This window comes from Coloeus monedula, assembly GCF_965178545.1.
Source record: "Coloeus monedula genome assembly, chromosome: 4".
NCBI classification, from domain to species: Eukaryota; Metazoa; Chordata; class Aves; order Passeriformes; family Corvidae; genus Coloeus; species Coloeus monedula.
The window spans coordinates 28,116,796-28,242,061 of NC_138784.1; the positions used below are offsets into that span (position 1 = coordinate 28,116,796).

A 125,266-nucleotide genomic window follows, 5' to 3' on the forward strand; every position below is an offset into this window, starting at 1 on the left:
ACCACCCTTCTTTTTGGGCATTTAATTTTTCAATCTCTCTAAAAATAGCCACGCTCTTGTCTATGCCACCACAGCAGTGGAAAATACTGTAAAAATATTCGTCAAAAAAATACTTTTACCTTAAAAAATGAAAGTGAAATGTGTAAAATCTCGATTAGCATACCCGTACTGCTAAACTCACCTTGAGATAACATTCAGAGAGGGCGGGAAATGAAGATGTGAAAAAAAATTAGGAAGGGTAGAATTTCTCACAAGCACGATTGGACAGAATTTGCTGCAAGATTATCCATATAAAAAAAAAAGTGCAGTAGATGTATAAACAGAGAAGCCACACGGGACAATCCATACAAGCAGGTGGAACTGAAATACATAAGACATACATCGTTGAAAATAACAAATCAAAGCATAATTTAAGTGAATCAATAAATAGGGTGATTTTCTATGAATCAGCTTTTTCTTCTAAAGGATCACAACATATCGAAGCTTTAAAAGCTACATGAATCATTATAAAAAACAGACACGATGTCCTTGCCATCTGAAACACAGGGAAGGCACGGAGAAGCGAGAGGAGCACGGAACCCGTTGTGCCTCGGGGAAGGGAAATTCACACAAATCCCGCAGTTTTCTGCTCGCGGGCTGCGCGATAGAGAAAGCGGGGAGACGGCGGGAGCCAGCCCCCAGCCCCGCCCCCTTTCCTCTGCAGTTCTCAACCAGGTCGGACCACACCGCATAAAGGCCGCGGCGCGGGCGGCGCCGATTCATAGCGGCAGCAGCGGCAGCGGCAGCAGCGGTAGCGGCAGCAGTAGCAGTAGCAGCGGCAGTAACAGAAGCATGTCTGGTCGGGGTAAGGGCGGCAAGGGGCTCGGCAAGGGCGGCGCCAAGCGCCACCGCAAGGTGCTGCGCGACAACATCCAGGGCATCACCAAGCCGGCCATCCGCCGCCTGGCTCGGCGCGGCGGCGTCAAGCGCATCTCGGGGCTCATCTACGAGGAGACGCGCGGCGTGCTCAAGGTGTTCCTGGAGAACGTGATCCGCGACGCCGTCACCTACACGGAGCACGCCAAGAGGAAGACGGTCACGGCCATGGACGTGGTCTACGCCCTCAAGCGCCAGGGTCGCACCCTCTACGGCTTCGGTGGTTAAAGCATTCTGCTCTTTCCGGACCAGCACGACAAAAACCCAAAGGCTCTTTTAAGGGCCACCTACATTTTCCTTTAGAAGAGCTGTTACATTTTTTAGTGTCTTAAGTAGGGACGCGACGGTCCGATTTTAAATCTTGAACGTAATACTATGCTTCATAATGGCATAAGAATTGTCTAATGTATCGTTTTGCTGACAGCAGAGAGATGGTTTCTGCTAAGTAAGAGATGGGGTTTTTTTCTTTCCTAAATTTGTTACAGAAAACTTTAAATGCTCTGTAATCAAGCAAAAAGCTTAATTTTTAAACGTTCGCCGATTTAAACAATCAGAAATGTTGTTCTGTATGTTGTACCTTAAATTTTGCGTTTACCTGAGTGGATAAATTTGGAACGAATTTATCGACTAGTGAAAAGGGGGGAAGTTGCTCTGAGATTGATTCCTTTGATATTTCAATCCCCCCCTTCATTTCCTTTGCCATGATTTATTTACTTTTAAATAAAAGACTAAATCTAATATGGTTTTCTAGAGATCATTTTGGGGAGGTGGTTGGGAGGAGGAAAGGGAAGGTCTGGGAGGGAACTGGACAATAAAAGCAAATTATGAACATAGAAGCACACTTTTGAAAAAATGTATCAAAAGAAGCCTCGTGTGACCACTTCTCTCATTCTCACATGCAAAGGGCACTCCAGTCTGGGGCTCGTTTCTAGAAAAGTAGTACTTCATGGTTAAAAAGAAAAAAAATCAGCTTTTAAAAAAACCTTTGAAAATCGTTTGGCACTCAAACAATGATACCTATAAATATTTGTGGTCACGTCTGGTTTTCTCACAGCTTAGTGAGTATGGGGGAAATTAAGTAGTAGACCAATACCATATTCATTTTCAATTACTTTCACCAAGAAAAGTGCTAATTGCCTAAGTATTCTCATCATCACGATTTTGCGTGATGATATGCAAAGGTTATCATTAAGAATTTCCTAGTGAAATAAGAACACGAAAAACGTGAAAAAAAACCCAAAAAAGCTTAATAATTATCTTAATCACTACAGCTTGTTACATACGTATAGCTACGACCTTCTGTTACTGGATTTTTGGAGCACCTCTGTTTCAAGGTACCAGCCCACCTTTTCCTTTGTGGCTTTGGGAATAACGTGCCTATTCATGTAAGGAGCTCTGTAGGCACTGACAGAACATTTTCCTTCTTTTGTAACCAGCCCATCGTTTAAAAAAAAAGCAAACCGAAACAAAACAAAGACACAAATAAAGAAAATACAAAGTGCAAGTATCTTAGGCCCTCCACTCGCTCCGAGAGCGCTGCGATCAGAGCGGGGTCGCAGCTGCGGGGTCGAGAAGCTCCGAGCGGAGATTCAGCTACTTCGGGCCCAGGATGGGCCCCAGGATTCTACGACAGCCAATGAGATCGCGCTCCCTGCGGTCCAATCAGAGGCGCGGCAGCTCTATAAATACCGGCGTGGCCGGCTGAGTTCCATTCGCTTCTCGCTCTCGCTCGAGGTGGTGTCCTTGGTTTGCCATGGCCCGTACGAAGCAGACGGCGCGTAAGTCGACGGGCGGGAAGGCGCCCCGCAAGCAGCTGGCCACCAAGGCGGCCCGCAAGAGCGCGCCGGCCACGGGCGGCGTCAAGAAGCCGCACCGCTACCGGCCCGGCACGGTGGCGCTGCGCGAGATCCGCCGCTACCAGAAGTCCACGGAGCTGCTGATCCGCAAGCTGCCCTTCCAGCGCCTGGTGCGCGAGATCGCGCAGGACTTCAAGACCGACCTGCGCTTCCAGAGCTCGGCCGTGATGGCGCTGCAGGAGGCCAGCGAGGCCTACCTGGTGGGGCTCTTCGAGGACACCAACCTGTGCGCCATCCACGCCAAGCGCGTCACCATCATGCCCAAGGACATCCAGCTGGCCCGCCGCATCCGCGGCGAGCGCGCCTAAGTTTCCTGCCGCAGCCCACGTAGACCCAAAGGCTCTTTTAAGAGCCACTACATCCACATGAAAAAGAGCTGTAGCGCTGTTACAGATTTCCCTCGAAAAACACGTGTGATGCTTCGCGAAATAGTGAAAGAACAGGTGCTTTATGAACACTACATGGGAAGGCGGCAAATTGAATGGGGGGAATATGGGATCAATATATTAAAGGAGAGAGATCAGAGAGCCTTGGGCAGGATGAAGGGGTTCACACCCCCGTGATTGTGATGGATGTGACACAGCTTTGAGGAGGAAAGGAGGGCATTGAAGGGGCTGACAGGGACGCTTCTGTGTCTGGGCTGGATCTGTGCTCAGGAAATTACATCTTACACTGTCTGGGTGGGTCTAAGCAAGGGCAGAAACTATCTGCGGTTCAATGTATTACTGTCAAACCTAGCTAAAACAGATTGCCTTAAGGGGGGCTGCCCTCTTGCTCCATCGATTCTTAACACCAGGAACCAGAATATCTATCTCAATAAATCAGTTTTGAGTTTATCAGTTTTGATATATACTGTTATAGCTGGTCTCAAAACAATGGATAATTATGCTGATGACATAAGGCACATGAGGCTTCTTGCAGCAGGGAAAAGTACCTGAAAAGGCCAAGAAACTGATTGCAAAATGCTGTAGAAAGAAATAACTTATCAAACCTTTCCAGATTTGTTACCATAACAATACAAAACTGAGGCATTTTTTTCGGTGGAGGGGGTATTTTCAGTAAGTTTTATAAAAATCGTGGAGTGAAAATTTATGTATTCTTGCAATAATGAGAGTAAAAGTATTTGTCTTTGAACCTGTACTTCTCCAGGTAGTGATCACAATATCTGATGTATGCTGAGTTGTCAGATTTCTGTAGCCAATTCTTTAGGATTCTTCATGAGTTTCTGGAAGGACAGATGTAAATGCATCCAGCTTTCTACCTTCTAAGGACCCACCTTGGCTTGAATTCTTAATATGAGACAAGGTCAGTCTAACAGAAGTCTGAGAATTAAAATAGGAAGTTGAATGTTACACCTCGGATTCATAACTCAGATTCATAAGTAGGTGATGTTTCTCCAGTTATTTTTTGAACTATGTCCCTTTCTTATCTCCTGTGAAAATTCACATCTGGAACCTGGGATGCAAAAATCCTGAGGGCTGGAGAGCGCTTGTAGGCTGCTGTTAGAACCCAGAGTGGCCACCTGTTGTCATTAGAGGTTTCTGGGCACTATTTGCCTGCTAAGAGATGCTGCGCTACTGACCCAGTCTGCCAGAGACAGCACTTGGGTGGATGGGAAAAGATGGGAAAAGAAAGTGGAAAGACTTGCCAAGTGTAGCAATCAGACAAAATAAAGGTTTGTTGGGTGGTTGGGGTCAGTTTTTAATCTTTTTTTTTCCCACTTCTTTATTCTTCCTTCCCCATAAAGCCCTCTGAATGAATTTATTGAACGTCCTGATTTTGGAACCAGCTTGAAATGGAAAGAGAATTGATACTGTAGCATGACAAGGATTTCTCCTTGTCTTGATTAACCAGCATGATGCTAGAAGAAACTTCTAACTAACAGCCTGAGGAGAGAAAGAAATATTTCAGTAGGCCATAAATGTTCCATGTTCCCTTAAAAGTCAGATAAAAGCAAAACCAAAAACATAACCCCAGTCTTTCTTTCTTCCTTCTGCTTCAGTTGTCCTACACCATATTTAAAACTAACCAGGAAAAAAAAAAAAGAAATAAACTCAGTATTATTCCTACCAAGTAGCCCTCTACCAATGCTGTAAGATCCTACCCAGTCCCTTTTAGCAATTTTACTGGATATCACGGATACACAACCTGAGAACACAGACAAGATATTAGCTCCTTACCAGTCATAATGAATCATTTCCCCATTCCCCATATTCCACAGCCTGCTGTCAGGGAAGGCTCTTTGCAGAGCCTGGGTGTGCATTTAAGCAAGTACCAGTGACCTCTGATGATTTATTTAATATTGTAACACTTCTAAGGTTTTAGCAATTTTAACCTTTGCTAACCTTGAATTTGGGCCTTGTTACAAAGTTTAAGTCAGAAATAAATTGCAAGTACGTAGCAACAAGTAGTATCAGGATGACATCTACTGAAGTCTTAGAGAGTAGGCAGATGTATGGTTAATTTTAACATTATAATAATATAATTCCTTTTAAATTACACTTATATAGGCACAGTCTCTGTATTCTTCCAACAGGAGAATAAATTCTCACCCCTTACTCTGCAAGTGGTGATGTACAAACAAAAGAACAGAAGAGAACAGAACCATTTCAGCTAAAAGAGATTTACAGTGATCATCTAGTACCAACTGTGAAGCAGTTTATATTCTTTAATACACCATATAATATTATTGGAACTGCAGAAAAACAATGCCATGTGGTACTGAGGCAGAGGGGAGTGAGAAGGAGTCAGAGATGGATGGAGCTGAGATGAATTAAAATTTGAGAGCGGAAAAAGAGCATATGAAGATGTTTATACAGGTATATAACATGTATATATGTCTATATATACTTTTGTACCTACATCACTATGCTATGAAAATTTCTTGTATATACTGTGTTTACCTCATGTGTATTGTTTCAGAAACATACCATACCACACAAAACCTCTTACAGGGTCCCCCACATGCTATGCTCAAATACTTGAATTTTAATTTCAGAACAATTTGGCTGGTAACATTTACAGAAGTGTTTTGGATAGGCCGAAGTCCATCGTCAAGGACAGAGGAAAAGATGTTGTGACAACAAAGAAGCAAAATCAATAGTAATACAAGTGCTTTATTTGTGAATTTATAGAAAACTTGACCTCTCTAAAATGCTAAAACAGTGACAGTCTGCAAGGCTTGGCACAATGAAAAATTGAACTGAAGGCCTACTGTAATTTCCTGACTTCAAGGTTTTATTGAACCGAGTAAATTCTGCTAAGTGTTGACCTTTGATCCCCCCATGCATGTTCCTCTAATGACTCAGTTTTCTTATATCAATAACAAAACACTTCTCTTTAATTCTTCAAACAGTACAAGCCTATTTGCTACAGGTCTTCCATTGGCTAAATCTGCCAAGCCTTGACAGCCACTTTCTTTTCCTCAGCTGATGTGGTCCCAAACAAAAGCCACACAACTTTCCCTGTGACAGTGCTCTCCATGTATTGCAAATAAGACTTTTTTACAGTAAACGGGGACGGGGGTGCGGGGGCGGGAAGGGAGAGGGAGGGAAAAGAGAAAGAGGGGAGGGAAAAATACATGAGGTTTCTGTCCTAGTCTGATATTTTTCATTTGATGTATCTGAACACTTACTTGCTTTGTGCAGTTTAGCTGTTCGTTCAGTTAAATGTGCATTTGCAAGCACCTCACTAAAAACAGTACACAACACTGTCTAAAATAGTCACGCAGCTTAAAGTGAATATTTAAAATTCTAGGCACACTTACACTGGAATTGCAATAACATTGAAGAACTTCAGAAACGCTCTCGCGCAAGAAAGTATAAGAAAGGCTGTGTCCCAACTCTCTTGTGCAATGTAGTGGCTCTTAAAAGAGCCTTTAGGGTGTGGGAGGATTTTAGGTTCACATACAGAGGACATATAGGAGGAGACTTAGGCGCGCTCGCCGCGGATGCGGCGGGCCAGCTGGATGTCCTTGGGCATGATGGTGACGCGCTTGGCGTGGATGGCGCACAGGTTGGTGTCCTCGAAGAGCCCCACCAGGTAGGCCTCGCTGGCCTCCTGCAGCGCCATCACGGCCGAGCTCTGGAAGCGCAGGTCGGTCTTGAAGTCCTGCGCGATCTCGCGCACCAGGCGCTGGAAGGGCAGCTTGCGGATCAGCAGCTCCGTGGACTTCTGGTAGCGGCGGATCTCGCGCAGCGCCACCGTGCCGGGCCGGTAGCGGTGCGGCTTCTTGACGCCGCCCGTGGCCGGCGCGCTCTTGCGGGCCGCCTTGGTGGCCAGCTGCTTGCGGGGCGCCTTCCCGCCCGTCGACTTACGCGCCGTCTGCTTCGTGCGCGCCATCGTTCAGGGGGACGCCACAGGAACAAGCGGGAACAGAGACAAGGAGAAATGGAAACCGCGCGCTGCCGCGGCCGCTTCTTATAGACTGTTCCCGCTTCCTGATTGGCTGCCAGGAATGCGCCGTTTCTATTGGCTACTTTCAAATTCGAAAAGCCCGCCTCGATAGCGCGCGCCTTCCCCAACGGCTGCCCGCCCTCAGCTCCCCCCTGTATCGCCCCCGCCGCTTTTGTTTTCGGGGTGGTCTGGCCCTTATCACAATTTTTACAGTCTACCTCAAAAATGAGTCATTTAGGGAGAAATGTTCGAACAGGAATTGAGAAATTGCAGATTATGCTGTGCTGAATGCATAGAAAATCAGGTTCTTAAAATGCTTTTTTTTTTTTTTTTTTTTTTTTTTTTTCTAAATAGGGATCATAACGGAATTTCGGGGCTTGGATTTTGCTATTGTAGGGTGCGTGGGGTTGTGTATTGCGAGGGAGTTCTGGTGGCGGGGTGGCTCGGGTTCCATTTATTTTAACTTTCATCGGGCCGGGCAAATGCTTTGGGGATCAAAATTAATTGCAAATGAAAGCTTTCTAATCCAAGAAAGTGCTTTCAAATGATGGAATCTTTCAGCCTGCAAAGTATTCTTAGGTTGTTGATGCAGTACCGCAAGGCATAAGGTGAATTTTCCATTTTCCTCGCTGTGTACATCTGCAATATTTTCCTCTTCGGGCGAGTTGTCGTGGGAGCACAAACAGAGAAGGGCTTTCAGGTGAAAGGCTGACACCAGGTACGGAGAACAGCTCTGGCCGCCCCAAATTAAAAGAAAGCGTATTCCTAACCTTAAACACAGCATATGCACAAATAATGGACAAGTCCTACACACCACAATCAGGGTACAAAGGGGGTAACTCATTAACATGGAAAAGGGACTTAGTGAGCTGCGATACCCCTCACACAGCATTACAATAGACGTTAACATCATATGATCTACTTCTGCTGCTGTTTACACAGTAAAGGGGAGAATCCCCCCACAGACGAGATGCCCGCAAGGTGAACACATGCCCGCCCTTAAGCCGTCAGCACGAAAAAGGAGACACCGTTGAGGTTGCTTTTTTATTTAGCTCTCCTATGCAGCAACTAAATGGGCTCAAACTTTGAACGTTTAAAAACCAGCATTCTATATTCCCGGACTTTAACTAGGACGGCCTATAAGCATACCAGCAGCGTGTTACTCACCAGTTATTAATAAGTTTCTACCGCTGTAACAACATATTGAAAAGCGAAGTATAAGCTTAAAATTATATACAAGTTAGAAACATTTTGCTTCCCTTTTACCAACTTTAAAGCAACACAGCTCTTTTTCGGTTTAAGTGTGCGGCTCTTAAAAGAGCCTTTGGGTTTTTGTCGTGCTGGTCCGGAAAGAGCAGAATGCTTTAACCACCGAAGCCGTAGAGGGTGCGACCCTGGCGCTTGAGGGCGTAGACCACATCCATGGCCGTGACCGTCTTCCTCTTGGCGTGCTCCGTGTAAGTGACGGCGTCGCGGATCACGTTCTCCAGGAACACCTTGAGCACGCCGCGCGTCTCCTCGTAGATGAGCCCCGAGATGCGCTTGACGCCGCCGCGCCGAGCCAGGCGGCGGATGGCCGGCTTGGTAATGCCCTGGATGTTGTCGCGCAGCACCTTGCGGTGGCGCTTGGCGCCGCCCTTGCCGAGCCCCTTGCCGCCCTTACCCCGACCAGACATGCTGCCACTGTTACGGTTACTACCGGGCCAATGAGTCGGTGCTACCCGCGCCGTGGCCTTTATGCGGTGTGGTCCGACCTGGTTGAGAACTGCAGCAGAAAGGGGGCGGGGCTTGGGGCTGGCTCCCGCCTGTTTTCCCCGTCGCGTCACCGATGAGCAAACATCGTTCGCTGTTACCTACGCGGGGGCTGGAAAGTCTGGCAAGCGAACCAAAGTATAGACCTCCTCCACGAAAAAAAATCCAACGGCGTACGTGTTCGTACAGTTGGGAAAGTTTCCCTCCCCCCTCCTCCTCAGATTTGTATAAACCGTTTGCACATGTGTGCGTATTTTATTTTGTTGCACTGCCGGGGTTGTTGTGAATTACTTCAAGTTCTGGTTATTTTCACGCTGTTGTTCACTAATGCTTTTGGTTTATTAATATTCAAAGTGCTATAAACGTTTCTTCAAAATTTTTAATGATTTGAGATCTCTTAACAGCTTTAAGAAATTTTCCACAATATTTAATTATATTGGTTTCTTCATTTTGATTTCCACCTCCCATTTCTTAAATATTCCAATTTTACTTAAGCAACTTTTTGTCTGTAAACAGATATTAACCGGAAGGTGGAATAAAATCTTTTTTGTATTATTAAACTTACATTATTTCTTGACTGCTGCTGATTTTTCTCATTTTGAGTTACTGCAGGGGGGTAATTTTTTGGGTTTTAAATTTTTACAAAATGACTTTTACTGTAGCTATTGACTTAAACTTCTGTTCCCTGATTAGTAAAAAAATCACTTTGCTTTTTACTAGAGATCTAGTATATTTTTCAATTTTCTAGCTTTTCAAAACTTTTCCAAAAATATTTTTTTAAATGTATCCATATCAATACTGGAAAGAAAAGATATTCTGAAATACCTTTTATGAAAGTCAGGAGTGGTCTTTTTCTTAGGATGTTCCAAATGTCACAGTGTAAAAACATCCTGAGCTGGTGTAACTGATACACTAACACCTAAATAAATGTCATTTTTCTCTTGTCCTTTTATGTATGAAATGCAAACATAATTTCTATGTACTCTTTTAAAGTGTTCAATGTTAGAACATATAATGAGCAGCTTCTCTCTATCATGTGACCAAGCTGGCAATAAGCAGCTTCCCTTGGCCTATTTAATAGCAATGGAATTACAATTACATTCTATCACATAAATAAAGAAGTGCTTTGCTCTCAGTGGACATATTAAAAGCATAAAAGAGGAGCTCATTATTCTGGCATCACAAATATTGTCTCTACTGCTATCCCTAGATATTTTCTCAGTAAATATCAAATCCATGGCTTTTGGGGTGTGTTTTGGGTGGTTGGGTGAGTGGGTGAGCTTTTTGAGAGGAAGATAACAAAAATTATTTATGTATAAATTGTCTCATCCCTATCTATTCTGCACCACTTCAGAAGAGGTGTATATCATGGGAATGATCTCTGCTTTTCCCGTCTTCCAAAATGAAGAAACCCCCATTGCACTCTTCTGAGCAGTTACTATCATTGATCCAGCAAAGACATTCACAGCTTTTACCTAGGTTATAGAAAATGCAACTTCCTTTTGCAGAGGTGCAGAAGAATTCATAGATAAAATGTGGAGTCTCCTTAGATTTTGGACAGCCCTACGCATACCTTCTTTCTCTTCCTGGGGGGAGTGGACATGTGAGCTGAATATGATTCTGAGTTTTTAAAAGTGCGTTATGCTGGCTGCAGTTCTTGTTTATATTGAACTGACAGGTCACAAAACAATAAACAAACTCAAGCCTTTTCCTCTGTAACTACCCTAAAGAAGGATTCCATAGGAGGGTTTTGTTTATTTGTTTGTTTCCTCACTTGGGTTTTGGTTGGTTGGTTGGGTTTTTTTTTTAATTTTGACTTGCTTCATTTAGTAGTGCCACGCTAGCAGCAGAACACCAAATTTCTATATCCCTAATTTTCTGCTCTCCGATCCATACTTACCAGTGGCAGTGCTCAATCAATAGCACTTAAATTTTTGTTCATTTAGCACACATCTCAGCTAAGCAGATTGACAATAAGATGTAATCAAGACATTAAATTTTGCAAAAGAAAGGAAATCCAGGTCTCTAGTGTGCTGAGAACAATTGCTCTCCATTCCCATGGTTGTTTTGCACTCATCTTTTGTTTTTCATTTCTAAGTTTCCAGATGCCTTGCTTGTGTTCTGGTTTTGCATCTGCTAGGTAATGAAGGGGATGTTTTTTCACACCTGTCCAAAGTGTAGCACAATATGATAGAGCTCCTGTAGGGTATTGTGTCTGTATCCATAACCTCAGGGTGAGTAATTAGAATAACAACTTATTAATTTAATCCTGACTTTAAAAAATCATTCATTACATGCTACTAGTACTTCAGGGTTTGAATTTAGGTCAACATTAGGCCAAAAAAAAAAAAATTGCCAGACATTATATTTCAAGGATATCTATTAATAAAATTCTGGAAATATATTTGCACTTTCAAACTAATAGTTCTGAATTTAGTGTAAGTATTGGACAGGTTTTCATATTCCTTGTTTTCCACCCACTGCCAGCTGGTGCTTCCTTCCCTCAAAATATTCTCTGTATCCCTCAAAGGAAGAATGGAATTGCAGTATGTCCTCTGTGAATGAGACAGGTTGTACAGATCCCTGCTTTGCACTGTATTCGTGCTCTTGTGATCTGCCATGCTGAAAATATAGATCTCATCTGGACCATCTGGAGGAAAGAAATAAATTCTTCCCTTGTACTGAAAACCTGGGCACTTTTTATGGACCAGCAAATACCCACAAGAGAGGAGAGCTCAGAGGAAAAGGACAAAACACAATGAGCTGGAGGAATAATGTACTGTAAAGAAAACTGCACTTATTTCAACATCAGGGAGACTGAAGTGTTACCATGGTTTTAGACAAGAGAGCTGCACCAGTGAATCATCAGATTTCCTCAGACGATTAACAAAGACTGACATCTTCCTGAGCAAGGCAGATGAAAATGAGGGGTGGGAAGGATGGGCTGTGTACATGTGAATCAGCCCAGTATAACTTGTAAAAACTGGAGAACAAATAGAAAAGTTTGAAGATAGCAATGGACTTGAGATTATTTCAACCAACACATTCCTTCACAGGAACTTGGGGTGGGGGGAGGGGGGCAGCAGCATTGACACTGAGCATATAGAGACCAGTAATGAGAATTTCGTTTCCACAGTGATTCAGCTGTATATTGCAAATGCTTTATTATGCTTGGCTGCAATTTCAGTACAGTATCCTTCTGCTAATTAGAAATACAATGTAACATCAAATATGCTCATTAAGGAAATTTGGAATTAAGCATTAAACTCTCCTCATTTAATATCTGAAAGGACCTGGGTGGAGAGTATTCAATATCTACAGCATGGAGATGTGATCAGCTGGGACCTGCCTCTACATAGGACTGAAAACTGCACAAGACCTGACTTCTTTGGCAGTCCTTAAGCTACTAAATCTATCCCAGTGGTCTTTGTTCTCTGTATCCACGTGCCCACATACCCCACCTTCAGTTGAGCACGTAAGCCATGCTAGAAAGCTGTGCTTACTAAAATAGAGCAGCCCACACCATTTTGATAAGAAATTTTTTGAGCACAGAAAGCTTTGATTTTGAGACTGAGGCACCAAAATCAATATTTGCATGTGTGGATTTACCATTTGGAAGGACTCTTCTGGCAGTAGCATAAGTGCATAAATGCTTTATGCTGTCTAAGCAAAACTAGCAAACATCACAGATTTAGCTTAATGACTGGTACATTGATAACTAATTTAGTGTTTTCCCCACCTTTCCCTGCTAATTCACACAGTCAGAGGTGGAGAGACCCATTCTCATTGTTTTAATTAACCACTCCAGCTGGTCAGAGATAAAAGAGTTTGGGCTGTAGCCCCGGTTTGGACTGTTTCCAACTTCCTTCTTGCTGCCAAATTCAGAAACTACACAGGGACTGATAAACAAGAAAAGACCTCTGTCATGGTCCAGCATCTTAGGCTGACCTTTGAGGATGCAGTTTGCCATTCACACAGAGTGGCTTACAGATCAGATGATCCGTAGAGAGGCAAAATGTTCCAAAATTTGTTTTGTGGGCATGTTGTCTGAGTCACTGCTGTGAAGAAGGCTTGCACAGGCCTCACCCCCATCACTCCATGCACAAGCTGAAGCCTTGCAGGCTCACTGAACAGCTGGAACAGCTGATAGAGCTGAATAGGTCCATGAAAAAAGGCTGTAGGAACTCCTAGATCAGGTTAGGGATATTGGGAATTTAATGAAATACCCAGCTCTTCGTATGAAGCTTTTTTAGGATAGAGGGCAGAAGGGACAGGGTCAATAACGTGTAAGTGGGAACAAGGGCAACAATGTTGAGTGAATTCTGGCCATGGCCATGGCATTCCTGGGCTTCTCCCAGGAAGACACCAAAGGGTCTCTCTAACAAGTGCTCCAGGGTGGCCTGTGGAGCTCCAAGCCCAGTAGCACACCATGCAAATCTGCTCCTGTGTTCCAGTAGAGAGGCAGTAAACAGCAAACCAACTACTCAGCAACCCCAGCTGACATGGATGCTCAGGAGCTTTGCTTCTCTCAAATCCTTACTCTTCTTTCTAAACCAGCATTTGAAGCAGCACAGGTCTCACGATGCACTGTCCCTTGATTAAGCTAGAAAGATGAATCCAGAAGGCATTGTAAGCACGGCATTTCTTGAGCAGCTGAGACCGAGTAGCTCCTCTTGCTGCCCAGGCTCACGCAGAGCTGGTCTGGGCAGTAAGTTTTTCAGCTGAACTCTGCCAACCCTTACAGAGCTGTAAGTACTTAAAAGCAGCTGAAGTATGCCTTGTCCAAATGGTGTCTCTGGGGCACAGTTTTCCAAGCACAAACCTAATATAGGCAGCCCTGTAGGAATTTATTGAATACTGTATTGGGCTATGTGCTTCCGGAGGAAGCCAACTCTGAAAAATGGTGATGTGCCTTGTGTTAGTGACTCCAGACACTACTGCTGTGCTCTGTTTGTGTTACAGTAATACCTGGTTGGAAAACCAAAATCTCCAGCTGGAAACCCTAGCCACTTACAGGGATTTATTTATGGTTATGCTGTGGACAAAGCAGCTTGTCTTCAGGGATGCAGCAGTTAAGAAAGTCACCAGAATGTCCACATCCTGTCCGGGTCACACCAGTCATTACCTGGACCATGCTGATGCAAGCAGCATGCAAGTGTCTTCATGCGCAGAACTTGGCACTTCTTTTCAACAAACTGCACAAGACTTCTGTTGGCCCATACCTCAAGTTTATTAAAGTCCCTTTTATCTGCAAGTATTACTTTTTGCTCTGTCTACCCTTCTTCACTTGGTGTTATCCACACTACGTGTACATTCTCTCTCATCACCCAGGGTGTTCCAGAAAATACCAAATAATACCAGCCCTGGAGCATTGTTTTGATTACCAGTTGTCTGCAGACACGAAGTTGTTAACTATAGCCGTTTGGCCCTGGGCTACAGACAATTTTCAAATACCTAACAGCCTGCTAATCCTGCCTGTAGTCCCTCTGATCCCAAACAAGAACACCTGGGAGATGGTTCCAAAAGTATCATGAAACGTCAAGTATCTTGTATACAGCATTCCTCCTTTGTCCACACAGATACTCTTTAATCAACAGTTCTGTGTTAATTACCTATACCTAGGCATGAGCAATTTTTGTTGCACTCCATCCACTCTATCAAGTCAACAGAACCCATTTTATTTCTGGGAGTTACTCAGTCCCTCTGTTTCTTGGAGACCCTGCTGTCATTCCATATAGCATTTTCTACTCCATATGAGAAGCTATTTCCTTACCACTACCTTGTGACAAAGAACACCAGTTCCTGTATCTTCTACAATGTACGATAAGGAAAATGTGTAATAAGCAAAAATTCCTTCCTTCCTCATCATGTTTTAAGTGTTTAAAAAGAAACTTTAGTTTTTCAGCATTCTCTTTCAGTCAGGGTACTTCAGTAATACATGCTTTTCCACCAGGGAAGAATTTCTAGACCTCTGACAATCACTGGTTCTCTCTTCTGTGTATTGACTTATTGTTCCTTTCTCATTACCTGAAATTTGGAACTAAAAACTAGGCCTAAAAACTCCAAATAGGCATGTACCTTTCCTGACTACAGAGGAAGATCATCTTCACCTGTCTTATAGAAGGAGTCACGGTGTTCCTTTTCTACTAACATACTGGTTTTGGTTCCTTATCAACATAGAACTATAATCTGAAGATCCAGGTCTACTCAGGTGCTTGCCAGCTCTTGCTGACAGTAGCAATTTTGTGATATTTCTTAGTATTTGTAAAACTGATATCATTTATGCCAGATGAAGAATCTGACAGATTTCTGAAGACAGAGCCTCTTATCCGGCATTTTTCACTACACAAAATGTACTCCACCATTGTAATTATTTTTCCTAGTTGGTACTCACAGTATTCATATACAAGCTCTGTAGACTTTAACCCAGAGCATAAATAAAATTTTACCAGGCCTAGGATTCAACCCTGCAGTCCTAGGCTGTTTGAGACTGCAGTTTAATTTCATAGTTGATAAATATCTAAATATAAATTTCTACCCTGGAAGGGTTGATGTTTCTGCTAGACCAAATTTTCCTGATTATTACTTTCATTTCTAATACTTTTCTGAAATGAACCAAAATGAAACTGAGAGAAAATCTGTAGTATATCAGCAAGTTCTAGAGAAACATTGCATCCAGTACTGAAACTCTTCCTAAAGTCAATTTTGGGAAAAGCCTATTAAACATGGTTTTCATTTCTTCCCTTATATCTGTTTTGAGTACTGTAAATTCTAATTTTTTATTCATATCTTCCTTGAATTTGTTTGACCTTGTAACTAGTACATCTCAGCATCAATTAGTTTTCCCTTCCCCAGTGTGGGCTGAGTCTGTAAACCTGAGAAATGCATTAATCTGTAACCCAAAATGCCTGATTTTGTACTTAGGTCTCGGCCGTATTCTTCAGATACCTCAAGAGTAAGAGAGGCTGTGTAGGTTGGGTGCATAGCTGGGTCTGCAACATATTGCCCCAGGAAAACTTTCAAAATCCTGTTTCCCTCTCCTCAGCATGAAGGGCTCGAATTACCTTTGACAGCTTAGGAAATGGCATCTAATAACTTGTACATCTGGGTCTCACTGGAGGGATAGGACAGAGATTTTCTGTATTGATGACATCGTTTCAATTTGCATTTCTGACTGAGTCAGAATTTATAACCTCCATCACAAAAAAAAAAAAAAAAATTTGACCGTGCTGTGCTCCTGGGAGGATAGACAGCACGTCACATAGTTTCAAATACCACATTCCAGTTTTTTTCAGGCACTCTGTAAAAGTTACAGGTAGGGCTACATTTCCATATTTTTGCATGTAGATTCCTGTATTTCTTCATCTTTCGACACTTACCTTCTTCCCCTTTTTCTTCAACTGAAATCAATGCAAAGTTAGTTGGTCTGCAGAACAAAGTAACACAGAATCCTGCTCATAACTGAGATTCCTAAGTATAGTAACCCTACTAATAAAAATAGTAATTCTCAGTCCCATGGATGGATGGATGGAGAGAAGTAAAATTTGGTTATAAGAAGATCTCTGATCCAAAGGCTTTCAGAAGCTGGGAGGAATATTTTGATGTTTTATTTTGAGGCTGTCATTATATGGGGAAAAAATGAGATTTGTGGAGTCATTCATTACAATGCACAGCCCTTTTTTGCTGGTTGGCAAACATTTAGCAGTTACGGCAGAGGAGTTACCTCTTTGATCAGTCACCTTTCGATCACTCCAGACTGTAGGAATTTAAGTTTTGCTGAGACTCTAACTAGCCTGAACATATCCTTCGTTGATGTACAGCCTGAGCACCAAGTCAAATCAGGGTTGTTCACACTCATCTTGACAAACCTTGAAACTATGGAGTGTGTGAGAGTTTACAGTGGTTTTTGAAGCTGTCTCTATTGAACTACCAAAATTTAAAAAGTCGTGGGAGTGTCATTCAGGGTTAATCTAGATACAAGCGTCACAAACTAGCCCAGAGGACTATGTGCTAAATGGTACCAAAGGAAAAAATTGTTTCCCTCCACTCGGCACTAGTGAGAGAAACTGGAGTTCTATGTCCAGTTCTGGCCTTCCCAGTGCAACAGAAACATGAACATAGCTGGAGTGGGACCAGTGAAGTGCCACAAAGACGGTGAAGGGACTGGAGCATCTCTCACATGAGGAGTGTCTCATTAATGTGTCCAGATATCCTACAGGGGGAATAGAAGACACAGACCCAGTCTTCTTAGTACTGCCCAGGAAAAGAGGCAATGGGCACAAACTGGAACACAGGAAATTCTACTTAAATGTAAGAAAAAAATTTTTGGAACATGCTCCCGAGAGAAGTTTTAGTGTTCCCCTGCTCCAGCTGACCCTTCTTTGAGCACAGCCAGGACCTACTGCATTAGGTGTTTAAGACTAAAGGATGAGGTACTTTTTTAGGAGATGTGATTGCCCTAATGCTGAAATAACTGTCGATGTGTTTTTGCTAGCATAGTTGAAGCACAACTAAAAGATATAGTTTTCTTTACTACACTTTGACACCTTGAATCTTCCCTACATGTAAACCTTGCAGTTGCTGAATCAGTATCATCAATACAGTTCCAGCACGACAGAGACCTGACTAATATCTTATTATGGTGGTTTTGTTATTAACATTGAGAGTGATTACTTGAATGTCTGCAAAATTATTATTTATGAAGAAGACAGCATGCTTCAGTTAAAAGTTGTCAGTTTCTCTGTATCTTCACCGTCCTAACTATAGTAATTGTATTTAACTGGGTGTAGGCTTTCAGCTAAATTTGTCTAATCAGCTTATCTGGATTGCTCTCCTCCTGCAGTCTGAATGTCTTATTTACCTTTATTTCTCTAATGTCTTATCTTATCTGTTTCTCCTCCTTGGGAAGCTTCTATCTTGACAAGAGAAAAAAGTTAAATATTTTCTCTACTATACAGTTTCAGGAATTCTTACATTCTATGTAAACTATTTTTGTTTTGAAGATCCTCACACTAGAAAATACTCTGTCATTTTGTAGGTTCCTCTGTAATCTGCACTGGCACCTACACAGCTGAGCAAGGAAGGCAAGGCATGTGTGTGATGGTGCCTGGGAATGAGGACATGTTTTGGGTGCACATTTAAAGTGGGCATAACAAACTGTTTGAGCTCCTCAGTAAGAAATAAACAGAGACTGCAATTGTACAGGGTGCTTGGAAAGGAAATCAGGGAGAGTACCGGAAAATGTTTGCTGTTTAATTAAGTATTAAATGAGTCACATTTAAATATCATTTCTTCATGTGGAAACTGCAAGCAATTTTTATTACCAGCTCACTCTCGAAACTTTTTTATTTTCAAGTAATTTTGGAAGGACAGGAAGAAAATTTCTCTGTCGTTGAAAAGCTGTTCCATGATCTACCACTGATTTGATAAATCATGTGCTCAGATGTTTGATTTGCTTTGTCTTTTTCTCTTATCAGTAAAACACCCATGGCAATGTCAACGCTATTTGTAACGATCAGTCTCTAAAATAGGATAATTTTTATTGTGGTTCAGTGTTGCATTTAGCAGCTATTTCCAGCAGTGCAAACCTGAAAATTGCTCAAAACTCCTGACAAGTTTGTTTTACCCAATTAAGTAGAAAACGTCATTGTTTGGCCCGGAGTTCGGGAATAACCCTAAAAAAGCCTCCCCTTTTCACACCACCTCATATTTCTAAATCCCCTCTCTTTAATAACGCCAAAAAAAAAAAAAAAAAAAAAAAAAAAAAGTTCTCCTTCTCCAGAAATGGGTAGTGAGACCAGGAACATTTTGTCTTCTCAGAAGTAGGCCGGGAATAATTCTCTGTACAGACAAGAGCCACTGTGATGGTTAAGGAAAAGATACAATAAAGGATGCTGACACACAATGCCGGAGGCCAGCTGCCAAGACTTCCAATGTCTCAGGCTACCAGGAAAAAGCAAAGGACTTCAGAAGTGCAACTCAAAATAGGGAGCAGGGAGCACGAAGATTTACAGGGATGCACCCAGAACGAAAAAAGTGAGAGAAGTCCTAAATTCTACCCTTGATATCTTAAAATGGCGACCTTCACAATCTTCTTCATATGCTTTCCTTACAAAAACAAAACAAAAGCAAACAAACAAGCCAACCCCAAAAACACCCGGAAACGTTCCTGTGCCTTTAAAACTTATCACAGAGCAGGGACAGCAATCCTTAAGTGCTGCAGGTGGAGTTCCAGTGGCTGGCCGCTTAGGGAGCAAGATCTAAGATCTCCCATCACTTTCTACCTTGTGTCCTTATCTCTAATCCGCGGCCTGTTAATGGGGGAAGGGAAGGAAACCTCTCCTCTCCTGATGGGCCGAGAATAGGTTTGCTAAAAGCAAGCTTGAGGGGAAACTTGCCCAAATGTGTGAATGTGAGGGAGGTGCGGAAAGGACGCACCCCTGGGGCTACAGCTGCATTGTTGTAGGAGCGGTACTGTCCGCTCCCAGTTGCTCCCAGCTTCTTGACCACTTTCAAGTGTAATAAACCAGTCACAGAGCTCTAACACTAAACTGTCAAAGCTGCAGGGATTAAAGCACATTAACCGACGTACATTCTTTGTTCTCTGAAGAATGTACATCACAGTAAACAGGCCCGGATAGACGACAACACTTCCCGGCTCTGTCTTTTGTATCATTTACAGTCAGATTCTGCTATATCGTTGTTTATCTAAACGGGAAAACACGCATAATGCTTTCATCCTACCACAACCAACCACTGTTTTACCTCTCAAATATATTCATACTGTTCATACGACTTGCCACGCTGAACTTTCAAAATTTATGGCTACTGTGGACTTGGTCTAGTTGTTTTTGTGAACAACGTCCTGTTCACAAGAAGCATGGCAGATTTCACAGCCCACTTCAATACGCCTTTCAGTCTGTTTTTTACTGTGGAGTACTGACAAGCCCAATTTTTCCCAATCTCCACTTTCTGTTCCTCTCCTTCAAAGAATTTATTAGCTCACCTACATGCAAGCACAACAAAATAAAAATAAAAATAAAAGAGAACATGGAAGAGTCACAGTTCACTGTTTTAATTTGTAAATCTAATGCATCTAATGTATCATTGCCACCTTAATCTATCTCGTTTCAATTAAAACTGCTTGCTATCAAGTATGACTTTACCGTGTCTTCAATATTCAGTGCATCAAAATACATTTCAGGGCCCTTTGTAGCATACGTCATGTCGTTTTGAATCTCAAGTTTATCCATGCTAGAAAAGATGTTCCTTTGTTGAAACAGCCCACTGACGTTTTGTGTGACAAATTTTCACAAAGTACAGCGAAGTAAAATATTAAGTTTGATCTTAACTTGTTCTTTCAAACCAAGGGGGAAAAATCTGGCTGCTTTTTAATTAGAAACCAATTGAGGCTTTTGTCTTCTGACTTAATAAAAAATTAGCCCAAACTACTCATTGCAGTCCTTAAAAATTTTAATTAATTCCTATTGTCACTCTATAAGACTCAATAATTAAGTTGGATTATGATAATTAAAAGTGATTCTGGTTTATGAGGATTCTCTGAAAATTATTTCAATATTTTTAGGCTTGCAACGGAAACCTCAATAGCGAGCTTTTTCCTTTTCCTTTAAAGAAAAGAATTGAAGGAATATGAAACCTATTAAAAAAAAAAAAACAACACAAAAAACAAACAACCAACCAAAACACAACAGTCAGTGTCCAAATATTTATAAGTAATATTGAAACTGCAGCATTCTATTCGTGAAGGCCAGATTTCCACAGTATTTAATTTATTGGGTGATAACTGATGCTTCAGCTGGCTCCATAATTGTTTAAGTAGCATATAATACATACTAGTGTATCTATACCTGATAGAAATTTTTCCTCTCCATGTCTGCTTCTGATGTTTGTAAATCATAAATAATAGCATCCAATATTGTAACCAAGAAAGCGTTACACTAGCAGTTTATCTGGGATTTCTGGGCATTAACTAGGCTTTAACAGCTTCATTTTACAAACAGACTATTTGTAAAAATATCAAAATCTTTCTATCCACTTAGAGAACACCACACGAAAAACAAAACAAAACAAAACAAAAAAAACCAACAAAAAAAGCAGAGCCCTGGCAAGTTCCGAACACTTTTCAACAGTATATATATTCCTCTGAAGGTCTCTTTCTTTCCCAAAACAAGAAAATCTGTTGAAATACTGTATCCTTAATAGTTAAAGATATGGTTAAGAGAGCCGAATCTTTATCCATATTCAAAGCTCAGCCATGAAATTGTGTTACTTCCTTGTCTTTGAAATCAATTTACGACAAAAATACTCAAGCTGCCCACTCGGTTTCTGTCCTAATCTGGAGAAAACCCCCCAAAGAGTAAGCCTGCATTACGGGGAAGACTTTTTATCTACGTGTTTTATTTTAATTTAGAAGGAAAAACAAAAGTTTGCCGTTCCCGGGGTCTCTCTGGCTTCACAACGCGGGGTTAAAAACAGCTTTTCTCTCCCATCTTTGGTCCAAACAGCAAGAAACTTGCCCGAATGAAAGTCCACCGTCTTCTCTTCACTCTCCCAAGAAACTGGGGTGATTTTGCGTCACTAGTTTTACGAAAAATATGAATTTATAACTCCGAAGAAACACAGACTCGGAGGAGGAAAAGCTCTTCCTGGCTAACAGTTAGGCGGGCTCTGCAAAGCACCAATCACAGATCACCGCTTCGCTATAAATTCAGGCATCGGGGTTACTGTAGCCCAATTACTTTCTTTTGATTAGGAAGAAGTCTCTGCAGCGATGTCGGAGACCGCTCCCGCCGCCGCTCCCGCTGTCGCGGCCCCCGCCGCCAAGGCCGCCGCCAAGAAGCCGAAGAAGGCGGCGAGCGGCTCCAAAGCCCGCAAGCCCGCGGGGCCCAGCGTCACCGAGCTGATCACCAAGGCCGTGTCCGCCTCCAAGGAGCGCAAGGGGCTCTCCCTCGCCGCGCTCAAGAAGGCGCTGGCCGCCGGCGGCTACGATGTGGAGAAGAACAACAGCCGCATCAAGCTGGGGCTCAAGAGCCTCGTCAGCAAGGGCACCCTGGTGCAGACCAAGGGCACCGGCGCCTCCGGCTCCTTCCGCCTCAGCAAGAAACCCGGAGAAGTGAAGGAAAAAGCTCCCAAGAAGAGAACAGCTGCAGCCAAGCCCAAGAAGCCGGCGGCTAAGAAGCCCGCCAGCGCCGCCAAGAAGCCCAAGAAAGCGGCAGCGGTGAAGAAGAGCCCTAAAAAAGCCAAGAAGCCGGCGGCCGCCGCAGCCAAGAAAGCAGCCAAGAGCCCCAAGAAGGCGACAAAGGCTGCCAAGCCCAAAAAAGCGGCGGCAGCGGCGAAGAGCCCGGCTAAGGCCAAAGCGGTGAAGCCCAAAGCAGCCAAGCCCAAGGCGGCCAAGCCGAAAGCAGCGAAGGCGAAGAAGGCAGCGCCCAAGAAATGAGGTGTTGAAGTGGAAATACTTTTAAACCCAACGGCTCTTTTAAGAGCCACCCACTATTGTCCCCAAAAGGGCTGATACACTCCGTCACTGAGCTCACTGCCTGCAGCAGAGCTAACTATTCGCCACTATCCATGTGGGACGTTCGTCTGTGGAGTGGATGGGACGCTAAACTTCAGGCCGTGGTTTTACACTAAGACTTGGAAAAATAAAAGTTTACGTTCTCTGCGAAAACGCTTTCTAAAGGCTGCTTTTTCTTTTTCTTTTTTTTTTTTGTTTTGTTTTGAGCACCGCAAGTGAGTGTATATGTTAAAGGGACTGCTTAAGGGCGGGTACCTTTTTGGGGCGTGGAGGTTTCTTTGGTTGCTCTAAAATCAGCGCGATTCCTAACAGCACGGATGCGACTGCCACACCTCTCCGTGACCGTCGCAGGGAACTGTCAGCACGGCTCCTCCGCTTCCTTGGCAATGACCTTTCCGCTTGCCAGCGCTGTCGCGGGGCAGGTCTTCATTTCTGCGTGATTTGACCGACCTACTTTTTCGAGGAGGCGATTGCCGGGGCGGGAGGCGGGTAGAAGTCACCAGCGTTCCTCTCCCGCTCCCTGCCGGGCTGGCGGCGGTGCTGGCGGCGCGGCAGGAGCTCCGCCGGGCAGCCGTCCCGAACCCCGCGGGCGGGAGCGCCGAGGGAGAGCGGCGCAGAGCTCCGCGCGGCAGCGGGGGCGGCCCCGCGCCGCTTGTGATTGGCCGGTGGGAGAAGCCGCAGCCGCTCATTGGGCCGTGGGGAAATTTGGAAAAGCCCGCGCTGCAGGCGAAGGGGGGAAGCGGGGGGAGAAAGTGGGGAGTGGAGGGGGTGGAAAAAGGGAGAACGAAGGGGGCACGGACCGCTGCGAGCCTGGCTCCGAGCCTACCCGTGCTCCCGAGTTCCCGCATTCCGTGATATCTCATCCCCCTGAGGCGCCTACCCCATCTCAGATATTCTCACTTCCTCCAGTCATTTCGCCCATCTTATACGCAAGGCAAAATGTTTCAGCTTAAGACTGTTCCGAAACAACTACACAAAAAGTGATGAGGGGCGATTATTAAAAATTTACTTCATTTTGTTTTCATTTTCTTGAAGCATGTTTGCCAATTTAACTGTGAAACTCCTAATTTAGATGGAATAAATTATAAAGTATTGCCTCTCACCTTTACTGTAAAAGACTATAATACTGTTTCCATTTATTGAAAAACATATGTCAGAATAGTAAATACATTTAAATTAGCTCGCAAATACTCAAGGATTTCATAATCATTATTATAAGATTAAGCAACTCAATAAACGCTTGGTAAAAATTTTATCTATGGTTTCCTTATTAAATTTCCATACCCAAGAAGACCGAGGCAGTGTATAAAAGCTCTTTTATAGAAGATGTGGGTGGCTCTTAAAAGAGCCTTTGGGTTGCAAGTGACGGTCCGAGACGCCCTACTTGGAGCTGGTGTACTTGGTGACAGCCTTGGTGCCCTCGGACACGGCGTGCTTGGCCAGCTCGCCGGGCAGCAGCAGCCGCACGGCCGTCTGGATCTCCCGCGACGTGATGGTGGAGCGCTTGTTGTAGTGCGCCAGGCGCGACGCCTCGCCGGCGATGCGCTCGAAGATGTCGTTGACGAAGGAGTTCATGATGCCCATGGCCTTGGACGAGATGCCCGTGTCGGGGTGCACCTGCTTCAGCACCTTGTACACGTAGATCGAGTAGCTCTCCTTGCGGCTCTTCTTGCGCTTCTTGTCCCCTTTCTTTTGGGTCTTGGTGACCGCCTTCTTGGAGCCCTTCTTGGGCGCGGGGGCGGACTTGGCCGGCTCGGGCATTTTAGCAGCGCTTTTCCTCCCAGAGAAAGCTCAGCATATAAAATGGCCGCGGCGCCCGCTATTTATAGAGAGGCTGTATGCAAATTCCAGGCCTCAGCGCCGTGCGATGCGATTGGCCCTTCCTGCGCCGGGCGTGTCCTTGCCGCCGATTGGTCAGAATACGATCCGCCTGCTCATTGGCTCTCTCAGCAGCGACGGGTTCCAGCCAATCGCCGAGGGCTCATCCCGCCCAGGGAAGGGATAAAAGGGGCGGAGCGGTTGCGTCAGCGTGATTGTGTCTTTCGTGCGCTGTGCGGTTCGGCTGTGCTTTATCCGGTGCTTCCATCTCCAACATGTCCGGCCGCGGGAAACAGGGAGGCAAGGTCCGAGCTAAGGCCAAGTCGCGCTCGTCGCGGGCCGGGCTGCAGTTCCCCGTTGGTCGTGTGCATCGGCTCCTCCGGAAAGGTAATTACGCGGAGCGGGTGGGTGCCGGAGCTCCTGTCTACATGGCGGCCGTGCTGGAGTACCTGACGGCCGAGATCCTGGAGCTGGCGGGCAACGCGGCCCGCGACAACAAGAAGACGCGCATCATCCCCCGCCACCTGCAGCTCGCCATCCGCAACGACGAGGAGCTCAACAAGCTGCTGGGCAAGGTGACGATCGCGCAGGGCGGCGTGCTGCCCAACATCCAGGCCGTGCTGCTGCCCAAGAAGACTGAGAGCCACAAGGCTAAAAGCAAATAAATTCGGCGAGCAAAGCCACTCAGACTTTGCATGACGTAACATTTTAAACCAAAGGCTCTTTTCAGAGCCACCCACACAGTCAAAAAAGAGTTGTGTTGCTTTGTTTACAAAGGGGCTGTGGTGCTGAGGCCATTGATACTTGTATTAACTGAATCTAACTTTTGTTAGTGTTTTAAAACCTGGTTTCTGCTGAAGACGGTGATGCATTTGCTTTCTAGCTCGTATTTTTAAATTAATGTTAATATTTCTGTAGTGATTTATTGTTTGTTTCTTATCATTTCAACTTCTGGTAAAAAACTTGCTCTTACGGATTTTGTACAACTTTCATGGGTTCCACAGGTTACTTAGGGTATAAAATATGGGAGGGTGGCTAAAGCACGGGTGGGAGTGGCAGAAGCTATGCGGCATGGAGATAGACCATCCCAAGTCCCATATGTAATTACATCTAAAAATGAAGAAACGATTTCTTAATCCCCTTTGAAGGCCTCCATCCTTGAAAAGATGTTAAAGTTCCCTATGAATTGAATTTACATAGAAATAAAATGAGGAATGCCTTAGGAAAAGAGGCTTTTTGATCTAGATCCTTAGACCTGCACTGTAAAAGAACAGTGTAGCACTGTTTCGTTCAGGACCACCTTTTAGTGCTAGTATATTGCCATTTTAAGTGGTATTTTCAAATATCTTACCCTTAAATTCTCTTGCTGTTCGTTGTTACTCCTCTTCTTACATCAATTAACAGTGGGCAATATTACTGAGTTCTTTATATTGTTGACATAAATGCCACCCAAGAGCACAACCTTAAATCTCTATAAATTATGAGAAGTGCTAGCTGATTCCTCTTGGTAGGATATTCCCAGAAGCTTCACCTGATGGTTTGTAGCACGCTGCATTGAGATGATTGGTCTCATCTCTGCTGCACCTCTACTCTCCATCCTCTGGAGAGGAGTGCTCTGGGCTTGGGGGGGAAAGCAATACTCCCACCCTGCCTCTCCTTGCCACCCCCAAGCTGTAGCTGATCCCCATGGCCACAGTGGGACATCAGGGATCATTTGTGGAGAGAAACATAAAGAGCGCTGCTGGAGCACCAGACTGATCTTTTATAGTGATGGTATCTGTGTCTAAAGGTTTTGTTTGCAACACATTTAACATTGTTACATTGTAACGTTTTGTTTGTGGGCGCATTTAGGGTTGTAGTGGTTTTCTTACGCTGTTTTACTGATCGTCATTTGCTACAGCTAAATACCTCCTGGCCCCTATATTTCTCTTCCTTAAAAACTGCAATAGTAATTAAATTTTTATTTTAATGTATATGAGCCTTCTATACTTAGTTTCCAGAAGACATTTCTACATATATGTTTGTCAGAAAATTTCAGTCTCAGAATGATTTAGGTTGGAAGGGACCATTAAAGATTATCTCATCCAAAGCACCTGCGGTGGGCAGGGACACCTTCCACTAGCTCAGGTTGCTCAAAGCCCCATCCCACCTGACTTTGAACATCTTCTAGGGATAAGGCACCCACATTTTCTCTGGACAGCCTTGTCCAGTGTCACACAAGCCTCACTGCAAAAAACGTCTTACTTATGTCCAATCTAAATGTAGCCTCTTTCAGTTTAAAATCATTGTCCTTCCTCCTGTCCCTACATGCCTGAAAAGAAGTTTTTCTGTATTGAACGTCTGCTATAGGGTTTCCCCAGAACCTGCTTTTCCCCCGGCCAAATAACCACAACTCTCTCAGCCTTTCTTCATGGGAGAGGTGACCCAGCCCTCTGATCATTTTTGTGGCCCTTCTCTGGACCTGCTCTGACAGATTCTGGTCTTTCTTATGTCAGAAGATCACAGAGCTGGATGTAGCTCTCTGGGTGGGGTCTCAGGACCAGGAGAGCTGAGCAGAACAGGAGGAGTCACCTCCCTCAACCTGCTGTTCAGGCTGCTTTTGGTGCAGCCCAGGTTACGATGGGCTTTCTGGGCCACAAGTGTGCATCTCTAGATCAGAGCACTGGAATTCCAGAGAAAGGCCATGGGGTAGAGGTATCTTAAACAGGAGTTGGCTTTCTCTGTGGACAAACTCCTGTATGTGGAGGTCAGAGTTGGTACCACAAGAGAGGGCACCATCCTCTGAGTGTGGAGCTAAGTCCAGTATATCCCTCCAAATTCTTCATGTCATCTGACCAGGAATTCATTATTTGCTTCAGAATTTCATACCAAATACCTCTTACTACACTCATTAGTCTTCTCACCTCAGCAACCAGAGTTTCATCCTCTGGGATACTCAGATCCAGCCTTTAACCCTCCCTAGATTTGTTCTTAGCCAGTAGTGGTTTCACCAGTTGCTAACCCTGTGTTGCCATCAGCACTGATGAGGTCTCAAATGTAGAAGTCCTGTAAGTGATGTGGATAATATGGTAGGAGTGCTGGAAACTCTCCTGGTATTAAAGACAGCTTTCAAGCAAATTCCAGTGGATGAAGGAATGCAGCAAAGCAAGTTTAAATAAATGAATTTATCTCATTTGCATATACAAGCAGTAGGAAGAGGAAATCCATATGACATGGTGCCCAACTGTGTCATTGGGTTCCTATGCACCTTCACATTCTAAAGAAATTGAGATGAATAAAAAAACCTCCAACCAAGGTCCCTCAACTGTTATAAATCACAGATAGTTATGCTTGGGGATAACTCAGTAATGACAGTCCATATATCAAAAGACTTAAAACTGTGTAGTTAAAAAATCAAAGAGCTTTTCTACCCCTTTTCATCTATATTGCTTGCAATGATAGGAAAAAATGTACCTATTAAGCAGCTCTTACATTACTTTAGTTTGCATATTATTATACTTATTATGACAGTTGTAGCAGATACAGATAGGAATTTAAATTTCCACTTAAGCTCTCAAGAAAATTATTAGCAGCCTTGAATATGGTTATAATACAGTGATGCAATGATTTTTTTTTTACTAATTACGTACCCTGTCGTGCAGTCATGGTGAGATGTTGCCTTGTTGTAATAAACAAATGCAATTTCCTTGTTATATTTTAATGAGGAACTAGGGCAACTGTCCTAATTAATGCACAGTTGAAGAGCTACAGATTTTTATTGTAACTAATTTAACGGAGCTGAGTTTTTCAAAGATTTCCTTTCTCATTTAACCCCTAGTGCTGTGTGCCCAAATTCGTGAGGAAAATGTAATATCTATAACATGAGGACTGGATACAAAACTTTGATCAAAAAAAAAAATTATCTCCCATCAACAGTGGAAACATCTTCATTAGGGATTATATTCAGAGGCAAAATTTTCTTTCCAATTTAATTGTTTTTGCCGAAGAAAATGCTCTGATCCATGTGAGAACTGAATACGTCCCTAATGGACACACCCATGAAACGTGTCTGTGCACACTTGTAGCACCCTATAGGCAAGGCAGCCTTCTAGAAGGCACGATGTTAAATTATATCTAATGTACCACACTTATTGAGGAAAGGGGTGTGCAGTTGTTTTACTTACTTTAAGCTACCGGTCTCAGACTCTGTACCACCCACCTCTGGCAGAAATGGAAGGGGATTTTCCAAGTCTTGCAGTGGTTATACTGCTGGAAGGAAAAGTTTTACTAGGACCCTCGCTCTGCGTTTAGGAAGCCTTATGAATAAACGATTATTTTGACATACCAAAAGATTTTGTGTAATTCCTCTCGGCTTTCTTAAGTAAACAGAATGTTGTTTGTAACTGCCTCAGGAAACATAGCTAGACACAGATTTTCAGATATAAAGAAAGCAGACTTTGTGGAGCCAAACATCAGCTAAGCACCAGCCTGGCAGGTCCACTAGTGACAAATCTTCCAGTTAGTCTATAAACAGTCTTAGTTCATTCTGTTCAGTCAAAAAAGCAAACCTGGTCTAAATTAAAGATACATTTGCCTCCTTATATTGTATATATGAGTAGCAATTCTTAAAATTTGAAAGAAAAAGGAATCCACAGTGATACTTAGAACAAGATCTGTACTTTTTTGACAGCTGTAACTGAATGCATGAGTATCTCAATTGCATTTCCCCTTGAATTTAGGGAATATTTTTTTCTAAGAAATATTCTGGAGTTATCGTCAAGGTTCTCTAAATTACATTAAGGAATAAATTTAAATAAAAAACTGCAAAAATTGTAAGGGATATGAAAAATTTTGAAGTAGTAGACATGTTTAAAGGGCATAAAATACTGATAAGAATTGGCAAGCACCTTAGCCAATTCAGTTCTATTCTGTGTAATATTTAAAAATCTTAACAGATTTAATTTAGAAATACAGTCTCATAACTCTCTCAGTATTTATTCATTCACTTCACAAATACAGTCCAACATGCTGTAAGCAGCATGTTTGATATGTTTTTTGAAAAAGTGTGAAACATGCAGCAAAATTTCTGGATTCCTCATTGGAACAAAAATTGTTTCGTTAGTGTTTCAGATGTCACCCAGACAGTTGTTTGTGATATCCGTAATGTTTTCTTTCGCTTGTTGGATCTCAGTGTACGTCAGCAGACACATCTTTCAGCGGCCGGCAGCTGCCAGGAGCGAGCCCGGAGCCCTGCGGCCAGTGCTGCAGCTGAGACCGCTCTGCGAGGTTGGGCCTGGCTGAAAAGATGGTCCCTTTCGCGGTCTCAAAGCCCCTCCGAATTGCCTTCAAGGAGTCTCTGGTCTAACCGTTTCCCACTGGAGCCCCTCACTGGTTATTTCCCCTGACGCTCAGGGCCTTGCTCTCTGCTTCCCCTCGCACCGACCTGCAGTCGCTCCGTGCGAACATGAAAGCGCGGAACGCTCGGTACCCAGACCCCAGGACCGCACGGAGGAGAGAACAGCCGTGCGAGTGTCCGGGTAGACAAAGAAAACGTGAAGCCACCATGGCCGAAGCAAACAAAGACAGAGCTGCCCGGGAAAAACATCCTCCATCCCGCTCCCCGCGAGCGGGAGGTGGAACAGCGGCGGGGAGGGGCGGGAGCGCCGAGCGAGGCCCAGCATTGGTCGGATTTTGCCGCAGACCCGCGGGGAGGGACGAGGAAGGGGCAGCGCAGCCCGAAACGCGGGCTGGGGGTCGCAGGTCCCGCTGGTCCCGCTCTTGCTACCGCCGGAGACCCAGAGCCGCCGTGGAACAGTCACCAGTGCAGAGGGCAACGGGACGGGACAGGAAAGCAGGAAAGCGACGCGTGGGCTGACAGCGGGCAGGGACAGCGTAGTGAGACCCGACATTAACTCAGTTGGTTAGAACCCGGGGCTAAAAAGGCCAAGATTGTACGTTCAATCCCTGTATGAGCCAACCACTCAAAAGTAAGGCTTAATGATCCTTGTGGGTCCCTTCCTTTCTCTCACAATATTCTATGATTCCATGACTGCGAGAAGCGCGGGACGAGGCCAGACCCGGCTCGGGAGAGGCGGAGCCGCCGCGAGCGCCCGGGGGGCAGAGCCGGGAAAGCCCCGCGGCCGCGTCTCGCGGGAAGAGCGCGCGGAGCCGCGCGGAGGGGACCGGAGCGCGGTGGGCGGGGACTGGGGCCGAGACCACGCCTCCCGCCGCAGTCCTCAACCAGGTCGGACCGCCGGCAATATACAGAGGCGCGGAACGGTTTTTAGTGCGTTGAGTTTAGCGCTGCCAGAGAAAGACTATGTCTGGTCGGGGTAAGGGCGGCAAGGGGCTCGGCAAGGGCGGCGCCAAGCGCCACCGCAAGGTGCTGCGCGACAACATCCAGGGCATCACCAAGCCGGCCATCCGCCGCCTGGCTCGGCGCGGCGGCGTCAAGCGCATCTCGGGGCTCATCTACGAGGAGACGCGCGGCGTGCTCAAGGTGTTCCTGGAGAACGTGATCCGCGACGCCGTCACCTACACGGAGCACGCCAAGAGGAAGACGGTCACGGCCATGGACGTGGTCTACGCCCTCAAGCGCCAGGGTCGCACCCTCTACGGCTTTGGCGGCTAAACTCGATTCTTGGTACAGCTTAGCGCTTTTAGAACACAAAGGCTCTTTTCAGAGCCACCCACAAGTTTCAGAAAAAGAGCCTTAAATCGCTTGTTGTACAGTGGTCTCGTTCTGGGGATTAAGTCTGGGGGAGGGGAAAAGGGGAAGGGGTTTTGATTTCTGTAGCTTCTGATGCGCACAGCTGCCTCCCCCAGCCCCCTCCCCACGCTAAACGAGGGGAATTCTCGCGCTTGGGAGGGGGAAATGCCCTGATCTTACTGCGGGAACTCTACGAGGGCAATGGGTGTAGCGCTTTGTTGGAGGGAGGCTTCTGGTGTTAGAGGGAAACGTGTTCGGAAAGTTACGTCCTTTATTCCCCCATTCTCCTCCACACGGAGCCCCACCCGCCCAACCTCCAGACCCTCTTTCGAAAGGGCGCTTGAAGGGACAGACAGGGGAGAAAAAAGAAAGGGTTGGAGGTCCGGGGCAACCGCGATTGCCGCAGCCGCTCTCGCGGCACCAATTTCACCGCCACAGCCTGGAAGGGGAAGGAAGCTCCTGAAATGGCGGCGGCTCTCCCCTCTCCTTTCGGTGGGCGGGACAGAGCGGGAAGAAGAAACAGCGGAAAGCACCCGTTAGCGCCCTAGGCACTGCACGGCAAAGAGGCTGCGAGCCCTGTGCCCAAAGCCTTCCCCTCCTCCCCCGTCCTGCGTGTGAGGCTGCCTGTTCTCTAAGCACCGCTCTCGCCTCACCACAGCCCCTGACACCCTCCCAGCGCCGGCGGCTCTGTACAGTGAGCCTTCGAAGCACCAACGCATAGGGAGCGCAAGGGGCTGGACACTACGGAAGGCCTGCAATCCCCCCTGCTACCCCAGAACTAGTACTGCTTTAAGCACAGACAAGTGCTCGGTACGGACTGCCTGTGCCTGCTCCGTAACAAGAGACAACAGCTCTCTCCAGTGGCCTTGTAGTGGCTCTTAAAAGAGCCTTTCGGTTTTGAAGCAGAAGGCTGGAAGACTTAGGCGCGCTCGCCGCGGATGCGGCGGGCCAGCTGGATGTCCTTGGGCATGATGGTGACGCGCTTGGCGTGGATGGCGCACAGGTTGGTGTCCTCGAAGAGCCCCACCAGGTAGGCCTCGCTGGCCTCCTGCAGCGCCATCACGGCCGAGCTCTGGAAGCGCAGGTCGGTCTTGAAGTCCTGCGCGATCTCGCGCACCAGGCGCTGGAAGGGCAGCTTGCGGATCAGCAGCTCCGTGGACTTCTGGTAGCGGCGGATCTCGCGCAGCGCCACCGTGCCGGGCCGGTAGCGGTGCGGCTTCTTGACGCCGCCCGTGGCCGGCGCGCTCTTGCGGGCCGCCTTGGTGGCCAGCTGCTTGCGGGGCGCCTTCCCGCCCGTCGACTTACGCGCCGTCTGCTTCGTGCGCGCCATCTCAATCCCCTCTGCACCCTGCAGTAACAAACCTTACGCGATCTTAGGAGAGCGCTCCCACCTCGTTTTTATATCCGAGCGCTGCCCGTTGATTGGCTGATGGAATCGGCCGAGCTCAGAGGGATGGTTTGAAAATCCGCGTTAACCCCCTCTGTGCTGAGCCCTGCTCCTATTTTGCTAACCCACAACTGCCTTTTCTCTTGGCCTTCCCTTCCTTCCGCGCCGGCATTTCTGCTTTTTAACCACTTGCCTTAAATAAGTAAATGCCTTTGCTACTTCAGGTGGGGTAAAATAGAACTCTATTTTCTTGGAATTACGGATTCGATACCATGTTTTTAAACAGATTTGCTTACTGAGATCTTATTGTCTATATAAGCGGTTGCTTTCATGTTGTAATCCCGTATTTTTATGGACCTATTTATCGAGGAATCGGGTGCTTTATATGCAATCTGAAACCAAAACTCACGTGGTGGGTTTGGTTTTTTTTTTTTTTCAGCTTGGGCTTTTCGTATCTTTGTTTGTTTGATTGTGATTTTTTTGTTTTGTTTAGTGTGGGGGTTGGGGGGGTTGTGGTTCTTTTTAGTTAAGGTAATATACGTAATTGCATTGTTTGAGATGCAGAGCCGCAAATACGATTCGGATTCCGAAACAACTTCGGGAAAAAAGAAATATTAGAAATAAACACGAGAAAAAAAGGACATCGACAGATATTGACATTTTCCTAATTGAAATGAAACAACGGCCGTGTCCGTTTGGAAAGCCGGAGGTTCGGAGCGCCTTCAGCTGTTACCCAATGAAATTCTCCGCTCTTTTGACCAATCAGCGGCGAGGAGGCGGGGCCGCCGGGCAGGATAAAAGGGGCTCGGGGGCGAGCAGTGTTGCTACTTTGGACTGGTTGCTGTAAGGAGCTGCTATGGCCCGTACGAAGCAGACGGCGCGTAAGTCGACGGGCGGGAAGGCGCCCCGCAAGCAGCTGGCCACCAAGGCGGCCCGCAAGAGCGCGCCGGCCACGGGCGGCGTCAAGAAGCCGCACCGCTACCGGCCCGGCACGGTGGCGCTGCGCGAGATCCGCCGCTACCAGAAGTCCACGGAGCTGCTGATCCGCAAGCTGCCCTTCCAGCGCCTGGTGCGCGAGATCGCGCAGGACTTCAAGACCGACCTGCGCTTCCAGAGCTCGGCCGTGATGGCGCTGCAGGAGGCCAGCGAGGCCTACCTGGTGGGGCTCTTCGAGGACACCAACCTGTGCGCCATCCACGCCAAGCGCGTCACCATCATGCCCAAGGACATCCAGCTGGCCCGCCGCATCCGCGGCGAGCGCGCCTAAGTCTTCCAGCCTTCTGCTTCAAAACCGAAAGGCTCTTTTAAGAGCCACTACAAGGCCACTGGAGAGAGCTGTTGTCTCTTGTTACGGAGCAGGCACAGGCAGTCCGTACCGAGCACTTGTCCGTGCTTAAAGCAGTACTAGTTCTGGGGTAGCAGGGGGGATTGCAGGCCTTCCGTAGTGTCCAGCCCCTTGCGCTCCCTATGCGTTGGTGCTTCGAAGGCTCACTGTACAGAGCCGCCGGCGCTGGGAGGGTGTCAGGGGCTGTGGTGAGGCGAGAGCGGTGCTTAGAGAACAGGCAGCCTCACACGCAGGACGGGGGAGGAGGGGAAGGCTTTGGGCACAGGGCTCGCAGCCTCTTTGCCGTGCAGTGCCTAGGGCGCTAACGGGTGCTTTCCGCTGTTTCTTCTTCCCGCTCTGTCCCGCCCACCGAAAGGAGAGGGGAGAGCCGCCGCCATTTCAGGAGCTTCCTTCCCCTTCCAGGCTGTGGCGGTGAAATTGGTGCCGCGAGAGCGGCTGCGGCAATCGCGGTTGCCCCGGACCTCCAACCCTTTCTTTTTTCTCCCCTGTCTGTCCCTTCAAGCGCCCTTTCGAAAGAGGGTCTGGGGGTTGGGCGGGTGGGGCTCCGTGTGGAGGAGAATGGGGGAATAAAGGACGTAACTTTCCGAACACGTTTCCCTCTTAACACCAGAAGCCTCCCTCCAGCAAAGCGCTACACCCATTGCCCTCGTAGAGTTCCCGCAGTAAGATCAGGGCATTTCCCCCTCCCAAGCGCGAGAATTCCCCTCGTTTAGCGTGGGGAGGGGGCTGGGGGAGGCAGCTGTGCGCATCAGAAGCTACAGAAATCAAAACCCCTTCCCCTTTTTCCCCTCCCCCAAACTTAATCCCCAGAACGAGACCACTGTACAACAAGCGATTTAAGGCTCTTTTTCTGAAACTTGTGGGTGGCTCTGAAAAGAGCCTTTGTGTTCTAAAAGCGCTAAGCTGTACCAAGAATCGAGTTTAGCCGCCAAAGCCGTAGAGGGTGCGACCCTGGCGCTTGAGGGCGTAGACCACGTCCATGGCCGTGACCGTCTTCCTCTTGGCGTGCTCCGTGTAGGTGACGGCGTCGCGGATCACGTTCTCCAGGAACACCTTGAGCACGCCGCGCGTCTCCTCGTAGATGAGCCCCGAGATGCGCTTGACGCCGCCGCGCCGAGCCAGGCGGCGGATGGCCGGCTTGGTGATGCCCTGGATGTTGTCGCGCAGCACCTTGCGGTGGCGCTTGGCGCCGCCCTTGCCGAGCCCCTTGCCGCCCTTGCCCCGACCCGACATACTCACCCCAGCGCACCGCTGCACTCAGTGCGCCCACAGCAGCCCCGCGCCTCTGTATATTGCCGGCGGTCCGACCTGGTTGAGGACTGCGCCGGGGCCGGGCCGGGGCGGGCTCTTCCGGGCGCCCTTCCCCCCGCGGGCCGGGGCGTTCGCGCCGTCGCTCCCACAGGGGCCGCGCGCTGCCGGCTCGGGCCCGGCCCCGCGCCCGGGAGGCCAAACCCGGCTCGGGCCGCGGGAGCGGATCCCGGCCCGGGTCGCCCCCTGCCCGCCGCGCTCGGCCCGGCTGCCCGGCCCCGCCGGCCGGCTCTCGGTGCCGATGGGCAGCGGGGCCCCGCCGGCCGCGGGGCTGCAGCAAAACCCGGCCAATGGCGGCGGCGGGGTGGGGAGAGCCGCGTCCCGCCCGCGCCGCGCCGCCGCCATCGCGCTGCGCGCCAACAAAGGGCCCGGGCGGGCAGGGGCGAGTGGGCGCCGTGGTCCCGCTACTGCAGTAAATGCACCCTTTTCTACCCAAGGCTGAGAAACGGGAGTAATGTGCTGCGGTTTGTTTGTTTGTTTTCTGTGAGTACGACACTTTAGGTTTTTGGTTTTTTTCCAATGAAGGGAAGCCTTGCTTGTCCCACATCTCTGAATTAATAATCACGTGGCTTTGTTGTGTTTATGGGACTGACGTGCTAATGAAGGAAGTGATTTGTTTCTCTGGATGATGTACCCTTAAAAAAAATCTGCATTATGTCATGTGGTTTTAAATATGTGGCAAGCTTGACCATTTTCATGGTCATATTCTTTATTGAACCATAATAAAGCATTGCTTTTGCCCTTTCTTTCTTCACATTATATTACTTTGTGAGCACAAAAAGTGGCCTGGAGATGTTATTTTGTGCTAGGGTGCCTCTTGGCTCCACCAGTCCATTCTGCTACAGTGACTCCTGAAAGCCTTCTAGTTTTTCATGTGCACACCTACTATTACTTTTTCTTACTATTTAAATTTATCATGAATATATACTTGAGATGTTTTTACTTTGTTCTGGAAGGATCATAAAATAAATGGTATTCCATACAGTTGCTATATACTATCTCTTTCTTGGCACGAGTTTTCCCCTGGTTAATTATACCTGTGCAGTACACAGGTTTGGGGTTTTTGCTGGTCAGGTATTTGTCATATTGTTTAATCCTTCCCACCTTTTCCCTATTTCCAATGGATGCTTGTTACTATATAATGCTTCTTGAATATGAAAATGTTTTGCTTGCTGATTTCACACACTTTTGCATTTGGCCATCGCTGTTTTGTTGTTGTTTTTGTTTGTTCCTTTTTCACCACCTATTCTCAAAAGTTCTCTGTCTCAGGGGAGATGATGATGGAGACCATGAGATTTATTTTTGTCTCTTTGTAAACTTCTATGTATGTTCTTTAATTCAGGTTATGCTTGGCCACCGTAGTGATAAGTATTTTCATGTGTAGATATCCAGCCAGTGTTCATATCAGTTTATACCTATTAATATCAAATTCTCTGTTCTATAGCTATAGGAAAGACATATTTATCTTTGCGTATCAACATTAACGATGCTTGTAGGACAGATGAAACTCTCCCAGTTGTTGTGGTCTAACCCCAGCCAGCAACCAAGAACCATGCAGGCACTTGCTCATTCCCCCACCAGTGGGACTGGGGAGAGAATCAGAAGGGTAAAAGCAAGAAAACTCGTGGGTTGAGATGAAGACAGTTTAATAAAGAAAGCAAAAGCTGCACTCACACACAAGAGAACCAAAACAAAGAATCAATTCACCACTTCCCATGGGCAGGCAGGTGTTCAGCCATCCCTGGGAGACCAAGGCCCAAGCACTGTAACGTTACTCAGGAAGACAAATGCCATCACTTTAAACATCCCCTCCCTTTCTTCTTCTTTCTGCTACTTTATATACTGAGCATTAAATGATAACGTATGAAACATTCCTTTAATCATTTGGGGACACCTGTCCTGGCTGTGTGTTCTCACAACCTCCCAGGTACCCCCGACTTCCTCACCAGCGTGGCAGCATGAAAAGCAGAAAAGGCCTTGGCTCTGCGTGAGCTGCTCAGCAGTAACAAAAACATCACTGTGTTACCAACCCTGTGTTCAGCATAAATTCTAAATATAGCCCCACACAAACCACTGCGAAGAAAATTAACTCCAACCCAACGAAAACCAGCACACTTAGAATCCCTGTCTTTGCACGGTATTTATCATTGCACTTACTTGGGGGAAAAACCCCAAAGGTTTATATGCTGTCTCTCCCCTGCAGCCACCCCAACATCACTGCATTTATGGGTTACAGCATAGATAGAAAACAATAGAGAACTCAGTAAAACTTCTGCATAACTATGAAACATATTCTTCCTTGCCTATACTGCTCTCAGCATTTGATATCACATAACTTTTCCTTGGCAGTAGTGAGTGTGGCTTTCCCTCTATTTATCTACATTCAGATGACCTATTTGGGTCTCTTCAGGACTGCTATAAGAATTATTTTTCCCTTTTCATGTGGCATATTTGGTTTTAATCAGGGTATTTTTGGCACATCTTCTCTATAGCTTTGCTTTCATTTCACCAATTACTTAAAATGCATAGGTGCTAATATTCTTGTAGATTATCTAATTAAATAATTTAATTTTATTTATGTGGTTTAATGAGAATAGTTATTCTGCCTTGCAAACTGCTCTGTTAACCTCCCTTGCCCAGTGCTAATTGGCATTTTGTCAAAAAGTTGCAATCTCTTTTACTGTCTATTTCTTGATGTTTTTTAGTTCACTAGATCTCTTTGTGTGGTGCTTATTATGCAATTAATATTTTTTCCATGAAATTTAACCCTTGCTTACTTTTAAGTCATATTTTCTTGGTCCTCTCTGTATTAGACCTCTTTAAATAATCAAGTTTTTATCAGTATCCAGGGTCCATTACTTCTTACATATTCTTAAGACAACTTGTATGAAGAACTACAACAGGTATCAGTGTAATTTGTTCCTAAGCAGTACTTTAGCTCCAAAGGAATAAACCCCACAGATTATTCAGAATGAATTTTTATTACGGCCAATATTACACAGAATCTTTGTAGATATGACAGCAATATACAAGTACATGGAATAGACTCATGTATTACACTGTGCTTGGGTTATTTGAGGAAATACTCTGTATTTCATGATTGTCCAAGTAATTCTTACCAAATTTATTTTTTCCACACCAGGTAGCTTAATTTTCTTGTTTTCATTTTAGCATACTTTATTTGTGTGTTACTTTTCTAAAGTTCTCACCAGCATCTGTAGGTATAAAGTAACAGTGTGGATATTATTGAAGTGTTAGGACACTTCTGAAGATAGACAAAATTAAACCAAAAGGAGGAGCAAACAATCTGTTTACAGGAACTCAAACCTTTCAATACTATGGAAAAGAAAAAAGGAGTTCTAAGCAATCTGAACTCACTGATTTCTGGAATAACACTTCATTTCCTGTATGACATCTTTTATTTTATGGCCAGTCTCATGTTTTATGGCCAGTGTTCATCCTTCACTCCTGGTGGTTCACCTACATGGATTATTTTTTTACTCAGAACCAGTAAGTGAGTATATGGACTACAAATTTTTATCTATCTGTCTGTCTTATCTTTTCCTGCTAATCAAGACAATATGAGAAGGGCAAGGGCAAAAACTTTTCCTGGTCAGGTAACATTAGTTGGAAGAGCCCTGAACTTTCTCCCATGAAGTAGGAAGGATGTCAGGGCACACTGGAGGGAAGGATCACTCCAACCAACACAGGTTGGGTGATGGCAGGAATGAGTGAGAGAATGACTACACTTCTTTGCCCACTCTAGGAGTGTCAGCAGATTTTAGCACTTCTCTTGCCCTCTGCATCTGCTCTCAATCTCTCATCCTGACATTCTTCCTAATATTCCTATCCCTTCCAAAAGACAACCATCCCCTTGAGGAGGCTGTTGAAATACTGTGATTTTCAAATTTGTTTTCTCTTTAATGATCTGCATTTCTTTTCAGGAAATCTGTTCAGCTGTTAGCTGAGCTGAAAGAGTTACTGATTTCTCAGTGAATCTGCCAGCACATGTAGTTTCATATCCTTAGGAGAACGAATATCAGCTTACAAAGTCTCTGTGGTATATTTTTTGAATCAGCTAAAAGTACCCTGATGGAAATACTGAAAATTGGAGATACAGATTTGGTTTATCTCCTAAAGAAAAAACTTACGATAGTGCTATTTTCTTTAGATGAGACATTTGTGAGGGAAAGGAATAATCTCTTTTTGCATCATCTTCCTAGGGAGATGAGCATCCCAGAGCATTATCACATGAAATGTACAAGCCCAGCTAAAAATAGAGATGGATTTCTGCCTCGCATGATGATCAACATGACTAAATATTACAGAAGTTGTCTAATTCCATGGAGGGGAAAATAAACTATTTTTGAAAGTTGAAGAACAAGCAAAATTAAAGCTTTGTGCACCCTACTGACACAGATAGTCCACGCTGTCAATCTCTGCACAGCCCACACTCCAGGATACTGAAGACAGGCCTGTCAGCATGGCCACTGGTTATCCCCACATAATAAAGGAGAATCACATATTTCACCCCTCAATATGCCCCTAAATTACTGCCAGACTCTCTGAAGCTTGGTCAGCTCAGTCTTAGTTTTCATTGTCATTCACCTGGACTAATCTGATGAACCCAGGTCAGGGTCTGTCTGGCCCAGGGCACAGCAGGATTTCTTCTTGGCTGTGCATCTGCCCCCAGGCTGTACCTGTAACTGTGTGCTCAAGGCCAGAGCCGATACACTCAGAGCTGCAGTCCTCTAGGTGGAAGCTGGAAATCAGCACAGATCATGGTAGCTCCTATCCAGCCACAGTGGAGCCCATCTCTGACAGAGTATTAAAAATCCCATTAAAATCATACATGTACTTTTTACCTACTGATGCTTAAAAATGTTCCCTTTTTATGCATTGATGTGTTTACACAGAAACTCTCAGTAGCTCTTGCTGGTTATCCCCAAATTCACAGAGACAGACAAGGGGTAACTTAGGCTGAAAATAAACAAACAAAAAAACCAAAACAGCACCACACAAAGAAAATTACTGAGTCATTTACAAGGTAATAACTTTTTTTCACTCTCTTCATTTTTCTATGTAAGTATAGCAATTAAATATTGATCTTATTAACACTATCCCCTGCTGCTTCTAGTCTGTGTGAAATTCTTGTGGCTACAACGTCCTTCAGCAATTAGCAGTCTATACACACACACAGGATTAGCAACTAATGGGAACTTCACTGCTTATAAACATGTGGACTTGGACTTCTGGATCATAATGGGTGATCAAATGGCAAATCCAACCATCCTTTTGGTGAGGAACAAAATAAATCTTCATTTTCCTGATATGCAACAGGGAACTTGCCATGATCTGTACAGCATAAACATCTTGGGCTCTCTATCCTTAGGTGCTTCGGGTGTCATTAAGTAACAGTAGACTTGAGAATTTTCATTAATTTACTTTTTTACACCCATAGTTTTCAATTTCACTGCCTGTCCTCCCCTTGTGCCTGATTCCTGACTCACTCTTTAGAACTGTCTCACCACCATTTTCCACCTTTGCTGCACCCTCCGGTTTGATCCTAATAATAAAAAAAAAAAAAATTCCCACATTTGAAAACCACAAATAAATAAAGCAAACATGTTCAATGCTCAGAAGCACTACAATGAAAGTTACTTGAATGTCTGGAATCACCAGAACAGGAACAGAGAGTAAAACAGGATTTTGTATCCTTGTACCATTGTAGCATTGTGTGAAATAGTTCCATCCAGCGTAGTGTGCACATTTCTGGCCTCTAAATAAATAAACCATTGCAAGAGAGAGAGAAAATCTGAGAAAAATTATGAAGGTGATTTAAGGCTTAAAATGGCTTCTCTACTAAGCATACTAGGACACCTTCAGAACAATGACCACTACTGACTGAAGATGTTCTTGCTTATCTTTACTACCTAGGAGGTCAGTGGTTAAATCTATCAAACTTAGTGAAGTCTAATCTCATCATAAAATTAGTTACAACCAAAAGGTTACTGAAACCAGAAACGCTGTCTAAATTTCATAGGCAGTTTCCTTAAGAAAATGGATCCCTTATTTACCGGCTTTTTTCAAATCAGAGAGAGAAGGATGATGTGCGGAAAGAAGAAATTGGTGCCATCTCTCTCCTCACAGAGATCAATTCTGGACTACACAGCTGCTTGCACAAGCATAAGCAGTTCCTAACACTGGTGGTAAATAGTTCATAAACTGATCCATTTCATTACCTGCATGTCCTGAGGATCAAGTTTGTTTTTTCCATAAGGTAAAAAAAACCAAACAACCAAAGAAATCCCCTCCCCCAAAACACCCAAAAAACTGACTCTACCCTCCCCCCACCCCCGCCAAAACAAACAAAAAAACCCAACAAACAAAAAACTTACCCTCCAAAAAGCTCCTATTCGAGGCCTTAACTACTGGGTTTTTTCCTGGGCTTCCAAGTTGCTAGCATCCTGGTATTGTGCTGGTATTTTCATGGTTCTCTCAGAAACTACCTGTGAAGGCCATGGAGGAATTCTGTGACCGGAAAAACCTGTAGCATCTATAGGAAGAGGACTTGTTTTCTATTTGAAAGCCCTCCCTACACGAGAGCAGCGGCATCATTTGTATGCAGAGTGCAGAGGCCTGAAGCAATCAACCTCTCAAAGATGTGATACACAGAGATGCCTCCTGGAGAGGAAGGAAGGTTTGTTTGAATCAGCCGCGTTACTGTGGCAGGTTTGTTTCTGTACCAGGCAGCCATGCATCGAGCTTTCTTGGACAGAATAGACGGGAGGGGAGGGGAAGGATGTAATGATCATGGGCTCCTGACAGAAGTATTTTATCATGTAGGATAGTCCATTGCTCTCAGCTGTGAAGCCTGCAGAATTAACATTTTCTAACAGAGCAAGCTGGAACATCCCAACTGCTCCTTGGGGTGCTTTGGTTTTGTGGTGGGTTGGTTAGGGTTTCATTTGTTTGTTTTTGTTTGGTTTTTGCTCCCTTAGCCTGGGTAGCACCCACGGTATGAATAAACGGCTGTCAAAAAATACAAACCAGCATACAAGGGTAAAAGGAATACTCCTTGATAAAAGGAACACCGGAAGCATTCAAAACGCAGTTTGGCTTTAACAGCAGTCAGAGCGAGATGCTCATCACCCATCGTGGTGTCGTCCAGCAGATTCATGTTCTTTGACTGCGGATTAAGGAAAGGAAAACGGCTCGGGGGGGGGGGGGGGGGGGGGGGGGCGGATGGTGGAAAGACGGGAAGCGGCGGCAGGGAAGGTAACCACAGGGAGCTAGAGGGGAAGGGAGGGGGAGAAGGTGGAGGAGGGAGGCAGGGAAGCTGCTTCCCGGGCAGGATTGGTTGGAAATTGCTGCAGCCCAGGCGGGTGGCGCCTGCGGCCTCCGCTCCCCGCCGGGCTCCCGAGCCGAACCTGCTTGCGGTGCTGGGGGATGCTCCAAACCGATGGAGCCTCCCCTTCACTCAGCTGTGCCACGGTAATGATAGGGATGGCAGAAGATGCAGAGGGAAAGACACACAGGGGTTTAGCTACGGTGCACGGTTAGCAATCTGCTTTTCTGTTGATGTTAGATACACTCAGAGCATTTATTGTGACCTGCAAACAAATGCAGTTTTCTGCTGCATTTTTACGGCTGCAGAAGCTGCAACTGGCTTCCACTTTCATACAAACTTCCTGAGCATCAGCATCAATGCCTTCAAAACTGTGTGAACGGAGACGAGTGAATTTCTTACGTGTTTACCGAAGTCTAAACTGATCTTGTACTATATATTTGAGAGAAGTAAACAGGAACTTATTCTGTAAAAAGTTCTTTTGGTGTCTAAGTAGGTCTGGGTTTGAGCATTTAAGAAAAGTAAATTACTAATGCTATTACTCAAATTATTTCTAAAGAACAACCCCAGACTTGTAAGTTTTTCCTACTTTATTTTATTTTGGTATGCTATGTAAGGTGGCAGAGAGATACTAAAGAAACTAAAAATGTGAGTGAAGGAATTTGAGAGTAATTCAATACAAGAACTATAAAAGCTTAACCTTTGCATAGACATTGTGATGTAAATGTTAAGTTTTACAAGGATGAGCCTGGGGCCTGCGGGGATAGCATTGGAATGAATTCCTTCCATTTTTGTTAGTCTAGGTAAATACTCTAGCTTGCCTGCATTATTGATAAATTTTCTAGCCTAAAGCAAATTCTCACCAAAAAAAAAAGAAAAAAAAATTTAAATCACATCTTCCTCTAATACTTTGGAAGACTGTTTCCTACCAAGGGAGTTAGAACAGCATTTCTATCCTGTCCTCAACCAGGTCACCAGAGAAAAATCAAGCGCAGTCTTTTTATAAAACAAAAAAAACCAACCCAAACAAAAAACATCAAAACCAAACCAGTAAAAAATAAACCAAAACAATGTGAATAAGATTTTTTGAAGGAAATTAATATCCAGGGACTTGTTTTGGCACTCGATTGTCACTAAGACAAAGCTTAATAGTAAATGTTCTATTACTACATCACTTTTTAAAAATTTGTTTCTCACCATAGTTCGGAATGCTTCTGCAACTGAGCAGAGTTTGATTTCGGCTTTTTTTTTAAATATAGTCTTGCATATTATCTCTCCATGCTTTATGGAAAAATGAAAAGCTAGTAAGCAACTAGAGGTTAAGTAACATTTACTTGGGAGCAAGCAATCTGGGAGATTGCACTGCCTATGTTATGGTTAGTGCTTTAAAGTGTAAGGATATATTTTATGTGGACTTAAAGTTCAAGAGGAAATTGGCATCATGTGATACTAAATGTTTATTTCATTACCAAAGCCATTTGTGATGCACTGTTCTTAAATCTAAGTCCTTCCTTGTTTTTGAGAATTTAGGTTGGCTGAATAGCTGAAACTAAATTTGGGAAGGGAAATTCCGCATCTGCAAAGAAATAAAATATTTTGCTTTTCAAAAAAAAAACCCACTTTTCATTCTAATTTTTCACATACTCAGATCATATAATACATTTCTCCCTTTTATTTCAATATATAAAAACCTTTTATTTAACTGTGGCATGCAGACAGAGAATGGGTTCATTTACAACAAGCACAGTTACCCGGCGTAGAAGAACATATTGCCTTTCTACATAAACTGTGAATGACTGGTCAGGAGAAACACAGATATGCACTAATTGTAGGAAAACACTTCAGGCATAATTTAGCTGAAGAAAAAGGATTTATACCATACAGAACTCCTCTGTTCTCCTGTACTAACAAAAACATACTTAAACCCATCATGAAAATCCTGTTGGTGGCATAGAGAATGCAACAATATTTAAAAATTGCTATATAAGGAAACTGAGCTCATTACATGAGCTGTCTCAAGGAGGAAAGGTGGCTAGAAAGGCAGAGAATGAAATGGCGAACTTAATGAATTATAACACTGAGCTTAATGACTTTCTAGTGAAGAACATAATAGAAAAACAAAACAAACACAACACTAGATTGCAATCTACCCATACCTTATTTGAAAACTGTTAAAATACTTGTGTTTTCAAAAGGTTTTCCAAACATCAGCGGGGGGAGGAGGAAATAAAAAGAAAGAAAACCAACAAAACCAAAACAACCAATTTCCAAGAGAAGCAGAACATATATACTGAAGTGCCTGAGCAGGAAGTATGAACGTTACTCTTGAAAACAAATGCTCCCTCCTCACATCGTGTTTTCAAGGGCAAAAATGAAACCCGGGAGGCCTCTGTTTCGGGATTTTCAAACGGCCCAATCAGAACCTTGTACAAATCAATTCCCTTCTTCAGACCCACGTAATCTCTCCCTTCTCTACTAAATATACACCAGTAGAAAGCTATTTTGCCAAATATGCTAAATACAGCAACATTAAGATTATTAAACATACAAAAAATTCCTGAAGTGTTTTAAACTTAATTCTAGCCTCAAATTTCAGAATGGTTACTAATAAAGTCCTGCAGTTACTGCTGTTTCAAAGTCCAGCTCTGAATGGTAGATGATTAATATCTAATGCAATTTCTTTCAGCAGAATAGGGATGACCCAAAAAAAAAAAAAAAAAAAAAAAAAAGAGAGAGGGTAAAAAAGGTTCTCTGCCTATTTCAGGAAAGAAAAGGAAAGCCAAAAAAACAAACAAGGAAAAACAAACAAACAACCACAAAAAAGCCCCACAAGAAACCAGACAAAAACAACTCAACCTGAAAGTTGTTTAAGAATCATATACCACTTAGAAACAGACCCGCGATTCTCATCTTGTTTCCAAACAAGACTTCAGCTGGGCACTCCCACGTTATCTCCCTCTGCTTGAAAAACATTTTCTATTAACACAACGCCCCAATGACTCACTCCTCTGCGTCCCGAGGCAGAACACTAAAAACAACAACAAAAAAACCGAACAAAAAAACCCAGCAGAGCTTTCCTCGCCTTAGTTCTCAAGGGACGATTTTAAAGAACAAAGAAAACACCCTCCCCCAGCCCTTAGGCAGCCTCGCTCGGAGGCTCCCGGCGTTGCATTCCTGCCTTCCCTTCGGGCAGTTTTTACTTCCACGTAAAATATCACTGAACGAAAAACAAACTGGAGTCTCTTTTATCTACATCTGTTCTAACAAAAGAGGGAACGCGGTGATCTTTGCAGTGGGGGAACAAAAAAGCAAAAAATTCGAAAATTAACCTGTTCAGAGGAAAGAGAGGAGAGAGGAGCTGTCGCCGTCTCCCAGCAGTGCGGCCACCTCGAGGCACCAATGATGGAGAAGCTCCTCCCTGTAAATACCGGTCCCTCGCGTATTATCTTGATTTATAAGCCTCTTACACCCCAAGAAGAGGGATGCAGTGGCTGGCGGCTTCAAAGTCCACAGCCTTCACATCACCAAGGCCGTATCCCCCTTCTCAGGGTGCAAGGGGCTCCCTCAGTCAAGCAGGCCCAGGCAGTTGTAGCGACCAAGGCCCGAAAAAAGGCAACAAAGGCTACCAAATTTAAAAAAGCAGTACCGAAGAACTCAGCAAAGCCAAAGGCAGCAGTACCCAGGAGACCATACTGTATAAGTAAAGGAAACTTTTGCAGGAAAATCGCCAAGAGCACTTTTAAACACCACTCATGATGAAGGAGAAAGAATGAAAACATGAGTTCAAGTCCAAACTAGTACATCATTACTCCCTTCCCCGTGTATATGTGACTTTCCGTAGAGCTTGTACATGAACTCACACTCGAGCCAATTTAGCAACTGTCATCACCATCACTTAATTCAGAATAGAACCTTTGGAAACCCTTCTGGACTGCATCCCAGGGAAGTGCTCATGGGGTTTCTTCTACTATTGGTTGAAAGCTCTAAGTTGCAGACAAGAAGAAAACCACGGAAAGCGGAAAATCACAGCAACCGCTACGCGCAAGGCACTCGAACCCGGCTTCCACGCCCAACACAGAGACACCCGCGGCACGCAGGGAGCAGAGGGGCCACAATCCCTGCGCGGTTTGAAGGGCCCGCGCTCCAGCCGGATTGGCCGGCGGCAGCCCCGATCCCGCCCCGTCCTTCCTCCCCGGGGTGAACGGCGCTTCAGCCCCACGGAACCCACGGGGAGGGAGGCAGCGAGCACAGCCTTCAGAGTCCACGTCTCTTTTAAAGCCACACGGCGGTGACCGATTCCATCAGCCGTAACCGCTACCTTTTATTGATTCGTTCACAAAAAGGGAAACTGACACACGCTTACATAAGCACATTGATTTTTTAACATGAAGGCAGAAAACCAGATTAGCGGAATAGAACTTAAAGATACATAACATTATATACAGCACAAAACCGCCTTCAAAATTTTAAGTCTCCAAATATCAAATAGGATATGTTTCTAGGCTCAAGCGTTCCTGCTCTTTCTATGAAGATGTGGGTGGCTCTGAAAAGAGCCTTTGGATTGTTAGTCAGGTAAGTTTTACTTGGCTTTAGCCTTGTGGCTGTCGGTCTTCTTGGGCAGCAGCACGGCCTGGATGTTGGGCAGCACGCCGCCCTGCGCGATCGTCACCTTGCCCAGCAGCTTGTTGAGCTCCTCGTCGTTGCGGATGGCGAGCTGCAGGTGGCGGGGGATGATGCGCGTCTTCTTGTTGTCGCGGGCCGCGTTGCCCGCCAGCTCCAGGATCTCGGCCGTCAGGTACTCCAGCACGGCCGCCAGGTACACCGGGGCGCCGGCGCCCACGCGCTCCGCGTAGTTGCCCTTGCGCAGCAGCCGGTGCACGCGGCCCACGGGGAACTGCAGCCCGGCCCGCGACGAGCGCGACTTGGCCTTGGCGCGCGCCTTCCCGCCCTGCTTGCCCCGGCCGGACATGTCTCAGCACAAAAAGACACAAAAACGAGCGAAAAAAGTTAAAGAGCTACGCAATAACGCCACGAAAACAAAATAACTGCGCCGAGAGCTTCACCTCCGCCTTTTTATAGCTCCTCCGGAGATTCGCTTGGACTTCTGATTGGTGAAGACAGGGATTGTGAATTTACCCAATTGGAAAGCAGATGTGAAAATTCAACCAATAGAAAATGATGTGTCCTTTGACGTCACGAACCAGAATTGTCCAATAGACAAAGACAACATTGAGTCATCTCATTTGCATACCGTCCCTATAAATACGGGGGGGGACGCCGTTCTCGTGTTTACGTCGTTCCTGCAGTAGCCAGGTATTGACTGACCCGGAAAATGCCGGAACCAGCTAAGTCCGCTCCCGCGCCCAAGAAGGGCTCCAAGAAGGCGGTCACCAAAACCCAAAAGAAAGGGGACAAGAAACGTAGAAAGACTAGGAAAGAGAGCTACTCGATCTACGTGTACAAGGTGCTGAAGCAGGTGCACCCCGACACGGGCATCTCGTCCAAGGCCATGGGCATCATGAACTCCTTCGTCAACGACATCTTCGAGCGCATCGCCGGCGAGGCGTCGCGCCTGGCGCACTACAACAAGCGCTCCACCATCACGTCGCGGGAGATCCAGACGGCCGTGCGGCTGCTGCTGCCCGGCGAGCTGGCCAAGCACGCCGTGTCCGAGGGCACCAAGGCTGTCACCAAGTACACCAGCTCCAAGTAGGGCGTCTTGGACCGTCACTTGCAACCCAAAGGCTCTTTTAAGAGCCACCCATATATTCCATAAAAGAGTTGATCACACTGATTATTTTCGGTGAGTGGTATTTGTATTTAGCAGCGTTTAAATTCCCGGATTAGAATATCCTGTTAGGCGATTGGGAAATGTTTATCCTGTTTAAGTACTGGGAAAGATTTGGGTCGTCTTGTCTGTGTCCTCTTCTGATACTTGGTCCCAGAGGTCTATAAAAAGCATGATAAGCGCCTAATGAGTTTTAAAGCTGTTATAATTTTTTTTCCGCATTTTAGAGTACTTATTTGCTCTAGTTTTTTACAATGACAACTTGTTCTCTTTAAATATTAAATGTTATTCTGAGGTGACTTGGCCATAAAACAAAGGGCCTTGTTTACCCGGGAAATTAGGGATTAAGTCTCTGATAACTGAAACACGATGTTAAATGAAACATCTAGCAGCAAGCACAGCAGATACATAATGGTATGGAGAACAGTATAACTTCATAAGTCTTGGAGGTTTCATAAGGAAGTGGTGTACTTTATTTCTTTCTCCAACGGAGAACTGCAGCAGAATCAAAAAATCCCGAGGTGACAACATAATAGGAAATTACCAGTAAACATTAGAGACACTAGGAGAAAAAAAAAAAAAAGCAAAGGCGAACGCTTTAACGAACCTCAGGTTGCTCAGAACGCGCAGGGGAGGCTGTATGTAAGAAAACGGTTTTTATAATCGGGTTAAATCCTAGCTGTCCCGGGCAGAGGCAGCGAGAAAACTGCTGCGGGGCCAGAGTAAAAACTCCGCGTCTGCGGCCGGGCTGCAGCAGTGGAAGAGCTCCGGGCCGTCTCCAGTCCCGCTCAGTAGGGCGGAGCTGAGGGATGAGAGAAGGGGGGAGGGAGGGAGCGCGGCTGCTCCTGTGGAGGGAGGGAGGTGCGGAGCGGGAAGCAGCAGCTCGCCCTTCCCCCCGTCCGTCCGTCCGTCCGTTTCCCTTACTCCCGCCCCCCCCCGTTCCCCCCCCCCCCTCCTGCGCGGGATTTTCAAACCCCGCCCGTTGCCCAATGGCAGCCGTCTCTTCGCGCTGGCCAATCACGGCGCGCTGATGGCCATAAATAGCGGCCCCGCACATACCCCTGGGTCAGTCCCTTCGTTCCGTCGTTGCTGTTGTTTGCGGGAGATGGCGCGCACGAAGCAGACGGCGCGTAAGTCGACGGGCGGGAAGGCGCCCCGCAAGCAGCTGGCCACCAAGGCGGCCCGCAAGAGCGCGCCGGCCACGGGCGGCGTCAAGAAGCCGCACCGCTACCGGCCCGGCACGGTGGCGCTGCGCGAGATCCGCCGCTACCAGAAGTCCACGGAGCTGCTGATCCGCAAGCTGCCCTTCCAGCGCCTGGTGCGCGAGATCGCGCAGGACTTCAAGACCGACCTGCGCTTCCAGAGCTCGGCCGTGATGGCGCTGCAGGAGGCCAGCGAGGCCTACCTGGTGGGGCTCTTCGAGGACACCAACCTGTGCGCCATCCACGCCAAGCGCGTCACCATCATGCCCAAGGACATCCAGCTGGCCCGCCGCATCCGCGGCGAGCGCGCCTAAGCTCGTTGGCAAACGGAAAATACAGACCATCGAAAACCCAAAGGCTCTTTTAAGAGCCACCACAATGTCACTAAAGAGCTGTTAATTTCTAGTCATGTTGAAGACGTTTTTTGGGGGGGCTTTATGTTAGCAAGATCTTACGTCGCAGGTAAGTAGCAAGCTGAATGCGTTTATTATCTTTTAAAGTTACAGGATCTTGGTTTTAGCGAAACAGTATACTGTTTAATTCCTTTGAAGTAATTTTGCTAAGACAAGGTTTTATTTAGGGTGAAATACTGCTTTCTACATGTTTTCCCCGTTGGTGTTTCCGTATTTAAAACTACTGTAATAATTTTTCCTGATCTGAAAGGAAAGATATCCAGTTAGAAAATAGGTGGGTTTTGTTTGTTTGGCCGTGTCTTAAAATCATTCGCTTCAAAGTGCTTGAATTTGTAAAGGAAGGAACTTCCACAGAATTCCGCTCTCACGATTAGAGACGTTTAATGTATTGTAAATGTTGTGCTGTGCTTATGTTCCTCATTTAAGGTAACAGTTTAATAATTTATTGGTCTATTTTCCTGAAAACAATATTGTTTCGCTTTCCAAACCCGGTTTGGGTTTTTTTTGTTGTTTTTTTTGTTGTTGTTTTGTTTTGGGTTTTTTTGGCTTTTATTTTTTTGAGGGCGCGCGGGACTCCCTTTGTTTCTGAAGCCGTAAAAACTCCTTTCCCGCCTTCCCTGGAAGGGCTCTCAGTCGGTAAGTTTCCTCAGTGCTTTATCACTCGTGGTCGTGAGCGCCGTCCCGCGGGCATTTTCAGCCCATCTCAAGCACTACTATTTATTCCCGAGATAAATGTTATTTTCGAAAGGGGAAGGGGAGCGGGGGTGGAATGTAAGGTGGAGGCAGGGATGTTTTCCGAGTCCCTTTTCCAAGTGGTGTGCTCCTTGCTGGTGTAGGACCGCACGCGTGACATCCTTAATGGTTCTGGGTATCCTGTAAGAATTCTTAGATTTTGGGTTGCACCAATTTTCTCTGTCATTATTGAGGCTCTCGAAAATATTTGTTGAAGTTACCACAGATGTGTTTTCCAAGGAGTATCTGTGCTTAGTGACCTAGCAAGTCTAGAATTTTAAAATTCTGACACTTCCCTATTCGTTGTATTCAGTGATTTTTGTGAACCTACCTGGAAAACGGATTTCTCCCTCACTGTAAATTCAATGACACACCCTCTTGCTCTCCTAGTAAATAGATCTGTAGTCAGCTGAAAAATTTACGTTTCCTAAATTATTCCTGACTCTAGGCCGCCTTTATATATTTTAGTACTACGGGTCATTTTATATCATTTGAGGAGCCTGCTGTTCCATTAAATTAATGGAAATAATGTCCCTTTGGTTTTTCGATTCTACAAATGAGTACCCGTGCCTTTAAGAAGCGGTAGGATGGAGTTGGACACAGCCTTCATTTAAACTAGGAAATAAGGAGCCACGGAGAAATGTTTCGAGGAAATACTTCTCTTGGAAAGCTCAAAATTGCAAGAGTCTTAGTTTTCTCTTAACTGCTGATAAGCTTCATTTTAGGAATATTCCCTTCTCTGTGTCAGCAACTTGGACTATGCAGCAAAATCTGACCAATCAAGTGCCTCGACACCATTTTCTTTCCTCTGTTTTTCTCACTTTCAGCCATTTTCTGTTACTGACCCTCGGAGGGTTAAAAGGGAGGGGGGAAGTTATCGGGAGTAGTGCTTTGGGAATTAAGTCTCTGATCTGATTTTTTCATCCCCCCACATTTGTTCATTGACATAGGACTTCTGCTTTTCAGAACAGATTTTTTACCAGAGTTTTTGTGTAAGCTAACTCATTTCATTTTACTGTCTGAGATAGCCAAAGATATATTTATCTGAGCCTGTTTGTATATGCTTATAATAAAAATTTAATAGATCCAGTAGAGTAGCTTTTCCTAATAGTTTATATAGAAAGTATTTGATATCTTAATATAAGCCAATGGTTAGAGTAGTTACATTTCAGCAGATTTTTGGGTGAAAAATGATGCTACTTTTTTTTTTATGTTTAAGAAATACATTATTTTTGAGGAGTGGGACAGGAAAACAGGTTTTATTTGCCTTAATCTGTTGCATTTTCCTCTAGTCTTCTGAAAACTTCATACTGTTTTATTAAATTAAGTATTATTTGCATTCATTCTGAGAGAACTGCATGCTTGAATTGTAAAAAAAACCACTAACAACTAATCAGCTGAGACAGAAGCAAATGTGCAATGCTTTTTTTTTTTTGCTTGTTTTTCAGGGCTCATATAAACTCTGAGTTGTAATGCCTGAGTCTGAAGTAGTTTTGGGGTGTAAATACATAGCAAAAGGGTGGTGTGTAGTCACACGTGACTCAATGCAAGATTCCCTAAGTCCAAGTGAGAATACAAGTGGAGATTCCTCTGGTGCCAGCAAGGTTCAGCTGCATTTCTTTGCTTTTTGCAGGAGAGCCTGAGATAAAAGAATGCTGCCAAGTCAAAACTGGATGTGAGCAAGACCACTGTGCTGGGCAGCTGAGGATCGACTTGAGCGTTGCTGTTGGTAATCAAGGTGCTTTTGCAGGTGATTTTTAGATGCTCAGCAAGATATTTGTCTAGGACTGGTCCTGGCTCTTTAACTATCCTCCTTGGATGAACTGGCTCAAATTAAAATCATTGCTTGGAAGAATGCTCTTATCAGTCCAACCAGTAAAATAGAGCATAACTACTGACATCCTGGTGAAATACTTAGTTTCAGGCAAATACATAGAAGGTCTGATGACAGCATCTTTCTAGAACAAAAATATTTTAATCAGTCCTGCTTGACAGCTTGAAGTTTCTGAAAAAATCTGAACAGCTATACCCATATGAAGAAGAACAGAGGTGCTCATTTGCATTAACTATTGTAATGTAAATATTTTATAAAGGTGGTTTCCATGCAAGCTAGTATGCAAAGATAGGTCCTAAACATGTTTTCATTTGAAAATCCGTCTTCTGGGCTTCTTCACAATCTGAATCAGCTGTTGGTTACAGTCTTCTGTAAACACCAGCAGAGAAGTTTGAGCTTAGCCAGCTGCAGCTCTCCTGCAGGCCTGGCCGGTACTGCTCTGCTGCATCATTGCCTCTCTCTTCTCTCCCACTTTCAAGTCATGTTGTATCTTCAAGCTGGGTATCAGCATGTTTCAGATTGTAGATGTGTAAACAATGGTGTCACAACAGTATGGAACACTTGTTGAGAGTTTATATTGTATATTAGAAAGTACTTTGTCAGCTACTCCTATTACGGAATTAATTACACTGGCCAGAATAACAGGTCCTGACCCTTGGATCCTGTTGACTAATGCACTTTTCCAAGTGAAGGTTTCCCATTTTCTTTTATTAGTTTTCAGGTTACAGCTTGAGCTGGGTGGATCTATAGAGTGACCACTACAACAAAAGTTAACCTTCAATCCCACACAGGCCACCCAGCACACAACTCCCAAGTCCATCACTTGCTTCTGGTTAGTTGTCTCTTCTGTTGTTTTTTGTTTGTTTGTTTTAATTCTTCTAACTATTGTGTAAATGATCTTCATCTGACATTACCTTAATTCTTGGAATTGTTTCCTTGATCCTGCCTTGCCTTTTTCATTCTGCTTTGGGCTAGTTGTAAAGATAGCAGCATTAGTTTTTAACAAAACCTTTTCTTTTGGTCAGCTCTTGTGGCCTAATTCTACAACCACTCCAGCTACTATGCTAAACTACTTAATACATCACAAGGATATGGGGAAAGAGGAATACAGTTAATGAAATTTCCTGTAAAAGACTATGAAGCAATACAAGATGAAAAACTGTTTTCAGTGAAGCTGTTACAGCAATAACAGGGTTTGGTAATAAAAAGAAAATGAACTAAAGGAACATAATATATAAAAACAATGAAAACCGAGTTTGAATTAAAACCATTTGTACATAAAAAATGTAAGCCCAGTTGGCTGGGGCCCTCAGCCCCAGTCTGTGATGACTGATAGGGATCACAGAAACAAATCCTGCAGCTCCAGAGGCACTGGGGTGGCAAAAGACATGCCCTAAACTTGCTTACTCCACACTGTTTTTGTCTGTGCCACCCATGGTGCCCTGCACCTTAGTCTAAAGGTGCTTTTAGGTTTGGCTTCAGGTTCAAAGAGCCACAAAGTCTAGAGTCCCAGGGACCCAGGTGCCACCAAAGACATGCCAAAGTGAGTATGGCACTTCCCCAACACTGCTTCCTCCACAACTTTCTCTTCTAGGCCATCCATGGTGCTGGGCACCTCAGCCTCAGCCTAAGCCTGCTCTTAGGGTAAGGTGTCAGAGTCACAAAACCCACACCTGCAGGGACACTGGGGAAGGAAAGAGCATGCCAGGGGCAGTGTGGCACTGCCCCAACATTACTCCCTCCTCACCTTTCTCATCTGGGTCACCTGTGCTGCTTTCTCAAGTTTACACATATTGGCAGTGTTCAGTTCTGTATCTGTTTCCCCATCCTTCATGTTCTTTTACCCTTAAGCACCGTAAGATTTTTCTAGTACATTAATGTGAAGATTTTTTTTTTATGGGCTTGATCACTTCATCTTTACACATCAGCAAAGTCTGTACTCTGCTGTGCTGTCATCTGTTCTCATGTGGAGGTTAAATGTAGTAAAGATATTAAGGAACCTGATTATATATCCTCTGTGTCCTTATTGCTTCTCTCTCTACATTTTATTCTTGCTCATCACAATCTGTTTCTGAATATCTTCCATTTCATTGCATGCCTTCCCCATACCATGAATATTTGATGTATTTATGAGTATCCCATTTCTCTCTGCATATAGATTTTTATTTTGTATGTTATTCCAAGCACAGCACTGATCCATCAGGACTGACCTGTAAAGCTATACAAAATTCTGGCCCATAAAAGCTTCAACTTGCAATGCCATCAACAGGAAAGTAATTGATCCAGAGGGCCCATGATACAATCTTCCATAAGTGTTCCATATGACCCCATGGATTTATGGCAGTATGCCAATGTTGTAATGAACATAAGGATATAGAGCTTAATGCACGATGTAAGAAGCATGGCAAAAAACAAACAAAAAACAGTGTTTCTGAAACACAGCTTTTCAGGAACAGCCAAAAGTCAAGTGTAAATCTTTGTGTGTTTTGGATGCCAATTCAGTGTGCTGAGGTCTGAACATTTCCTGAATGAATTCCGACTACTGATAGTACATGAAAGGTAGGTAAAATCCCCACGGCACCAATGCAATGATAAGTAGCACTTAAGAATTTTTGAATGCTTTGCTGCAGTCAACCAGCTCATTGTCAGAATCATTGTCATACTGAGATTGAAGGACTTCTAAGCAACAAACAGTGCCAGCTACAATTCAAGTTACTTATATTGTGAAATAGAATATTAAGGAAGGATTTCCCCCCCCTCTTTTTTCCTAAATGAAGCATGCTGTTGGTTGCTGAAATTGAATTGTATTTTCCTTATTTGGGCCGATTTTGATCTTCCCATCAGTTGTCCCAGGCAGACTCATCTGAGAGGCTGTTGTTGTTTTTAAACACAAAGGAAAAACAAACATGTTTGGAAAAAATTAAGATCATTACATGGATATGGACTAATCCACTTCTAGGAGAGATGCATTTAAAAGTCTAAGAGTGGTAACTATGCAGAGACTAAAGAAAATGGAGGGGGTGCCAACATTTGTCACTCTCAGACTCCTTTGGTATTCTCAGTCTAGGCCAATATAACACAGAAATTATTCCAGAACAAAAGTGTCACCCCACCTCTGCATCCAATGCTTGAAAACAGTAACAGACTCAGCAGCATTTCCAGGCCAGTCCTTGCTGTTTTTCTGGTTGTTGACACAGGCGTGTGCAGAGTTTGGGTTCACCTTACAACAGCAGCACAAGTGCAGTCTACACAGAAATAAAATGAAAAGCAAGTCTAATGTGAAGTATTCAATGCTGGTTACGTGCTGTGAGGACTGAATTATAATTATTATATGTGTGTGCATGCATGTGTACATGCAGTCATTATACATTTTCAAAGACCTGTAACTAGGATCTTTAAATGAGAAGAATAGGAAGTTCTTAACATCCTTATAAAATTTATCTAGTTTAGTGGCCCTGAAATGCATGGCTGTAAGACTACATTAGAGGTATTGCATAATACACAGTACTTTGCAAGCACCTGCATGTGTTGTAGTTTAAGAACACTTTCAAATGCTAAAACTTTTTATCCTCAAGAGTTTAGGGGTCGGGGCTCGTTTGGTTTTTTTAACACATTATAAATAATGTTTAAGAGTTACTTTTTATGCTTTATTTAACTAAAAGTACAGTATGAAGTTTGCACTAATTCACCCAACTGTCCCAGGATAGATGCAGAACCCAAATATATAGGAGAGACACCCTCACCCAAGTCCTCAGAAATGTGAAGCAGAGCTCCCTGAGAGCCTCCATGAGGCTCCAGCAGGTATTTACTGTTGCAAAAGGAATGGTATTCTACTCCTCCTTCTCTTGGATATCTTTCTGTAAGTGTTTCATTCACCCATCAGTGCTAACGACGTCTTTATTTAACATTCTGGGTTTGGAGTTGCTAACTGCTTTTGCTGTGTAACAGGCTTATGTGACTGGAGGGTGTCACAGGAAGCCGATGGATCAATCACTTTCCCATAGAAGGCTCCAGTTTAAATGTAGGAATCAAATAGAAGGTTCACTAGTGGTGCTTATAAGAAGGTGACCAGCCACAAAAGCCAAGAGGGCCCCATGTTGGGGAAGAATAAAAACCAAATGCACTATGAGACATCCCTAAATGCTGGAGTCACAATTCCAAAACAAGCAGTTGCCTAAGTTATAAAGTAGATTCTAGCAGTAAATTTACAGGTTCATGAAAGAAGGATGAAGAGTTTTGAACAAAGTTGTCTGCTGCAGAGGGAAATAGAAAAAGAGCTAAAAGATATTAAAACAAGCAAGCAAACAAACAGACCCCAGTAAAACCAACCAAACCCAAAATTGTTTCATTATGCTCCTGTGTTTGGAAAAAGTAATTAGGATAAATCCTTCTATCTTACAAAAGGAAAGCAAATTCCTTTTTGAACATGTATCTATCACACTTTTGAGGGGTTATGTGAGGGGAGGTAAAGAACAAGATAAATTTTTTACCCTAGCATTTGTGAGTCATTAGTAAGAAAGAAGGATGATGGGGGATGAGGGTATTGTTACTGCAGCATTTTTTTTCTTCTCTTTTTCAAAGAAGTTACATAAAATTATGCCAGTGAAAATGTTTTATAATGGTATGAGTTCTCAGAATATGAACAATAAATGCCAATTAAAACAGAAACCACACCAAAACAAAATCTCTAAAAGGATCTTTGGATAATTCTAATTTTCACACTTCTTGAAGACTTATTTATTTCTATGTCAATATTCCTTTATTAAATGTAAAGATTATTTATTATTACCAAAATCAATAGAAATTTGTGAAAATTTCAGCTGTTAAAAAGTAGAAAGGAAAAATGCCAAGTGAACCTAAATCTTTTTTAATTGTGAAACTGTGTTTAATCTCAGTAAAAATTAGTTTAATAATACCTGTGTAAGGAAGTAACATTTATTAGTTTATGCAATTCTGCTTTAATCCAGGAAACTTTGTAGAACTAGAACATGGATCTGTATTTTACTGTTACGGTTAAAAATACGAGTAGCATTCCTCTTGTAAATGGCATGTGTTTAGCAAGGAGATAATCCAAACATTAGTGTGAGAAACTTGAAATAGTCTTTCATTTCCATTACAGTGCAGACCAAGAACAGGTCCCCTACTTCCCCAGTAGGAAGCATTCCCGGAAAATGTTGTTGCAACCAGTGGCTGCTTCCTGACGTTCTGTTCTTTCAGAATTCTTTAGGCTTTTTCCTAAAAACGGTGAAAAATACGCTAGATAGTTAAAGATATGACAGATAGACATGTACATGTTTGCGTGTGTGTGCACTTGTGTTTCAAGGTGCCAAATAAAACAAACATAGGCCACAGAACTGTTCACGCTATAATCCTCTCGAATGAAATTCGGCACTATATTAAAAAAAAAAATTAAAAAAAGGTAAAAAACCTCTACCCCTTACGAGGCTTAACCATTTCCTTCCCCTCCTATTTTAAACAACAAGAACCTAGTAACAAAAAGAAGCTGGGGGTCGCAGAGGACAAGGTTGGCAGAGTTATATAAATTTTCCCGAGGAAGGTGTCTATGCCGGCAAATGCTAATAACCAAAAAATTAAAAAGGAACACTTGAAGCGTCCAAAGCAGAAGCCGGGATGGGCGGGCGGAGAGCAGCGGAGGGGCGGGGCAGGGGCACCGGGGGAGGCCCCGCATTGGTCGGATTTTGCCGCAGACCTGCTGGCAGCGGGGAAGGTGGTGCGGGAAGAGGGTGCCGCAGCCCCCGCTCCTGCTACCGGCGGAGACTCAGAGCTACTGGGGAACTGTCACCGCGCAGAGGGGCACGGCCAGGGCGGGACGGGAGAGCAGCAAAAGGAGGCGCGGGTTGAGAGCGGGGGCGGGCGCGGCCTCGCTCGGGAGAGGCGGAGCCGCCGCGAGCGCCCGGGGGGCAGAGCCGGGAAAGCCCCGCGGCCGCGTCTCGCGGGAAGAGCGCGCGGAGCCGCGCGGAGGGGACCGGAGCGCGGTGGGCGGGGACTGGGGCCGAGACCACGCCTCCCGCCGCAGTCCTCAACCAGGTCGGCTCCCGGGAAATAAAGAGCCGCTGGGGGCGGCTGATGGCGTGTAGTGAGTTGCTGCAGAAAGCGGGACTATGTCTGGTCGGGGTAAGGGCGGCAAGGGGCTCGGCAAGGGCGGTGCCAAGCGCCACCGCAAGGTGCTGCGCGACAACATCCAGGGCATCACCAAGCCGGCCATCCGCCGCCTGGCTCGGCGCGGCGGCGTCAAGCGCATCTCGGGGCTCATCTACGAGGAGACGCGCGGCGTGCTCAAGGTGTTCCTGGAGAACGTGATCCGCGACGCCGTCACCTACACAGAGCACGCCAAGAGGAAGACGGTCACGGCCATGGACGTGGTCTACGCCCTCAAGCGCCAGGGTCGCACCCTCTACGGCTTCGGCGGCTGAATTTGAATCGCTAATTTATAGTTCTAAAACGCAAAGGCTCTTTTTAGAGCCACCGACAGATTTCACTGTGAGAGCTGGTAATTGCTTCAAAATTAGTAATGCAAAGAAAAAGTGACCTTAAAAATAGTGCAGGATTCTGTGCCTAAACCAATGTATTTTATTTGCTCTTTTAACGAAGATGATCCACACGAGAAAAAATCTCATTATTTGCAATTACAGCTCTTATTAAGACCGTGTGGTGGCTCTTAAAAGAGCCGTTTGGTTTCTAATTTAAAATCCTTTTACTTGGAGCTGGTGTACTTGGTGACAGCCTTGGTGCCCTCGGACACGGCGTGCTTGGCCAGCTCGCCGGGCAGCAGCAGCCGCACGGCCGTCTGGATCTCCCGCGACGTGATGGTGGAGCGCTTGTTGTAGTGCGCCAGGCGCGACGCCTCGCCGGCGATGCGCTCGAAGATGTCGTTGACGAAGGAGTTCATGATGCTCATGGCCTTGGACGAGATGCCCGTGTCGGGGTGCACCTGCTTCAGCACCTTGTACACGTAGATCGAGTAGCTCTCTTTCCTTGCTCTCTTGCGCTTCTTGTCCCCTTTCTTTTGAGTCTTAGTGACCGCCTTCTTAGAACCTTTCTTCGGTGCCGGAGCTGATTTCGCCGGCTCAGGCATCTTTAATGTTGTCTTTCCAAGACCTTCGCTGTAGCACGACAACATCGAAAATGGCGCCTGGCCCGCTATTTATAACGGTGTTATGCAAATTAGAGGATTGTAATCGTTCCATTCCTATTGGAGTAAAAAGTATCAACGTAACGTCAGGCACTTCCATCCTGCAACCGCCACAGCTCAGACGCTGCAACTTACACAATCGTAGAGCTTTGCCATTAGAGTGAAGACAGTCCTGGATCTGAAAACAAAATTTAGTGCGCGATGCTAACTGCAATGCGTTGCCATTCAGCAGCGCAATTAGCACCGCTGACATTGGCACTATAGATACTGCAATTATCTGATAACTACAGACTAACTTAAGCTACTAGATATATTATTCGAAATTACTAAAAACTTCAGAAACCCACTTCTCAGTAATAAACAGCTCTTATAGTGAAATTTGTGGGTGGCTCTGAAAAGAGCCTTGATGTTTCTGACAATGTAAGTTCTCTAAGTTTAGCCGCCGAAGCCGTAGAGAGTGCGACCCTGGCGCTTGAGGGCGTAGACCACGTCCATGGCCGTGACCGTCTTCCTCTTGGCGTGCTCCGTGTAGGTGACGGCGTCGCGGATCACGTTCTCCAGGAACACCTTGAGCACGCCGCGCGTCTCCTCGTAGATGAGCCCCGAGATGCGCTTGACGCCGCCGCGCCGAGCCAGGCGGCGGATGGCCGGCTTGGTGATGCCCTGGATGTTGTCGCGCAGCACCTTGCGGTGGCGCTTGGCGCCGCCCTTGCCGAGCCCCTTGCCGCCCTTACCCCGACCAGACATACTCGCCCCAGCGCACCGCTGCACTCAGTGCGTCCACAGCAGCCCCGCGCCTCTGTATATTGCCGGCGGTCCGACCTGGTTGAGGACTGCGCCGGGGCCGGGCCGGGGCGGGCTCTTCCGCGCGCCCTTCCCCCCGCGGGCCGGGGCGTTCGCGCCGTCGCTCCCACAGGGGCCGCGCGCTGCCGGCTCGGGCCCGGCCCCGCGCCCGGGAGGCCAAACCCGGCTCGGGCCGCGGGAGCGGATCCCGGCCCGGGTCGCCCCCTGCCCGCCGCGCTCGGCCCGGCTGCCCGGCCCCGCCGGCCGGCTCTCGGTGCCGATGGGCAGCGGGGCCCCGCCGGCCGCGGGGCTGCAGCAAAACCCGGCCAATGGCGGCGGCGGGGTGGGGAGAGCCGCGTCCCGCCCGCGCCGCGCCGCCGCCATCGCGCTGCGCGCCAACAAAGGGCCCGGGCGGGCAGGGGCGAGTGGGCGCCGTGGCCCCGCTACTGCAGTAAATGCACCCTTTTCTACCCAAGGCTGAGAAACGGGAGTTTCTCATATTTTTTTCTGTGGGGGCGACATTTCAATTTTTCGCTGTGAGGGAATTCTTTTGCGTGTCCCAGGTCTCTGATTTAATTATCACACAACTTTGTTTTGTTTATGGGACCGAAGATTGATGAAGGAGCTGATTTGTGTCTCTTGCTGCGAAAAAAATCCATACCTCTTCATGGCTTTTAAAAAGTGGCATGTGTTTGGTCATTTTCATTGTCTCACTCTTCATTGATACCTATTGAATTATTCCTTTCACTCTATTTTTTTTTCACTTAATATTGCTTTTTGAACACAAATCAATATTTTTTATTTGCTGTAGTTCTACAGCTGCATTCATTTTAATGAGTTGCATCATCTTCATCATCTTTAGTAGCTTCAAGTGTACTTATGTTTGGGGGTTTTTTTTGAAAATGCATTGTTGACTTTCTCCCCTTCTTTATTCTTTTCTTTCATCTTGTCTTTTTTTTAAATACACTTAATTTTTGTTGTCAAAAGGCGACACATATATTTAGATTTTCTCCAAGGAGTTATAGGGTCTTCACATGATAACAACACCCAACAATTTACAAAAGTAGAAAACCTGCAGCTGCAGGCAACAAGGTATGAAGCAAATCAGAAAATTATGCTTAAAATTTCAGTCTCAAAACCTAAAGATCTGTAAGTAGCTACCCACAAGCAACCCAGCTTCTCAAATGTGATTCTAAGGTTCATCATAAACTTTAAAAATTTTCCCAAATAATCCCAATCACAAGGCAGATATGTCTCATCATCAGTACATTTGTAATTTTCCCTAATGCTATGTGCTGTCTTCTCTTGATGGCCAAGTTGTTCTTTAATTTTTCCTGGGAGCTCTTGGTTCTTTTCTCTGTGTTCCCCATAGAAAATTATACCACACTAAAAGGAAGTTATGTTCAGAAATTAATCTAAATCTTCAACATTTATCCCTGTTCTGGGTGAGAGGCAGATATTAAAACAGAGCAGCAGGATAACCGAGGTACCATTAAGCTGCTCTTTTTAACACTGTTTTGCCTCCAGAGTTTAGGTGAAAAGTACAGCAGATGCACTTTCAAGCAAGCATCCCTCACCGGAAAGAAAAAATGTCCCATCCTTTCTTTGTCTGATTCCCTTCAAACACCACTGTATTGGATATAGGCTGGAAATCTTTGTGGATCTGTTCTTCTGCTCAGCATGGTAAAAAGGGAAAAAGAGCAGAAGCAAGACCAGTCCTTGAGTAGTCCTTAAGGTTTCCAAAAAGAAATAGCATCATGTTTTCTTTTTGCAAGATGAAGCAATATTAACAAGAAAACAGCTTGATTTTCTGGTTCATGGTCAATTCAAACTGCAGAATAAAATCCACATTTAATTTCTAGGATTATCATGGTTTTGACTTAAACACATCCTTCCAGTACTTGCTGCATCTTAAAAGAAATCAAATCATTTCATGTTACAAATTAAATTAGAACTTCCATCTCATTTAAACTGACAAAAAAAGAAACATGCTCTGTGGGCCAAAAGGATTAATTCTAAACACGATTAACCATTTTTGTATTCTGGAGTCTCTGTATCTTTCCTGTTTGCATCTTTCTCCCTGTTACATTTATTTTGTGGCTGTTAAAAATGCAGACTATTACATGAAGCACACAGGTATGCTCCTTCGTGTAGAAGAAAAAAAAGAGTAACAAAACCCCTCACAAGCTGATTTTTTTTCTTTTTTCTTGTAGAAATGCCGGTAACTATATTTTGTGAGTCCATAACCCGCCGGAAGCTGCGGAGGACACACGACCCGGCTGCTTCGGGTGACCCCGGGCCGGGAGAGGCCGGGCAGCAGCGTCCGCGTTCGGCACCGAATGCGGGGATTGAAAGAGCTCATTCTGATTGGCTGATAGCTCTCGAAACATTGACCAATCCTAGCGTGGTGTTTAAAAAGGACCAATAGCAAAGCACTCCGTACGATGGGTGACGTCACTACGCCTTTTGTCCAATGGAAATACTGCTTTCTGATACCAGCGATTTGCATACGGCCCGTATAAATAGCGGAGTAATCGCCTTATCCGGCATTCCGCTGTGGTACAGCTGCCAGGGAGCTGCAGCCATGCCCGAGCCGGCCAAGTCCGCCCCCGCGCCCAAGAAGGGCTCCAAGAAGGCGGTCACCAAGACCCAGAAGAAAGGGGACAAGAAGCGCAAGAAGAGCCGCAAGGAGAGCTACTCGATTTACGTGTACAAGGTGCTGAAGCAGGTGCACCCCGACACGGGCATCTCGTCCAAGGCCATGGGCATCATGAACTCCTTCGTCAACGACATCTTCGAGCGCATCGCCGGCGAGGCGTCGCGCCTGGCGCACTACAACAAGCGCTCCACCATCACGTCGCGGGAGATCCAGACGGCCGTGCGGCTGCTGCTGCCCGGCGAGCTGGCCAAGCACGCCGTGTCCGAGGGCACCAAGGCTGTCACCAAGTACACCAGCTCCAAGTAGGGCGTCTCGGACCGTCACTTGCAACCCAAAGGCTCTTTTAAGAGCCACCCACTTTTTCAATTAAAAGGGCTGAATCAGTGCTTATAGTGGGAGGTATGTAAACAGCCTTAATATTTGCACGTTAGTTAGTAAATCAAGTGTTCCTTTTTATGGCAAATTTAAATGTACTTTTTAAGTTCTTTAGGAGTTTGTTTTGCCTGTGCTCGGTATGTAAACTTGCTTGTTCAAAGCCTGTGATCCGGTTCGGTTTTTAATGGAACTGAAAAGCAGCGGAACTTGTCTGAATACAAATCCTGTGGGGAAGGTGGAGCTTTTTCTGAGGGTTTAATGCCTTTTATTTGGTTGACCTAGTATTTACTTTCAGCGCACTATAGTAGTAAAATAAATGGGGTTTTTTATGTCTTGCCGGCTTAATTTTTTTAGAGGGGCTTGTAAAGCTTCGGTTTTTATTATTTTACTTACATGTACCCTAACACTTGCTGTTACCGCTACCAATACTGGCTGTTACTATTCAAGTAGGTGTTAGTACTTGATTAGGCAATAAAAAAGGTTTTCTTGAAGGGTTTTCCGCCTTAAAACACCGATTTCCCAGAGTTTTGCAGGAGATGGTTCTGTCTTAAAGAAAAAACAAAACAAAGCTGCTGATAAAGGGGCCATCAGTGATTTACACTGCAAGGTTTACTGGGAGCCGGGGAGAACCGGAGCGTGGGGCCGCAAGCTCCGCGCCGCGCCGCTGTGGGAGCGGAGCTCGGCGGAAGCTGCCGCTGGACAGGGCCGTGTCATGGCACACACGTTCCCCTATCCCTGCTCCCTTCCTCTCCCCGCCTCCCCCAGCCACACCCGGCTCGTAGGCCGTGAGACAGGGGAGGGAGGGCTGATGCCGCGCGTCACCGACCGGCCAGCGCTCGCTCCCTGTGCGGGGCCGGCACCGGGCACAGCCACGGAGGGGAGGGAGGGAGGGTCACCGCCCTGGCGGGCGGAGCCTGGCGCGAAGGCGGTGCGGGGCGGTGCGGGGCCAATCACGGCCCAACGCGGCACTTTTAAACTCCCCCGGGCACCGGAGCGAAGGGCGCTCGCTGCTCCGCGGGACCGCCGGCGCCGCCTCTTTTTGCTCCGGGCTGCGCCGGTCAATGAACGGGGGCGGGGCAGGCGCAGCTGCTATCGCAGGGCTCCCAAGTTGCACGTAGGGACACGCTTCCTCTTAAGAGGAAGCACCAGTCTCCCACGCAGGCGTTACCGAACGCACACGTACCCAAAATCTGAACTTTTATGAATGCCGTGTAAAGCCCTACTGAGATCTCTTAAGTGATTTGGGTTTGCTGATGTACGATAGCAGTGTTCCAGCTCTTTTTGAGAGTAAGTGGGTGGCTCTTAAAAGAGCCTTTGGGTTTATTTAAATGAGTAGACTCAATTTTTCTGTCATCTTCACTTCTTTTTGGGCGCCGCCTTCTTTGCCTTGGCTGCTTTGGGTTTGGCTGCCTTGGGCTTGGCTGCTTTGGGCTTCACCGCTTTGGCCTTAGCCGGGCTTTTCACTGCCTTCTTGGGGCGGCCGGCCTTTGCGGCTTTCTTGGGGCTCTTGGCTGCTTTCTTGGCTGCGGCGGCCGCCGGCTTCTTGGCCTTCTTGGGGCTCTTCTTCACCGCCGCCGCTTTCTTGGGCTTCTTGGCGGCGCTGGCGGGCTTCTTAGCCGCCGGCTTCTTGGGCTTGGCAGCCGGCTTTTTCTTCGTTGCTTTTTCTTTTGTCTCACCCGGCTTCTTATTCAGCTTGAAGGAGCCGGAGGCGCCGGTGCCCTTGGTCTGCACCAGGGTGCCCTTGCTGACGAGGCTCTTGAGCCCCAGCTTGATGCGGCTGTTGTTCTTCTCCACATCGTAGCCGCCGGCGGCCAGCGCCTTCTTGAGCGCGGCGAGGGAGAGCCCCTTGCGCTCCTTGGAGGCGGACACGGCCTTGGTGATCAGCTCGGTGACGCTGGGCCCCGCGGGCTTGCGGGCTTTGGAGCCGCTCGCCGCCTTCTTCGGCTTCTTGGCGGCGGCCTTGGCGCCGGGCGCAGAGACTGCGGGAGCGGCAACAGGCGCGGTCTCCGACATTGTGTCAGCCGTCGTCCACGATCCAGGGGAAATCACTGGGCCTGGAGCAAGTCGGCAGCCTCGTATTTATAGAGCGGAGCCGCGCGGTGATTGGTGCGTTGCAGAGCCCGCCCCGCTGCACGGCAGAAAGGTCTCTTCTCCCCGCTCATTTTGTGTTTCTTAGGAGCCAAAAACGGCTGTTTTTATCAGAATTTCTGCCACCGACCCCCCCCCAGTTCGCAGCGGCGTGGAAAAGAAAGACTCTTGTTCCCCTCGGCCAAGTTTCCTTCCGAGGAGGCAACGGGTGAGCTAAAAAAGAGGCAATAAACACTGAGTCCTGGACCTGAACAGACCTCGGGAGACAGAAACTTTTGTTTTTCCTTCTAAATAAAATCCGCGACGTGGGGAGCTAAATTTCCAAAGTAATTAATTAATATTCTTTAAAGGGTCTTCTCTTAATCTGAGCTGAAAATCAGGGGTTTGAGTCGATATTTTAGTCGCAAATTGATTTCAAAGAGGAGGAAGTAACACAGGCTCATCTTGAGCACTGAATATGGATTAGAAATTAGCTCCTTTGTCCAAAATCCTTTACCTCTTTCAAAATAATTAAGAGAAAATAAACTAGTGCATCATGCAGCAAGGCAAGAAGCAGATTAAAGTTCTGTGAAGGGCTTTTTGTGCCCCCAAAGGAGGTGACTTTTTTACAGCATAGCAGTTTGCACTGTATTGCTCAGTGTACACAATACAGACATGGTTGCCTCGTCCTCTGCTACAGAAATACTTACTATCTTAATAAATCAGGTGACATAAAAACTTAAAACGGCCAGGTTTTGTTAATAATGATAACCAGTGCCCTATCGTTTGATAATATGTCAGTGTTTTTATTTTGATACAGCTGGATTGGCAAAAATCTGAGTCATCATTGTCTAAGGAGACACTGCTACAGCTGATTTTCCCACTACTTGAACATATTAAAATTTGCTCTAGTGATCAGTTAGCATTCCTCTTTCACAGCAGATTCCTAAATATTCCAGTTTCTTACTGTCTAATGACTGATCTCTACATTGGAATTAATATTAAAAACTACATGTCTTGATGTATCTGCTACACTGAAACAGCTGGCTGCTAGCAAGAGGGGGAACAGTCTTCAGATGCACTTTTCCAAGACCAAACTTAAATTAAAAATAAATGCACATTGTTTTTCAGAGTACAGAGAATTAAAAGAAGTATCCTCTGATATGTTTATTAATGCTTGCAACCCATTCTTTTGAGAAAGGTCTGTAAACTCCTTTTTACCTCTTGCTATTGTAACTGTTGGTGATACTAAAATTCTGGACAATGTTTTGATTCAAGTAATTTATATTTTCAAATGGATAATTATTAAAATACGTTTTTTGAGCAATAATAGCAGATTCTCTGTTTCTATTTCAACATATTTATGGTTTATATTGAGCACTATGTGTAAGGTAGAATCAAAACTGGCAACAGTCCTTTTCACCTCAGATTACCAGTGCATTGTGATGAACAATTATTGTCAAACTCCTTCAGATTTGAGGCAGAAAATGAGCTTGGCAGCTGAAAGATTTTTAATTAGTAATTCAGAATGCCTATTATTATATTAAAAAAAAAAAAAAACCAACAAAACCAAAACAACAACAACAAAACAAACCAACAGGAAAGCCCCCAACAAAGCCTGTAGGTCTAGAAGTTGTTTAAAGGGGTCAGGGCTGTTTTTAAAGACACCAGTGAATTACCAGAACTTCACATATGGCCCAGCTGAAAAACAAAGAGGCATGATGGGGCTGTGGGCTTTTTATTTCGGTCTTAAGAAACTTTGTGTCTTTCTGCAGAGCAGTGATTTACTTAGTATCAAATAAATCTCGTCAGCTGTAGTATGCACTTGCCAGCAATTGTTTAACTGTATAATGATTTTTTTTTTTAAATTTAATTTTAAAGAGCTAAGATATAAAGGGTTTGGGGTGGTTTGCTAGTTTTTTAAGAGCTAAGATACTACGGCTGGGGGGGGGGGAGGGGTTTGTTCGTTTTAGGTTTTGTTTTGGCGTTTTTGAGGAGACGATTGGAGTTTTTTAGTTTGTTTTTTCACTAGGATGTACAGCTCCTTTTATGAGGAAGTGGGTGGCTCTGAAAAGAGCCTTTGGGTTACTTGAGGTGGGAGCGCTCCTCAGATGTTTCACTTGCTTTTTGCCTTGTGGCTGTCGGTCTTCTTGGGCAGCAGCACGGCCTGGATGTTGGGCAGCACGCCGCCCTGCGCGATCGTCACCTTGCCCAGCAGCTTGTTGAGCTCCTCGTCGTTGCGGATGGCGAGCTGCAGGTGGCGGGGGATGATGCGCGTCTTCTTGTTGTCGCGGGCCGCGTTGCCCGCCAGCTCCAGGATCTCGGCCGTCAGGTACTCCAGCACGGCCGCCAGGTACACCGGGGCGCCGGCGCCCACGCGCTCCGCGTAGTTGCCCTTGCGCAGCAGCCGGTGCACGCGGCCCACGGGGAACTGCAGCCCGGCCCGCGACGAGCGCGACTTGGCCTTGGCGCGCGCCTTCCCGCCCTGCTTGCCCCGGCCGGACATCGCTGCTGACGCTGCTCCGCCGCCGCCCGAACTGACGTGGTCACGTGTCCCCCTGCCCCGCGCGCGGCCGCTTTTATAGCTCCTGCGCGCGCCCCGCTCGCTCTCTGATTGGCTGCGGCGCGCTCTGGCTCGCTCCGACCAATGGCGCCGCGGATCCAAATCCGACCAATGGGAGCCGCCGGCGGCCGCTCCCGCCGAGCCGCCCCCGCCGCCGGCCCCGGCCCCGCTCCGCGCCCGCCCCGAGCCGCGCTCCGTGAGCGGGGACAGCGCGGGGGAAACGCGTCCCCGGCCGCCCGAGCAGAGCAGAGGCGCACAGCTGCCGCCCCGGAAAGGGATGGGGGAACCTCCCCTAACGCTATCGATTTAGAAATAATCCCGTATTTTAAACCTCAGAAATGCTACTACAGGGCTACTTTAAAAACGTGTTAATGTTATGACGAATGAGAAACTTTACATCCAGTAGGAACATTTACACCCCAGCACCACTGATACGTGTAGAAACTAGGCAGCAACACGTACTACAGGAGGTTTCCCTGATTCTAGAGACAAATTACTTCAGTATTGCTGTAATCAAAGTCACACTGGTGTCTTCAAGCCGAATGATCTGTCTCCAGGCTGAATCTTTACACCTTTTGTAAACATAACTGATGTCGTTAGATAACTTCTACAACAGAAGTTGCTTAATAAATAAAGAACTTCCTGTTTCAAGAGTTGTATAAAGTTACATCACACAATATGCATTAGGTAGGCGGAGAATATGCATTAGATGGGCGGGTTCACGTAAATTTTACTGTATAAAAGATGTAACTTATTACTCCTTGGTGCGCTTGATTTGTGCTCCCCACGCAGAATAAACAATGTCTCCTTTCCAATTAGACTCTGTGTCTGTGCTTAGAGAGCTCCTAAAGCCAACCACAATGAGGTATTAACGGCAAGGCTGTTCTGCAGAGCATTAAAAATCAGGCTGTCAGACTCGAGAATAATCACTGCACCAGGAAGCTGAAGTGATTTCTTGAAGATTCAAGACGTTCCTCTGCTATGCTGGCCCTGTCTTACAGACAAAGAGATTCCTGTTGATTTGGTAATCTGCCATGGTTTCTCTTTATTTCCCGGCATATTTGCCTCCTTCTTCCACACTCTTTGGGCAAGGGCAGACCCTATCCTGCATAAAGCAATGAAGGAGCCTGCAGCTGGGCTTAAGTCACATCCCTCTGCTACACCAGTGTTGTACAACCGGCTCTTCCTTCATTTTCCCAATTCTGCTCTCTTGTTTCCCTCAATTTCAGTTATTTATAATTTTTTTCTTGTTCCCATCTTCATTCCTTGAAGTTTTTGTACTCTAAATCATGGTTCTTCCTTTTTATGCACCCCAGATCCTATGATAAGAGTATCATAAAATTATAGTGGAAGAAGTGTGGACAAGGCTGTAAGTTTCAGACTTAGCTAAAATATATTTCAAAAGTACAACCAAAAAAAATATTTAAGATATTACTGACACAATTGCAACTAAGTCCTGAACCAGGAAGAGAACTGCTGTGCAAACCTTTTTGATTGTGTCCAGAATCTGTGAAAACAGATGCAAAGTTTTCAAGTGTAAGTTTGGTTAGCTAATAACTTTGCCTCCTTAAACCAGATTTGACCTCAAAACATGGTGTATTCCATTAAGACTGAAACTTAGAGCCAACTAAATGTATTGTTTGAAGTATCTGCTAGTCTGGGGTCTTAATATTGATTATTAACCACAAATAAAATTATCTGTCAGTCAAATCTTTTAACATTAAAATTGTTTACTGATTTTTACCTAAGGTAGCCTGTCCATGATGCACCCAGTGGTTATCTGAGGCTCGATATGAAGCAAACCTACCAATAGGAGTATATAAAATAAATTGGTTTGTAATTATTAGTAGTATTTCAGGACTTAACTTTCTACTAGCTACCAATAAAGGTTAAAAAAGGGATGTTTATGAACTTAAAAATAAGAATATAGCAGAAGTTTAGTGGGAAAAAGTAAGTATATCTTATTTACAATGTGGTTATTGGTTTTCTTCTCTGAGGTTCTGAATGCCTCTATCATCTTCCAAGGCGAGCAAAGAACCCTCCCCCCTCTCCACCTGCCTGCTAGTTTTACACAAATCACAGGAAAAATGGTATTTTGATACACTGAACATTTATTGTCTTTCACAAGACAAAATGAAGTTTCCCCAGCCAACAAAAATCCATCAAGATGACCATAAAGGGGATAGGGTGCAAAATTCCAGTGTACAGTATATGCAACAAATTACCTCCCTGACTACCCTGGAAGAAAGATGATTGATCAACCTCACTGCAACTAAAAAACATGATTATAAAATATTTACAGAAAAAAAAAACAGTACAGAAAATAAAAACTGGACAACCATTTGTCTATGAAATGCTGCTAACACTTTTCTGGCTCCTTAGAAACCTGTTCCACTACCCTCACCAGAGCACTCAGGGTGTGTAAGGACTCAGGCAGAGCATGGTCACCCCCCTCTCTGACACCCCTGTCCCCAGCGTGTCATCAGCTCCCTCCAAGGAAGGGGGGGGACTTTGAGGGGAGCAGCATCGCCTTCTTTACTGCAATTTCCTTTCACCAAGTGGACATGGTGGCTCTGAAAGGAGGACCCCAGGCACACCTCAGCTGCAGCGGTCTCTATTCACAGCACACTGGCAAGTTAACCTGTGGGTAGGGAACTATTTCCAGTCATGCGAGCCCTTTTGTTGCAGGAGGACTTTCCCTTTTTCTCCCTCCACAGTGATCTGATCCATGTTCAGAGGGGCAGGAAATCTGACTAGGACTATGACAGGTCACAGGAGACCTTCCATTTCTTTCATGAAGGCTTCGTACACGTCATCCTTTGTCTGTACAGAGATAGGGGCAGATGATCCAGCCTTAGGGGCAGCTTTGGTTAACGGGAGGGCAGGCTCATCATCTTGTTTTCTCTGGGAGGCAGCAGAAGCCCCTTTATTCTCGCGGCGCACTCGCAAGGCGGTGGGCACGAAGCGCGTGATCTCTGCCTTGGGGTTGGTGATCTGCGGCTTGGCACTGATGGTGGCCGTGGCTTTCTTCTCGATGGTGGCCGCACTGGTGTCATCCGCCTTGGGCCGCTGAATCAAGCTGGGAGGGGCGCTCAGTACCCCAGGATTTGGAATGGGAGCTGGTGGAAAGAGCCCAGGTGGGGCAGGTCCTAAGGGAGGCACCAGAGGTGGCCGTAACATGCCTGGGCGAGGAGGAGGGATACCTGTAAGAAGAGAAGAAAGCATGAGCTGTCTCCGTATCTGGGAATTTCAAAATATTTGATAAAAAAAGTGCACAGGCTCAGAATGCCAAGAACAAAAACCAAAACAAAATAACTCCCAACAAGATACAGTAGCACTGGCTTTAAAAAAAAAAAGTTTTCAACCCTGCACCAAATGCTGAGTTGAAAATGCTGCTCTTCAGACTCTGAAAGCCACAGGAGCTTGTATACTATTCCCTTTCAATTTTTAAAGTTATAATCTGAAAATAAAGTTTCTTGACAATCTATCCCACAGGAATTTCAGAGTCATCAGAAATATCTGACCCAGGCAGAAAAAATAAATATCCCGATCTCTAACTCATTTAGTTGAACACCATTATAGCACCCAGAAAGTATTCAGAGAGTCCTGCAGAACAGAAGTTTAAACTCTTTTTAAATTCTCTTTTTGAGGGCAGATTTCTTGCTACCAAACCATGCACAGCACTTATTTGTTGTTATTACACAGAATAATGTAACAGCACATAGCACAATGCAGCCACAGACAGGAACAAAGGCAAACTGGCAGTCCATTATACCTCACTGGCTTGATCACCACAGCAAAAACTGCAAAAAAGCAAGCAAGAAGGGACATGGCACTGGAACAAACAGAACCCCTTACCTGGTGGGGCAGGAGGGGGCAGACGAGGAGGAGGACCACGTGGAGGAGGACCCGGCGGCAGACCCGGTGGGGGGCCTGGGGGAGGACCAGGTGGTCGCCCAGGGGGAGGACCCGGTGGCAGCAGTCGAGGTAAAGGCCCACGTAATCCTGGTAACCCAGGAGGTCTCAGAAATGGAGGAGCTCCTGAAAGCATTCATGCAACAAAAGAGAAATTTAGTTCACAGTTAAAAATATATCCCAGCAACTATCTCATCAACCAATAATAAAGATCTTCAACATATGAATGAAAGCTATATTACCTAGCTGTCAGATTAAATAGAATTTCTAAAAAATCTCAAGAAGAAGCAGCGTTACACAGCTGAAGCATCTTCATAATAGCTAAGAGTATCATGGAAAAAGGGTCCCTCCCCATGTAATTAAGTAGTAACTGGTAACAGCTTTGGAGCTGAGTTTGTCAGAATTTAAAAAGCTAAAAACCTTTCTCTGTTGAATTTGACTGTTCTTCTGGCCTAAAAATAAGTACCTTTGCTCTTTCACTCCACTTCATACACTGGCTCTGCTGCTGTCTGCCAGTGTTGGCTCTAACAGAGACAACCATCAGGAAGGCTACAGCTACAGAAGCCTGATGCCTCAAAAACAAGGTACAGCAACAATGATGTAGACTGACAACAGACAGGTCTCAGTAACTGAGTACATATACTCCATCTGCAACACACTCTGCTATGATGGTATCCTGCAGCGGTAGGGAGGAGAGGAGAGATCCAACAAGCAGGAATTGTGCAGCAAGATTGATTTATTTAATTGTTTTACAAACTCTTTTATAGACTCTTTTCTTCATAGTCTAATTGGTCAAAGGATCAGCCACCCCTTGGGGTGATTGGCTAAAATCCTAAAACATCCATTGTCAAAATATTTTTCTACTGTAGCATAAACAAAGCATTGCAAGGTCACAGGTGTTCATAGTTTATAGAACTCTACAAATATCTTCCATGAGAGAGAAAAGTATCTAACGGGACTGGAAAGAAGCAAGAAAAATTCTTGCTAGCAGCAATATTTGTATCCACATTCTGCAGCTTCCAAACTCCCAAACTGATACCACTGCCTGAGAGCCTGCATCCTTCGAAGCAGAGTAAAGCAAGTGTTCACCTGGTGGAGGGCCAGGAGGAAGGCCGGTGGGTGGGCCGGGGGGCCTCAGTGGAGGGGCTGGAGGCGGTCCCAGCGGAGGAGGCCCAGGCATGGGAGGCGCCTGTATCTGAGCTGGAGGAACAGCCTGTGCAGTCTGCTGCTGCTGCTGTGCCTGGGAAGTCGTAGTAGATGACCCAGTCTCTGCAAGAGCTTCCTCACTGATTTGTTGCTGCTGCTGTTGCTGTGATGTCTCCTCAGACTCTGAGTCCTCTTCCTCCTCCTCCTCTTCTTCTGAATATTCCTCCACTTCTCTCCCTTCTTCTGGAATTTCCTGACCTGGATATGGAGATATACTTATAAAATCTGTCTACGCATAACATCTTTGTGAACATCAGAGAAACTTGAGCACACAAAATAAAATAAAAAGAAGAAAAAGAAAGATAAACCTTACTCCAAAGGGAAGAAATCTGACCACTTTTTACTGTTAAACATAAAATGAAAACAAATAAAAATAGTAATAGAGAAATCATCGCTGTTCTAGATAGAGCTCTGACAAGAGCTGTGCGTTCCTCTGGGACCTGAAACTTATACTACCAACCCAAACTGCAGCTATTTGATCTAAGCCTTATGGAAGTTTGTGTGGAAGTGGGACAACAAGGGGTTGGGGGACACAATGTCAAAATAAACATAATCCCCATGTCCAAGAAAGTCCTGCACCTCTGAAAGATACTGGAGTTTCTTTCTGAAACAAAAAATAATCTTCATTCTAATGGTTAACTTATTGGTTAAAAGCAGGGTATTTTTAGGGAGTACAAATCCTTACAGGTTACATGCTGAGCACATAGACAATGTCACCCTTTCTCTTTCACCACGAGATTCATATCGCATTTTGAAAAACTGTTTAAAAGCTAAGCAAGAAAATGCTTAGAAGAAAAAAACAGTAAATTGCTGCTCTTCAACTCTGCTATGCAAAACACACACATTACTTAAAAAAAAAAAATTAAAAAACCAACAAAAGCAAGCAAACAAAAAATCCCCAGACAAACAAACAAAAAAAAAAGAAGCAAAACCCAAGCCATAACTCAAATACCTAATGACAGCTGATACTCTCAGCAGATCCTACATAATGACAGTAAAATACTTACTCTGTAAAATAAAACCTGAGCAAAGTAAGCTTACCAGAAAAACCTTAACTGGAAGCCTAATGGCATATTACCATTACATCATATATCCACCTTACTCACCTGCCATTCGTAACATCATGGCCTGGAGTGGAGTCAGTTCTTTCATGTTCTTTTTCTTTTTTCGTGACTTCCCAGGCATGTCTGCAAACCGGACACTGTGACCTGGGGAAAGCAGAGTACAGATAAGGGCAGCAGGAGGTGGGAAAAAAATAAGAAAAATCAGATAGTTCCGTCGATATCTGGTACAGATAGCATATCATTCTAACATAATGATGCTCCTTAGATAAGAGTTAACATTGGTGTTACTGATTGTTTGAAGTTCTGCTAACCTAGTATTCTCTACCAACTGGTCTCCCCCAAGCAAGTGAGCATATTTTACACTGAGGCCTAATTTTGTAGGGTACCTTACCAATGCAATGATACAGGTGAAAAACAGCTTGGGAGCTATAAGCTTACTCAACTTTTAAGAAAACAGGTTTATCTGAAAGTTGCTTCACTTTTAGATATCCTCCTTCTGACCCATTTATTAATAGAAATCCTTTAGCTGGACTTTAGGTGAGTTAGAACATTTAGTTGACTAAATAAATTACACACACCCCCTCGACTCTATCAAGTAGTGTTTTTCTTTTGAAAAATCAACTCCCAAGCTCTCATTTCCCTTTCACACCTGATTTCTTTTCTTCGCCACCTTCCCTCTCCTTGTCATTATCACGATGCAGGAAGTCCTCGCCTTCACTGTCTGCATCTGACCTATCGCTGTCACTGTCATCGCTGCTCTCATCGTGCTTATCTTGATCCATATCCTCAGGATAACCTTCATCTTCACTAGTGCTGGACATGTCATCATCATGGCCTCGCTGTCCTGCAGACGGCAAAGTATTAGGAAATGCATGAACTCCAAATACAAAATACTCTTTCACACCAGTGTATGTTTAAAGTCACAACATTCCCCTTAGCAAAAGCATGGACAAACTGTCATCCTTTTACTTTTTAGCACGTATCTTAAAGGATATTTTGGAAAATCTGTAAGATTTCCTATTAACCTGCTGGTTAATTTGCACAGCAAACAAGTGAAGGCAACTGCTACTGCAACTCGTTCATTAATTTCTATTCAGCAATTGCCCACCACTGAAATACTGCGATGCCTTCTGGCATGAAATAAAGCCAATCCATCCAGTCACAAAAGTTTCTAGGGATGATACAGCAACTGTACGAAAAAGAGGACCTGTGTTCTCCTAGCAAATGCACACTGAGGGTTGGCTGTGGGTTTTGTTGTTGTGGTTTTGGTTTGGGGGTGTCTATTTGATGGGTTTTTCAAACAGAAGATTTCTCTGAGAGTGACTGGCTTTTTTAAAGGGGCAATACGTACAATGTTTCAGCACTGCTACGGGTTCATTTAAAAATATCTGTCTGTGAAACCTAACAAAAAAGTATCTGAGACATGTAATTAAATGTTTCAATATTTAAAAATGCAGGTGGTAACAAAATTGCAGACATTTTGAATATATCTGAATTACCTCAGAGGTGCAATCACTTAGTAGGAGTCCTTCAAGTAGTGCTAACATTTATAATGCCGAGAGAACACTTTGTCTAGGGCACACTGTACTATCCATAGCAAAACAGAGGTCAAGGAAAACCCCAGAGGGTAATAGGAAAGTCCTTACCTGCTTCGGAACTGTAAGAAATCTCCTCCTCTCGCCTTCGAGGAGCCACATCCAAGGTGAAACCCACTTTACGGCCATACATCTGTAGGACTTGAGGTGGGGGTGGCCCTGGTGGAGGTCCAGGGGGCTTCCTCCCTGGAGGTAAACGTGGAACACCAAGTCCCAGAGAAGGAAGTACAGAAATGGACCGAACTGGTGGTCTGGAAATAAGAAAGGAAATGAGAAATCCAGGAACAAGAACAAATTAAAACAAACATGTCTTTAGTAGAATTATTTAGCCTTCTCTCACCGCTGCTTATGCAGACTTCTAAAAAGCAACACCAACAGATTTGACACAAGGAGTTTACAACCTCATACAAAGACATGACTGCTGAAGATCAGACAAAAGCTCCTCAGAAAGCAACGGAAGACAATACTGAAAAAAATGAGCTATTGAATCCTACCACAGAAGAAGAATTAAATAATCACAGAATTGGTGAAAACAGAAGGCTATTTAGAAAGAAACAGAAAAAAACTAGTACTAGAATGTAAAAAAAAAAAAAATTAACAAGTAAACTAACAGTTTATGTGAACTATTCATATACACTGAATATGCCAGCAGGACAAAAGAACATACATAGGCAATTTAAGAGGCATTCACGTTCAAAGCAGCAGGGCTCTAAGTTTTACTGATATGAAAAAGACAAAAACTAGAAGGTATAATGTATTACTTAAAGGAATTTAAACAAAAAGCTGTAATAGTGGGGAAAGATTAAAAAGGGCTTTGATTAAAAGAAAGTAGAATTTACCTGCACAGAATTCCTGACTTCTGTGAGTCAATATTACCCCTGCCTCTACCCCTAGCTCCTTCCCCATAATATGAGTGCTTCCTTTTTACTTCCCTGCTAAGTTTCTTTTTCCACTCACCCATAGGCTGACGTCTTCTTGAGGATAGAAGGTGGCTGGGCCCCTGGAAGGGGAATGTCCTGTATGAGGATGTTGGATGGAGCATGAGGCATATCTGGTAAGGGGATACTTTCCACTTCAACATGCTGAGCATTCTGGAACGGAGAGAAGGAAAACAAAAAAAAAAAAAAAAAAAAAAGAGAATGGGTTACTCCCACAGAAGCTACTGCACAAACTCATTACTTTTCAAAGTACAGAACATGTGAGACCTGCCACCACTTGTCTGTTCTTAGGGCGTGTTATCTTGCAGCAATCCATGAAAGAAATTTGGGAAAGCGTCAACAGTAAAAGCTTTCAATGCAAACCAAAGCACTTGCAATGCACCCATGAAAAGCTTCAGTGTTTCAGTCAAAACTCAGTCAGGTTTCTATCCTCCTTTAGACCTACAAAATGAAGAGGCTGCAGACAAGTATGGCTGTGTTTCTTAAGTATTCAAGTCACAGACTGCTGCATGTTCCAAAAGAAAAGAAAAGAAAAAAGAAATCTTACAGATCCTTGCACTTGCTCAACACTATGTTTTCCACCACGGTAGGAAGAATGTTAGAGAAAGATCTTTAAAGGAATGACAAAGAATTCTCATTATTGCTAGCAAGAGCCTTAGCAGAAATTCACAGAAATATCAATGGCACACTCACAGGCTCGCTCTCTCTTTAATACAGAAAACAAAAGGCTGATATTGTTGGTTTGCAACACAAATTTCCCTTTCCTCCTTTCATGTTGAATGAGATCAGCATATCAGAGACAGTGACCTGACAACCACGACACTGTCCTCGCTGAAATGCTCTAATTGGAGGTACTATGTAAAGTAATATTTCATTTGGGCCACATGGTGCTGAACTCGTACACATCTCCCTTCCTCTGTAACTGACACACCTAATGAGCAAAGAGAATACACTACCACAGTTACAAGACTGAAACATAGTAAGCATTACCTTGACAGCATCAAAATACTGGCTGAGTTGTGCTCTCTTCTGCTCGTACTCCACCTCCAGCTTGCGCAGTTCTTTATAGATGTCTGGATTCTCCTTCTCATAGAGCCGCAAGATACGTTCAAAAGTCTCACGGAGCTTTTTGCGTTTATCCTTCAGCACTTTTTCATTAAGCTGTGGCTGCTGTACTGGGTTAAACTCTGATCCAAGACAGCCAAAAAAAAGGACAGAAAAATTTGCAAACTATTCTACTGCAGAGCTATCATGAATGAAACTACTTCAAAGCAAATAAGCTCCAATCCCTGTTTTCAGGAAGTCTTCAGCCTTATAACAATCTCCTCCTTGAACTCTACAGTAGTAGCACACACACACTACTCATTCTTCTTATCAATCATCTTCTGGGAAAAAAGTCCTCTTTGATGGCACCACACCACCTCAAATCACAATCAATCTCCAGTTATTCACAGAATCCCCCCCTTCTAACAGGAAAGGAAAAAAGATTACTCTATGTCTTATGTTACAATGTAAGATGTAACCAAAAGTATGTATTCTATCCCCATTTTCATAAGCTGTTAAACCAGGTGGGGCAATGCTCTTTATCTCTTCCATGACTCATCCCTGATAACTCCCTCTGGGGGATGTCTTCTGCTAAGGGGCCATCAAGTCTCACTGCATAACTCATATATAATTACATCACCCCAGTGTGAGATGCTCCACCCAGGGGGAGGAACCAGGCATTCCTACCTGGATACAATCTGGGGTTTGGAACACAACAGCCAGCCCTTACCTACTGGGTTCCCAGAGGACAAGAGATACATAACCACCACTGGACCTTCAGAAGAAGACCAAACCCTTCTACATGATCACCACTTCAACAAAACCACATTCATCCCTTCAACAGGACTACTACCACTACCCTGACCAAGAGGGTGTCAGGTTGTATCCTGACTCTGTCAGTTCAAGCCAGTGTTTTCTGCCTTTAATTTTCCTGTGGAATTGTAGTTCTGACTTGGAGTCTCCCGCTGGTTTGTTTTCAAACTAGTACACTCTATTTCAGTCTCCCCAGTCATCTGCTAAAACTATGCTGTGCATCTACATAAACCACTGCCTAAATCCAAAACCTAGTATCTCTCACTCACCCATCTCATCCAATTTTTCCATGTCTCGGATAATCTGCTTTGGATCTTTCATCTTCAGTACAGCTGCTCGTACCATCATTCGTTGCTTCTTGTTCTAAGATCAGAGACCAAGCAGATCAGAAAAGTTTCACAGAAGAAAGACACAGACCATCTGTTACCCCTTCCTCAATACTTCCATTCTGAAGGAAGAAACACACCTCAGAATGCCCTGAAAATGTTCACCATGGCACAGATCAGCAGCAAATGTAGTTAAAACTTCTGGTAATTTTAATTCCACTATCTTGGTAATTGCAAATGCTATTATCATTCCTTCACTCCAACTAAGACACATAGAATCAACACAATAACCAAACTGACAAAATACAGTAAAACACACAAAGAAGTGCAGGAGAATTGGGGTTTATTAGTTTGGTCTTTTTTTTTTTTTAATTTGGTTTGTTGCTTGCTTCTTTGCTTTGTTGCTTCGGTTTTTTTGTTACTCCTAAGTACTTACAATAATGCTTCAAAAATAATTACAAGTTTAAAAACAGCTGGTGATATGTTTACTCAAAACAAGACTTCTACATTTTTTTAAACTATTTGTTTGGATGGTATTTCCAAAGTCAATCTTAGGATATCAACCAAAATATCTATAGTCTATTCAGAGCCCTTTACAGTTACAGACATGATACACATTATAGAAAATGCCAACTAAATGTTCCCCAATTTCTTGATTTACCTTCTTTAGTTCCCTTTTCCGAGCTTCCTTCCCTAGAGTGGAAAAGAAAAAGAAAATAACAACTTGAAAGACAAAATCAAATTAACAAAAAACCTTTCCTTCATCAAGACTAGGGCTGTTTCTCCACAGCTCAGACATTTCACAAAGACTTACTGTAACTCAGCTTCCCAGTGAAAGAGAAATACAGCATGAAATAGATTTCTATTTCTTGTGTTTTATACAGGAAAAAAAGAAAGAGATACTACACTCTTCATGTCTCCAGAAGCAGGGCTTTTCCCATACAAAAAAGAACAAAAGGCAACAGAAATCATAGTGATAGGTGATATCATGAAAAGATTGCAGTAGAAAAGCTGAAATACAGTCATCAGACAACACACATCAAATATATGTAGGCTTTGAGAATGCCTCTGAAATAAAGCATATCCTTTGTGGGAGTCTGGATTTTCTTTATTTGCTGAGCATTGATAACATCTGGCATTTTACCAAAAGTAGAAAAAAACCCCAGTAAGACAACTCCCCCATCTAACCAGAGCACCTGCAAAATTTGACAAGTTCCTCAAACTCCTGCCTGGGACAGATTAACTCTGTCCCAGGAAGCAGCCTGCAGTTTGTCCAGTAACTAAGTACAAAGGCCTCCAAACACTGATAACCAGTAGAAAATCAAGAGGTAAATGCTCAAAAGAAGCAAGAGCATGAGAGCAAGCAGCCTTCCCAGCCAAAACTGAGATAGCATTTTTCAAGTTAAGAGAAACTCAGTTCTGATCCACAAGTGAGGATTCTATCCTCAGAGAAAGCTTTTACCTGCTTCCTTAGGCACTCCCCTTTCCCACCGGCTTAGCTTTCACGGATACTTACGGGCCTGATCCGTGGGATTCATAAACTTCCCACTCTTGGTGGATGATGTAGATCTCCGCCCCATTTTGATCTTTTTTCTTCTGCCTCAAAAAATAGAACTTGAAAAAGAGGGAGGGACCTGGAACAGATGACATTGTTTCAGGTCCTACACACTCGTAGCTTGAGTATGCTTATTTCTCTTCTTGGTATCAGCAAGTTACTCCCCCAAAGAGCTCAAATACTTGTAAGGTCCTCAAGCCTGACTATGAGCTCAGTCACTCATAGCAAAATTGCCCTACTCCAATAAAGTACTACTATTTAACTAAGTACCTAATTACTACTACTTTAGTAAGTTATAATTTTAAACTAATTGACGAGTTTGTTATTATTCACGCTAAGACTCAAACCAAGAAGCGTCGTGCTTACACTATGGAGGGGTGCAGGGCAGGTAGAAACACACATCCTATTTCTCTAAGTGCATATCAGAGTTTAGCTTCTCTTTCCCTCTCGTAAGTGCTCCCCAGTTTTCACCTTTGTCTGTTTCAAATGTTTCCCCACACATTTCCTCCCCTTCTCAGACTTCTAACTACCCCTGATATCTCTCCCCAGCACTCACTGTATCCATTAGCAAGTGTAGGGTTATTCTGCAAAAAATTATTTCCCGTCTTTAGACATTTTTTCAGCTTACAGATAAGGGTCCAAACTACAGCTAGGGATGTTCCTTCTCTCCCTCCACCTCCAAACCTACCTCCCTGCCAAAACACTGGGATTTTGGGGATTTTTTGCAAGACACTATTACTTCTTTAGGTAGGAAGCTCACCAGAGGTAGGAGTAACATTTACACCACGTATTTCCCATCTTTCTAATATTTAAAGGCTAAAGGGAAAGAGAACGAACTTCGGAAACCTCGATTTCACATCTTCTCAGCACCCAGACTAAAGAGCTTCAACGCAACAAGTTAACGGCCGAAGGTGAAAAAAAATATAGTAAATCAAGCACTAAATTCATTCTTCTTTCGGCCACAGAGGAACGAGGCAGAAACCCCCCCCTCCTACTCCCGCCCGATGGAAGGAGGAAGAAAATGAGGCAGCGCGAACTGCCGCCGTCTCCTCGCCTCTCTTCTCCTCGCCGCCCAGCACCGCCGCGCCCCTCTCACCCCTCCGCCCGGCCGGGCCCGGCTCCCTCCCGCTGCTGTGGCCTCGCTCAGCCCCGCGCTCGCCGCCGCGGCCCCGCCGCCATCTTGCACCGAGACCGAGTGGCGGCGCGGAGCCGCGCTCCGGAAGCGGCAGCCCCAGCTCGATGGTTCCGCCACCCCTCGCTCCCTCTCGGAGGCTCCAACTCTATGGTTGGGCCAGGGGAGGGCTGGGAAGGCGGAGCGGAAGCGGGGACAGGCGGGGACAGGGGCAGGAACGGGGCTAGGGCTAGGAACCAGCGGCCAGCCGGCCCCGGCGGGCTCTGGGAGCAGGTGGGCGTACGCGGTTCTGGAGGAGTGCGGGTTCGGGAGCGCTGCTCCCGCACGGCCAGTGCTGGAAGCAGCGCTGTGAATGCGGCCTCTGCTCCCCCGCGCTCTCCAGGGAACATCCCCCAAAGTGCCCCCCGTGCCCTGAAACAAGGTAGAGCCGAGGGGCCTGGGGGAAGCCTCTGTCCAGGGGGAATAAAGGCGAAGCGCTGCGGGAGCAGGGGCTGCCCACAGCCTCAGGTGTGTTGCATGGGTTTGCTGCGGGGCTTGGCCTCGCGGCAGCGCTGCCGCCCGGAGGGTGAGGCTGGGATCCCTCTGCTGGGCTCCTGCGCCGGCTGCTCTTCCCGGGGACTGCTGGAGAAAGGTGACTGGATGACGTTCATCGGGCAGCTCAGATGAACGAAGAGAACGGGAGAGATCATTTGATGCCATCGGGGACCACAGAAACTACTCTGTTACTTGTCTCCTCCTACAGCCCCCACTGTGGTGAGCTGGCGAGGCTGGCGAACACCTAGTGGGGACTGTTTTGTGTCATTGTCCAAAGTACAATTTCCAGCAAGAGTCCACAGCACATGAAGAAACAGGATAAAGATGCACGAAACATCAATGTGCAGGCAATAAAATGTGGGTGCAGGCTTAAAGAACTAGCATGTCGGGGAGGAGATATAGGAAGGAAATTTTTCTCTGCACAGGTGGCACCTGGGAGCAGAGGCGGTGAGATCTCTGGGCAGGATTTCTAGACTCCCTGCTCCTGGTGGACATACCGTGCAACACAATGTTGTTGCAGTTTTTCAAATGATGGAGTCTCAGTTGGCTAATTTGTAAGGATCACTGCAGGGTGGGTAAAAGACTATAAGCTGTACATCACATTAATGCTGGCATTAGTCACAAACTGCATAAAATCCAAGTAAGCAGATAGGCAGTCAATGAGCATCCTCAGAGCCAGAGCTTCAGGAGCTCTCAGTGCCTAGGGAGTCTTGCTAACCACATGCACAGCATAGTCATCCCCACCTTGTGCCTCTTTGGCATGTTCACTTTGTATTATTTTTGTTACCAGAAAGCACATTCTTCAGGGCAGATTTTGGTTGCGACCATACTGTTTTCCCACGTAGGTTTGGAAGCAGTTTAGAGTGGTTTGGGCTGGTTTGAAGTTTTTTTGAGGCTGTTCTTATTTGGAACACACATATCACAGTTTTAATTCTTAAACCTTTGTCCAGATCAGCAGCCTAAGCAAAGGCAGAAAGCTCAAGAGGATGTGATGGAAAGCTGTGGCCACACAGCTGTCAGGTGCCATGTCACTGTAGAGGGTAAGAAATTGCAAGCAAATTGCTTGAAACATACAACAGATTTGTTTTTATTTGACTCCACTATTCTCACACACCAGTGATTGGCAATCTTGCAAAGAGCTGTTTTTTGTTCCTAGTTTAGAGTGTACATTTGCACATAGAAAACAGGAGCCAGGAACTCCTACCTCTCCAACACACAAATATTGCTGTTCTACTGATTGACAGTCTCTTGCCTCTACACAACTAGTTCTAAACTGAGTGTCAGTCGTGTCAGGAGACAAGAGATATTACGTCTTGGAGAAATGATGCTTCAGGTCACCACTCACCTACCGCAATACCTCGTGTAGGCAAGGCAGTGCTTTTTGCCACCATTGAAGTGGCTTTCCTGACCCACATAGCCCAGCCTGCAGCTGGCGCCACTGTCTCAGACCCTGGCACCCGTCTCTGCTTCTAAACTCTGGGCTTTCTCCCTGATGACTGGCAGAGCTGTTGAGTACCAGCAGTTTCATTGCCATCTAATGGGTTTTGTGCATGAAAGGGAAGAGTAGTCAGAAAAGATTAAAGTCAGAGGTACAGGAAAAAAAAAACAAAAAAAACCCAAAAAACAAACAAACAAAAAAAACCCCCCAAACCCCAGAATGGAAGGGTTGTGAATCTCACCCATCTCTTTATTTCATAGACACTATCAATTTATTAACAAATTAAAATTGCTAATATTGAATATTAACAAACATGTATGAATTTGGTTTTAGTATATAAACTGCATGTATAATGACAATTTTAATACTTCTTTATTTGGTTTAAGATTGGTTTTTCAGAAAAAAAAGTACAGAAAAGAGAGGTCTTCCAATACTCATGTATGTTTTTATTAATTCTTAAATTAACTTTTTTTCTAAGATCAAGGAAAAGCAATCCACAGCAAATCAAAACAAGACACTACAAATAATGTTCTTGCTTCCAGCTTTGGTTTTAAAGTCTGAAAAATAAGGACAATTGGTAGCATATTGTGAAATGCAGAATCTGAGCACATTCTTGGCAGTCCCACATTGGTGGGATTGGGTAAAGCACTTGAAAATAACTTTAGTACATTAATAGGGCTTCAACCCTACAGGCGCTTGGACATGTGCATAATCCCAATTCAGTCAAAAACCAGCAACTTTGCACAGACATTTTTGTGGGTTGGCAGGAGCAGAGCCTTACAAGCATAAAAGGTTATTCATGGCCAGGCACACCTGGAACGCAGCAGCTGGTTTTTCTCAGTTGTGGGGCAAGGTTGTGTGTGTTTGCCTGTAGGGCCAGGCTTCTCTTACCTGCCAGTCTACTGGGATTATAGTTTATTCAGAGAAGATCTCTGGCTGGCTCCTTAGGACAGCAGGAAATAGCTATGCTTCAGCTAGTCCTTGTAATGAACAGGGAATTCAGTCTATCAGATTTAGCACTAATCCACACTAAGAGTTTAGCAGCCACAGATATCTTGATAAAGCCTCCAGATGCTGGCACGAATTGCCTTGTTGAAATTGTTTTCTCCCATCACGTTGTCATCTTTGATGTAGAAACACACCTTCTCACCACTAGTGGTCCAGCAGTCAGTATTATTGTCACTAGTATGAATTACAGTTCCAGGTTACCTACAATGCTGCCCAGAAAATAACCTTAAGGAAAGGTGCGAAGTATTTGAAACATTGCCTCCCAGAAACACCTGCAAACCAGTTCTTTATTAATATATTTCACTGCCAGTTTCCTGAATTGTCACTTTTCTTGTTCTGCTGTCACTAATAAAAAAAAAAGAGCCATCAGTAGTTCATTTGTCATAATGAATCGAGAAGGTTTCTGCTGGCATAGTTGCTGCTGCTGCTATCACAGCAGAAGCGAGAACTCCAGCTTCATTTACTGAACTTGCTGTCTCACCAAAGAAGTCACTTCATGTATGGCACACTGGTACTTTTCTGAGGCTGCTTTAAACTCAGCCAGGTGTTTCTCATAACTCCTCACAGCTGTCAGAAGCTGACTCCTCTCCACAGCTCCCAGGATGGCATGGAGGATCATTTCAAGGCCAAGCCCAATAATGGTAATGCTAACTCCCCCAAGAACAGATGCCCCAATAGCCGCAAGGAGACCGATGAGCTTGCTCACAGTGAGAGTTAAAAAGTTGGAGCCAAGAAGTTTGATAGCTACCATCGCAGCTGTTGAAGTTGCTTCTCCAAGAATAATGGAAAAAACTCTCTGGGCTATTGCAATTTTCTCCAACTCAGGCTCTTTGATATCATACAGCTTCTGGTACAGCACCGGCTCGAGCTTTTCCTTCATGTCACTATCAATCTTCTGCACCTGATGCTGAATCTCACTCATCACTTGAATGATAATCTCACAGTTTTCCTTGACTGTGCTGCTCTCTCTCATCTCGATGGGGGTAATGGTACAGCCAAGGTGCTTATTCAGCACTCCAACCAGCTCATTTGTTGCATGGAAATTTGTGGACATACAGTCAAGCAATTCCTGATGCAGATTGATCAGTTCTTGCTTTCTCTTGGGATTATCTGGGTAAAGGAGGTCACTCAATGCCATTCTTCAGAAATAGGCTACTTCAAGAGAGAAAAGAAATTTCTTACTCTTTTCAACACCCATAACCATAGCTGTTAAGGAGCAGTGAAATATGCTTTATCTCTCCCCCACTGGTTCTTTTCATACTGAACAGGTCAAATCCCAAGGCATAGCTTGTAAATGTAGAAATCTTAATTCTTGTTTTGGATCTTTAGCCAAATGATTGGAAAAGGACCTTGTAAGACATTGGGTAAACTCAGAGCAACAAAAGTAGCTAACAAATATGTAATGAGCAGATTGGTAAAATGGATGTGGGTCACTGGCAACTGAAGACTGAAACTGAAACTGAACCTTGGAAACTGAAGATGGTAGAAGCTGAACTAGTTCACTAAAAAAAGGGAACAATCTCATCTAATCAGCAAAATTAAAAATGTGGTCCAAGATTAAAGGCCTGTTCTAGGCACTCTTTTGTATCAGCCTAATTTTTCCATTTACTGGCATCCAGTTTTTCAGCAACCATGATGATTGGTGGAGTGGACATGGTCCATGTCACAATAAGGGTATTTTATGCCAGCATAGCTTTTTTCTTCTAACATCCAAGAGAAGATGTTATTATATAAGCATTCTGTGCTTATAGTAAGAAGCTTCCCCTTGGGAATTCATAGTGAATAGTAAAATTGTATATAAGAACCCCATCCTAACCTATGCCACCTTACACACATCTCTCACTGTATTTCCTTCCCTGATATTTAGCCCCTGTTCCCTCATGGTTTATTTGCCTCCCTAATGCTGTAATCAATTTCCCATTGTTTTTTAACTCTGCAGTCACCCCCGTGATGCTGAGCACTCCATGTAAGCACTGTGAGGTGCATCTAGGCCTGCAAGCTGTGATGTCACATTGCCTTGGAGCAGCACACACCAGCTTGCCCAGCTTGCACAGCCTCACTCTGTCCATTCCATGTGGAGCCATTATCTGCAGGTGCTCACAAAGTGGCTAGGATTTGACTGAGCAGAATCTGGCCCTCCCTTGTCACTGTACAGACCAGAGCACAAAATTCAACTCCCCTCAAACCCTTGTGTCTAATCCTTATAGCCACCACTCTTCTCTGAGCTGCTACCAGCTTGCCAGCAAAAGGGGCATATTTAACAGACTTTTCTTCATAAAATGCATGCTGACATAGAGGGTCCAAAGAGACTGAGTTACCAGTGATCACGGAGTTACTCCTGATCACCAAGATTCTGTAATGAACACAGTGTCACTTCCCTTTAACCTATCACCAGCTGCAAAGGGAAAATGCTTTAGCATGATTTCAGCTTAAATGCAAACATCTTTGTTATGGGGGCAAACTATGAATGAGTAGAATGACTCGTTTCTTTGTTGGTACTTTTTATGTTCTCAGCCCTCTTATTGCTAATCTGGGCCACTTTTGTGCAGTGCTTTGCATTTTTCTAAGATAAACCTCTTCTTGCTGTTGGTGCCTAAATTTCACAGTTAGAACTACAAATAGTTATGTGTAGGGGACTACCCAGATTTTTCTTCTTAAAAAGATACCTTTGTGCCATTTTGGTCCTTTGTAGTTCTTGCACTATCTGTTAGCTGCAAATCATCTGACTCTGACCCAGCTGTATTTTACTAAACACACCCTCCCCCACAAGGTCACGGTAGAAAACCAGAATGATTTCCACAATCCCGTGCCAACTTTTAATCTCAGTGTTGAAATACAAGCCAGTCTGAAAAGAGGTTGTTTTCCCCCCAATATTTTGCACAGCACTGTGTATTTCTTTCAGCCATTTACCTTGTATCTCTGCCAAGAGAATAAACTCTTTAACACATCTTCTTCTTCAAGCTGCAGGAAGCAAAATACACATACTGTAAAGATTTGTGATTTTCAGGAAACAAAGCCATATTAATGCAAGCTATGATTTCGTATCAATCCTGCCTCAGGGATGTTGCTAGCTTGCTCTCTGACTCAGTGTGATAATAAAACCTTTCTACTCCAGTGGTGTTTTGTTCTAAGGTCATTTTTTTCCCTTATCGATAGAAACTGAGAAGACAGAACGTTTTAGAAGGAATAGCACTTCAACAAACATTTTACATACTAGACAGATGTGAAGACTTTTAGAATCTGTTCTTTACATATGATTATTTCAGCTTCTTATAGCTGCTTTAGATTTTATGTCTCCTACTGCTAAAAATTGCTTCTTACTTTTCACATTAACACTTTTGTTAGTTTTTACATTTTCCTTCTAGAATTAGGCAGGCCACATATATTTCTGTATTTCTACTTCTCCAGCTCCAGGGAGATTTACCACAGAAACTTTTCAAATTAAACATTTAGACTGCCTACCTGATTTTATCTGAATACTCCTGCTGAAATGTGTATGGAATAGTAACTTCAGCCTCTTTCCCCTCTGCTCATCTGGTGCTTTCCAGCAGCATGTGATGAGTTAGGGATCCGGAGGCTGGGCTTCAGCTGCATCCTGTTGCCTGCCTGCTTGTCATTAATTCTATTGTGTGATGTTTACCCAGATTCATCTCATTTTCTTCCTTCTCTCCCCTTCCTTCCAATTTTAAGAGAATTCGGTTTACTTAATGCTAGTTCCCAATTAGTAGATTGTCCAAAGGCCTTCCAAAGGAGAGAATAGGTACAGCACAAATCCCTCCTGCTTGCAGCAGGTACCATCACAGGTACCTACAGCCATGGCTGAAAGGGGATGGTGTTTCTTGCTGTCCTCAGAACATAAAAGGTGTAGGACAGCACTTCTAATTCAAATAGATACAAGATTAGGTTTTTAAATGAGATTTAGAAATTTCTATTGTTTATAAATATAAACATTAATGCTTGCAGCTATGCCTTGAAATAATGAATTTTTGCGATGACTGCTTTTGTACCCCTGCAAATTATAAAAGAAAAATTGAACAGTCACACATAAACAGAAAAATAGATACCACAGACAGTAGAAACAGGCTTTGTCTGTTCCAGTAAGACAAGCTTGTACATATGCCTTCAACCAAGCTAGACATCTTTTGTGCCCTTATCCTTAGAAAGGTGGACCTGCAGCCCACAAGGGTTTCACCAGGAATACTGCTTCCACTATAGAGGATGGTTGAGTTCTCAGATGAAAATATAAGATGAAGCATAAAATGAGTACTCTGCAATTGCTAACTTCTTTTCACCTGAAAGCTGAGCTGCTGTATTCACTCCCAATTAATACAATCAGAGTGCCAAACTCTCTTGTTGTCAGAGCTGTGGGCATGAGAACATAAGCTGAAAGAGAACTCTAAATGATATAACTGCTGTATTTCTGGAATTGTCAGCTAGTTTTGACTCCTGAGTGTTTTCCACTAAGAATGCTATGTAGTCCTGAAATACTTCTTCCATATTGAACCAAATTTAATTGATCAGGCTGGCAACTGCCTGTGTGTCACATTCCGGAAACTGATTTCAGGTCTTCGGTGTTTGCAGTGGATGCAAATTCTTTTCTTCTAGAGCCCCCATCATTTGGAACATGACAGAAAATAATTTGAACAATATGCAGGAGGTTTTGTTCCTGCTTCACTTTGGGTCTTTTGGGAAGATTAATAGCTATTGTTTCAAGCCTATTAAGTTTGAGGAAAAGACTTGATCTGAAGTGTCTGTCATCCTTCATTGCTGCAATTTGCCAGGTCTCTGATGCCATGAGAGTAGAAGAAGTGGTGTGGAGGCCCAGACTCAGCTCTGAACAGCAGTGAAGGCTAAAATCAGTTTTGCCATTTCACTCAATTTCAGACCCCTTTTGCTTAGGGAAAGGAATGGAGGAAAAGGCAGCTGGTTGAACTGAGTTCTGAAAAAAAAGTCTTTAGAAGTATACAGTGGAACAGGAAGTTGCAAGTGCTTGAACACTTATAGCTGCAGACATCTAACCACAGCAATAACTGATGAAACCTGTCTGCTGCAATCAGTCTGGCTTTATAGGGCTCTGACACAATTAAAGGCAACATCAGGAGCAGTCTCTGAGCCCCATGCTATCCCAGGACTGTATCTTTAGTTGGCCTTGGGAGAACCCATCGGTGCAAGCAGAAGGACATAACTTTCTTAGTCAAAATGGTATCATGATGGGCACCCAAGCAAGGAGAATGTTTTGTGCTTCCACCTATCGAGGGATGCTGTCACCATCTAGTCTGTATGAACTGACTGACATAGATCACTTTTCAGGGAACTGTAGCCTGACAAAACATTGCATTACTCAGTCTTCAATTGCTTTGTCCCTTGAATGTAGATGTCATGCATTTGACTTTGCTGTGTCTATTCCCCCCTCCCAAAAATGAGAGTTTAATTCTGTGTATACCCACCAGTATATACAAACTGAAGGATTATAGTTCTAAGGATGATGTAAGGCAGTTGTTTTCTAGGACTCACATGAATTTACCAAAAAACACTGAAACATAGGAATAATTAATTTACAGCACTTTCCTTACTTTGAAATTTTCAGGTTGAAGTCATACTTCCTGCAGCCACCAGAGTAACAATACTTGCAGTTGTTTGCACGATATTTTGCTGGCCTGCTTGGTAAAACTTCAGAAAAGGCTGTCAATAACTTTTTCCGTGTTTTCTTCTAACTAGTGTCTTGGGGAAGAATGGGTCAGGTTGGCAAGAATGGGTTGGCAATTTGTATGATTGATTTCAGAAATGTAACAATGTAGCCAAAAATATGTCCACCTTTATTCCCCTGTAATTTCCCTGTAATAATGCCTTCTGGATTTCCTCTGTTTGCTTTTCAGAGTCAGACACTACTCCAGAAATGCTAGTCCATCTTGGTTTTAAGAGTGGCAAAGAAAGGCTGTTCAGGGTCTGCCAGAATCTGCACGGCTTAATGTACTGCTCTGTCTTTTCAACCAACGCAATAATCCGACTCCTCGATGCACATCTTGGCACCAGCTTTCCCTGTGCTCAAAGGAGATATGCACAGCTGCCCAGTTACCCACTTGGCTTTACTGCCATGGTGCCTTCTGCATCCCACAGAGTCTTTCTCACTTAAAATAAAGGTATTAAGATATCTGTAAGGAATCCAGAGTCCCTGTGTGTCTTTCCTGAATGCCTAAGGGAAAAGCTATCTACAGTGAAGGTTATCCCTGATCTAGTCCTCAGAAAGGCCATAGATAAGTTTCCTCTTACCTGAATGGGTCCAGGGAACATCTGTTTTGATGAACCAGGCTGAATGTTCCGGTCTTTGCTGGAGAGTTGCAGCTGAAAGCAAAGGCAAGATTGAACCTTGCATAGCAGCAGGAACTCCAGAGACTTCTTGTGTGCTATTCAAGGGCACATATCTGGACGCAGCCAGAGAGTCAGAGATTGTTGGCCAAGCACAGGGAAACTCCAAGCACGCTAGGAAGAATGGCAGAGGAGAGTGCAGTATAACCACTGTTCTTGCTTCTTGAAGCTGAAAGAAAGTCAAGAGAGCAGTCATTTAGACCTCTTTTCACTGCTTAATGCTTTTTGCATTTGCTAACACAACCTTTGCCCACAAAAGCCATTTCCTCAACTCTGTCTATTACTTTGACTGTGAAGGCACAAACTCTCACTCCTAAATGATTGCTTTGAGCTCAAAGATTGCATTGACACACTACTTTGTTCTACTGTACAAAGAGACAAAAGCAAGAGTCCTGGACTGGTGGTAGACTCACAGAAAGGCAAGGATGTGGAACAGACCCCATGAGGTATTCCAGCATAGAGTTCTCTCTATAAACAGGAAACTCAGTGTGTCCTTTGTCAAAGGATACCTTTTCTGCCTTCTGTCTCAGGAGAAAGGTCACTGATAAAGTGACAGTAGCTTTGTTTACACTTAACTCAGCTTGCCAGAGATAAATGTAGAAGTAGTAGCTTGCCAGACTAGTAGTGGACCAAAGCCTAGAACAGTCCTGAGGCTTGAAGTGTAGCAGCATTGCAAGACACCATCACAGATTACTTGGTTCAAGCAAGTCTCACCCACTCTTGCAATAAAAACGCTGGGGACCCAAAAGCTCGAGTCCTGCAACATCCTTGCAATGGCACGTGGGATAAATGGGGGCTGCAAAGAACCTTGAGACCTGCTGTGTTACAGGTGGATTCATCTTTAGTGAGCTGTGGGATTGTCCCAGCTTTCACAGCAAACAGGTAAAACCTAGGTCTTGTGGTTCTCATAGTCGAACATGGCAGGCAAGGTACAGGTTTGGCCTTGAATGTGGCCCCATGCAGGTGCAGCTGGTGGGGCTGCTTGAGGCAGTCGAGACCAGACTGTCCTGCATCCCCTCCTTTCCTGAGAGGCTGTATACAATACCTTCCACCAGCTGGCACTGGTATTTGCTGTAGTTCCCCACAGAATGCAGATGCAGCCGGTTACCCTGCTGGGTCTGAAAGAAGCTTTTGACAAGAAATATCTCGTAAGGGGGAATGAGGACTTCTTTCTCAGATGTGTGGTAAGAAAAGCCTTGCATAGCTGATCCCAGGCAAGTGGTCACTGTGAACAAAGTTTCATTCCCAAACTTCTGGGCTTCATTCCTGAGGAGGGAGGTAGAAGTGAAACGGCCAAATCGCACCCTGCTGCCCACCTCGGCCTCGATACGTAAGTCTTTTACACCCCTGTGCACCTGGTAGCACTTATGTTCCCCCATGCTGCCCTGCCATTCCTTCATTATCTGGATAGCAGTTGTTAGGTAGAAGTGAAAATATTTAAAATGGAACTTGTGTCTGTAGTGCTCTGGAGAGATTCCTGCTGTAGATGTAGCCCAGTTCAGCTGCGAGTGCAGGGAAGAGTTCATGGTGTAAGCCATGAGGACTATGGCATGGCTCTCACGCATCTCCCTCAGGAGACCTACAGGGCTCTTTAGCAAAGCCTCCCGAGCCTTCTTCCAGAGACTCAAATAGTCCTTGTTAGCAGCTATTTCCTTTTGAAAATAGTCTCCTTGCTCCAGTTCTTCCATCATCTCCTCTCTGCACCCCAGATACTGGTCATCAAAGGCATGCAGAGCCATATCCATCAGGGTGTGGGACATAGCCTATGTAAAAGCAAATGAAGATTAGCACCAGAAGTGTGAATGTCTTGTGTATCTCTGTGGATGCAAGCCAAGTTTTCCTCTACCCTTTTCTTGCCTCTTTGTCATTACTGGCAGAGCAAGCAAGGCTGGTAGCTAATCTTTAGCAAGACCTTCCTGAGCAACCTCAGGTTACTGTCTATACACCAACCACAGGCAAATACTAGTCAGGATGCCAGAGTTCTTATTTGATGTTGATCTGCTACATTAAAATCTCTGGGAGCATTGGTCCTTCAGAGTGTTATGGTATCGAGCCTGCAGGATAGACCCATGGTCCATTTATTTCAATATTCTGCTTAGTACTGTTAAGTGGTTTTGAAGAGGGAAAGAATAAGCAAAACTATGTACTAGAGGCAGTGTAGCCTGAACTATCACAGGTGAACTTCTTCTCCCTGTTCTTACAAACCTTTTGGACATGTTTTGGCTCCAGGGGAAGGTGTTCAGTAAGAACAATATAGCAGCAGTGTGCCAAAACTATTGTTCGTTCACTTTGTCCCAGTGAGACCAGCTGGACTTGTCATGTAAATAAACATTAAACACATGAGTAAGGATTTACACAGCTGGGTGCTATAATAGGAAAATAACCCCTAATGTATTCTGCCTATGAAACAGCATGCTAATTGTGTTTCTAGCATTTCTAATTAATAAAAACCTCATGTAATCAGATCTAAGAAATTGTGTGAGTTATGGCATTGTTCTTTTTGCTTTATGATCACCTAGTAGACTAGTCAAGTACTGTAATCAGTTGAATTCTACAAAGTAGATAGATATTTACTTTAATCTCAAATATTCATCCTGGACACATAATCAAATTGGCACCTTTCTTAGCCTCTGAAGTTATACTGGCCCATAAACCATACAGGGATTCAGTTTATTTATCCATGATATCATAATTGTTTTAAGGAAAAACTAAAAGGCAGTCACAGGAAGTAGAGCAATATTGTTCACTGTCCCGTCCAACAGCACATTGATTTTGTCAGAGCCTCAACTGAGACAGGCTGGAAAAGGAAAGATTCCGTGAGATCTACCCACAAACATACTCTAGGAAACCATCTGTATGCAAACAAGAGGAAAATTCCAACCAAGTAGTTAAAACAAATTAGGACAGGTGAGAAATGGAACAGAGGAACTGAAAGCAGAAAAGTAAAATTGAACCCAAAGCTCCTTAAAGAACCAGTTTCAAATGGGAAAAAAAAAAGTATTTCTGGGCTATAAGCAATTTCACTATTTCAAATAAAGAGCAATATTTACCTCTTTTACCAGTATTTGTGAGAAGATCAGCAACAGGAGGCTGCCCAGTGGCACCAGCTTCCTAGAGTTCACCCAAGACACTGTAAAGAACATTTTTTCAAGGAAAGACAATTTACATCTCCTTCTTTCTGTTTTTCTTTGAACTGGAAAGTTCTGCAGTTTGTAATTTGCACTCAGGTTTTGGTGGCTGTTCTTCAACCAAAGATCACTTGCCAAATTCTCACTGCAATTCAGAAGTCATTAATCAATCCAAGCGGACAATTTACTGGTAGAAGTGTGCCCGAAATCCATCAGGAAATGTCTGGTTGCACCAACTCCAGCTGGAGTGAGTGTCCGTCACCTTGATAGTTCTTTTAATTCCAAGGTATTTGGTGTTGTTCTTGCAAAAAGGAAGAAAACTGTGGCTTGGAGAAGTCGAAGGCACTTCTCTTGAGGAGTGATGTGTCAGGGCGACTACTCCCTGCTTAAGAGTTTAAAAAGCCCTTTTAAAGAAGTTGACTCTGATAAAGCCAACACAGAAGTGCAGGGTAGGTTGGGATCCCGTCTGGAAGTAGAGATAACCTGACCGTCCTTATCACCCTCTGGTTTCTACTCATGTGCTGCCAGTCCTACTCTTACACCACTGCAGAGTGGCACCTTGTTGGACTGTTTACATTGGGCACAGGCAACGCAAGTGTGTAATTGCAGATTCTGTATTGAGACAAAGCTTTCTCTAGCAGCTGCTTTCCAGACACCCTTCCAAATACTGGCAGCGAGTTACTCACCTGTGGAGCCCCATGACCTCTGGTAATTCTTCTGTATGGAAAAAGAGCCAAGAGCTGTCAAGGCTTTGGTTCTGACTACAGAAAAGTGAAGCCCATTTTCCATGGCCTGATGGTGATAGGCTGGGTGAGGGAGGCACCCCCAGACATGGAGTGATTCCCTGAGACAAGAGATGTTTGTGAAGCTGCTTGGATTCTGTGGACAGAGCATTTGCAAAATATTGCTGAGATAGGTGGGAGGTGACATACTGGGCTGCTTTCAAAGCAGTTGCTGCTGCTGACAGTATCTGCAGCCCATGGTGACATGAGATGATGCCATGAGGTGCGAGAGAAAGTGATGGATGCAGACTACCTACTTCTCCTTCCTGGAATTTCTCTGTTATCTTGGGCTGTATTTCAGAAAGTGGTTGCTTGACTGCTAGAAGTGAGTCCACAGGAGGGCTCACGAATTTATTCAGAGGCTTCTCCATGTCTGTTTGTGTAGAGATAAAACAGACCTAAACTGAGACAGGCTCCCGTGGGAGCCTGGCAGTCATGATAAACACCCCCACTAAAATGTGAATTCAGCTGCGTATAATCAGTTTGCAAATTATGTCCCTGGTTTTCATCTCTGACCTGTTAGTGAATGTTTAGTATGAAGGGAACCAGGAAGAAAGGCCACCGAATTCGCGTTTTCGAACGCTTCAGGAGCAACGCAGTGTTATTAACTACAATAAACAAAACGGCCGTAAGATGGCAGCAGAGGATTTGTGGCGGTGCTCAGAGATTCATTAACCAAGCAAAAATCGAATTCCTCCATTTCAGCAGTAAATCTGTAACGTGATCTGAGCGCTCAGATACCCAAAGGTCGTAATGACTTCAGCCCATGAAGAGATCTGATGACACAGAGCAGATGACATAATGGAGGCCTCCAGGCGCAACTTGCCTGAAAAAAATATTTACTGAAAGGGAGAGAAAAATATAAAACTAACTGAAAAAGGCAAATATACACAAGAACGTTTTTGTGTTAACAAGACCATACACAACAAAAAAACCCCTATTTTATTAGTACAGTAGATATTAGGATTCCACTAATCTCTAGTATTTTTCCAAGAAAAAATTCCACTCTTTTCAATAAAGCACTCTGTTAATTTTTACTAGATGGTGTTCAGAGGAGAGTTTTACTGTGAGCAGTGAAGGCCCATTAGTTTATGTCAATAGAGGAACCAGTCACAAGTGCTTGACCAAGACATACAGAGATATTTACGAAGTGTCTTCTCCTTGGCCAGGATCAGCGTAGCCAGTGCAAGTCATAGCAGCTTGCCAAACAAGGCTCACACCGGCAGCCATCTCTGTGGACTTATCCTGCGTCCTTACTTCAGGACAAGGCTTTTCAGAGAAACGCTGATCTGGGTAGATGGTGGGTCAGCTAAAGCCTGGCCCTCCTCTCCCTCAGTGTCACAGAGTGCTGGAACTATGACCTAAATTTCAATGTAGTCATTTTGGATTCAAGATGGGGCATTTGAGGGGAGAAAGAAGCCTCATGCACTGGGTTCCTGCTCCTCAGGGATCACAAAAGCAGACTGTGTCTTTCAGACATCTCTTTTACCACAGGTAAAAGTTGTACAGAGGAACAGAAAGAAGCAGCACACCAACTTGCTTTACTTAAGCAGTATTTATTAGAATTAGCAGCTGAGGATGGTTGCACTACCTTACATGTAACCAGAGAGATTTGGTCTCTGTCAGTTCCCTGAGCATCAGCAGTCCTTGTCCTTGGAAGTGTGATCTGCCATCTGCCTCTCAGGGAAGGAAAGCTGACAGAGTATATTAAGGAAGGTTATGCAGAAAGTTGCTAAGGTATAATATTAATACCAGAGGACAGAATGAAGTAGTGCAGAGGGAAGACAATATGTGTACATAAAAATACACATACTTTGTGTATATATGTATTTAGCTACAAGTTGTCTTGAATAAACAAAACACTGCCCCAACTTCAATCCATCCTTGAAGCAATTTTCATTTTGTTTTTTCATAATGTTTATAACTTTCGTTTCTTCTTCTTCTTCTTCTTTTTAAGCTGTTAAGACACTTCTAGTTTCAAGGATAAATGCAAAGGCAGTGGAGGAGAAGAGGTTATTTTTTTTGTTCTGATGGGCATTTTCAGTTTCACCAGAAACTGATTGTAAAAAAATCCCAAATAACCAAGAGAATTCAAAGTCATTTTTTACAGTCACTAAAAGCAGCACACAAAACCAAGAGCTCATCTAGAAGGACTCCTTAAATGCACCTTTTGGGATTTATTTGTTGTTGCTATACAGGCAAATTTTGTGACAGAATAATCAGAACAGCATACCAGAACCTGATTGCTGTCTATGCAAGAGTATTTGCACGCTTCTATCTTTACAAAACAATCCTACTGTGATGTGTATTTAATGTGATCATACCACATGAAAATACTGAACTTTCCCACTAATTGGAACAGGAGACAGGTGTTCTTCCTTCTTCCCAGTGAGCATCCCAGGATCAGATCCATCACATTTACACACATTGTGACATTCTTCTTCCATAATCCTCCTGCATTTTGCAGAAGAGGATAAGAGATATAGTGGTGTTTCTAAGGCATGCAGTGTTTTTTTTGAAACTAATCACCATTTTTCGCCTATTCTGTGCTGGGGATTCAGGTGGAAGGAAGTTAAGAGTCTTCTGGTGAAGCTCAAAATACCACAAAAGATGTCTGAAGAGAGACTTTATTGATGAAAGGAAGAAAGTTAATGGAAGCTCAACAGGAGGGGTAATTCCTGCCTTGGTGTTCCAGCTGGTTAGGGAGACAATGGCAGAAGATGCCAGTCTAGATGCTTTCCTTCCCTCCTTCCCAGCCACAGCCTTCTTTCTCCTGTGGGATTCGGAATGTTCCAAGCCAAACAAGTGAAGAGACCTTCCCATCCTCAGTATCTCCCAAAGAAGCGGTTGTAGGCCAAGGCAAATCCTATTTGGTCAGAGAGATAGTCACAGGGGGGATAGTTTTCACAGCGCTCATGCATCTGCTCCATCGGTCTTCTGTAACTCTCAAAGTACCTGGAATAGACAGAGATGCAATTCTGCAGATTCAGCCAATGCAGTTGGAGACAGTTCCCACACCTGACACTGACATGAAAGAAGTGATTCTCCAGTGTGACCCAACAGAGGACTGGTCATACTGAGTTAACATCTACTTACACAGGGATAGGCTACTTGGTCAATGCTGGGAAATATGGTATTGAACCCAACTTAAATAAATTGCTCTTGAGGTTTTATCAGCAAAGGATACCACAGAAGCTGTAAGTATTTGGGGGTTTTTTGTCTTCAATCTCATTCCCCAACTACCCAGGATTATTTTTTGTTGTTATCTATTTTATTATATATTTATTTTATTATTTCCTGCTTACCTTTATTTTTGTCCAATTTCTACTCACCTTCCCACTAGCCCTTCTTTTTCTTTAGCTTAAACACTTTTCTCTAATTATCCTCACTTCTGTTGTAGATAGGAACACTATCCCCATGTAACTTCTTTTTCTTTTCTTTTTTTGCCAGGCTAAGAAAGCCCAATTTTTTTAGTCTCAGCTGTACACTTTGGATGTCCTTCTCAGCTCCTCTTCTAGGTTTTGTTAATCTTTCCTGAAGACTACACACACCACCACCAGTATCTCATGAATTTTTATTTCTGTATTGGAAAGAGTAGCTTAACAACCTCTTCCAGGAAATACGTGAAGAACATTCTTGCATTATCTCAAATTTCTCAAATAGCTAGGATTTCTCCCAATCTTTGTGTCTGCTTTCTGCACATGTGAATGTATGTTCCAAGTTTCAGAAAGAACAGCCAATCTTATCTAGCCTTGTTCCCGCAACAAAGCTGTGCTTCCTTTGTGGGGAACCAGAGGCAATGACCAAGGCTCTGTGATTCTCACTATCCTGGAAATTGGTTCTGATGACCCTGTAGGTTGGGCAGCTTCTAACTTGTATCCTGCTGTGCCCATGGCTAGCCCACAGTTAGTGCTGTCTTTCCCTCTGGGAGGAATACTAGAGTTCAGCTATGAGACTTCAAAAGGGTTTTAATGAAAACAGGACCATTTTTTCATCACTGAGTGTCTCCTACAGCCTTTTTCCTTCAGTACATGAAGGCAATGACATAGCTGTACAGGAAAATAATGCCTTGTCATGCCCTACTGCCTTCCCACCCCCTCTTCAGAACAAGTCGAGAGTCCAGCTCTCAGCCCAGCTTCTGAGTTGTTACCATTCATATGGGCTGGATCTCTTCTTCCTCTTCACAAAGGCATTGGCAACTTCTTTCTTAATCTTGATGCCTGCCAGGAGAGAACACAGTACGTTGGAGATGCAGCGCTGCAGCACAGAGACCAGTCTAACCTCTGAATATCAAAATCTACTCTCTTCACAAGCACATGACTGCCACAAACCATGCTGATGGTCTGTTTATCTCTCCCCATCCCACTGTCCCCTCAATGCTCCCTTCCCACTTCACATCTCCATGAACCAAGGGCTTTTTCTGTCATAAACTCCATTTCCTTATCATACAGCATAATCTGAGTCTGCAGCAAATGTGCAGAAGGCATAAAATATGAATAAGAAGAAAATTAGGAGATTGGCACCCTCTCTCCCTGGCCTACTTAGAGTCTTGGCTTCCTTTCTAGATCTTGACTCAGACTGAGAGTGATGTGGGATACCGACCAGAAGACCTTAAAACACCTCCAATGAGCCATGAGCAACAGGCAGCACACAGAAATGCCAGTGCTCACATGTACAGAGTTCTGTGAAAGGGGAAGAGTATAAAATAGCTACAGTAAACATCACCCAGTGAGAAATACACCCAGGATGTGCAAAGATCCCAGTACTCAGGACCTGGAGAATACGAGAGGTCCTTCAGCCATGACAGCATTTGCCCCTGCTCTCCACTAGCACATTGTATCTGCACAGTTGCTTCTTTGCTTCCTTGATTTGTGGTTGTGCAAACACTGTGGTGCTCTGAAGCACCCCACAAACACCAGGTAGAGCCACTTCTCTCCCCAGCCCGAGCCAGGGCTCAGCACAGCACAGCCTTGCTCCTTGGGATGGTCTCACAACAGCAGAGGTGTGCACAGGTGCCAGCACAGCAGCAACACAGGCAGCTGCACACCAATACACATTTCAGCGTGGAAACTGGCAAGCTGCTGCTGTCTCTGGGGGAAAAGAAGGTTCTAAGACCTCTGCCTGTGGGGAGATGGTGGGGTTTGTTCCTTCCCTCATTATCATGGAATGTTTGGCTGTATTTCTCTTTGGAAGTGAGCTGTATCTCCTCTCTAGCAAACTGAGGTTTATTCTGGATCAAAATACTGACTACACAGAAACTGCCAGTTAATGAGTTGTCAGAAACTACCACCTTTCCCTGAATAGTCTTTATATCTTTTTTTTTTCTCTTTCCCAATCTGTGTTTGTATTGGCTCACTGGAAAAATACTAGCTCTCATGATTCTCAGCACCAATGTTACCCTTTAAAGTGGGAGAAAGGAGAGACAGGAAAGAACAAAAAGGATTTTCCATACAGATTTCTGCCAGGATCAGCTTGCTGCAAAAGCTGTGAACAACCCAAGGTGTGCAAATCCCCACATCTCAGGTGACCTGACAAGAGGAACTGCAGCCCTCAGGAGCAGCCAAGGCAGCCCCTTTCTTCCAGGCTTTCCATGTTGCAGGGTTTGGCAGGGATGTCACAACCCCTTGATGTGGGCAGCTCTCTTAACACCTGGGGATGCAGCAGTCACTCTGGGCAGGTCTCTGAAGCCAGGTCAGAGCAGGGAGGCTGGCCATGTTGCTCCACCAACACAACCCTGTTTCTCAGAAGGCAGATGCATCCAGCTGCTAGCAACCTGCATCACCCATGTCTTTCCAGGGCACTGCTCGAGGGTTTTGGAGATGCAGGCTGTGGCACCAGCACACCCGGAGCAATGCTAACCTTGCAGGTGCAGGGACACTGACTGCCCTCGTGTCACCTGCTCACACAAGAAGGGCTCTGTTTGCTGCACATGCTCCTGCACCACAGGGACTGCAGACTCAGGGAGCAAAAAGGGAAGAGCTAGAGAGGGACTCAGCATAGGTCTTGTTCAGCCCTTGAACCTATCAAAGGGAAGAAAGAAGACAGATGCAGGAGAATGGAGCTGAGCATCAGTCAGAATGATATACTCACTATCAGCACTGGGAGATCCTGAGGGTTCTTTGGAATCTGGAAGACAGACAGACAGAAAGGAGTCTGGTTGTGAGTCGTTCTATGGTTGTGAGTCATCTTCCTCTGTAACTGAATCCCACCACTGACTTGATCCACCAGATCCAGCTCCCCCCACTTACACAGAAGGTCTGTTTCTACCAAAACGGTTTTATTAACACCCACCATTTAGAGAGAGACTAAATTATAAACCAGTTTAATTCTTAAGCATATTAAAATGTTCAAATTCTCTGCTGCAATTCAATATGCAACTGAGGTGGGGGTGAGTGGGTGTTGACCAGCAGAAGAAAATGCCCAGCAAAAGATGGGGGTCTCTGTTCCCAAGCCCTCTCTCACCCGTGACTCTCTCTCCAACAGAGATCTGAAGTTGTGCAATGACTGGTGGTGCATCTCCTCCCCCCAAAGCTCTGTGTCTCTCCCAGACTGGAGGGAGGCTGGCAGCAAGCTGCAGGGTTCAGCAGTGCTCTAGAGCCTTCCTGGGAAGATGCCCCCTTACCTTTCTCACAACAGCAGAGTGCTGCCAGGGCCAGAGTCACGATCAGCAGTGCCAGCAGACTCCTCATGTCTTCTTTGGCTGCGCTAGTCCCCCTAACCTCAGAGCTTTCCTGGAGGCTACTGAAGTTCTCCGGAGCTTGCTTTTGGGCAGCGGTTTATATCCTGTGATTTCTTGGAGAGGTGAGTAATCTGGCTTGTGCTCCTGTATCTGTGCTCCAAAACAAAGCCCGTCTTTTGGCCAGGAGATGCCGGGACCTGGCTGTCATTTTGGCATCCATCTCATGACCCAGGGCATTTCCAGAAGATTTTATCTGAGATTTTGAATGGGGCTGTTGAAGAAAAACAACCAGATTTTAAAATCATTTTTCTTACAGACTTGAAAGTCATTCAGTCATGCTGGAAAGCCAGGGGAGAGACCAGCACACCCTGAAGTAGAGCAGCTCTTTTCATGTGATGGGGCTCTCTCATGTGGAGTCTGTCAAATGAGACTGAACCCAATGGTGACCTTTTCCTCCACCCCACCTTCAACCATTACCCTGAGGGTAAGGAAACCTGTAAATCAGTTTGCATAGGAAAAACAGTAGTTTTTCAGACAGTTTCACAGTTTCACCCAAATCACTTTGGAGAGATGAGATTTTTATACTTTTAGGAACTTTGAAAGTTAGTTTGAGGTAAGATCTTTGTATTTTCCTCCTGGAAATCTTCATAATTTAGAAGCTTTATTTTGGCTTCTCTTGTCTAAAAGTCAAATAAAAATTTAGACTCCAAAAGTGTTTTATTCTTCTGGATCCGAGTGTCTAAAGTTACTTGGTACTACAAGAGCCTTGCATGGGCTGTGTATCAATAACCCCACAATCCCCAAACCCCCTATCCAAGTTACCGAAGCCACATCCCACAAACAGCATAGGAGCTACAGAATCACAGAATAAGCTGAGTGGGAAGGGACCCACAAGGGTCACCGAGTCCAACTCCTGGCCCTGCACAGGGCACCTCAAGAGTCACACCCTGTGCCTGAGAGCATTGTCCAAATGCTCCCTGATCTCTGTCCAGCTGGTGCTGTGACCACTGCCCTGGGGATCCTGTTCCAGTGCCCAGACACCCTCTGGGTGAAAAACCTTTTCCTGATATTCACCTAAACCTCCCCTGATACAGTTCCAGCTGTTCCCTTGGTGCTGTCACTGGTCACCAGAGAGCAGAGATCGGTGCTGCCCCTCCACTGCCCCTTAGGAGGATATTGTACACTGCAATGAGGTCTGCTCCAGGCTGAACAGACCAAGTGGCCAAGTTTGGCTAGTTTGGGGTTTTTTTAAATCATATGTGCTTCTTCTTTCTGGTAGTGGAAACATAATCTTCCTCCACCTCATATCCAGTCCTCCTCAGACCCATGTGCAGGGGACATGTCCAAAGGTTACAGAAGTTTAGGAGGCTCCCAAGGAAAATCAGAGCCATTAGGGACTTTGCCAATTCTTAGAAACACTGTCTTTTATCTTAGAGAATTTAGCTTAGAGGATTAAAATAAACCCCAACTTTTGTCCCTGTTAACTTTTCTACAGTCCAGGAAAGCTGAATATATATACTAATGATATCCAGCAAAAGGTTTTGTATACATATTATTCCAGCAAAAGAGCAACAGTTTAAAAGTAAACAAACGTCTAAAAATAATAAGTATTCTAGGAAAGTTATGCTTCCAGATGAATACTTGAAATAATATAAATATATAAATATACAATTCTAGTAATGAAAACGGCTTTATTTATCCTCCCATCTTTTCCCAAGCTTTCTAACCAGCATGTAGTCCCTTAAATCTGTTTGGTTGTTGCTCCCACTAATCTCTGGTATTATTCATTATTTATACTGGTTAACTGGGGATTGGGATCACTAGATATTTCTGGACACAGACCCAGACAGCACTAGACCTTGTGCCTTCTGTTTTGGTGGTGTCACAGTGTCAAGTCAAACCCAGACACTGCTGACTTGTTGATTCTAGCATATGTGAGCTTGCTCTGGTTGATGATCACAAGATTCACCTACTTGAGAATACAGAGAACAAGTGTGTGAATATACCTAATCTATGCAGGTTTTTTCCTTAAAATGATTTCTCTCTCACTTTTTCCCCTGGACAAAACTTCAGCAACTGTCAGGGTAGAGTTTCCTATCAGAAGTGTTTTCAATAAATAAATCACAATTCTTTTCAAAATTCAGTTTCAAAGCTGGCAAAGCCTTGAAGCACCCTTTGGAAGAAGATGCATGTTTCTAATGGGCCAGAGAATTTTGGCTCCAGTCTTAATTTCACAGATTAGTCAACAACTTGATACTTCATACATCATAGACTTTGATTGCATGCCATGAATCTTTCCCACTTCTATCATTTGCAGGTGCCTGTGTAAGCCTGGAGAGGTGAATGTCGAAACCATCTGTGTCGAGCTTAGCTGGATGTTATGTCTCCTACACAAATTGCACCAAGGAGTGTCCCAGCTCCTGTGGCTGCTGTCAAGCCCAGACCAGCATTGAATTCTTGGACATGTCAGCACTGGTGCCTTTTGGCCTGGGGACAGGCCCTGGTGATGGTGACAACCAGAATGCAGCCATGCTCACTCCTCAGAGGACTGGGAGGTGCTCAGTAACCTGTGCACAGGGTCAAGCCACATCTTGGTTTCAAATTATTTGAGAACAGTAAAATGAAATTATTCTATGTGAACAAAGTTGGGCCTGACCCCAAGCATTGGATTGCTTTATCTGTTTATTTACCTCCAGGAGCCCCTCTCCAGCTTTGGTTTCTGCAGCTTTCAAGTGCTACCAGAGTAGTTTCAAGTGGAAAGGTTTCGAAAGGGGATTGCAAAAGGAACTACAAGTTAAGTCCGGACCACACGCTCCTTTCTAAAGGAGCACCTAGCATCAGGACCTGATGGCAGCTGGATAAACAAGAGGCAATTTACAGGATTTTCTTTCACCAACTCTCACCCTAATTTTGTTTTAAGATTAAATAGGTGCCTTTTGGATTTAGTTTCCCCAACTGAGGAAAGATTTGATTTTCAAAAAGTGCATCTGCATTCTGAACATCCCACCATTTTTAGATGTCTTAAGACTGGGAGTTGAAATTGGCCAGTGACCTCTGAAAGAAGCCACTAGTAGAACCTGGAACAAAACCATTATAGATTGTTCCCGAACCATATGCTTGCAAGGTAATAACCTTTTTTCCCATAATCTGCACCAGAATCTGTGATTAAAAAATTCAGTTTCTTCATGGAAAATTGCATACCCCCTTCCAAAGTACTGTGACTCATAAGAAGATTGTATCAAACTAGCAATTTATTTTGTAGTAAACACCCACATCCTGACCTCTCTGTGATCTCTGCTACATCAGCTCAGAGCTAATTAACACAGTGCAGGAATCCATGGCTACATGGGAGAGAAGCAGCAGGCAGGATAACATACAGGGACACAAGCAACTGAGTATGTTTCAGAGCCATTGCATTTTTGGGGAGGATACCCTGGACTCCAGGCCCCAGGGTGGGGACGGGCATCCTTTACTTAGTCCTCCTTCTTCCAAAATAGTGCTTGTAAGCAGCCGGGTAGCCGTGGCGATAAGCGTATATTTCACAAGGGTAGTAGTCCTCGCAGAGCTCCCTCTGATGCTCCTGGTGTGCCTTACTGCGCTCCCTGATCCTGTAAAGGTAGGAGAGAAGAGGGGTAAGTGCTGTCATCTTAAATATCCACCTACAGCCCTTTCCTGTCCCGAAACTTCCCACTGAGATAAGGATCCACCACCAGAGCCCATCATCCAGCGACAAAGTTCTTAGCGCGCCAGCTTCTGTGTTGACCACACCCAGGGAGTGACGTGACTACAGCAGGAATGTTTTGCCTCCTCAGGCAACCTTTTATTTTGGGGCTAAGTAAGGTGGTGGGGAGAGGGGAATGGCTCCTGCCTGAACTTGAGGAAGGGTCCTCCCGTTGCAGCCTCCCCCAGCCTGCTCTCTTCAGCTCTTCTGCTCTTTCCCAAACACACACGGGACAAAGACCTGAAATATTCTGCAAAGGGGTCACCTGGTTCTGAGGAGAAGGTTTGCCTTATGCCTTGCTATTTCTGTGCTTCGGTCTTTATTTTCACGAGCCTTGAATAAGGCATGAAATTTGTTATATCTGTGTTTTATAAATGAAGCAATGAGGCCCTCAGATGACCCTTTGATTTAGAAAAGGTCGTGCAAGTTCTGCATGAGATCTGAGGACTAGAATAAGATCTCAAACTGAGCTTTCTTTTGGACCATCCCACACTCATTCTCTCTCCTTCTGTTGGTGCTTCCTTCAGAACAATTCATCAGTCTTCTCAGCATATGACATGTCCTCAAATCAAAGGACCCACTCTCTGTTATCTGAATTCTTGCTTTTCCTGGGATTGGGGACTTAAATGGTACCTCACATTGAGAGAGGGGCTGAGGCTTCTCACAAGTCACCATGGCTACCACCCCTGGTACCAGCCTGTGCTTGGCAAGGAGGAACCTGTTCCCACTCTCGACCTCAGTGTCCTGAGGCCATGACATACCTCTCCTGAGTGACGGCTCTTAGTCTCGTGTCAGCCTGTATGAAGTCACTGGCCTTTCGCCTGTTGAGGAAGGGATCTGAGAAGGCGAGGGATTATTCAGAATGGCACTTTTTCAATGCCAGATTTCAACAAAAGCTATCGTCCTCCTTTATAACAGCCTCCTTGTCTGCCCTCCCATGTACAGTGAAATCCAGGACCTTTCAATATCCCCTCCTGCCCCTCCCCCGCTGGTTCATGCTCAGGCTCTCTCAGTGGCTGGTGCAGCCTGTACAGAAGTGCACATGCTGCTCTTGTTCTGCTGTTACTCAAACCACCCAGGGGAATGCTACTGTGATTTTGCTGCCACAGCCCCTCTGAGTGAGTGGAGCTTGGCCCAGAAGAGGTAGGCACCAAACTGCACAGACCATGAAGAACTACAAGCTGCACGCTCAGAAGAACTACAAGAATTGTGAAATTACACACAGAAAAGGCCTGAGTAAGTCTCTCTGCCTCCAAGGTTAGACAGTGATTGAGAAGTCTTTGTGGCAGTTTTGGACTGAGGGGCCTGAAAGCCCCTTCTGACCTTTTTGAGAAACATCACAGTCCCGTTGAAGAGTTCAGGAGTCTGTGGATGTCATTGATATTGGCTCTCACATGTGCCTTTGTGTTGCTGACTCTCTCTGCTTTGTGAAATTCTTCTTCCAGATGTCCTAATTTCTTTTAAGTTTTGATTCATCTGTTCTCTAACCTCTCCAGGATATTGCTTGTTCCAATACAAGACTTTCCACCCTTTTCATGCTTTTCCTGTGACACTTTTTCTCCCTCTTCCAGCCAAAGGATCCCTTCTACTCACACACCCTGCCTGCTTCCAAGGTGCTTAGAGTAAGGCTCTCCTTGTTCTTCGGGGAGAATAATTGTGTAAGTGGCTTCTACAGTGGCCTCTTTCCATGCTCATCCCAGAGTTTTTTGAGCAGTGTCCTTTTCTAGTGTCAGTTAACCTGGTTTTGGTATGTGTAACAGAGACCTGAGCTCTGTTCTCAAATTTTGTTTTCCAATTCTCGTTATATTCTATGCAAAATGGTGTATGAGCTTGTGCTGAAACATGTGAAGTTTTCTTTCTTTTAGCTCTCTCCCTTTTCATCCTGAAACTCCATCACCCAGTAAAGTCAATTTCCTTGGGCTGGGTGGCTCTACCTATTTAATCCCTACAGTAGGAGTACGAGGAAATGATCTTGGACATGTCTGTAGCACTCTTCAAATTCAATAAAATAGTAAAGCAGTCTCTTACAGAGATACTCATCGGACTCCATGCTCTCACGGGACTCTGTGGAAAGAAAGAATGAAACATGTAGTATGATGCTGTATTGATGGGATTCAGTCTTTCCTACACAACAGATAGCTAGAACACACATGGAAATCAGAGAAGCCAGGTTTCAAGGCATATGTTTAAAAGGAAGACAAAGGAATCAGTGGTGTGACCTAGAATTTATATGAGGAGCTTAAATTGCTCAGGAATTTAATACAGAGCTACCTGGTATTTTAGTCAGTACTTCCAGACTCATGCTTGGTCATCCAGCCTGATTCTCTAGAATAGTTCTTCACCTTCTGTTCCTGACACTACAGTGGATATGATACCTACTTACCTTCAAAGCTTGCATGTGCTCTTAGGGAATGGATTAGCACAGTGAAATGCACTTGACTCTTGCATGAAGCAGCATCCTAATGCCACCAATATGGAACTGTGTGCCTCACAGGGAAAAAGGGGATGATATTACAGAAGGAAAGAGGGAAATCTTCCAATTAGCAAGGAATAATTAAGAATTAGCACTCTTATCATAGTCCACACAACAAAGGCACAAAAAGAGGAGCAGTCTGTGAGGTGAGGTGAGCTGGAACAGAGATGAAGGGGTTGAAGCATCCTGGACTGTGAATCCCAATGGCTGAAGATAACAGCTCTGGATAAGGGCTAGGAGGATCTAGCACAAAGGCAGGAAAACAGGCAAGAGATCAAGTTAAGGGGAAAGAAGACCCAAAGTTAAGCAACAAACATCTGAACAGACCCATAAATGTCTGCGAAGTTTTCATTCTACCCAGCAATAAATGTCACCTACCATAGCAAGTGGCAGCCATCACCAAGACAGCCAGGAGCGTAAGGACGATGAGAGTGCGCATTGTGCCAGTGCAGGAAGGAATCTCTCACTCTGTCTTCCTCACTGTGTTTTACTCTCTTCCCACTGAGGGTAGCTGGAGATCCTGGGCTGACTGCAAAATTAGAGGTGGAATGTTTATTATGAAAACAGAGCTAGGAGGGAGCCCATGAAAGAGCCTTGGCAAGGTGACAGCTAGCTGGTACACACTCTTCTTGGAGCTGTTACAAAACAACCTCTATTAGCAGACTGAATTGGGTTTTGGGAAGGAAGGGGCATGCCCCCTTCCTCTCACAGTTCAGTGCTGGGGGACATAATCCAGAGGCAAACATGTCACTAGCACTCCACACTCAGAAAAGCTGGCCCATGCAAGTGGAAGGAATTTCACGGGCTGCCAGGGACCCAAAGGCAGAGGTGTGTGTTGATCCCAAATATAAATGTTTGTTTTTCTGAATTTTCCTCTGATCTGCTCTCTTTGATCTCATCATACTCTGCTGGATACAACCAGCCCAAACTGTCCTGTCAGCTTTGCCGATGGAGACATGGAAAATGAGGCTTCAAACATTCCTGTCCCACTCAGTCCCCCTCTCCCCAGCTGGCCTTTGCTGCAATGATAGCCTGCCAGCTATCAGAGGAGAAATACAACCCTGCTGGCCCTTCTCATCTCCTATTTTTTTGCTTCAGGAGTGACAAGCAGCAACCTGAAAGAATCCCTTCTGCTGGTGGGATCATGATTTTTGCATTGAGATGACAGCAGCACCCAGACCTCTAGCTTTGAAGCCTCTCATTGTGGTGCTGACCCTAGACTCCTCTTGCAGCCCAAAGGACAACATCTTGGTGAAGTCAGAGGTAACCAGATGTCTCTCTGGTCTAGCACTAGCAGTCCTTGCCTCACTGGGCCCCAAAGTCACATGTCAACGAAAGGCTTTTCACCTGGGACAAATCTCCAAGGCCAGCAGTCTCAGGGAGAATTACCTTGCCTTTTAACATCTAAAAGAGTTTGACTGGGTCCAATATCATGGACAGCAGAGACATCCAAAACATCGGGTGTTCCACTCTCCAACTCTTGGAACAGTAGAAAGCAGTGTAAGAAAGAAGGAGGAGTTACAGAGATGGCTACCCCTGCTGGGTGAAAAGGAAGGAGTGTACTAGAGGCAAGGTAGCACGGCAGGGTGGGTTCCCACTGCCTGCCAGCCCCTCCCACAATGGCAGTGATGGGCTTGGGACACCACATGCTGCCTGGGGATGAACCTAGGGCACAGGAACCATTCTTATGTCTGATCCAAGCTGTGATTACTGCACATTTTGTCCATGTGTATATGCAGTATCAGGATTTCTCACTGACAGGGTGTGAAGTGAATGCACTCTGGGTGCAGACCATTCTCCCCAAACCAATATGCTGTTGTCACTGCTGTCACCTTCAGAGGCCAAACCATGAAGCCACATTGAAGGTAACACAGCCAAGAACTACAGGGACAGATAGCCAGAGCCTAACATTTCACCAGTGAGGAGTGAAATTCAGTGGAAAAAGATCACTCTGGGCTTTGCAACTTACCCTTTCAATGCTGAACTCATGACCCTTTCCTGAAGCCTCTTGTCTCAGGGAGAAAAGCTGAGTAGGGACTTCAACTTCAGACCAAAGAGAAAGAATTGCTCTTCTTCCCCATTATCCCATCCACTGTGAAGAGCAGCTCAGTCCTGCACCATCAACACCCCCCCATACACATCCACTTCTTGCCTGCTTAGTGCTTAGCCTGAAATGAGGAGGAAAACTTGGGAAAAGCTGTAGGTTTGCTATAGACACAAGGTCAGAGGGGAACTGAGACTTTGCTGCTGCCCCTCTGTGCCCTGCCACTCCAGTCTCTTTAAGGAAATTCTCTGCTCTGGGATCCTTTTAATTTCTTAGAACTCATAGTTTTGGACTTTGTGTTGAATGTGGATTTTATAGGTTTCCCAAATGTCTTGTACAGGAGCTACTAAGAAAGAAAAACTTGAGGGAGAGGTTGGAGGACAGACCAGCAACTGTGGGAAAACAGTGGGGCACAGAGAGGAAGATGCTGGGTGTACTTTGGAATGAAAGTGAGGCTGCCCAGTGGGAAACTCCAACATGCTTTCTGGCCAAACCCTCTTTATTTGTCTTCCCTCAGGGCAGAGCTTTCTGCTCCCTGGACGACTCTGCTCCCATTTCAGATGACTCTGATCCCAGAATGCCTGGAGCATACCCTGCCATCAACCACAGGAGAACAGCCACAAACACCACTTTAACCCAAATGTTTCATTTTTAACCACAGAGGCAATACATTTTTCAAGGAATGAATGAACATGCCAGTGACACAGCCCTGTAACAACAAACCTCCTTCGGGGAATGCTTCCTCTAGCAAAAGTACTCTTTTCTACTCCCCCTGCACTCCATACTTTACTCCCCTACTCAGCAACAGTGGGCTGCCCTGGGGGTAACATACCATGCAGCACAGTGAGCCCAAACCCTCTGCTTTCTAGCAGCATCCACTGGTTAGAAATACAGAAAGGAGCTAAGACCAATCTTCTGCAAATGCCAGGGAAATCTCTGTGGTCCAACAAATAAAGGGGGCATCAGAAAAGCAGCCCTGATGTGTCTGCTGCTAGAGTGGAAAATCACAATGTTATACATGTTGTAGCAAGCACTCCTAACATTTTACAGCGGTGAAGCACCAGCAAGGCAATAATAACAAGCAGCTGTCCAGGAAAAGCAAGGCAGTCCCTGCATACTCACTAAGCTGTTGCTTCCTTGCCAGTCTGCGGCTCTTGTCTCAGGGGGCAGCTCTCCTGGCGTCTCGGACCCTGCACGGAAGAAGAGGGACCTTTTATTTATTAGCATCGATCAGTGACTCCTCCCCTCTCCCACCCCCAGGATACCATCAGAACCACCTTCTGCCCACAGCCAGCAAGCCAGCAACATCAAAGAGCTGAGCCAAAAGGGAGAGAGCCAGAGCACACACCAGGGACTAGTGGGGACACAGCCACATCCAGGTTGCCTTTCTGTGCCTGGGTGCAGTGACTGGACAGAGATACGAGAACAAGCTCCAGTCTCCCTCTTTGTTGCAAGAACCCCCCTCTTTCACCCCCTCCTTTTCTGGCTGGGCTCTATCTCAAGCTACACTGCTAGCCAGGGCACTTGTTCTTCCTCAGGGAACAGGACCCTTCTCCCATCTCATTTCATGCTGCTTTTACAACTGATCCCCCCTCTTAATGGCAGGCTAATATCAGACAGAAAACTCACACAACAAAGGTGTCAGCTCCAAAACCCCCAAAAGTCACATACCCTATGAGGCAAAGAGTTGGCTTACACAAACCCAAATCCCTGAGGTGCGCCCTCTGTTCACACCAGACCCACAGCAGTGCTGGGCAGCCCAGGACACATGCTTGCTGAACTGGGCTTTGGGCTTCTGGCCCAAAATGATAGCAGATCCATGGAGATGAAGAACCACCACTGTTCAGACAGGGAACAGTGAGCACCTCCTGTCCAAGGGTTTTATCTTTAGCTCCTACAGTGCTCTTTGAGTTTGGGGAAAGTTCAGGCTTATCTGTGGCAGTGAGGTAGTGTGTTATTTGTGTCCTCGTACAAGCAGCTGTTGGTCCTTGGAGCCTGAGAACAGCAATCTTGAGCTGTCCTCAAGGCATAGGGCCTGTGCCTCAAGGCATCAGGAACCACCTCTGAAAAGCAGTGCAAACAGGAGGTCATTTCTTGCCCTTGTCTGCCACCCTTCAGGGTCATCTAAGTTGCAGCCCTATGACATGTTGAACACTGAAAGAAATCCGGACTCTGATGACCTGGTCACCCTCATCTGCCTAGATACTGAAAAATCATTGGCCTCAGTACCATCTGGCAAACTCTTAGTTAAGTAGGAGAAAATGGGTATTAAAACCAAAACAGCAAAGATGGTAGGGAAACAAACAAATGGGGCAAAAACTTAAGCAGTGGAAAGGAGAAATGATGAGAAATTGCCAATTGACTTTCTCTTACAACAAGTTTTACTTTACTTCTGTTAATAACTGGCTCTAAAAAGGAATACTTGTTGAGGAATTTTGTCAATAACACAAAGCAAGGAAACAACAGCAGTGAAAAGGAGATTTGAGAGCCCATACAGGAGGAAAAGGATGACCTTTAAAGCTTTATTAACAGAAACAGGATAATATGCAATAGGGCAAATGCAAGGTCTGCCATCAGGATCAGCAGTAAGAATCCTGCTGTAAATTAAAAGCTCATAAGCTAGAAGTAAATGGGGAACAAAAAGAAGAACTATGAGCCAACAGTCATAAAGATGATGATTCTAAGATGTCTACTGAGAATGTGCCAGCAGAGATGGGCACCTGTCAGTGCCACTGGGTAAGTTACCAGGGAGACCTCAGCAGGTTTCCTCTGTATGGCCCAGATTGCTCATGTTCATGGAATAATAATTGTGGCAGGAAGTGCTATAGATGAGGACTAAAAAGACAATGTGATTTGCATTCACACCCAAAAGGACAGACCTTTTCACCACAGCTTGTGAGAATGTTGCATTCTGCAACATTCTGCATAGTTGCAGAGCCCCTTCATCCCTGCACTGAACTCAAGGCTTTTCCAGCAGGACAATGGACTAGCAGTTAGGTTTTGCTTCCAGTACCCGCCAGGGGCTGTTTCACAGTCCACATCTCTCATGATTAGAAGAAGTCCCATTTCCAGCCTCTGTGTCTTTAAAGCCATGATCCACAGTTATGTCTCCCTCACTGAGTGCCCAGCTCATTCTAGAAAGGCTTCAGCAGAGTAGCTGAGCACTCCAGTAGGGGAATAAACCCTATCAGCACTGCAACAGAGCAGGGTTTCCAAACCCAGGTTGCCCAGAGTAACTGGACTCACCAATCTGGACAGTCCTTTTCAAGCTTGCTCCTGTGTTTCAGGATGTAAGTTAGTCAACCACCACATGGTCCATGGCTTACGAAGAGATTTCTCAACATGATAAACAAGTGCTTTTTAGAACAACTAGTTCTACAGCACATGAGAAAACAAGACTTTATTTTTACTTTTCCATTTCGTCCTAAGTAATACCTAGGAACTGATCCAAGAAGCAAGAATAATTGAGCTACTAAGTAAGAGTGTTTGAGTGTCCACAATATAATTAAAGTCAACAACCTCATGGAATAAATCGTGCTGAAAACTAGCATGCTGACACTAAGCTTTAGAAAGGGAGATGTTTTTTAAACACAGAAGCCAGTCAAAAGACTATGAAATAAAAATAAACAGAACACATTTCAGACATTTAAAGAACTTGATATACATATCTCAACGTGTGTTAGCTCTGGCAGCAAACTCACTCAGCTACGCAAAATTAAAACTAAAACTAGTTCAACTGCTAGTTCAACCTGGGAAAAAAACCATTTCAAAACTAGATTTAAAAATTTCCAAAGACTGAAAGAGAAGGGGAGCACATAAACAGGAAAATCTAGTTTCAAATCCATCAATTTTTTTCAAAATAACTGAAATGACTAATATCCATTTCCATGATGGAATGGGGAAAAAAGAGTAATTTCATAACAAATAAGTGGGGTTTTTTTCCTCAAAAATATTTAAACACATCTTTGAAATCTGTCTTGACCTTTCCCCTGAGAAAAATTTTGCCCCCAGCATTACAACTTCCTGCAAAAATAAAAGTTTTTAGTGTGAAAGTACATATTGGTTCTAACAATGTGCATCCATGTGTAGTCCTAGGACTGTTGTAAAAACCACCATCTGAAGCTCACAGACAGTGTCAATTTTCTGTGGGTGGGGAAGGCTCCCACACCATCTCACAGCTATTTTCTTTCATGCTTCCTCCAACATTTTGGGCACTTTAGAAGCTTCCTTTTTCATCTTACGTAATAAATTCCAGCAACTTTCTCCTGCCCATGGATGTGGAGTACACCTGCATATCTAACCTGAAGGATGTCTCTCTGGATTCTTGGACAAATGGTTGCTCAGTATCCCAAGGCTAAGGAGCAGGACTGAAAATAAACATCATAAAAAGGCCCAGATCCTTCCTACTTGAACAAATTCAGAGGGCGAGAGGATAATTCTTCTTCCACTTGCAGCGACTTACAGAATTTGGGCCTGTCTGCACATTAATCACAACCATAAAGAGAAGTTTACAGTTGGTGAGCTGTGGGGGTTGGTTGGCTGGTTGGTTGGTTGGTTGGTAAACTGGGGAATTTTTAGCCACTGTATTATGTTGGTGGTGGCAAATGTTTAATCTACTGAAATTCAGAGATTAGTGTCCAGACACAATCTCTGTGCAGCTGTGATACTCAAAGTTACTACTTGTAATCCATCAAACTTCAAAACAAAGCCCAGTGTCCTAGAAAAAACGCAGTCTGGCTATGAATACAGGAGCATTTGGAGTCAGCAGCACAGCCTAATGGGAGCCCACTCCTCTCCAGTTCTGCTTGTTGGAAAAAAGTGAGCCTGGCTCAAGCCTTCAACTCCAATACTCAGCACACTCCATGGGATATCACTGAGTTACCTCAAAGACTGACAATCTCTGTTTGGCCAGGACTTCCCAGAACAGCTGTGTTCGGCTGGTAATAGGAGGTTCATGAGCCGAGAAGACTAAAATTTCACAGAAGTCAGACCAAGGTTATTCAGTTCACTGAATAAAGCAACGAAAACATTTCAGGGCTAAGAGCTAACTCTGTTGCTTCCTTTGGCTTCACCCCCACCCACACATGTCCACATATACTGATCAGCATATTTCTCTTTCAGTCTGGGAAGGAAGGAAGAGACAGGATAATATTAATATTATTTGGATGTTGAAAAAATTGGCAGAGGCTCTTGTGTAGAGACTAAATAATGCATATAAGAAACTTGCATTGCTTGTATTTCAAGAATCCTATGAAAAACTGAGCAAGCAAAATGTTCAAACTTTGTCTATATAAAGAGAGCATGCTTCTGGGTTGCACTCTCATGGGAGAAGGGAACAGAAATCTCTCTTCTTTTCCACATCCATCCCCCTTGCTTCACCACATGAACACAAAAATGTCCTGACCTGATTCATTCTTTGGGATCAGATGAGATTTACCCGCCTTATTTCCTGTACAGACCTGGAAGGAGATAAGAAAGCAGCTGTGGTTTCACTCTTCTCATCCATCTGGTAAATAAAAAAATAACAATAATGCTTCTTTTTTCTTTAACAACACACTTAGATAGCATCTTAGATCCCAAATCTACCAGCCCTTTTGAAGCCAAGGTTGGACTGAAACATTTATGTTCTGTCTGTCTTGAGTGCAGGAGGCCACTGAAGTATTTACAAGCATCCCTGTAGTATTATACATGTTTCTTTGTTCTATCTCAGTTCAGTATCTAAAGGATCATAAATGTTGTCTTTAGTAAGTAAATAACTTTTTCTGTGGCACATCAAGCCCCTGGTCTTGGCCTCTCTTGTTAATATCAGATAGAGTACAAAGGAATGCTAGGGAGTGGAGGGAAATACACAATAGCCAGCTAATTGTGAAATGCTGTCTGTGGCAAGAACAAAGACATCCTTATTTAATGAGTCATGAAATCTGATTACTCTTATCTTCTTGTGCATAACTACAAATTATATTAATGTTCCTAACATCACATGCTAGTCAAATCATTTGACTTGATGACCTTTCTTGGTAACTAATTTCACACTGCTTATATGCTCTTTGGATACATATTTATTGTTTATTTGTATTAAACTTGACAACCGATTATTTTTATCAAGAAATTTTGTGTTCTCATAAAGCAGGAAAGAATTTTAAAAGGAGAAGGAAAGATAAAAGGAATTCAAGAAGTGTTTAGACAATGTTCTCAGGCTTATGGTGTGATGCCTAGGGTTTTCTGCTCAGGGCCATGAGTTGGACTCGATGATCCTGATAGGTTCCCTCTGACTCAGTATATTCTATGTTTCTGTGATAAATCAGATCTTTTAGATCAGTTTTCCCTTCTTCGTAAAATGGCACTGCACTCCAAAAGCCACCACTCTGCCAGAGGTGTCTTTGTCATTAATGGTCCCAATTTTCTTTAAATTATAAAAGAAACAATAAAATAACATAAATTGAGAACAAAGAAGAGGTCTATGTGTGGAAGCACTGGGAAGAAAGGCATAAGAACAGCTACAAGAACAGCATATACTGATGGCAGCTGGATTAGCAGATCATTAAGATCCCAGCATGTTGACACAGATCCTCTGGATATCCAGACTGAGGGGAAAAAACAAATCACAGTTTAAAACCAGTTAAGTCCTAAAACAAGGGACAGAGTACACCTAAGACTTAATGAAAGAAAAAAAAATAAGATCTCTGGAGATGATGGTGCTAAGATAAAGAACAAGATTGAGCTCTAAGATACTTATATGAGGAGACAAAGGCAGATGAGTTCTAATGACACTCAGAGGTGGGAAAAGGTGGGAAAAGGTGGGAAAAGGTGGAGGCACAAAAGACAACAGTTACTGCCAACTTCTGCAGGATGCAAAAGGTGCATCTAAAATGAGCATATGGTGACCAAACTAAGAGAAACACAGGAGACATAATGAGAGCTCCAGAGCCCATGAATTGAATCTTCTATGTGATTGCAAGAAAACTGAATAGTATAAACAAATGCCTACTGGTGCCTATGAATATGTGGTTATGAGAGTGTTAGTCTGAGTGAGTGAAATCGGTGTGGTTTAAAATAAAATAACCTTTCCTTTCTATAGTGTCTCACATTGCCCTCTGTTACTTCAATATTGCAACAACAATCACTGAAAAATGAAGTATCAGAAGGCAGTCTAAGGACTTATTATGATGTCCTCAGTATGGAAAACTCTTTATTGAAACCCATCTGAAGTCTTTCTGCATCTTGGGCAGTTTTCTGCTTGGTAATATGTTTCTTTCAGAGCTCTTTCCATTTTGTCTCATGAACCTTTTTAGCCAGTGCTGCAGGCATGAGTTGACAGTTTTGGATTCATCATTCCCTCTCATTTGCTCAGACAAAGCTGGTTGGGGTCTTCTCAGCTGAAGTTATCTGCCCCTTTTTGTCTACCTACATGGTAAAGGATGTCATTTTAAGACTCACTACAAGTGTCAAAAATCCCATAAGAACACACATATGACTTACAACATGTATCAGCCATAGAAGTTACATTTTACTGTTTTTCACAGTAGAATCTTTCTTTAAAGACTTTTGCCAACAAAGACACTTTCATCCTTCCTGTGCTTTAACCAATGTTTTTTTCCACTCTGTTCCAGTAATAGGATCTGCTTACAGTACTTCCTGGCACCAACTGGATTGTATTATTTGGGATTTCTTTTCACTTCTTTTCCCACCTACAGCCATGGCTTCACTGGAAAATGTTACTGTACATTTATCAAGAAAATACATTGCATGAGTCACATATTGGGTACACAAGTAGTTACAACCTTGCTGGTTGGCTAAGCCTAACATTAGTGACAATGTTGTTTAATACCATACATTTTCATACAGCAGACACTGAATGCGAATCTCTGCTGTGCAAATACTATATACCAAACATCTGTAAACATCTGTAGAACACAGCTTCCCCTGTGTTACTTGGCCAAGCATCTGTCTGTCACTTCAGCTCTTTGAGGTAGGTGCCTGTTTTTCTTGATGACTATTTCACTAGTAAACTGGAGGAGGAACCAGTGAACCTGCTGGAGGATCCAGTAAATAGAATAGCAATACTACACAATAAGTTAAGATATACTCACTAGCTCCTAAAAAGACCCTTGTCTATTTTGAGACCTGAGTGCATACCTGAAATGAACAGTAAGGACTGCAGTCAGACAGTCATTTCATTAAAATCTCCCAGGGACCTCATTAGGATTAAGATCCTGTTTGTGCTAAGTGCTGTACAAGCCCCAGAAGGGAGAGATGTGTGGTTATGTGCCTGTCCTCACCCCTCCATAGGAGAAGAGGCCTGCCTGGCAGGAGCACCTCCCTCAGCCAAGGGCCCTGTTATCACTGCCTGGCCTTCCCAAGCCCGGGGCTTGGTGATGACAGATGATATGCAGGTGTCCCAAGTTCACTCTTTTTCAGCCCCTGGAGCTCTTCTGCATTATCTGATCTCTCTGGGCTCTCTGTGCTATCACTCTAACAATGATCTGTTGCTGACCCCTATCCACTATTGCAGGCACTGGATTGCTGAACAGAAATCTCTGTCATTACCTTATCTGGGGAGATCTTGAGTAAGTAAGAACAGAAGAAAATAATTTATCACACTGGTTTTGCACTTCGAGAAAGGGACATCATCAGTAAAACAGCAGCAGGAGTGCTCTGAGGAGCTCTGTACTGCCACTGAAGAGAGATCTGCAAGGATGGCATGGCAGCTGAGAGCTTGGCTACAGCTCCTTCTCTCCTGCCTGACAGCAAGCACCTGAAATCTCAGATCAGGTTTCTGCCTTCTCCATGTAACACTTAGCACTGAGGCACAAAGATTACCTTAAGCTGCTCCTGAGAAAAAGGTTCCTGATGTCTTGCTGCTGAAGCTGCTTCCTGCCTATCCCTGCCTGCCTGGTGGCTGTTCTTCATTCTGCTGAATTGTGCGAGCTCCCTGAAAAGTTACTGGGCCCTAGGAAGTATTTCTTCTGCACTTCTGCAACTATTCCTGTGGTAATGTGAAATGCCCCCCACCCAAGCTGATGTCCAACAGTTGCAGTGGAGAAAATTGTCTCAGGAGATGAGGGAAAAGTGCACAGGGACTTTCTTGACAGCCATCATGTTGGTATGACTGCCATAAGCTAACTCATACATATGTGATCAAACTGCCCTGGATTTCAGCAGGCTGTGATTTTCTTAGGAAATTACGTTGCTAAACAGGAATCAAATAATGACGTATACTTGTGGGCCTGAACAGGTAGCAGAAGACATGGATTCCAGTTAAATAGCTGAATTCCAGCTACATCTGAATCAATGTATCAAGGTCTCCCAGGTATGGGAGGAAAGAAGATGTAAGCAAGACACTGAGGGCTGCAAGCAGCAACAGGACTGTTCCTCAGGCTAGGGCAAACTGCATTCCCAGGGTGGGAGCAAGATCAGCCCCAGCAGTGCCTTGTGTTTACAGCAGATACAAAACTAGGTGAACATCCAGATCAGTAGTTCTGAGCATGGCAGGAATGCTAATTCCAGCCACGGGGACCAGCTCATCCACCCAGCCTCCAGAACAGATGTGCCCATGACCTGTCCCATGAGGGGACCTGCCTCACCTGTCACACTGCAAGTCCCCTGCGCCCCCCGCCATTACTCACTCAAGCACCCCAGCTTCTCTCACAATAGCTGCATGCCTGTGTGTCCCCTCAGCATGCATTTCTTCTACCTAATCTGCCTTGCTGTCCAGAAACTGAATCAAAAGGCAGAGGGACATCCAGGGTGTACCTCCAGCCCTTTTCTTTGTGTAGAGCTGCTGGTGTTCATGTGAGGTTGAGTCTATGACTTGTGCTGGCTCCAGGACTGGGTTTCCAACGCTGCAGGAAGCACAGCATAACACAGGAACAGCAGCCCTGGGGAGGAGAGAGGTCAGGCTTCTCACTCTGCACCTGCCCACCATGCTTCCGCCACAGGGTTGAGCAACAGCAGCCATAAAACAGCCCACAGCCAGCCTCAGCTCCCCCCATGCCACTCCCACTCCTCTCTATGTTTGCCTCACTTGGCCAGTGGGACGCACTATAGCACCAGCCCCACCCTGTATTCCAGGCCGCCTGTCCCCTTCACAACAGATATGGCACTGCCACCTCCCACCTGCTCCAGGCCCTGTTTGGCCCTGGAGAAGAGTCCGCAGGAGGGTGCCACAGAAAGGGAAGCTTCACAGAGAGGGGTCCCAGCTGCCGGGGAGAGGAGCAGGGGGAACATGCACAACCAAGCCCAAGTGACAGAACAAAGCAGATGCCAATAGCAGCTCCACAACCAATGAAGAAGCAAATGGAGGTCTCTGTACCCTGGGTCCAAGCTCAGGACCCCGGTGTCTCCACTCTACATCTGGCAGAATTTTAGGGCAGATAACTTTGCCTTTCTTCCCAGTCCCCTCCTCCTTGTTTTTAGTGGGAGCTTTTGCTGGTTTTGTCAGTGATCTGAGGAATGGGTTCCCTGGGATTTCTCTAAGTGGGTGGTGATCTTGGGGAGAAGCAGAGGAGGATAGTACTGTCCAGAAACAGAGTGCTCTCCCACACATGTTACCCATCCCTGACATGCCCGTTTGTCACAAAGAAATTCATGGAGACAGATTAAATGTATTAAACATAAATAAAGCAGTGCCAAGCCTTTGGCTGATGTCACAGCTAGAAATAGAAGCCAACTACTTCAGGAGCTTAGGATTTGCATGCCTGATGGATTCCCAGCATAAGGACAGACATTCAGATAAACCCAGCCCAAACTGAAGTAAACAACCCTGCATGAATTTCCAAGAAGGTAGCACTGAAGTGAGTCAGAGAACATCTGTACCATTCAAGGCAATGGGCAAGGAGCAAGGAGCAGCTCCCAAGCAGCTTGTCCTGGAGGGCTTGAGGGTCCCAGCAAGGGTGTGAGGGCATGTTATGAGCAGGACTACAGTACCCCTGGCATAAAAAGCTAATGAGGAAGTTTTGGGACTTTCCCCATCTGCCCAACACATAGTCTCACAAAACCAGTAGCACCATAATACCTTAGAGACCACTGCCCTACTGCCAGGTACATCTGATCATTTGAAAGCGGGGACAGGACAAGCAGACACACAGACCACCTCATTTCTGTAGGAACAGCCAAAGAAAGAATCCCAACCTATTTTGTAAAATGCTGGTAAAGCAGTTTCTTAAGTTTGAAATGTCCTGAATGCAGTTATCTTTATTGTTAAAAGAAGGGTTTTATTGTCCTAGATCACAAAGCCAGACTTGCCAAGAAGGACTCCACTGAAATACCAGTCTCAGGACTCCAAGACCAAACAGAAACCTTCGAACAGGGCCCCCAGGCAAAGTGCTAATCCATTTGCTTGTGTTGCTTAAGTCTTTCTTCATCACCACTCTGACAGAGGGTGCCTGGTGGGTTCTCTCTGTTCTCCTTTTGCATAGGATATTTGTTGTTTTTAAAAGGGAATGCCTGGGGCACGTGCAATAAGGCAGGCACTTTCCCTGGGAGCAGCAGTGTTGTGCTTGAGGCAGACCTCCCTCCAGAGCTTGGATATGGGCAAAAAGAGAAATAAAATCATTCCAGAGTCAGAGGATCCATCACTCACACAGTGACAGGGAGCCAGCAGGGAGGAGGAGGGTGCAGTTAGAGCTGGCACTAGGCTGGAGACTGAGAGGGGACATGTGGAGTACCTTGTTCTCTCAAGTCTCTGTGCTGCTTGCAGATAGCAAGGCAGAAAGAAGAGACCCTGGTTTGGGATACTGAGAACAACCTTAACTGGGTGATTCTTAGGTCGTCCTACTTCTGCCTGCTCCTCTGTGGGAGCAGTGCATCTTTCCAGAGTGGTTTGTGTCTCTGTGGTGGTGAGTGATCCAGTCACAGCAGAGACACAAAAGATGTGCTGTTTCCATGCTAGAGACCTGCAAGACGGAAGCACATGAAAGACCCATTAACCATGGCAGCATCCAGACCCCTGGATGGCAGAACAGGTCTGGGAAAAGAAGATTGATGAACATTTAAAGACAGTTGATCATTTGATATAAGCATTACTACCTCAGCTGTAGCATGAGAAACTGCCTTTCGCTTTAACAATACCTTCCTTTCTGCTGCTGTCTTGCCACGACTAAAATGTACCAAGCAAGGGCTCATTCACATTTTCTTCTCACCTGCCACTTATACTTCTTGATTATGCAAATATACCTTCTTAATATCTTTGTAATTAAATATTTAAAATACTTTACTAAATATTTTAAATAATATTTAAATATTTTCATATTATTTAAAATAATATTAAAATATTTACTACACAAATATATCTTCTTAATATCTGCTTAACATAATATTTTCTCTACTGCTAGAATCTCACCAGAGCGAAAAACCTGAAAATGTTGCTACAAGATGGGGTCTGAAACCCAGGATGCCCAGGGATCCAAGAAAGCACAGCAACTGCTTGGAGAAAGTCATGTGGAAAGGAAGCACATTCACCATCAGACCCCAAAAGAATGAAGCAGTTTGTCCAGGAGGAAAGGTCTCACTGGGAAGGAGTGAGAGATGGAGGGAAAACAACGATCCAGATCTGTTCGGCTTCAGCTGTGCCAAACAAGCAACCAAACAAGACAGCCTTCTACTCCTGGTGAAAGACTGCCACTTCAACTTAAGAAAAGAGCCATTGGGAGTCACAGGGAGAGGGAAGGTGAAGAGAAAGTGTGGCCATATGGCTTGCATTCAGGAGATCTGGATGCAGAAGGTCTGGGCTCTGTCTCCAGCTCTGCCTACAGGCTTCATCAACAGTCTGGGGTAAGTTACTGTCTGTCTCTTCTGTTTCTCAGCCAAAAACCAGAAAAAATTGGCCAAGGAAAATAAAGTCCTGATTGCAATGGGAAGTCATGATACCTCCAGGATCAACACCCACACTGAATTACAAAATGCCAAAGAATACTCTGAGCACAACAGATTTATATTGAAAATATCACATCTGTATTTAAAACACAATCTTTCGGGCATACAGCCCTCTATAATTCAGTGGAGAAGAAAACAGATGAACCTTTTTTCTAGAGGTGATTATTCTATTCCTTCCAGTGATTAACAGCAACAGAATAAAAAACCAGGAAAACTGCAAGTTCCCATCCTGCTCTTCTGATAGCTGACTAGAACACCCAAGGACTTGACATTTGTCTGCAGTTGCCCACGCAGATAAAGGAACCAGAACTGGACTGCACCCATGCTGTGTCTTCTGGCACCTATGGAAGTAATGATGTGGTGTACTAGGCCAGACTGAGAAAGTTACAGATAGCAATACCACCTGTGCCTCATCTACTAGATAAAAGGCAAGAAATGATGTTGGTGATGTAGACATACAAAACACATGACATGGGTGGCATAGAATCACACTAAGTCCCTAACAAGATGATGAAATGTGGGCTCTGGCCTAGGAAGAGAGGAAGGTGGGAGACATGAAGAATATAGGCTACTCATAACACAGGGATAGGGAGAAACGTGGAGTGCTCCCACAGCCCATGTGTTTAGACTGGAAACTGGATGGGGCTGGCATTTCAACCTGTGTGTGGACAGGATATGGGGTTCTCCGGGGGCTGTTGTCATCCACGGTGGATTCAACGCCTTGAGCTCCCGTGTGGGGAGGAGGACACAGCGCCGTTTGCAGCTGTGATACAGAGGGCTGTGATACATAGCTGCCATATGTGGAGGCCTGGTGCAGGCAGGAATGCAGGCATCCACGGGCCTTTCCTCTAATCCGGAGAAAAGTGCTGCATTAGAGATCACACAGCTAGCCTGCCCACCTGCCTGGATTTGCAGGTACTTTAGCAGAGAAGGGAGAAACTCAAATGAGAGAACAAGTACTCTCTTATTCAATGTGCATCTTGTGGTTTTGCAGGTTTTTCCACTGAAAATGTCCTCTGAAGTTTCCTTAGTGACTAGGCCAAGGTGTGTCAAAGAGGTATTTGATTCACAGCCTTAGAAAAAGCACTTCTGTGTTTTCTTCTCCACCATTATCAGTTCTCTGTGGTATCCACCTTCCCTCACTGACTCCTACCTGTTGCTGGCCACATCACTCCTTGGGCAAGTCCTCGCCTCCTCTCCAAACAGCTTTTGGTTCTTCCTTTCCCCCCTCTTTCACGGTCCTCCAAACCACTGTCCCAGTTGTATCCTTCAGACAATATTTCCTCCTCCTGTGTCAACTGTCCCTACCTCTTTGCCAGCCCATGGGCTGCCATATGTGGTACTGAGAGGAAGCCATCCTGTGTGGAGGTGACTAAGAGTGACTCAGTCCTGTGATCTGTCCACCAGCAAGAGAGAGTTTGTTTCTAATATTTCTGCCCGGATTTATTGGTTCAGCTTCCTTCCAGATGAACTCCCCTTGGCCCCTCAGCACAAGAGAGACATGGAGTTCCTGGAGCAAGTCCAGCAGAGGACAACAAAGATGATGAGGAGACTGGAACACTTCACTTATGAGGAAAGGCTGAGGCAGCTGGGTCTATTCAGCCTTGAGAAGACTGAAAGAGGACCTCATCATTGTCTGTAAGTATCTGAAGTGGGTGTGCCAAGAGGATGGATCCAGGCTCCTCTCAGTGGTGCCAAGCAACAGGACAAGAGACAATGGGCAGAAACTGATGCACAGGGAATTTTATCGGAGTATAAGGAAGAATTTCTTTACAGTGCGGGTGAATGAGCAGATTTCCCAGAGAGTCTGTGGAGTCTCCCTCACTGGAGATACTCAAGAACCATCTGGACATGATCCTGTGCAATGTGCTCTGGGATGACCCTGCTTGAGCAGGGAGCTTGGACCAGATGACTCACTGTGGTGCCTTCCACCAGACCCATTCTGTGATTCTGTGAACAGAGGTGTCAGACAGCCATGCCCTCCCTCCATTTATAAGGAGAACAGTGGTTCCTACCCTATGTTGCTCTAATCATCGCTGTCTCTTCCCGTCCCAGGAATTCAGGCGCAGCTCAGTGCTGGACTGTGCATGAGATGGGATCTGACTTAGGCACCATGAAGTTCATCCTGTGACAGCTATTCTGGGAAATAGCTGAGAGATTTTTAAAAATTTTCTTCAAAATCGGCAGGATCCCTAGCAGAAAGGAAGAAGTTTCAGCCCTGCCTTGCTGTGCTGGTGGTTGACCTCTGCATGCATAAGGCACCAGGGCTGCATGGCCTGGGAGATGTCTCTTCTCTTCATGCTGGCAGTCAGAGGCCTCTCAGCACCTCCCAGCCAATGCCAAGAGCAGGAGCAATGCTGACAAAGCAGACTCACATGCAGAAACCTGTGCCTGCTCTTCTTCTTCTGGGTAGGTGCAAAGGTTGTTCAGTCCTTCTGCAGCCAGACTCTCTGCAGCTCAGCAGCCCCTCACAGCCTGATTCATAACTCTACGTGCAGTGGGACTGAAGTGACAAAGCTGAGGCACAGATTTTCATATGCAAAGTCTTGGTTCAACCTGCAGCAGATGGGGGCTAGTTCACCTCTAAGCAATACTTTGTTGTTTAACGTCACACACAACGGTTCAGGGGAATGAAATAAAAAAATGTTAGTCCCCTTGCTGAACCTCCAGGTCTGTGTAACATTCTGCTTCTGTGGATATTCAAATCCTTTCTCACC

The 125,266-nt window shown here is 44.9% G+C and overlaps 25 protein-coding genes across 26 annotated transcripts; 10 read left to right on the forward strand and 15 right to left on the reverse strand.

Annotated features, from left to right (window-relative positions):
* Positions 1-776: 776 nt before the first annotated feature.
* LOC309572393 (histone H4) lies at positions 777-1,634 on the forward strand. Its single transcript, XM_082280634.1, has one exon. It carries the CDS (start codon positions 832-834, stop codon positions 1,141-1,143), a length of 312 nt encoding a protein of 103 aa, XP_082136760.1. The 5' UTR covers positions 777-831; the 3' UTR covers positions 1,144-1,634.
* A 1,034-nt stretch (positions 1,635-2,668) lies between these two features.
* Positions 2,669-3,079, forward strand: LOC309572758 (histone H3.2; the record flags this gene model as incomplete). Its single annotated transcript, XM_082281204.1, has 1 exon — positions 2,669-3,079. The coding sequence occupies one exon, from the start codon at positions 2,669-2,671 to the stop codon at positions 3,077-3,079; it is 411 nt and encodes a 136-aa protein (XP_082137330.1).
* Positions 3,080-6,701: 3,622 nt separating this feature from the next.
* Positions 6,702-7,112, reverse strand: LOC309571779 (histone H3.2; the record flags this gene model as incomplete). The annotated part of the gene is made up of 1 exon (XM_082279584.1): positions 6,702-7,112. The coding sequence occupies one exon, from the start codon at positions 7,110-7,112 to the stop codon at positions 6,702-6,704; it is 411 nt and encodes a 136-aa protein (XP_082135710.1).
* Positions 7,113-8,530: 1,418 nt separating this feature from the next.
* LOC309571964 (histone H4) lies at positions 8,531-8,842 on the reverse strand (the record flags this gene model as incomplete). The annotated part of the gene is made up of 1 exon (XM_082279894.1): positions 8,531-8,842. The coding sequence occupies one exon, from the start codon at positions 8,840-8,842 to the stop codon at positions 8,531-8,533; it is 312 nt and encodes a 103-aa protein (XP_082136020.1).
* A 12,856-nt stretch (positions 8,843-21,698) lies between these two features.
* On the forward strand, positions 21,699-22,570 carry LOC309572364 (histone H1.01-like). The gene has a single exon (XM_082280598.1). It carries the CDS (start codon positions 21,709-21,711, stop codon positions 22,372-22,374), a length of 666 nt encoding a protein of 221 aa, XP_082136724.1. The 5' UTR covers positions 21,699-21,708; the 3' UTR covers positions 22,375-22,570.
* A 1,241-nt stretch (positions 22,571-23,811) lies between these two features.
* On the reverse strand, positions 23,812-24,213 carry LOC309571869 (histone H2B 1/2/3/4/6; the record flags this gene model as incomplete). Its single annotated transcript, XM_082279749.1, has 1 exon — positions 23,812-24,213. One exon carries the CDS (start codon positions 24,211-24,213, stop codon positions 23,833-23,835), a length of 381 nt encoding a protein of 126 aa, XP_082135875.1. The 3' UTR covers positions 23,812-23,832.
* A 332-nt stretch (positions 24,214-24,545) lies between these two features.
* LOC309572678 (histone H2A.J) lies at positions 24,546-25,147 on the forward strand (the record flags this gene model as incomplete). The annotated part of the gene is made up of 1 exon (XM_082281112.1): positions 24,546-25,147. One exon carries the CDS (start codon positions 24,546-24,548, stop codon positions 24,933-24,935), a length of 390 nt encoding a protein of 129 aa, XP_082137238.1. The 3' UTR covers positions 24,936-25,147.
* Positions 25,148-30,568: 5,421 nt separating this feature from the next.
* On the forward strand, positions 30,569-30,880 carry LOC309572660 (histone H4; the record flags this gene model as incomplete). The annotated part of the gene is made up of 1 exon (XM_082281064.1): positions 30,569-30,880. The coding sequence occupies one exon, from the start codon at positions 30,569-30,571 to the stop codon at positions 30,878-30,880; it is 312 nt and encodes a 103-aa protein (XP_082137190.1).
* Positions 30,881-31,877: 997 nt separating this feature from the next.
* On the reverse strand, positions 31,878-32,288 carry LOC309572555 (histone H3.2; the record flags this gene model as incomplete). Its single annotated transcript, XM_082280901.1, has 1 exon — positions 31,878-32,288. One exon carries the CDS (start codon positions 32,286-32,288, stop codon positions 31,878-31,880), a length of 411 nt encoding a protein of 136 aa, XP_082137027.1.
* A 913-nt stretch (positions 32,289-33,201) lies between these two features.
* Positions 33,202-33,612, forward strand: LOC309571959 (histone H3.2; the record flags this gene model as incomplete). The annotated part of the gene is made up of 1 exon (XM_082279889.1): positions 33,202-33,612. The coding sequence occupies one exon, from the start codon at positions 33,202-33,204 to the stop codon at positions 33,610-33,612; it is 411 nt and encodes a 136-aa protein (XP_082136015.1).
* A 979-nt stretch (positions 33,613-34,591) lies between these two features.
* LOC309572394 (histone H4) lies at positions 34,592-34,923 on the reverse strand (the record flags this gene model as incomplete). Its single annotated transcript, XM_082280635.1, has 1 exon — positions 34,592-34,923. The coding sequence occupies one exon, from the start codon at positions 34,921-34,923 to the stop codon at positions 34,612-34,614; it is 312 nt and encodes a 103-aa protein (XP_082136761.1). The 3' UTR covers positions 34,592-34,611.
* An 11,776-nt stretch (positions 34,924-46,699) lies between these two features.
* Positions 46,700-47,368, reverse strand: LOC309572680 (histone H2A-IV). Its single transcript, XM_082281115.1, has one exon. It carries the CDS (start codon positions 47,313-47,315, stop codon positions 46,926-46,928), a length of 390 nt encoding a protein of 129 aa, XP_082137241.1. The 5' UTR covers positions 47,316-47,368; the 3' UTR covers positions 46,700-46,925.
* A 292-nt stretch (positions 47,369-47,660) lies between these two features.
* LOC309571897 (histone H2B 8) lies at positions 47,661-48,059 on the forward strand (the record flags this gene model as incomplete). Its single annotated transcript, XM_082279782.1, has 1 exon — positions 47,661-48,059. The coding sequence occupies exon 1, from the start codon at positions 47,679-47,681 to the stop codon at positions 48,057-48,059; it is 381 nt and encodes a 126-aa protein (XP_082135908.1). The 5' UTR covers positions 47,661-47,678.
* A 1,177-nt stretch (positions 48,060-49,236) lies between these two features.
* Positions 49,237-49,650, forward strand: LOC309572331 (histone H3.2; the record flags this gene model as incomplete). Its single annotated transcript, XM_082280525.1, has 1 exon — positions 49,237-49,650. Exon 1 carries the CDS (start codon positions 49,240-49,242, stop codon positions 49,648-49,650), a length of 411 nt encoding a protein of 136 aa, XP_082136651.1. The 5' UTR covers positions 49,237-49,239.
* Positions 49,651-58,437: 8,787 nt separating this feature from the next.
* Positions 58,438-58,749, forward strand: LOC309571892 (histone H4; the record flags this gene model as incomplete). The annotated part of the gene is made up of 1 exon (XM_082279776.1): positions 58,438-58,749. The coding sequence occupies one exon, from the start codon at positions 58,438-58,440 to the stop codon at positions 58,747-58,749; it is 312 nt and encodes a 103-aa protein (XP_082135902.1).
* Positions 58,750-58,939: 190 nt separating this feature from the next.
* LOC309572637 (histone H2B 7) lies at positions 58,940-59,658 on the reverse strand. The gene has a single exon (XM_082281036.1). The coding sequence runs from the start codon at positions 59,454-59,456 to the stop codon at positions 59,031-59,033; it is 426 nt and encodes a 141-aa protein (XP_082137162.1). The 5' UTR covers positions 59,457-59,658; the 3' UTR covers positions 58,940-59,030.
* An 89-nt stretch (positions 59,659-59,747) lies between these two features.
* LOC309572108 (histone H4) lies at positions 59,748-60,215 on the reverse strand (the record flags this gene model as incomplete). Its single annotated transcript, XM_082280123.1, has 1 exon — positions 59,748-60,215. One exon carries the CDS (start codon positions 60,213-60,215, stop codon positions 59,904-59,906), a length of 312 nt encoding a protein of 103 aa, XP_082136249.1. The 3' UTR covers positions 59,748-59,903.
* Positions 60,216-62,817: 2,602 nt separating this feature from the next.
* LOC309572045 (histone H2B 1/2/3/4/6) lies at positions 62,818-63,776 on the forward strand. Its single transcript, XM_082280035.1, has one exon. It carries the CDS (start codon positions 62,836-62,838, stop codon positions 63,214-63,216), a length of 381 nt encoding a protein of 126 aa, XP_082136161.1. The 5' UTR covers positions 62,818-62,835; the 3' UTR covers positions 63,217-63,776.
* An 865-nt stretch (positions 63,777-64,641) lies between these two features.
* Positions 64,642-65,298, reverse strand: LOC309571757 (histone H1; the record flags this gene model as incomplete). Its single annotated transcript, XM_082279556.1, has 1 exon — positions 64,642-65,298. The coding sequence occupies one exon, from the start codon at positions 65,296-65,298 to the stop codon at positions 64,642-64,644; it is 657 nt and encodes a 218-aa protein (XP_082135682.1).
* Positions 65,299-67,338: 2,040 nt separating this feature from the next.
* Positions 67,339-67,858, reverse strand: LOC309572260 (histone H2A; the record flags this gene model as incomplete). The annotated part of the gene is made up of 1 exon (XM_082280394.1): positions 67,339-67,858. One exon carries the CDS (start codon positions 67,856-67,858, stop codon positions 67,469-67,471), a length of 390 nt encoding a protein of 129 aa, XP_082136520.1. The 3' UTR covers positions 67,339-67,468.
* A 2,150-nt stretch (positions 67,859-70,008) lies between these two features.
* On the reverse strand, positions 70,009-81,581 carry WBP11 (WW domain binding protein 11). Its single transcript, XM_082280031.1, has 12 exons — positions 81,468-81,581; positions 80,333-80,450; positions 79,478-79,509; positions 78,760-78,853; positions 77,624-77,820; positions 76,653-76,786; positions 75,747-75,946; positions 74,750-74,944; positions 74,143-74,244; positions 72,920-73,234; positions 71,774-71,956; positions 70,009-71,118 (listed from the first exon to the last, which is right to left on the reverse strand). The coding sequence occupies exons 2-12, from the start codon at positions 80,394-80,396 to the stop codon at positions 70,685-70,687; spliced, it is 1,950 nt and encodes a 649-aa protein (XP_082136157.1). The 5' UTR covers positions 80,397-80,450; positions 81,468-81,581; the 3' UTR covers positions 70,009-70,684.
* Positions 81,582-84,487: 2,906 nt separating this feature from the next.
* SMCO3 (single-pass membrane protein with coiled-coil domains 3) lies at positions 84,488-90,883 on the reverse strand. 2 transcript variants are annotated; one of them, XM_082279883.1, is made up of 3 exons: positions 90,754-90,883; positions 87,394-87,444; positions 84,488-85,635 (listed from the first exon to the last, which is right to left on the reverse strand). In XM_082279883.1, exon 3 carries the CDS (start codon positions 85,619-85,621, stop codon positions 84,944-84,946), a length of 678 nt encoding a protein of 225 aa, XP_082136009.1. In that variant the 5' UTR covers positions 85,622-85,635; positions 87,394-87,444; positions 90,754-90,883; the 3' UTR covers positions 84,488-84,943. The 2 variants fall into 2 exon arrangements, with proteins under 2 accessions (XP_082136009.1, XP_082136008.1); XM_082279882.1 differs by having other exon boundaries at positions 84,488-85,638.
* An 871-nt stretch (positions 90,884-91,754) lies between these two features.
* ART4 (ADP-ribosyltransferase 4 (inactive) (Dombrock blood group)) lies at positions 91,755-92,609 on the reverse strand (the record flags this gene model as incomplete). The annotated part of the gene is made up of 1 exon (XM_082280348.1): positions 91,755-92,609. The coding sequence occupies one exon, from the start codon at positions 92,607-92,609 to the stop codon at positions 91,755-91,757; it is 855 nt and encodes a 284-aa protein (XP_082136474.1).
* Positions 92,610-96,358: 3,749 nt separating this feature from the next.
* Positions 96,359-101,495, reverse strand: LOC309572019 (osteocalcin-like). Its single transcript, XM_082279988.1, has 4 exons — positions 101,382-101,495; positions 100,850-100,885; positions 98,910-98,979; positions 96,359-97,714 (listed from the first exon to the last, which is right to left on the reverse strand). Exons 1-4 carry the CDS (start codon positions 101,446-101,448, stop codon positions 97,585-97,587), a joined length of 303 nt encoding a protein of 100 aa, XP_082136114.1. The 5' UTR covers positions 101,449-101,495; the 3' UTR covers positions 96,359-97,584.
* Positions 101,496-104,671: 3,176 nt separating this feature from the next.
* On the reverse strand, positions 104,672-110,862 carry MGP (matrix Gla protein). The gene is made up of 5 exons (XM_082280051.1): positions 110,799-110,862; positions 108,011-108,161; positions 107,188-107,223; positions 105,921-105,996; positions 104,672-105,046 (listed from the first exon to the last, which is right to left on the reverse strand). The coding sequence occupies exons 2-5, from the start codon at positions 108,069-108,071 to the stop codon at positions 104,908-104,910; spliced, it is 312 nt and encodes a 103-aa protein (XP_082136177.1). The 5' UTR covers positions 108,072-108,161; positions 110,799-110,862; the 3' UTR covers positions 104,672-104,907.
* Positions 110,863-125,266: the final 14,404 nt, after the last annotated feature.

Coding starts and splice junctions, on each gene's coding strand:
- LOC309572393 (XM_082280634.1), top strand. CDS start 832: ATGTCTGGTCGGGGTAAGGGCGGCAAGGGGCTCGGCAAGGGCGGCGCC.
- LOC309572364 (XM_082280598.1), top strand. CDS start 21,709: ATGTCGGAGACCGCTCCCGCCGCCGCTCCCGCTGTCGCGGCCCCCGCC.
- LOC309572680 (XM_082281115.1), bottom strand. CDS start 47,315: ATGTCCGGCCGGGGCAAGCAGGGCGGGAAGGCGCGCGCCAAGGCCAAG.
- LOC309572637 (XM_082281036.1), bottom strand. CDS start 59,456: ATGTTGTCGTGCTACAGCGAAGGTCTTGGAAAGACAACATTAAAGATG.
- LOC309572045 (XM_082280035.1), top strand. CDS start 62,836: ATGCCCGAGCCGGCCAAGTCCGCCCCCGCGCCCAAGAAGGGCTCCAAG.
- WBP11 (XM_082280031.1), bottom strand. CDS start 80,396: ATGGGGCGGAGATCTACATCATCCACCAAGAGTGGGAAGTTTATGAAT. Junction 76,787..77,623: donor AGTATTTTGATGCTGTCAAG/GTAATGCTTACT, acceptor TCTCCGTTCCAG/AATGCTCAGCATGTTGAAGT. Junction 75,947..76,652: donor AAGAAGACGTCAGCCTATGG/GTGAGTGGAAAA, acceptor TCTTATTTCCAG/ACCACCAGTTCGGTCCATTT.
- SMCO3 (XM_082279883.1), bottom strand. CDS start 85,621: ATGGCATTGAGTGACCTCCTTTACCCAGATAATCCCAAGAGAAAGCAA.
- LOC309572019 (XM_082279988.1), bottom strand. CDS start 101,448: ATGAGGAGTCTGCTGGCACTGCTGATCGTGACTCTGGCCCTGGCAGCA. Junction 100,886..101,381: donor ACTCTGCTGTTGTGAGAAAG/GTAAGGGGGCAT, acceptor TCTGTCTTCCAG/ATTCCAAAGAACCCTCAGGA. Junction 98,980..100,849: donor AGGATCTCCCAGTGCTGATA/GTGAGTATATCA, acceptor CTCTCCTGGCAG/GCATCAAGATTAAGAAAGAA.
- MGP (XM_082280051.1), bottom strand. CDS start 108,071: ATGCGCACTCTCATCGTCCTTACGCTCCTGGCTGTCTTGGTGATGGCT. Junction 107,224..108,010: donor GATGGCTGCCACTTGCTATG/GTAGGTGACATT, acceptor TTCTTTCCACAG/AGTCCCGTGAGAGCATGGAG. Junction 105,047..105,920: donor AGAGCCGTCACTCAGGAGAG/GTATGTCATGGC, acceptor CTACCTTTACAG/GATCAGGGAGCGCAGTAAGG.